Raw genomic sequence first — 135,333 nt, 5'->3', positions numbered from 1 at the left:
CAACAAAATGGCTGCCATGAATCAGTTATAAAATGGCTGCCATGAGGAGAGGAGAAATACAAAATGTCTCCCAATAGAAAGGGACAAGTCACCTACAAAATGTCTGCCAATAGAAGGGGAGGAGTCAGCTATAATATTGCCTAGAGAAGGGGAGGAGTCAGCTACAAAATGGCTCCCTAGGGAAGGGGAGGAGTCAGCTCCAAACAGGCTGCCTAGGGAAGGGGAGGAGTCAGCTACAGAATGGCTGCCTAGAGAAGGGGAGGGGTCAGCTACAAAATGGCTACCATGATTAAGTCATAAAATGGCTGCCATGAAGAATGGAGTCATCTATAACATGTCTGCTAATAGAGGAGTCAGCTGCCTAGGGAAGTGGAGAAGTCAGCTACAATATGGCTCCCTAGGAAACGGGCGGAGTCAGCTACAAAATGGCTGCCTAGGTGGACGAGTCAGCTTCAAATGGCTCCCTAGGGAAGGGGTGGAATCAGCTACAAAACGGCTGCCTAGGGGACGAGTCAGCTACAAAATGGCTGCCCAGGGAAGGGGAGAAGTCAGCTACAAAATGGCTGCCCAAAGGACGAATCAGCTACAGAATGGCTGCCTAGGGAAGGGGAAGAGTCACCTCCAAAATGGCTGCCTAGGGAAGAGTAGGACTCACATACAAAATGGCTGCCATGAGTAAGTTATAAAATGGCTTCCATGAGAAGGGGAGGAGTGACCTCCAAAATGTCAGCTACAAAATGGCTGCACAGGGAAGGTGAGGATTCAGCTACATTATGGTTGCATAGGGAAGGGGAGGAGTCAGCTACAAAAAGGCTACATAGGGAAGGGGACGAATCAACTGCAAAATGGCTGACATGGCTGTCAGCTACAGAATGGCTGCCGAGGGAACGGGAGGGGTCAGCTACAAAATGGGTACCATGAAATGTCTGCCATGAGGAAAGGCTGTCTAGGGAAGTGGAGAAGTCAGCTATAACATGTAACATAACAAAATGCCTACCTAGGAGAGGAGTCAGCTACAAAATGGCTGCCATGAGTATGTTATAACATGGCTTCCCTGAGAAGGGGAGGAGTGACCTCCAAAATGTCTGCCTAGGGGAGGAGTCAGCTACAAAGCGGCTGCACAAGGAAGGTGAGGAGCCAGCTACAAAATGGCTGCCCAGGGAAGAGTCAGTGACAATATGGCTGCCATGCGAAGGGGAGGAGTCAAATACAAAATGGCTGCCTAGGGAAACAGAAGAGTCAGCTAAATAATGGCTGCCTAGGGAAGGGCAGGAGCCAACTACAAAATGTCTGCCAATATAAGGGGAGGAGTCAGCTACAAAATGGCTGCCTAGGGAAGGGGAGGCGTCAGCTACAAAATGGCTGCCCTGATTACGTTATAAAATGGCTACCATTAGGAAAGGAGTCAGCTACAAAATGTCTGCCAATATAAGGGGAGGAGTCAGCTACAAAATGGCTGCCTAGGGAAGGGGAGGCGTCAGCTACAAAATGGCTGCCCTGATTACGTTATAAAATGGCTACCATTAGGAAAGGAGTCAGCTACAAAATGTCTGCCAATATAAGGGGAGGGGTCAGCTACAAAATGGCTGCCTAGGGGAGTGGAAGAGTCAGCCACAAAATGGCTACCTAGGTAAGGGGAGGAGTCAGCTACAAAATGGCTGCCCAGAGAAGGAGTGGAGTCAACTACAAAGTGGTTGGCAATAGAAGGGAAGGAGGCAGCTACAAAATGTCTACACAGGGGAGGTGTCAGCTCCTAAACTAGGGAAGGTGTGGAGTCAGCTACAAAATGCCTGCTGCGATTCAGGTATATAATGGCTGCCATAAGGAGAGTAGTCACCTACAAAATGTCTGGCAATAGAAGGGGATGAGTCAGCTACAAAATGACTGCCTAGGGAAGGGGAGGGGTCAGCTACAAGATGGCTACCATGATTAAGTCATAAAATGGCTGCCATGAGGAAAAAAGTCAGCTACAAAATGTCTGCTAATAGAAGGGGTCAGCTACAAAATGGCTACCTAGGGAATGGGCGGAGTCAGCTACAATATGGCTGCCTAGGGGATGAGTCAGCTACAAAATGGCTCCCTAGGCAAGGGGAGGAGTCAGCTACAAAATGGCTACCATTGCAAGGGGAGCAGTCAGCTACAAAATGGTTACCATTGCAAGGGGAGGAGTCAGCCTCAAAATGTCTGCCTAGGGGAGGAGTCAGCTACAAAATTGATGCCTAGGGAAGTGGAGGAGTCAGCTACAAAATGGCTGCCAATATATGGAGTTTGTGGCTGGATCGCCCTCCCACATCCACAGCCTAAAAAAGGTTGCGGACCACTGCTTTAAAATAAAGCATTTTTTATTACTTACACACAACTCACCTTAAGTCCTGCAGTGCTGTGGTGGCAGCTGTTATCAAAGCAATGTGGTTTTTATTATCAGCAGGGCCTGCAAAAGGAAACCCTTCCAACCAGGCTTTGGTTGAGGTCGATCTGAATTTAATCACTTCCCATTGCCCCCTTAGTCCCGCCCTCTCCCATGGAAACCACCACTGACATGTCCATCCTGCGGCTCCATCAGTACGTTTCCATTAAATGGATGTTTTCTCCTGTGTGCCTACACATTCAACATTCCAGGAATGTGAATAGCCTGGATGAAAGCGCAAAAATTCAATACAACTTACAGAAGCTTTTGCAAGTTGTTTGGACCCTGAGCCTCCCTATTTGTTGATATGAAACACAGTCACTGTATTCTCTGCCTTCAGCAGGATGGACAGCTAAGGACATTACACACTGTTTACAATTCCAGCAAATTAATGCCTTACAGCAGGGCATGGTGGGAAAGCAGGCTGCACTTCTCTATGATTGTCCTGTGCAGGCATGCAACGGACTACATGTGTGCAGCACAATGCAATAGAGGTATTGAGTTGAAAAGGAGACGAGGCAGGCATGGGCAAAGAATAAGCCAATGTGTATTGTGATCAGGCTGAGAAGCTGGGTTTGGATGCAAGTGCAAATCCCAGCTCCTGAAAGAGGTGCAGCCCATGACCTTTGGGAATAAGAGTGCAGACACACACACAGCGTAAAAACCCTCCAGTGTTTTATTCAGTGTCCGCGTAGCCAAAAATATAGAAGACGGCTCTGAGAACTGAGACATTACTTTCCCTTGGCAACTTTTTCACAAGAAGCCTATGTGCTGTTCTATCCTCCATGTTGCAGAGCATGCTCACCACCAAACATGCCATGCACTGATATATCAGCAGTGTACCAGTGGAACTGACACGCACTTAGATATCAATGCGAGAGGAGGGAAAAGAAAAAATGGGCTTTTCATGTAAGAGGCCCCCCAGGTGGACATATCCTCATGCAGGTAGACTTTCAGATTTCTGCACTAAACTCAGAATGCATGACTAGCCAGGTTCTTTTTAATTATATTGTTGATATGGCCAAGCCAATTTAAACACCATTTTCACTACTCTAAGCAACACGCACAGCATTGCCTTTCTAACAAGTTTCTTCAGGACGGCTTGCCGTACCTAAACTATTACAAAAACTATAAACTGAAACAAACTCATGTTTTTAAAACAGGTGTCAAGGCATCAGAACAAAATTCTAAACATTGCAGTTTTCATATGTTTCAAGCAGGAAAATAATAATAAAGAACTCACCCCAATAAAGTCTTTTAAAAGCCCACTATTAAAAAATGGAAGTGACTGCCAATATCCCCTCCTACTCTCCATTGGTATTCTCAGTCCAAAATAAAACTAAAAGGGTTTTTTTTAAAAAAACATTCTGCCATAAAAACAAATGGAAGAACAGTTACAGTTTTGCTAAGGGAAGGGAGAGCTGTAGAAAGGGCAAACTTTCTCCCCGACACACTCAAGTGCACATCACGAGTGGTTTCTCAGTGGAACAGGCTTCCACGGGAGGGGGTGGCTCCTCCGTCTTTGGACATTTTTAAGCAGAGGCTGGATAGCCATCTGATGGAGAAGCTGATTCTGTGAACGTTCAAAGGGCTGGCAGGTGACAGTGGATGCAAGAGTACCCTGCACAGTGCAGGGGGCTGGACTAGATGACCCTGGCGGTCCCTTCCAACTCTATGATTCTGAGAGTCTATGCAATCAGCACAGGTTCGTCCTAAGATAACTGCAACACCATGTCTCCTATGTCTCGAGAGCCAGTTTGGTGTAGAGGTAAGAGTGCAGACTTCTAATCTGGCATGGCAGGTTCGATTCTGCGCCCCCACATATGGAACCAGCTGGGTGACCTTGGGCTCGCCACGGCACTGATAGAGCTGTTCTGACCGAGCAGTAATATCAGAGCTCTCTCAGCCTCACCCACCCCACAGGGTGTCTGTTGTGGGGAGAGGAAAGGGAAGGCGACTGTAAGCCGCTTTGAGCCTCCTTCGGGTAGGGAAAAGAGGCATATAAGAACCAACTCTTCCTCTTCTTCTTCTTCTATGAGTAGGAAAGTCAGTTACAAAATGGCAGCCACAAGAAAGGAAGGAGTCAGATACAAACTGGCTGCCATGAGAAGGGGAAGAGTCAGCTACAAAATAGTTGCTATGCTATGGGGAGGATTGAACTACAAAATGGATGTCATGGGAAGGGGAGGAGTCATCTACAAAATGGCTGCCAGTCATCTACAAAATGGCAGACATGGTTAGGGGAGGAGTGAGCTACATAACAGCTGCCATGGGAAGGGGAGGAGTCAGCTACAGAATGGCTGCCATGAGAAGGGGAGGGGTCAGCTACATAATCGCTGCCATGGGAAGGGAGGAGTCACTTACAAAATGGCTACCATAGGTAGGAGAGTCAGCTACATAATGGCTGCAATGGGAAGGGAAGGAGTCAGCTACAAAATGGCTGCCACAAGAAGAGGAGCCAGCTACAAAATAGATGTCATAGGAAGGTGAGGAGTCAGCTATAAAATGTATGCCATGAGTAGTTGAGGAGCCAAGTACAAAATGGCTGCCATACGAATCATAGAATAATAGAGTTGGAAGAGACCTCATGGGTCATCTAGTCCAACGCCCTGCACTATGCAGGACACTCACATCCCAATCACTCATCTACTGTAACCTGCCACCCCTTTCATCTTACAGCTTTTTCAAGCTGTATTTGTATTTTCCAAGAACCGTCTCTTGAAAAAGCTGTAAGGCGAAACGGGACTTGTGTGAAAAAAGAAAAAAAGAATTACTGAATTGAGATGAAGTCCAATTTGGATATTTTATTGCCATATTGGTTTCCCAGTGTGTCTGTATTTTTCTACATTCACAGACCAAGGCAACTATTCCAATCACCTGATGTGACCCAGCCCCCAATAAAAACTTTGGAATTAAATATCTCAAGAAAGATGGCCATGTTTGTCTGTTGAAATCAAAAGGTGTAAGAGTCCAGCAGTACTTTAAAGACTAAAAACATTTATGGCAAGGTAGGAGTGTTTGTGAGTCACTGCAAAGATCCCTCCTTTGCTCTCTCATAAATCCTACCAACACCGTCACTGGATCAAGCAACATCAGCCATACCTTCTCAGGTTCGTACTCTTATCGTCTGTGATTCAGCCCTTCGTGTCAGCAATGCGCTTCAATCCTCCAAACTGGACAAACAGGACGGACCTTATGACAAAAAATAAATGGACATTCTGACATTAGAAACCACAGCCTTCAAAAACAAGAGGGGAGACAGTTTGACCATTTCCGCGTGGAGGGGTAAATTGCGAGTGATTTCCTGGTTGCAAATGTGGGATGGTAAATCTTGCCTGTGCAGCCCTCCTAACCGGGAGGTTCCCCCACACAAACATTCTCCCTCTTGCAGCTTTTTGCCTCCTGATGAGACTGCAAGGGAAAGCAAAATGAACTTCTTCCTCCGCTACTTGGTGTGTCAATCATAGCAGACCACCAGTCACAGCACAGCAGTTCTTTCCCACCTTATCTTGCACTCTGATTAACAGAGGAAGGTGGGGGGATGTGTTAAACAGACCTCTTCCCAATTAATCTGGAAAGCATCCTTTAGAAAGCCTCTGTTTCTCCCTGCCTGGCAACAAAACCTTGGAGGCTTTGTACTACTGTGTGTGACAAAAAGGGTTATCTCAGCGTGTGCAACTCCATCTCAGATAAACTTCACGGAACACTCATGAGATGGAGTCCCTATACTGATCAACCTGTCTGCCTCGACAGCCACGAATGTGAGTGGCCTGGCTGTAAGCGCTGAACTTCAAGACAGCTAGACAAGTTGCAGTGGCCTCTTGGCAATTGTTTGGACCCTGTGCCTCCCTGTTTGTTGGTATGAAATATAGTCACAGTATTCCTTGCCTGCAGCAGGATGGACACCTTCAAAACATTACTGAAAAACAGCTAAGGACATCACACACTATATGCAATTCCAGCAAATTAATGTGCCAAACCAATTTAAAGCAAGGCATGGTGGGAAAGCAGGCTGCACTTCTCTATGACTGTCCTGTGCAGGCATGCATGGGACTACGCGTATGCAGCTGCTTGCCACAGAGGTATTGAGTTGAAAAGGTGACAAGGCAGGCATGGGCAAAGAATCAGCAACTGGGTGCTGTGGACAGGCTGAGAAGCTGGGTTTGGATACAAGTGCATGTCCCAGCTCATGAAAGAGATGCATCCCATGACCTTTGGCACAACTCGAGAATGGGAACAAGAGTGAAGACACACACACAGCCTAAGAACACTCCAGTGTTATATTCAGTGTCCTCGTTAGGCAAAAATATGGAATTTGGCTCTGCCAAGTGAGACATTCCTAACCCCTGGGCAACCTTCTCATGCAAGTAGACTTTCAGATGTCTGCACTAAACTCAGAATGCATGACTAGCCAGGTTCTTTTTTAAGAGATTGTTGATATGGCCAAGCCAATTGAAACACCCTTTTCACTAAGCAACACACACAGCATTGCCTTTGTATCAAAAGTTTGTGTGGGGTGGCTTGCCATAGCCAAGCTAATACTAAAACTATAAACTGAAACAAACTCATGTTTTTAAAAGAAATGTCAAGGCACCAGAACAAAATTCTAAACATTGCAGTTTTCATATGTTTCAAGCAGCAAAATAATAATAAAGAACTCATCCCAATAAAGTATTTTAAAAGCCCACTATTAAAAAATGGAACTGACTGCCAATATCCCCTCCTACTCTCCATTGGTATTCCAAAAAACAACTAAAAGGGTTTTTTAAAAACATTCTGCCATAAAAACAAATGTAAGAACAGTTACAGTTTTGCTAAGGGAAGGGAGAGCTGTAGAAAGGGCAAACTTTCTCCCTGACACACTCAAGTGCACATCACGAGTGGTTTCTCAGTGGAACAGGCTTCCACGGGAGGGGGTGGCTTCTCCATCTTTGGACATTTTTAAGCAGAGGCTGGATAGCCATCTGATGGAGAAGCTGATTCTGTGAACGTTCAAAGGGCTGGCAGGTGACAGTGGATGCAAGAGAGAGTTGTGAGTACCCTGCACAGTGCAGGGGGCTGGACTAGATGACCCTTGAGGTTCCTTCCAACTCTATGATTCTGAGAGTCTATGCAATCAGCACAGGTTCATCCTAAGATAACTGCAACACCATGGCTCCTATGAGTAGGAAAGTCAGTTACAAAATGGCTGCCACGAGAAAGGAAGGCTGTAAGCGCTGCACTTCAAGACAGCTAGACAAGTTGCAGTGGCCTCTTGGCAATTGTTTGGACCCTGTGCCTCCCTGTTTGTTGGTATGAAATATAGTCACAGTATTCCTTGCCTGCAGCAGGATGGACACCTTCAAAACATTACTGAAAAACAGCTAAGGACATCACACACTATATGCAATTCCAGCAAATTAATGTGCCAAACCAATTTAAAGCAAGGCATGGTGGGAAAGCAGGCTGCACTTCTCTATGACTGTCCTGTGCAGGCATGCATGGGACTACGCGTATGCAGCTGCTTGCCACAGAGGTATTGAGTTGAAAAGGTGACAAGGCAGGCATGGGCAAAGAATCAGCAACTGGGTGCTGTGGACAGGCTGAGAAGCTGGGCTTGGATACAAGTGCATGTCCCAGCTCATGAAAGAGATGCATCCCATGACCTTTGGCACAACTCGAGAATGGGAACAAGAGTGAAGACACACACACAGCCTAAGAACACTCCAGTGTTATATTCAGTGTCCTCGTTAGGCAAAAATATGGAATTTGGCTCTGCCAAGTGAGACATTCCTAACCCCTGGGCAACCTTCTCATGCAAGTAGACTTTCAGATGTCTGCACTAAACTCAGAATGCATGACTAGCCAGGTTCTTTTTTAAGAGATTGTTGATATGGCCAAGCCAATTGAAACACCCTTTTCACTAAGCAACACACACAGCATTGCCTTTGTATCAAAAGTTTGTGTGGGGTGGCTTGCCATAGCCAAGCTAATACTAAAACTATAAACTGAAACAAACTCATGTTTTTAAAAGAAATGTCAAGGCACCAGAACAAAATTCTAAACATTGCAGTTTTCATATGTTTCAAGCAGCAAAATAATAATAAAGAACTCACCCCAATAAAGTATTTTAAAAGCCCACTATTAAAAAATGGAACTGACTGCCAATATCCCCTCCTACTCTCCATTGGTATTCCAAAAAACAACTAAAAGGGTTTTTTAAAAACATTCTGCCATAAAAACAAATGTAAGAACAGTTACAGTTTTGCTAAGGGAAGGGAGAGCTGTAGAAAGGGCAAACTTTCTCCCTGACACACTCAAGTGCACATCACGAGTGGTTTCTCAGTGGAACAGGCTTCCACGGGAGGGGGTGGCTTCTCCATCTTTGGACATTTTTAAGCAGAGGCTGGATAGCCATCTGATGGAGAAGCTGATTCTGTGAACGTTCAAAGGGCTGGCAGGTGACAGTGGATGCAAGAGAGAGTTGTGAGTACCCTGCACAGTGCAGGGGGCTGGACTAGATGACCCTTGAGGTTCCTTCCAACTCTATGATTCTGAGAGTCTATGCAATCAGCACAGGTTCATCCTAAGATAACTGCAACACCATGGCTCCTATGAGTAGGAAAGTCAGTTACAAAATGGCTGCCACGAGAAAGGAAGGCTGTAAGCGCTGCACTTCAAGACAGCGAGACAAGTCACAGTGGCCTCTTGGCAATTGTTTGGACCCTGTGTCTCCCTGTTTGTTGGTATGAAACATAGTCACAGTATTCCTTGCCTGCAGCAGGATTGACACCTTCAAAGGATTACGGAAAAACAGCTAAGGACATCACACACTATTTGCAATTCCAGCAAATTAATGTGCCAAACCAAATTAAAGCAAGGCATGGTGGGAAAGCAGGCTGCACTTCTCTATGACTGTCCTGTGCAAGCATGCATGGGACTACGCGTATGCAGCTGCTTGCCACAGAGGTATTGAGTTGAAAAGGTGACAAGGCAGGCATGGGCAAAGAATAAGCAACTGGGTGCTGTGGACAGGCTGAGAAGCTGGGCTTGGATACAAGTGCATGTCCCAGCTCATGAAAAAGATGCATCCCATGACCTTTGGCACAACTTGAGAATGGGAACAAGAGTGAAGACACACACACAGCCTAAGAACACTCCCGTGTTATATTCAGTGTCCTCGTTAGGCAAAAATATGGAATTTGGCTCTGCCAAGTGAGACATTCCTAACCCCTGGGCAACCTTCTCATGCAAGTAGACTTTCAGATGTCTGCACTAAACTCAGAATGCATGACTAGCCAGGTTCTTTTTTAAGAGATTGTTGATATGGCCAAGCCAATTGAAACACCCTTTTCACTAAGCAACACACACAGCATTGCCTTTGTATCAAAAGTTTGTGTGGGGTGGCTTGCCATAGCCAAGCTAATACTAAAACTATAAACTGAAACAAACTCATGTTTTTAAAAGAAATGTCAAGGCACCAGAACAAAATTCTAAACATTGCAGTTTTCATATGTTTCAAGCAGCAAAATAATAATAAAGAACTCACCCCAATAAAGTATTTTAAAAGCCCACTATTAAAAAATGGAACTGACTGCCAATATCCCCTCCTACTCTCCATTGGTATTCCAAAAACCAACTAAAAGGGTTTTTTAAAAACATTCTGCCATAAAAACAAATGTAAGAACAGTTACAGTTTTGCTAAGGGAAGGGAGAGCTGTAGAAAGGGCAAACTTTCTCCCTGACACACTCAAGTGCACATCACGAGTGGTTTCTCAGTGGAACAGGCTTCCACGGGAGGGGGTGGCTTCTCCATCTTTGGACATTTTTAAGCAGAGGCTGGATAGCCATCTGATGGAGAAGCTGATTCTGTGAACGTTCAAAGGGCTGGCAGGTGACAGTGGATGCAAGAGAGAGTTGTGAGTACCCTGCACAGTGCAGGGGGCTGGACTAGATGACCCTTGAGGTTCCTTCCAACTCTATGATTCTGAGAGTCTATGCAATCAGCACAGGTTCATCCTAAGATAACTGCAACACCATGGCTCCTATGAGTAGGAAAGTCAGTTACAAAATGGCTGCCACGAGAAAGGAAGGCTGTAAGCGCTGCACTTCAAGACAGCGAGACAAGTCACAGTGGCCTCTTGGCAATTGTTTGGACCCTGTGTCTCCCTGTTTGTTGGTATGAAACATAGTCACAGTATTCCTTGCCTGCAGCAGGATTGACACCTTCAAAGGATTACGGAAAAACAGCTAAGGACATCACACACTATTTGCAATTCCAGCAAATTAATGTGCCAAACCAAATTAAAGCAAGGCATGGTGGGAAAGCAGGCTGCACTTCTCTATGACTGTCCTGTGCAAGCATGCATGGGACTACGCGTATGCAGCTGCTTGCCACAGAGGTATTGAGTTGAAAAGGTGACAAGGCAGGCATGGGCAAAGAATCAGCAACTGGGTGCTGTGGACAGGCTGAGAAGCTGGGCTTGGATACAAGTGCATGTCCCAGCTCCTGAAAAAGATGCATCCCATGACCTTTGGCACAACTCGAGAATGGGAACAAGAGTGAAGACACACACACAGCGTAGGAACACTTCCGTGTAATATTCAGTGTCCTCGTTAGGCAAAAATATGGAATTTGGCTCTGCCAAGTGAGACATTCCTAACCCCTGGGCAACCTTCTCATGCAAGTAGACTTTCAGATGTCTGCACTAAACTCAGAATGCATGACTAGCCAGGTTCTTTTTTAAGAGATTGTTGATATGGCCAAGCCAATTGAAACACCCTTTTCACTAAGCAACACACACAGCATTGCCTTTGTATCAAAAGTTTGTGTGGGGTGGCTTGCCATAGCCAAGCTAATTCTAAAACTATAAACTGAAACAAACTCATGTTTTTAAAAGAAATGTCAAGGCACCAGAACAAAATTCTAAACATTGCAGTTTTCATATGTTTCAAGCAGCAAAATAATAATAAAGAACGCACCCCAATAAAGTCTTTTAAAAGCCCACTATTAAAAAATGGAAGTGACCGCTCACAAGTATCAAACACCAACATCCCCTCCTACTCTCCATTGGTATTCTCAGTCCAAAATAAAACAAAAAGGGTTTTTAAAAAACATTCTGCCATAAAAACAAATGTAAAAACAGTTACAGTTTTGCTAAGGAAAGGGAGAGCTGTAGAAAGGGCAAACTTTCTCTTGCCATGGGAAGGGGCGAAATCTACTTCAAAATGGCTGCCATGGGTAAGAAGAAGTCAGTATTTTAGGGATCTTATATACTTTTCTAGCATTCCCTAAAGCCTCACTTTCCTTTACTGGAATAAAGAGTAACATAGGAGAGCACTGCACACATCAATGGGAGTTCAGAGGCATCCAGGCCACAATAGCAACTCTTCAGGCAATCACACCCCACTTGCACATGAGCACTCCCTCCAAGCACCAACAGCATTTCCCCCGACCTGGCTGCCGTATGCCACCCAGACATACCACCGCCACCCCCGCACACACTCAAATAGAGCAAGCCCACTCCCACTCACCAAATTTTTCACTGCTACAAAGAGCAGAAAGCTGAGAATATTTTGCATTTGCAAAAGGCTGCCCTTCCATGGTCCTGGTGTTGGTCAGGAGAGCCCAGACACTCAGCCACGCCCTGGCCCCCCAGGCTCCTCTCCAAAGCCTGACTCATTAAGCAATTAAGAGGCCAGCAATCAGCTGCAACTCCCAGGCTGAGGCTTTGCAAAATGAGAAGCCGCCTGAAAAGAAGCTCCACCCAGGAAGGAAGAACAGTTGGCCTTGCAATCGCATAGGGCTAAAACTTTGCATAAGTGAGCACATGGAAAACCAGGGACAGACTCCCAACACCTAACACGGATTCCTGTGCTAGGACTAAGGATTTCCTAATTCTGACATGATTCAAGTGGGTAGCCCTGTTGGTCTGTCTGAAGCAGCACAACAAAATCGGAGTCCAGTGGTCTTAATGGTCTTACAGGTGCCACTGGACTCTGATTATGCTGTGCTAATTCTGACATGCTAGGCTTTCTGAACCAGGATTTCACACACACACATATATATATATTGGGTATGACCATACCCCCTCCCCCCTTCTAAAATGGCCACTGATGGGCCTGGAGAGGGTGGCAAAGGGAGTGGCCCCAGGGGGTGAGTATACAACTATGCTTCCCAAACATATTCCGCATGATTGCCCCAGTCCTGCGGTTTCTCAAAGCCTGAACAATGTTTCAGGGGTTTCCCAATGGTCAAGAAAGTTGAGAAAGCCTGTGCTGTTGGAATGGCATGCTGCAATGAGCAGGAGCACAATCCAAACGCCACAGAATATGTTAAGCCACCACTGCTGTACTCCACAGCTCCTTGCCCAGTTTTCCCTGCCACATCTGTACAGAGCAAGGAAAGATGGCATGGACACAGGGTCTGGGGCAGGGAAAGTGCCACAAGTGTTACTGAACGGTGCAGAGAGAGAGGCTGGTAGAAAGGCAGACAATGCATGGGGGGCATGAGGGATGCACAGACATAGGCAGGGAAGGGGAGAGGAGCAGCTGTGGGTAAGCAGTGCAACTGGACTTCAAGGTATCTGTGCCTAATAGCAGCATAAGAAACTGAAATTCTCCATCTCTGCATCTGTAAGATGTGAACAGCTGCTGCTTAGACACAGAAATAAAACAAGCTACAAGTGAGTTAATTTGTTTGCCTGTGGAGCATCTCTCAGTGTAAAGCCTTAGGAGGCTCCTTGAGCAGGTCTGCCCACTCTCAACCCTTCAAAGATGATAGAATGAGGGAAAGGGGCTAAAACCAGGGGACCATAGATTTCCTGAACCCCCTTTAGAATACTGATACAGAGTAGTGGGTGCAATCACAAAAGGGCTGGTGCATAAGGCAGAGCCAATCTCAAAATGTCAGGAAATGTGCATATCATTAAGAGTAATTCTTAATTGTATATCATTAACAGTAATTCTTAAATGCATGCAAAACCAGAGCTTGACAGGAATCCTTTAAAATAAAGCATATTTTCTTTCTTACACACAACTAACTTTAAGTCCTGCAGTGCTGTGGTGGCAGCTGTTGTCAAAGCAATGTGGTTTTTATTATCTGCAGGGCCTGCAAAAGGGAACTCTTCTGCCAGTTTTGGTTGCGGTCAATCTGAATTCAATCACTTCCCATTGGCCCCTGAGCCCCCCATCCCACGGAAACCACCACTGACATGTCCATCCTGCGGGGCCATCGGTATGTTTCCATTAAATGGATGTTTTCTCCTCTCTGCCTCCACATTCAACATTCCAGGAATGTAAATAGCCTGGATGAAAGCGCAAAAATTCAATACAACTGACGAGTCAGCTACAAAGTGGCTGCCATGAGAAGGGGAGGAGACAGCTACAAAATGGCTGCCATAAGAAGGGGAGGAGACAGCTACAAAATGGCTGCCTAGGAAAGGGGAGGAGTCAGCTACAAAATGTCTGCCAATAGAAGGGGAGGAGTCAGCTACAAAACCGCTGCCGTAGGAAGGGGAGCAGTCAGCTACAACATGGTTGATGTGGGAAGGGGAGCAGTCAGCTACAAAATGTCTGCCAATAGTAGGAGGAGAGTCATTTACAAAATCACCGCCATGAGAAGGGGAGGAGTCAGCTACAAAATGGCTGCCTAGGGAAGGAGAGGAGTCAGCTACAAAATATCTGCCATGAGAAGGGGAGCAGTCAGCTACAAAATGGCTGCCTAGGGAAGGGGAGCAGTCAGCTACAGAATGTCTGACAAGGAAAGGGGAGGAGTCAGCTACAAAATGTCTGATGTGAGGCAGCTAAAAGGAGGCAGCTACAAAATGTCTACCAATAGAAGGGGAGGAGTCACTTATAAAATGGCTGCCATGAGGAGGAGTCAGCTACAAAATGGCTGCCTAGGGAAGTGGAGGAGTCAGCTACAAAATGGCTGCTAATTGAAGTGGAGGAGACAGCTACAAAATGTCTGCCCAAGGAAGGGGTACAGAATGGTACAGAATGGCTGCTATGAGGATAGGATTGAGCTACAAAATGGCTGCCTAGGGAAGGGGCCTTGTCTGCTACAAAATGGCTACTATGAGTCAGTTACAAAATGGCTGCCACGAGGATAGTAGCCAGCTACAAAATGTATGCTATGACAAGGGGAGGAGTCAGCTACAAAATGGCTGCCTCGGGAAGAGGAGCAGTCAGCTACAAAATGTCTGCCTAGGGAAAGGGAGGAGTCGGCTACAAAATGGCTGCCTAGGGAAGGGGAGGAGTCAGCTATAAAATGTCTGCAATGAGGAGAGGACTCGGCTACAAAACGGCTGCCATGAGTTAGTTATCAATTGGCTGCCATGAGAAAAGGAGTCAGCTACAAAATGTCTGCCAATAGAAGTGGAGGAGTCAGCTACGAAATGACTGCCTAGGGGACGAGTCAGCTACAAATGGCTACATAGGGAAAGGGTGGAGTCAGCTACAAAATGTCTGCCAAAAGAAGGGGAACAGTCATGGCTGTAATGAGAAGGGGATGAGTAAGCTACAAAACAGCTGCTTAGGAAAGGGGAGGACTCTGCTACAAAATGGCTGCCATGAGTAAGTTATAAAATGGCCGCCATGAGGAGAGGAGTCAGGTACAAAATGGCTGCCATGAGAAGGGGAGGAGTGACCTCCGAAATGTCTGTCTAGGTGACGAGGCAGCTCCAAAATGGCTGCCTAGGGAAGGAGAGGAGTCAGCTACAGAATGGCTACCTAGGGAAGGGGAGGAGTCATTTCCAAAGTGGCTGACATGAGGAATCAATTACAAAATGGCTGCCACGAGAAGGGCAGGAATCAGGTACAAAATTGCTGCCTACGGAAGTGGAGGAATAAGCTTCAGAATGGCTACCATTGCAAGGGGAGGAGTCAGCTTCAAAAGGGCTGCCTAGGGGAGGATTCACCTCCGGAATGTCTGCCTAGGGGAGGAGTCAGCTACAAAATTGATGCCTAGAGAAGTGGAGGAGTCAGCTACATAATGGTTGCCAATATATGGGGTTTGCGGCCGGATCTCCCTCCCACATCCACAGCCTAAAAAAGATTGCGGACCACTGATTTAAAATAAAGCATTTTTTCTTTCTTACACACAACTCACCTTAAGTCCTGCAGTGCTGTGGTGGCAGCTGTTATCAAAGCAATGTGGTTTTTATTATCAGCTGGGCCTGCAAAAGGAAACTCTTCCAACCAGGCTTTGGTTGAGGTCGATCTGAATTTAATCACTTCCCATTGCCCCCTTAGTCAACCCCCCTCCCATGGAAACCACCACTGACATGTCCATCCTGCGGCTCCATCAGTATGTTTCCATTAAATGGATGTTTTCTCCTGTGTGCCTACACATTCAACATTCCAGGAATGTGAATAGCCTGGATGAAAGCGCAAAAATTCAATACAACTTACAGAAGCCTCTTGCAAGTTGTTTGGACCCTGAGCCTCCCTATTTGTTGATATGAAACACAGTCACAGTATTCTCTGCCTTCAGCAGGATGGACAGCTAAGGACATTACACACTGTTTACAATTCCAGCGAATTACTGCCTTACAGCAGGGCATGGTGGGAAAGCAGGCTGCACTTCTCTATGACTGTCCTGTGCAGGCATGCAAGGGACTACATGTGTGCAGGAGCCTGCCACAGAGGTATTGAGTTGAAAAGGTGACGAGGCAGGCATGGGCAAAGAATAAGCCAATGTGTTTTGTGATTAGGCTGAGAAGCTGGGTTTGGCTGCAAGTGCAAATCCCAACTCCTGAAAGAGGTGCAGCCCATGACCTTTGGGAATAAGAGTGAAGACATGCACAAAGCGTACAAAAACTCCAGTGTTATATTCAGTGTCTGCGTAGCCAAAAATATAGAAGACGGCTCTGCGAATTGAGACATTCCTTTCCCTGGGCAACTTTTTCACAAGAAGCCTATGTGCTGTTCTATCCTCCATGTTGCAGAGCACGCTTGCCACCAAACATGCCATGCACTGATATATCAGCAGTGTACCAGTGGAACTGGCACGCACTTAGATATCAATGCGAGAGGAGAAAAGTAAAAATGGGCTTTTCATCTAAGAGGCCCCTCTGGTGGACATATCCTCATGCAGGTAGACTTTCAGATTTCTGCACTAAACACAGAATTCATGACTAGCCAGGTTCTTTTTAAAGAGATTGTTGATATTGATATGGATTATAAAGATTTGTGGAACACAATTGAGTCACACACACACTAGCTATAGTCTGTCCATGGTTCATTCTTAGGTCACACAGAGTGCATTTTAAGTTCATTAATGGCTGCTGCTTTATCTCTGAAGGTAACCTTGAATTTGTCAAAAGTGGAATGTAGCAGCTATAATTGCTACAAAACAGGAGATTTATAGCACCTGAATGTAGTATATCTATAACAAAAGTATATGAAATAAGATATATTTGTTGGTGATAGGTTAGACTGGGAGCCCTCCGCGTAACCTGACTGGTTAGAGCAGGGGTAGTCAAACTGCGGCCCTCCAGATGTCTATGGACTACAATTCCCAGGAGCACCCCTGCCAGCATTCGCTGGCAGGGGGCTCCTGGGAATTGTAGTCCATGGACATCTGGAGGGCCGCAGTTTGACTACCCCTGGGTTAGAGGGACAGATAGGGAGTGAGCTTCAGGATACCTCATGATGACGTATCAAGGTCTTAGAAATGAGCTGCACTGATGCAGACGTCAGAGAATGCTCCAATTAGCTTTCTCTCCATGCTTGCAAACATGTATTCTAAATAAATCCTCTTGCTGCTTAGCTATCTTTGTTGTGGTGTTGAACATTTTACACTGCATGATCCATAACAATATGGCCAAGCCAATTGAAACATCTTTTTCACTACGCTAAGCAGCACGCACAGCAAAAGTACTGATAAAGGAGTGTGGATGAGACAAAAGGAAAGGTTTTTGGCTGGGAAAGCATGGGACAGTGTATGGGCTTGTCCCAGGCAAAGCAGGCTAAAAGAGAGAGTAAGCGAAAGAGGGGTGGTGGAATCAGAGAGACTGGTATGTTCTGTCGCTTTTATGGGGGTTTTTTGGTTCGGAGATATCTAGGCAGACTCAAAGGAATATATTCTGGACAGGATTTAAAATCCATAAATTGGTAAGTGTGAAAAAATATATATCTGTATTGAAATATGGAAAAGTGGATAGGTTTTCTTTCTGCGATCACATCACCCTTTTGATTCCTGTAGCATTATAAGAAACCAAATGAAATAAACCAAATGAAATAATGTTTGAGAAGAAGACAAGGAAGACCAGTGAGAGGAAAAGAAAATGGCTAGACTTGTATGTCATTGATGAGAGGATTGGGCTTCTTACCAGGTATATAGGAGCTTGGGCTCATAACATTTGGATAGGAAGAGCCTCGTAATTTTATTTTATAATGTTCCAATATTGATCATTGTATAAAGGAAATACAGGTAATGTATAGATTGGTGTAGAATCTCAGAGCTAAGGTAATATTATTTTGTCACATCCATATATTTTTCAAACCATCTGCCTGGAAACCAAAATCCCAGGAGAGCGTTTCTCTCTCTCTCTCTTCTACAATCTTGTTTCAAGAAACTGTTTGCTTTCAGATGGAAATACCTAGAAAACAGGTATCAAGATTTGCAACAGGTAGACTGTGTTGCCCCAAGGATTTGTTGATTTTCAATTTATTTTGGAACATATGTTTATAGAAACAGGACCCATGGAAAAAGATTTTGTCTACAAAATATGTGATTCCAGCATTCAAACAACTGTAAGTTTGTTAAAAATTTGTGAAACAAAAGAGACTTCGTGATTTTAAAGGAAAGGCCAGACTGCTTTATGTTAAGTGTGTTACAGAAACACAAGAGAACCTTGTGTGGAAACCAGAAGAAATCAAAACCTAAAACAAACTGAAACAAGAGATTTACAACAGACACCAACCTGCCAGACTTTTTGTTTGTCTATGAACACCAAAGCAATGCTGCAGGACTCTGGACTCAGCTATGGAAAGGTAAGGTGCAACCTACTGCTTGCATTTCCAAGCAGATGGATGCACTAGACCTGCTGTTCCTCCTAGTGCAAAAAGTCAGGCTGGTGTGATGGGATTGCCTGGACCTAGAAGAGCTGATGGCTTGCCTGGACCAGCTGGCAAACGTGGTGTTCCCAGAGGCTGTGGTTCCCAGAGGCCCTGGTTCAGATGTCATTGCTGACCCCAAGGATCTCCCTGGTGAACGTGGATCTCTTGGCCCTGCTGCATCCAAAGGATCTCCTGGTGAAGCTGGATGCCCAGGTGAACCTGGCTTCCCTGGAGCCAAGGATCTGACTGGTAATACTGGCAGCCCTGGTCCTGATGGTAAGACTAGACCTGCTAGTCAAGATAAACCCCATGGCTAGAGGATGGCCTCAAGATTTAAGGGCCATTGCAACAGCATTTACCTTGATGGAGGAGGCTCAGAAGTATCTTGGAACAGCCCCTCCATGTCTATTGTCCATATAGCAGTGATTAATCAATTCGAGACTGTTGGGAGTATAAAAATATCTTGCTGGAACAATTGGCTAAACCCAGCCACACTGTTTTCCTTAGAAACAGAACTGACCCCTGATTAAGACGGTATAAGATTGATATAAGCACCAAGGTCAGGCTGAATTTGAAGAAATTGAGAGTGGATCATAGACTCAATGACATTCTGGAAGTCAGCCCTCTCCCACCTGCATGATCAGCTCAGACTGCAGAGGTTTAGGCTTTCATATAAGCCTTATACCTGAGAAAACGTTAAGAAGAAAAATATTTTTATAGACTCAAAGTATGGACATGGATTAATAAATTTAAATGAAAACTTATAGCAAAAGGGATCCCCTCACACCAAATGAGGCTGAATTAATGTATCAAGAATTTGTTAAAAGTTATTCCAGGCTATGGAACACCTTGAAGAAGTGGCCGTGATCTGACTAAGGGCCAACACCAGGCACCAGACCAAAAAAACCCAGAATGCAAGGCAACAAAATGATTTTTAAGTGCCTTAAATTAAGCATAAAGTGTACCTCACTAAATATAAAGAAAGATTAATAAAACAGGAGGAGAAAGAAATTGGATGGTGTTTGGATCTAGACACTGGCTGGTAAAAATTATTCCTACAAGGTACGTGTTTGTTGTTTTATTCTGCTCTGAGTTCTTCTAGTCTATACATAAAAGGAAACAGTAATTTAGGATTAGTTAGATATATTATATTGAAAGAGAGGTGAGATAATGGATAGATAAGTAGTGTAAAATGTTTTAGGTGTTAATAAATCTGTTGAAAGACTATTAAAATGTAAACTTCAATAATTTCTTGACTTGTTTTCCAATAGCTTCATTTCCCAGAAAGCAGAGTGGGCCAAACTATTCTTCCTCAGTCATCTCTTATGAGGGGATGTTTGGATTGAAGCTAAATGTTTGGATTAAAGTTAAATGTGACAAAAACATCTTAACAAAGGAGTTGGAATGGATGACCTAGGAGGTCCCTTCCAATTATGTAATTTTATGATTCTATGTTAATAAATCAGAGGAAAAATGAGTAATATTTCCCTTAGAAAAACTGATAGCTTTCCATAGCTCTTGTTAGCTTTGGTGTGAGCGTAAAAAAAAAAAAATAGTAATTACTAAGGGACTTGTCAAAATTCTTTAAAGATCTAGGATACGGTCAATTATAAATTGGCTTTCGCCCTATGACTTTCCAGTTTATTTTTTTACCAGGTCACCAGGTATGGATGAAGTCCTGAGAAACCAAATTATTAAAACTGATGATGAAGTGGAAAAGTCCTTTCCAAATATTGTTGACTGGTGATAATAAGTGTCAAAGTAAATGGGTCCATTTTACCAGATGTGAGCTGCTGCAATATCTTTTGAGGCTGAAGAACAAGTTGCTGCCTAATAAAAACTTTAACACACGTGTTAGTTAAAACATGGCAGGAATTATAAACAACTGACACCCATCTCCAGAACTACCTTTCGGTTGAGTAACACAGAACTCATGAGGAGTCATCAAGGGGATGATCCTCTTTGGGACCCAGAGACTCATTATGTTATATTTGCAGGAGCTTTTGGAAACTGTTTATTTCTTTAATGGCTACAACTGATTTAGGAGGGTACCTTCTGTTCTTTCTATTTTGGGAAAATCTAGAAGGACTACAAGAGAGACTCAGCTATTTACACTTATTGGGGAAGGGTTGGTTTTTTTTTTATTTAAACACTAACCTTCACCAGAACTGGAAGGTCAGATTTTACTTTTGCAGGAATGTACACAATGAAAGCAAACAAATTAATTAGAAATTTGTTTTGCCCTGGGTGGTACCTTTTGGGATATCTGATATAACAAGCGAATCAACCCTTTTGTATAAAACACTATCAGTGCACCTCTCCCTTTAGTAAATAATAGAACACTATATTTTAGATACCAGGGAAATTTCCAGATTTTCTGTTACAACCCAACAGAACTGTAATTAAAGACCTGGATGCCCCTGTTTCTAACTTGAATGAAGGTGGATGGACATGCAGAGGATTAGCATGGGAATTGACATACACACGCAATGATAAATACATGGGAGATACAAAAGGTTGGGTAAAACATACAAAGAAATATGTATATAAAGACAATTATTTTGTACCCTCTGGTGGAACAATACTGCATTTAAAGGCCTAAAAAGAGTAATCCAAAGTCTAAGAAAGACAAAACCCAATTCATGGGCCACTTAAACTACAAAGGTTTTAAACCTAATAGCACAAAAGCAAACTAAGTTTAAAAAGTGTAATTTATCAAAATTGCTTAGCTTTGCTTGCTGCAAATAATGTGTGTGGTGGAATGTGTGGAATAATCTCCAGACAAACAGAGGCAAAATATTAGCTCTGTAGGAGTACAAACCACTCTCTAGCACAGATTCAACTGAAGGAGAAACCATGACAGAAGAAAAATGTTAATGTGTTCCACAAAGAAGAGTTAAAAAAATAAAAAGGGGGAATTGGTATGGATTATAAAGATTTGTGGAACACAACACACACTAGCTATAGTCTGTCCATGGTTCATTCTTAGGTCACACAGAGTGCATTTTAAGTTCATTAATGGCTGCTGCTTTATCTCTGAACCTTGAATTTGTCAAAAGTGGAATGTAGCAGCTATAATTGCTACAAAACAGGAGATTCATAGCACCTGAATGTAGTATTTCTCTCTCTATAAAAAAAGTATATGAAATAAGATATATTTGTTGGTGATAGGTTAGACTGGGAGCCCTCCGCGCAACCTGACTGGTTAGAGGGACAGATAGGGAGTGAGCTTCAGGATACCTCATGATGACGTATCAAGGTCTTAGAAATGAGCTGCACTGATGCAGACGTCAGAGAATGCTTCAATTAGCTTTCTCTCCATGCTTGCAAACATGTATTCTAAATAAATCCTCTTGCTGCTTAACTATCTTTGTTGTGGTGTTGTACATTTTGCACTGCATGATCCATAACAATATGGTCAAGCCAATTGAAACATCCTTTTCACTACGCTAAGCAGCAGGCACAGCAAAAGTTTGTGCAGGGCGGCTTGTCATAGCCATGCTAATACTAAAACTATAAACTGAAACAAACTCATGTTCTTAAAACAAATGTCAAGGCACCAGAACAAAATTCTAAACATAGCAGTTTTCATATGTTTCAAGCAGCAAAATAATAATAAAGAACTCACCCCAATAAAGTATTTTAAAAGCCCACTATTAAAAAATGGAATATCCCCTTCTACTCTCCATTGGTATTCCAAAAAACAACTAAAAGGGTTTTTAAAAAACATTCTGCCATAAAAACAAATGTAAGAACAGTTAGTTTTGCTAAGGGAAGGGAGAGCTGTAGAAAGGGCAGACTTTCTCCCTGACACACTCAAGTGCACATCACGAGTGGTTTCTCAGTGGAACAGGCTTCCACGGGAGGGGGTGGCTTCTCCGTCTTTGGACATTTTTAAGCAGAGGCTGGATAGCCATCTGATGAAGCTGATTTTGTGAACGTTCAAAGGGCTGGAAAGTGACAGTGGATGCAAGAGAGGGCTGTGAGTGCCCTGCACAGTGCAGGGGGTTGGACTAGATGACCCTGGAGGTGCCTTCCAACTCTATGATTGAGAGTCTATGCAATCAGCACAGGTTCGTCCTAAGATAACTGTAACACCATGGCTCCTATGGGTAGGAAAGTCAGTTACAAAATGGCTGCCACAGGAAAGGAAGGAGTCAGCTACAAAATGGCTGCCATGGGAAGGGGAGGAATCTACTTCAAAATGGCTGCCACGGGTAAGAAGAAGTCAGTATTTTAGGGATCTTATATACTTTTCTAGCATTCCCTAAAGCCTCACTTTCCTTTACTGGAAGAGTAACATTGGAGAGCACAGCACCCGTCAGTGGGAGTTCAGAGGCATCCAGGCCACAATAGCAAATCTTCAGGCAATCACACCCCACTTACACATGAGCACTCCCTCCAAGCACCAACAGCATTTCCTCCCTGAACTGGCTGCCGTGTGCCACCCACACATATGACCCCCCCTTGCACAAACTCACATACAGCAAGCCCTCCCCCTCCCCCACTCACCAAATTTATCACTGCTACAAAGAGCAGACAGCTGAGAATATTTTGCATTTGCAAAAGGCTGTCCTTCCATGGTCCTGGTGTTGTTCAGGAGAGCCCAGACACTCAGCCAAGCCCTGGCCCACAGGCTCCTCTCCAAAGCCTGACTCGTTGAGAGGGGAGCAAGTAATTAAGAGGCCAGCAATCAGCTACAACCCCCAGGGTGAGGCTCCACCCAGGAAGGAAGAACAGTTGGCCTTGCTATCTCATAGGGCTAATTACTTTGCATAAGTGAGCACATGGAAAACCAGGTACAGACTCCCAACACCTAACACGGATTCCTGTGCCACGGACTAATTCTGACATGATTCAAGTGGGTAGCCCTGTTGGTCTGTCTGAAGCAGCACAACAAAATTGGAGTCCAGTGGTCTTAAAAGTCTTACAGGTGCCTCTGGACTCTGATTATGTTGTGCTAATTCTGACATGCTAGGCTTTCTCAACCAGGATTTCACACACACACACAGGGTGATATGACCACTTCTAAAATGGCCACTGAAGGGCCTGGAGAGGGTGGGAAAGGGAGTGGCCCCAGGGGGTGAGTATACAACTTCCCAAACATATTCCGCATGATTGCCCCAGTCCTGCGGTTTCTTAAAGCCTGGACAATGTTTTTGCCTGTGGAGCATCTCTCAGTGTAAAGTCTTAGGAGGCTCCTTGAGCAGGTCCACCCACTCTCAACCCTTCAAAGATGATAGAATGAGGGAAAGGGGCTAAAGCAGGGGACCATAGATTTCCTGAACCCCCTTTAGAATACTGATGATACAGAGTGGTGGGTGCAATCACAAAATGCTTGGAGCATAAGGCAGAGCCAATCTCAAAATGTCAGGCAATGAGATTGTGCATATCATTAACATTAATTCTTAAATGCATGCAGAATCAGAGCTTGACAGGAATCCTTTAAAATAAAGCATATTTTTCTTTTTTACACACAACTCACCTTAAGTCCTGCAGTGCTGTGGTGGCAGCTGTTGTCAAAGCAAGGTGGTCTTTATTATCTGCAGGGCCTGCAAAAGGGAACTCTTCCGCCAGGCTTTGGTTGAGGTCGATCTGAATTCAATCACTTCCCATTGGCCCCTGAGCCCCCCCCCCCTTAGAAAGCACCACTGACATGTCCATCCTGCAAGGCCATCAGTACATTTCTGTTAAATGGATGTTCTCACCATGTTTGGTCCATGATTTTATTGTTGTTATGACTATATCCCTATTGTTCAGTTTACCATGTTATTTGTAGTTTTTTCCTCTAGTTCCATGTAATCCGCCCTTAGCCTCAGGGGAGGGCGGTATGTAAATATAAATAAATATTTATTTTAATACATTAAGTTGCTGCCTTTCTTCCTTACAGAGCTCAACAAAATGAGAACCTTACAGTGCGACAACAAATTGTGAGAACCCCAGTGCCGCCATGGCCGACACCATGTCCAAACCAAGTCCTGAGGACAGCAAATCTGTGTGGACATTGAAATCCCCCAGAATCTAGAGTCTTGGGGACTGCAATGCTCAGGCGGTTGCCGCCTCCAGCAGGTTCGACAGGGCAGCTAGCCATGCGGAAGGCAGATGGTATCGTTGACAGATGGCCACGTCCTTCACCGCATCCCAACTAAGACCAATACACTCAATCGTTGAAATGGACAGCGCTGGGGGAGCCCTGACCGTGTACCCCCCCCCCCAACTGACCAGGACTGATGAAGGACTGAAAACCTGGCTGGGGCAAGTTCTTTCAGGGTGATCATTTCACCTTCCCGGACCCAGGTTTTGGTTCAACCTTATGCTCTGCAAAATATATATATATATATTACTGGTCTACCTCAAAGGGATGTGATTTACTTGTTATTAGGTGCGAAGTCGTGTCCGACCCCATGGACAATGATCCTCCAGACCTTCCTGTCCTCTACCATTCCCCAGAGTCCATTTAAGTTTGCACCTACTGCTTCAGTGACTCCATCCAGCCACCACATTCTCTGTCGTCCCCTTCTTCTTTTGCCCTCGATCGCTCCCAGCATTACATCCTTCTCCAGGGAGTCCTTCCGTCTCATGAGGTGGCCAAAGTATTTGAGTTTGAAGTGATTTACTTACATCACCACATTACTGGAAGAGTGGCATCCAACATAAAAACACAAAAACCCCTAATAATTTAATTCTTACACTACGAAAGGCGGAAACTGTCTCACCTTACTGGGAAAATGCCTCCCATCAAGGGTGCCCTGGAAGGCTCCCTAGTGACCAGCCACCATCACTCAGTATCTGCTAAGAACATCTAGACTGACCCACTAAGAACATATTCTCCCAGAGCAACACTAAAGCAAAAACTAAGGAACATGGTAGTAACCTTAGCAAATACCTGAGATGCCACTCTGTAGCACCCCAAGAGTCTAGCAAATGGGAAAGAGATTAAGAAGGACACTAGAGAAGGGGCCACACTAACGGCACTTATCTGAGAGAACACTAGAGGGAGGCAATATCTCCCAAGCAGGAGACCAGAGACATGGCTTCACTCAGATTCCTAACCTGAGAGAAAATGGAGGACCTACCTACTACAACAAGGAGAAAATCAGGAAGAAGGCCTACATACCCACACAATCAGAGCTGAGATTCACTCAGAGACTTCATAAGCCAGAAAATGGAGTGGGGGGGTGGCGGCAGCTGGGGAACAGGATTGAGGGGGAATAGGTCTATGATCTCCTCACAGGAACCACAGGCTGCAACTCTCATTCTGTTACCAGTAAGAAACGGGGGCATTGTGAGAGCAAATGGGCAGAGAGAAAGAACTCAATGGTCTCAGAGGAAGCAGACATGAAAATGACTCCCACTGAGATTTTCTTGCTAAGCCTTGCCCTGGAATGCCATCTCCCGTGTTGATTACCTAGCCCCTATTAATTCCCTTGACATGCCAGACCAGAACAGTTGTCTTTACTCTGGCATTTAACCAAGGGCTTGCAATTTTATGCCTTGGTTTATCTGTTCAGGCTGCTCAGTACCCCCTTTCTGTTTTTATAAGAGGCTGGACCTTGTGTTTAATGGCCTGTTTTAGTTCCAGGACTCCTGAACCCCACCCTATTGCAAGCAGGTCCACGGAGAGGGACTTCCTAAATAACCCTGACATCAAGGTGATTTTTAAACGTTTGTCAGAGGGGGAAATTGGATGGTGGACAGTGACATAAACATATCAACCTGATCTCCAGAGAGGAACTAAAGGATACAAACCTTATATAATACGACTGACTTACCTCAAACAGATCTGGTGTACTTACATCACCGGAACAGTGGAATACAAATGTTTAACATAAAAACACAGAAAGCCTTAAACAATCCTTTGCTAGTAAATAGAATTATGACACTAGGGAGGGGGAAAGGTGTCTTTCCTTTCTGGGAAACTCCCTCAAACCAAGGATTCCCTGGAAAGGCCCCTAGTAACCAGCCACCATAACTTGGGATTTGGTTAGAACATCTAGACTGACCCACTGAGAACGTATTCTGCAAGAGCAAAAACTAAGGAACACTGTGGAAACCTTAGAAAATACGTGACACGCCACTCTGTGGCACACCAGGAGTCTAGCAATCTAATCCCCAATATGGATAGAAAGGGGGGGGGCTTCTCTCAGAGATTAATTCTAAGAGGAAATGGGGGCCCAGATACCCCCAAATAAGCAGCAATCTAATCCCCAATATGGATAGAAACGGGGGGAGTCTTCTCTCAGAGATTAATTCTAAGAGGAAATGGGGCCCAGAAACCCCAAATAAGCAGCAATCTAATCCCCAATATGGATAGAAGGGGAGGGGGCTTCTCTCAGAGATTAATTCTAAGAGGAAATGGGGGCCCATATACTCTAAATGAGCAGCAATGTATTCCCCAATATGGATAGAAGAGTAATTCCGAGAGGAAATTGGGGCCCAGATACCCCAATGTGGATAGAAGAGGGGGGGGGGCTTCTTTCAGAGATTAATTCTGAGAGGAAATGGGGATCTATATATCCCAAATGAGCAGCAATGTATTCCCCAATATGGATAGGAGAGGGGGGGCTTCACTCAGAGATTAATTCTGAGAGGAAATGGGGGCCCAGATACCCCAAAGGAGCAGCCATCTATTCCCCCATATGGATAGTAAAGGGGGGGGGGGCTTCACTCAGAGATTAATTCTGAGAGGAAATGGGGGAGGCCTATATACCCCAGCAGGCCACCTAGAAGCAAAGCTTCCCTCATAGGTTAATTCTGAGAGGAAATGGGGCCTCAGATACCCTAAATGAGCAGCAATGTATTCCCCAATGTGGATAGAAGAGGGGGGGGCTTCTTTCAGAGATTAATTCTGAGAGGAAATGGGGACCTATATATCCCAAATGAGCAGCAATGTATTCCCCAATATGGATAGGAGAGGGGGGGCTTCTCTCAGAGATTAATTCTGAGAGGAAATGGGGGCCCAGATACCCCAAAGGTGCAGCCATCTATTCCCCCATATGGATAGTAAAGGGGGGGGGGGCTTCACTCAGAGATTAATTCTGAGAGGAAATGGGGGAGGCCTATATACCCCAACAGGCCACCTAGAAGCAAAGCTTCCCTCATAGGTTAATTCTGAGAGGAAATGGGGATCTATATATCCCAAATGAGCAGCAATGTATTCCCCAATATGGATAGGAGAGGGGGGGCTTCACTCATAGATTAATTCTGAGAGGAAATGGGGGCCCAGATACCCCAAAGGAGCAGCCATCTATTCCCCCATATGGATAGTAAAGGGGGGGGGGCTTCACTCAGAGATTAATTCTGAGAGGAAATGGGGGAGGCCTATATACCCCAGCAGGCCACCTAGAAGCAAAGCTTCCCTCATAGGTTAATTCTGAGAGGAAATGGGGCCTCAGATACCCTAAATGAGCAGCAATGTATTCCCCAATGTGGATAGAAGAGGGGGGGGCTTCTTTCAGAGATTAATTCTGAGAGGAAATGGGGACCTATATATCCCAAATGAGCAGCAATGTATTCCCCAATATGGATAGGAGAGGGGGGGCTTCTCTCAGAGATTAATTCTGAGAGGAAATGGGGGCCCAGATACCCCAAAGGTGCAGCCATCTATTCCCCCATATGGATAGTAAAGGGGGGGGGGGCTTCACTCAGAGATTAATTCTGAGAGGAAATGGGGGAGGCCTATATACCCCAACAGGCCACCTAGAAGCAAAGCTTCCCTCATAGGTTAATTCTGAGAGGAAATGGGGATCTATATATCCCAAATGAGCAGCAATGTATTCCCCAATATGGATAGGAGAGGGGGGGCTTCACTCATAGATTAATTCTGAGAGGAAATGGGGGCCCAGATACCCCAAAGGAGCAGCCATCTATTCCCCCATATGGATAGTAAAGGGGGGGGGGCTTCACTCAGAGATTAATTCTGAGAGGAAATGGGGGAGGCCTATATACCCCAGCAGGCCACCTAGAAGCAAAGCTTCCCTCATAGGTTAATTCTGAGAGGAAATGGGGCCCCAGATACCCTAAATGAGAAGCAATGTATTCCCCAATGTGGATAGAAGAGGGGGGGGCTTCTTTCAGAGATTAATTCTGAGAGGAAATGGGGACCTATATATCCCAAATGAGCAGCAATGTATTCCCCAATATGGATAGGAGAGGGGGGGCTTCTCTCAGAGATTAATTCTGAGAGGAAATGGGGGCCCAGATACCCCAGAGGTGCAGCCATCTATTCCCCCATATGGATAGTAAAGGGGGGGGGCTTCACTCAGAGATTAATTCTGAGAGGAAATGGGGGAGGCCTATATATCCCAACAGCCCACCTAGAAACAAAGCTTCCCTCATAGGTTAATTCAGAGAGAATACAGACCCCCCCTCCCTCCCCAATAGGGGTCATGCATTCCCTAATGGAGAGACTGGAAAGCAGGTTTCACTCAGAGGCGCAACCTGAGAGGAAATGGTGGTGGGGGTTCCTGTCTATCAGGCTCCCCTCAGAGGCTTCTCCTGAGGTAAAATTGGCGGGAAGAGGGAGGGAGGGGGCCCTGCCTCCCTTTGGCCCCTCCCCTTTCCCACCTGTCTCCTGCTCTCGGCCAATGAGGAGTCTCCTGCTCTCGGCCAATGAAGAGTCTCTGCCTGGGGCCGGCAGGCATTTGCCATGAACCCCAAGGAGTCTCCCCCCCCCCCCCCCCCGCAATTCCAGAAGGCCAGGCCTGGCAGGGACACTTGCATGGCCCAGGAGGGAGGAATGTGCTGGCTTCTGTGGGTCACAGAGAGTTCCCAGCATCAGCAGCTCCCTTTTGCTAGCCCAGGCAGAGAGCTGCCTCCCCTTCCCCGTGGGGGCAAGCAAAGTCACAGCTTTTCCTTATTGTCTGAGAGGAGGATTCTGGGAGCTTTGCACTGCAGCCCATCCTGCTTGCAAAGAGGCCAGTGAGAAATGGAGGCATTGTAAGGGCAAATGGGCAGAGAGAAAGAACTCAATGGTCTCAGAGGAAGCAGATACATGAAAATGACTCCTGCTGAGACCTTCTTGCTAAGCCTGACCCACTGAGAACGTACTCTCCAAGAGCAGGAATAGAGCAAAACCTAAGGAACACAGTAGAAACCTTATATAATACCTGCCATGCCACTCTGTAGCACCCCAGGAGTCCAGCAAGTGAGGAAGAGATTAAGAAGGAAACCAACAGGGCAACAAGAAACAAATATGGGGGCGGGGGGAATAAACCCCAACAAAAGGTTAGAGTGCAGGGTTCACTCAGAGATACACTCAGACGCTAAATGTGAGAACCCCCTATATCCCAAACTGTGGTAATAAATTCCCAAACAGGAATTCCCAAATATCCCCGTAAAACAGACCTTGTGTTTAAGGGCCTGTTTTAGTTCCAAGACTCCTGAACCCCAACCCATTGCAAACAGGTCCATAGAGACGGAACATGTGTACTTCCTAAATAACTCTGACCTCAAGGTGATTTTTAAAAGTTGATCAGAGGGGGAAATTGGATGGTGGACCGTGACATCTACATTTCAACCTGATCTCCACAGAGGAACTAAAGGATACAAACCTTATATAATGCTACTGATCTACCGCAAACAGATGTGGTAACTTTATGTAGCTACATTTCAGGAACAGTGGAATACAAATGTTTAATGTAAAATTTTTTTTGTATTATTATGTTTTAAGATGTTCTAATTCCTGGTTTTAATGGATGTTTTGCATAATCTTGTGCTGGTCTGTGACCCTAATAAAACTAAGGCACTAGGGGCAGCCCTAACTGCTGGCAGGGGAGGGTCCTCCTCACACATGTAACCTAACCCGCGTAGCCTGCTCACCTTGCTAGAGACTCATGAGGTTCAACCTTTCCCAGTTGGGAATATCGACCCTTTCACTGCCTTGGCCACCAGAGCTGTGCCTGTGGAGTGCCTCCCAGCTGAGTATGTTCAGAATGCCCTGCATCCCTCCGGTGGGCTGCATCTGCTTGCTGGTACTGCCCGGGTAAGGCAGGAGCTTTGAACCAAAGGTGGACTGCCGCCACAGCTGGAGGCTCCATTTCTCAACCGCAGCCCTTGAACCAATGTCCTTGCTGCCCCCTTGCCCCTTTCTGTCAGCAGAACTCCTGTACTTGGACAGAGTGTGGTCCCCATGCCATCCAATGTTGAGAAGGCTATACCTTGTCAGCATTACCTCGTCAGCAGCCCACGTGGACCAAAGCTATGGACTGTCCTTTGAAAAGGATCCCCCCCCCCACTTCAGAGGGTCAAGGTATGGGTGGGCAGAGGGAGACGGGCCCTTGTGGCCTTGGCTGCCCCTTGGCCACTCTGTGTGGGGCAACCCTTGAGCCTGCGAGGTGGGGTTGGATTCTGCAGCCCCTTGGGGGAGAGGGCAGCTTGGCATGGTTCTGGAGTGGGGATCTGGTACCAAGGAAGGCCAAGAGGGTTGGGAAGGGCACCAGGGAGTTCTGAAGAGTACTCTCCTGTGAGAAAAGGGGGGAGGGTCAGAATCCAGGTTAGAACTTCATATATACAATGTTCAGCAAAAATGTTTGGCTCATTCTTTTATCACACAACATTTGAAAGTTAAGACCTAACATTGCCATAATTATTTTCAGCAGAATGCTCTGTGGGACAGCCAATTTTACTGGTTTCCCCAAAACACAAAACAACAATCTGATCAACAGATTCTAAAAACTTTTTCTGTAACGGGTATGTTCTAGAACATATGGCACAAATGGCTCACTGAGAACAATAGAAGATGCTTGAAAGCCCAAAGGATATAGTAGCGACCAGGAGTGCCCATTGCCTTTCATGGGCTCCACTGAAACACATTAGAGAAAAGTTGCAATGAAAATATGGTAGGGACTAAGAGAAGCCTGTTTGTGTCCTGTAATAAGGACACCTCAGTCTACAAGCATAATAACTGTTCTGCCACTATAAGGACCGTCCCCAGAGCAACACGACAGACCCTGGGAATGCCTCAGGACGGGAATGACAGCCTCTAGGAGCAGCATATGTCACAATTCTACTTATATATACTCAACTACTGAAGTGGGGTTTACGTCTTTTGAAACTCATTGTATGTCTTTTATAAATTCTTTCTCCTCACTCTGCATCGGTCTGCTAAAGATACAGCAAACTCTGATGTTTCATAGAACCAACCATGCTTGTGGAATCCAGCAACAGCAACATCTCAGGCCTCTAAGAAGGCAATAGTCAAAAAGTAATAAGACTCTCTCACCCAAAGCAAGACATTGTCTAGAGATCCATCTGATAGCAACAAATTCCTGCAAAGACACATGCCCAGGTCAGTCATGGGCGGACATAACTCCCCCCAAAATGATCCACTTATTAATTGCCTTCTTTATTAAAAATACTGCAGACACATGTGGTGTCCCATTTAGAATGGACTTCCTTGCAGAATCAGTATCTTCCTAGGCAGCAATCTTCAAAGTATTTTTACTTCATCCCCGTAAGATTTGAAAATCGCTGCATGTTCTGGTGCAAAAGGCAGGTGAGATCATAAGGGCTATTGCATCACAACTAGGGGTCCTACTGGAGGAGAAGTGAGGCCAGAAGGCAGCTTGTTAAGACAAACCATAATTTTGCAGTTTCCCCTTTTGCCCAGACACTGCATCAGCCTGTTCTCTTGCAGAGCTGTTTGTTACACAACATGCATCCACAGCAATCCACCATTCTCCAGGCAGAAATTTGGGGGGTGGGAGGGGGGGTGGAGGCCTGCCCACCTTCACACCAGAGGACCACATCAAATGCAGGCCTACTAGGAATATAGGCTCAGACAAGGTCTAGAGCAGCCTTTCTCAACTTCTTTACCCTTGAGAAACCCCTGAAACATTCTTCAGGTTTTGAGAAACCCTGGAAGTAGCATCAGCAGCAGGCCTCTGCACCCTGCCACACCAATGGAAGTCACATGTCTCCAAAAGTAACACTCCTATAGGGTGTGATATCACCTCCTCCCTCAAAGCCAGAAAAAGCCCAATGGCCTACTCCACTGGGCAGGCATCCTCTGCTCCATCACCTCCTGCTGCTGCAGTTAAAATGAGAGTACTTACCCCTCTGGACTCCAGTCGCTACCTCATGTGACAAGCCTCAGCCAGCAACGATTTTTATGACTGGGACCCCACCCCTTTCCACCCCTTCCAGACCTATCATTGGCCGTTTTGGGAGGAGGAGATCAGGTCAGCATAACCATATATGGTCATATTATTCAACAATTTTTTAAAATAAATAAATAAAAAACATTTACTCCCACTCAGTTGGTGAAAGCCTGTTGAGATAGCCTGGTCTACAGGTTCAGACAAGATGAACTTAGTTGTCATGAAAGATCCATTGCTGAGTAGATCAGCCAGGTTAATTCCTTCAGGGGGAGTCATTCCAGAGCCCTGTATCTCTGTGTTTCTCCATCTCAGTCTTGGGTACAGTTGTAAGAGCTGGCATTTCGGTTGCCCTTTTTGGAATGGCACGTATACGATCACTGTCTCCAACTGAAAAATCGAGAGTGGTTAACTGTAGTTGCACATGGAATTCACACACTACGTTTTGCATGGATCTACACATTCAGTGAGGCCTGTGAAAACTTCAAAGATGAGCACCACAGTATTTAATGAGGGAAAAGCTGTGTTAAATGCAGAGCAATTTCATGAAGGCAATACCTCAGCCTTAAAAAAGCAAGAAGATTCACAAGCCAATATGTCAGGAAGGGCGGGGTATAAATCCAGTAATAAATTTTAAAAAATCAATACGTTAATTCTCTCTGCCCCAGTTGCTGGAGCCCCTGAAAGACAGTCTTGTCTCCTATGGGGAGAAAGCCTGAGAAGTCTTGTTGCAGCCTAAAAGCGGCAGCTTTTATCCTCACGCTGCTCCCACGCAAAGAAATAACGAGCCTGACATGACTGCAGTAAGTTCCAGGCAATTCCTCCCCCCCCCAGCCCCCAAGGGAGCACCAGTTCTTGACTGCCAAGGATAGACCCAGATCTTCTGATCAAAGACAAAACAAAAAGCCCTGCTATTTGCTTTTAAGTCCGACTGAATTCTGTGACAGCAACTCCTAATTCACCATCTCTGAGCTGTCAGCAAGTGGGAAAGAACTTTGTGACACTTACTCAGGACTGCTTCATACGCAACTCCATGCTGAGTTAATAGGTCTTTCAATTTCTGTGCATCTTTGGAAAGTTGCCTATATTCCTAGAAGGAAGGGAAATACAAAGGTTCAGTAGGTACCAAGCACTCAAGAGGAGTAGCAAGAGGTTGCTTTTCCTTAGAAAGTCATTTCTGAGATCTGCTCTAATTACTTGGCAGTTCTCAGGATCTTTGCAATAATCACACAGTGAATTTCACAGTGCTCTCAACAGATGGCATTCATAGGCAGCTCTTAATACATTTCCCACCTCTGCCTGGTTGTTATTTAAATAAATGATTATTTGTCCTGCTTATCCCACTCACTGGGGCCCAATGCAGCTCGTATGCCCATTCCGTCCTCCTCCTCCATCTTATGCTCACAATAACCTTGGGAAGTACACTGGCTTAAAGAATAAGCAACAGTCTACAGTCAGCCAGTGGGATTCCATGGTAAAGGAGAGATCTGAACCTCGAATCATGGTTCCTAATCCAATTCCCTAACTGCTGCTTCGCACATGTACTCAGTAAAGGACTCCACTTAGACAGATAATGAGTCACTGGCAAAACAACTCTTTCCATTTTCTGTACCTTATTGCAGTTTTCCAGAGATTCAAATTCCTGTGGCTGAAGTTTATTTTTTTTCTCACTCTGTGCCTCTTTTGTTGATTTAAAAAATGTGGCTTCTTCAAATATTTCTCTCAACTTTTTCTCGTATCCCTGGAACAGTAAAAACACCAAATCACACTCTATTTCCTCTCAAGGCCACCCATTTGTTTTTCACATAACACTTCAGTTAAAATAAATTATATGGAGACCTTTTAGATGTTCAGAGGTGGTTTGCCATTGCCGGCCCCCATGTCACGGCCCTGGTATTCCCTGGAAGTTTTCTATCCCAATACTAGCCAGGATCACCCCTGTTTTACTTCTGAGATCTTATGAGAGTTAGCTAGCCAGGTCAGGAATCCATTAATCAGTCAGTAGGAGGGTTTACATCACGTTTCCCATTATAAAATGGATGCAATTCCAGGGAAAACTTAGATGAAAGCTGGCTGCTCTATGTCAGTGAGCAGGCAACCACAGCTTGTATAGCTCTGAGGTCAAAGGAGAGTCACCTCAGACCTTTGACCAGGTAGCCTAGAAAGACAAGAGACTCCTCTGCCTCAATTTCTCAGAATCTGTGCAAAGGTCCTACGGCCAGATCCTCTCCTTCAAAGGCTGAAACTAAATGTGTGCTTATTAGGAAGTAAGCCCCTTTGACTTCATTGGGACTTTCTGCCAAGAAAGGATTCATGGGATTAGGCCAGAATAAGTTGCAAGGTTTCCACAGAAACAGACAAATGCAAAAAAGTGACCAAGACTAACTTTGGCATTACTAAAACAGTTTGGGCTGAGATCTACTGGAATACTTTGGAACTGACTAGATCCAACTTTGGGCAAAATTGAGAGTCTAAGCCTGAAGTAGAAACTGGAATAGATCAGCCCACCACTTAGGCTCACAGGAATGATGAGAAACTCCTCTTGCCCAGGGATTTCTGAATGCAAGGAAACATTCTGGGGAACAAGGGACACTTTCAGTACGGTGAACCATAAAGAAGTGAAAGAAGAAACCAATAAGGCAGAGGTGGCTTCTGTGGCCGATGGCAGAGCTGCCAGGTGTCTGGTGCCTGTAATGATGCGTAATGATGTCCCTGAGCCTCCAGAATAAGTCCATGATAATGAATTAAACAGAGGATTTTCCCCTCAATTCATGCCCCTTTTATACAGATGTCAGCTGTAACTCTGACTGACAGCCACTACTTCCCTGATTGCTGGATGTAACATGTGAACTCAATCCGATTTTCATTTCCATCAGGTTATTTTGCTTAATACTTGATACAAATTGAATTTTTTAATAAACAAACTCCATCGTACAGGAATTCCACATATTTAACTAAGAAACCCTCATTGGCTTGAATCTACACAGCGGAATACTCAAGTTGAATGATCAGTTCATAAGGATATTATAACCCAGACTAGGACTTCCAGGTCTGTACACACCAAACGTGTTAAACAGGGAACTGCAAACCTGTTTTGTGACCATCTCTTCATAAAGTGACTGCTCTACATCATCCCACTTTCTTCGGAGGGCTTCAGGCAAGGCTGGGTACACTGGAAAAAGAAAAGAAACGATCCTGAGGGCTGCAGCTGCCTTTCTGCCTACCCCCCCACACACACACATGTTTTATCTTCACAGTTCATAGGACTTCCCCACTCCTGACCAGTAGCAAACGCAGGGCCCTGATGAATGAACACCACTGGCATGAGGGATGTGTGCTCTTCTCCTGGAAGATGGCTCCACCATAGGAAGCTTCCTCAGTCCTTGCTGCATATTTGTCACATTGTATGTTGTGGGAGGGAAGATTATAATGGTGAACGCCTGTGGAGCCAGGGCGTCTGTTCCTGATCCTTTACTCTGGCCATTGGTCATCATTGTTGTTGGCAGAGTATTCCTCAAAGGTAAACTTTACCTTCCAGGGCCCTCCCCCATGCCTCTCTGTGAGGCAATTGAAAACAAAGCTCCTTTTCCCACAGGCAGGGCTGTAATTGACCCCTTTCCCCGGGGGCTTTCTGGCCACAGTTACTACACATGGTGCCATGGAGCTAGCCTGCTGATCTACCTTGGCTAACTTGCAATATTTCCTCGAGGCTACTACTGGGTACTTCAAGCTTCTGTCTGGAGGCAGGCCCAAAGCTTTGGGCTACAGGTGTCTGCTGCTGCCTTCTTCTCTGCTGTGGCTATGGCCATGTTTGCACACTGCAGGGTAACTGGGCCAGCACTGTATGTATGACAAGTATTGCAAGGGCACAGTGCGGTGACTGGTGGGGACAAGATATGTGGACTTGGATTCTGGGACTGCTTCCCCTCCCTTGCTTTGACGCATCTTGCTAACCTTGCTATGTAAAGTAGACGAGACTATGTATAACTGCAGTTATGCTACACTTGCATGCTGTTGGCTGTGGAAGGCATTCCCGCAGCAGGACACTGTAGTCAGCCAAATGCTCTTTCCTGTACCTGTTTGATTGGATCGCAGCCCTAATGGTGAAACTGCAAGGTCAGACAAGCACAGCCCTTGGTGTCATAGAACCCTGCAAGATTCCCAGACTTCACCAATGTCCAGGGCTAAAATAACAGCACAAGCTATAGACAGCAACTTTTCTGGCTCCCCCTCCCACCACCCCAAACCGCAGGTCAGATGGCCCTACCTAAGAGAGAATGCGGGTGGCAAACGAGTGGCGTTTCAAACATCAGAGAATAAACGCAAGTGCTTGGTTCAGACACGTGAGCTAGTTTGTTGCTCTTTCCACAGACAAGGAGAACCTGGAAGCAAACAGCCATTGCCAGTTTTGTATTGAAGTCACCTTTCACCCAGAATCACACGCTCAAGCACTGCACGAGAAAAACAGCTAAATCTTGTGTCCCTTCAGGACAAAGAATAGCTCCTGTGTCTTCTTGCCCCAAATATAGCACTACAAACAGGCAGTCTCAACAACCCCCCATTTTGCCTACAACCCATTTTAGGGAAGTGCCACTACCACCACTTTAGACACTGCAGTACAGGATAAGAAACTATTAGTACTTCCATAAAGGGTCTGATTGCTGTACCTTGGTCTGTCTGTTCCTGGTTTCACAGGCATCTCCATCTCTCATCCACATGCCAACAAATGTATTGTTTTCAATTTCCCATTCATGCCAGATACTGAAAGATCGGGGGGGGGGGGGGGAGAATTGTGTTCTCACTTCCTGTTTTTAGCATTGTGTGCAGCATAAGCACAGATTAAAACAAGGGAGGCTTTAACACTCAAAAATAACATTAAGTATGCACATTTTAAGCTCACAATGTGGGACAGAGCCACTTCTATGCACTTGTCACTTTGTCTCTTGGATTGCAGAAAGGAAGCTCAAGTAAGGCTGGAAAAGGGCAACCGGTCCTTACCCAAGAATCCCACTGTAAGCATTCCATCGGAAAGTTTGCTCGTGCTGGGTAACATTCTGGAAGGGGCAGAATTCATATTTGTACCTAAAGAGAGCCCAAAGACGGTCACAGCAGTCTCCGGCGCAGTCCTTCTTTTTCACCCATCCCCATCCCGGCTACTTACGTGGACTCCATGTAGCTGAAGCACTTGCCCACCAGCCGGAGAAGATGGGCAGGACCTACAAACCAGACAGACAAAACAGCTTAAGCCCTTCCTGATGCAGAAGGCTAGCTTCCCAGGGATGCTGTGGCAGTCAGCCGGAGGCAGTCAAGGTGGAAGATCTGTGACCGAATGGGAGATGGAGTGTGCCTGGAAGCCACAAGATGCAGCTCCGCCTTTCCCTGCCACCCCCCGTGGGCCTTACCTGAAGCTGGTGCAGGGCTGGTTTTGGGCTGCAGGCGCTGCGCAGGAGGCAGGAAAGGGTTGTGCAGCCTGGGGAGGGAGGGAGGGAAGGAAGGCCATGGGTAGGGTCGCCAACTCTGGGTTGGGAAAGGACGCTTCTCCAGGCCGGGCACACGGCTGGCTGCGGGGTCCAAAGCCACGGCCCTGTTCTCCGGGGGATCTCCTGCCGCAGCCCCCTGAGACCCGCCTCTCGCCCTCCCTGCTCACCCGAAGCTGTTGGGCTCCTCCACCACCTTCATCTTCCCGGCGACGGCAGAGCCTGCAGGAGACACCAAAAGGCCGGTCAGGCAGGCGGCCGGTCAGGCGGGCGGGCGGAGCAGCGGCGGCCCTCCCCTCGACCCCCTCCCCTCGACCCCCTCCTCACCTGCGCCGAGGAGCAGCAGCAGCAGCAGCACAAGCGACGCCATCCGCGCCCGGAAGTTGCGCGCGCCGCCCTTCTTCCTTTCCTCCCGGCCACCGTCCTCGCCCCCGCGCACCCCGGAAGCGGAAGCCAGGGCGCCTCCGGCCTGCCGCGATGGGTCGGAGCCGCTGGCGGCGGGGGGCGGCGGGCAAGGCCCCGGCGGGGGGCCGGCGCTGGCGGGAGGCGGCGGCGGCGGCGGCGGTGGCGGAGGAGGAGGAGGCGGCGGAGGGCCCTCCTCCTCCTCCTCCCGCCGCCTCCGCCCGGGGGTCCCTCCCGTGCCCGGTGGCGCTGTGGGACTTGGCGCAGTGCGACCGGCGGCGCTGCACGGGGCGGCGGCTGGCGCGCAAGGGGCTGGTGCAGATGCTGCGGCTCGGGCAGCGCTTCGGGGGCCTGGTCCTCAGCCCCGTCGCCGCCCGCTGCGTCTCGCCCGCCGACAGGTCAGTCTTGCCCGCCCGGCGTGGAGGGGAGGGCGGCCCGGCTCCGGAAGCGCGGAGCAGGCCCAGGCCGAGTGCAAGGAGAATTAGCTCTACCCCCTCCCTGTCGGGGGACCCTAAACTCGACAGAGACCGGCTTCCCGGTGCATGTTGCGCGTGTGCGGAAGGGAAGCCACTTGAGCAGCCGCTCATTAACACCGGAAGTCCCGCTCTGTGGAGCTTTAACTCAATCTTTTCTCCCTACTTTTTCATTACTTTCCCAAAGCCGATCTCTGTGGAATGTCATTATTCACTTTGTTCCAAGACTTATGGGACAGACATGCCAGGTTTTCCTGATGCAGAATGCCTTGTTAGATTGCACCATCAGCCATTATTTACATACAGCCCCCAGTATATGCTGTCCTGTGCCCTTGAATCTGGAGGTACCACCATGTATCTGTCATGTTAACTGGTTACTACAAGTACAGAAACCTTCCTTTTTATAAAGTGTGCCTGGATGTTCTATACTTCTGTATAAAGCTCTCTACCTGCGCTAGTGTAGCTTGCCCCTTGACCCCCACCTACCCATAATGCTCCTGGAGATCCACTCAGGGAAGCACAATTGAGGCAGGCAGAGTAGGGAACGGGAGTAGGAAAGTTGGCATTTTTGGAGTGCAGTTCGAGTAACACTGCCTAGAGATGAATGAGTGTTCATCTCTAGCACTGGATTTCAGAATGAGGTTTTTAAAGGCTGCTTGATTCTCCTCCTGCATTTTTAGACAAGTTGTGGCTCAGAATGGAGTTGCTGCAATCGACTGTTCTTGGGCAAAGCTGGATGAGACACCATTTAACAAGATGAGAGGAAGCCACCTCCGACAGTTGCCATACTTGGTGGCTGCAAATCCCGTGAACTATGGCCGGCCATACAAGCTGTCCTGTGTGGAAGCTTTTGCTGCTGCTTTCTGTATTGCAGGTGAGGTAGATGCACAGGAATGTTGTTGCCTGTCTAACACATTTTTCCAGTCTTTCTCCAAAGGATGCGACCCTTGTACAAACTTTTCACTGGCAACAAGCCTTGGAGAAAAGGATTGGACTATGGCAGAATGCTTGGCCTACAGGCAGCCAATGTATATTTTAAATCATCACCACCCCCACTTCCTCAGTCCAAGCCTTCTTGAAAGCATCATCAAAAATGGGGGTGGGGGGGAGGACAGGAAGGCTCATAAGAGTATTTTAAATGGGTAGCTGTGTTGGTCTGAAGTAGCACAATAAAATCAGAGTCCAGTAGCAGCTTTAAGACCAACAAAGATTTATTCAGGGCGTGGGCTTTCGTCAGTTAGTCTAACGAAGAGTACTTGCACTCGAAAGCTCATGCCCTGAGTAAATCTTTGTTGGTCTTAAAGATACTACCGGACTCTAAGAGTATTTCAGATAATAGACTGTGACCTTCTCTTGCCATGGCAGATGTTGATTTTGTCACAAATATTCACTTTGCTTGTCACCATTCAGTGGTCTGGTCCCCTGTCAGGTGCACATGTAAGAAGAACATTCACCTGGACAGCAAATTCTTCTTTGTTGCCAACTGCTTGTTTGGAGTAACCTCTCTCTGCCTCAGCTGGTGATAGAAGCCCTATTTACTGGCCCTATTCACAACCATGCTTCAGGAGAGGCCAAAGGGGAGGGCGCTATATATATTTATAATAATAAAACGATTAATAGTCAATACAAGCATCAACAGTATCTCCATAATTTAAAAACAGTGTTTACTTACCAGCCTTTCCTTTTTTAGGGTTCTCGGATATTGCCACAACCCTCCTGAAAAAATTTAAGTGGGGAATGGTGTTCCTTGATCTCAACAGAGACCTCTTAGAGAAATATGCAGCCTGTAGCTGTGAAGAAGAAGTGGTGAGAATTGAGAGAGAATTTCTGGCCACCACCCCAGAAGAAGAAGAAGTAGGTAAGAATGCTCCTTCTTTCTCTGTATAACAAACAGAAAAGGGCTGCACTGCTATGCAAACTCTGGGGAGTGTTTTCTAATAGTCTTAGTTCAGTCTTTTCCAAAACTCATTTTGCGATCCCTTCTTTCCTCTGTAGGCCCCATGGGTCACTATTCATCTGCTGAGTTACCTTCTTTTACTTTCTGTCTCAGGACCACACGTTTCAGCTGTGGTACCTTTCCTATCTGTAGCTCCCAGTGTCTCCAGGGAAGACTTTCTGCAGAGGCAGGAGAAATAACTGTGTCTGCCAAGCAAGATCTTTCTTGCATTTACCAGAGAGGACAGAAGCATTTTTTCCTTCCAGAAGCCTAACGCCCCTATGAAACCTGGTCTGGGAACATCCCTAAAAAAGGAAGGAGACGCCTGTGGGAAAAATCCTTACAGCCAACCTTCTGAGGCTTCTATTGCAGCCTTAGGGGGGAAAACTAACCATTTTGAATTTTGGCTTTTCAGACCCTTTTGATGTTGATTCTGGAAAAGAGTTCTGCAATCTCAACCGGCCTGCCAGAGGGTAAGGAACTGCAGTTGTTTATTTCTCTTTCAGGGGGGTTTCTTGGCTTGTTTAATGCCGGTCTCATGTTTGTTTGTAGAGTGATTCCAACTGGTGAAAATACAGCTGAGTCATCGAGCAGCAGCTCAGAAGAACAGGATTGAAACATCGTGAAGGGTTCAAAAAGGGGAAGACTACAAGTCATTGAGCCTTCCCCACAGCCAGCTGGGCTCAGGTGGGACTGGCAAACTACTTTCCCCACCCAGGTGTGGGCCAGCTAGTTCAAGGCAAGAAGCATGATGTGCTGAATTATCTTTTTCACCACTCCTCCCCTTTCCCACTAGACATTGTTGGTTCTGCCTGGTTACGATGACTGAATTTATGTTCCCATTTCAGTTATTTGTATGATTGCTAACAAACTTTTAAAAATTAGTAGTGTATGGGAATCTTCAGTTTTTTATTAGAATTAGTTCATTTTACATCTCATCTCTGGAACAGAAACAGCAGAGGGGGAAGATTGAGCATCAAGAACAGAATTTATTGGCTCAGAAGTTGGAATACGGGGGTGAGTCAGTTGCTGACAGAAATGTAAACAGTAGCTCAAGGGCTATAAATATGCTACATGGCCCAGTAACAGCAGCAAAGAATCCCAATTTGTTGTTTGTAGGTCTATTTGGAAACTGACTTGGGACCCACTAGCCAACAAGCCTATAGGTCTGCCAGGGACTACTGTCGGCTGTTTGAATGGATAATAAAAGTTTATTTCATCCAACAGTACAAACTGATAAATTATAAACATATAGCCATCATTTTTAAGTGAAGAGGAAAGTTCAATGCTCCTCTGTTTAAGTTACAGTATAAGGTGGTGGTGGGGGGACCCAAGGGTAGAAGGGTCATATTCCTCTACATTTATTTGCCAAGCCATAGCACATGCCAGTTTTCCCCGGGGCAACTGAAAGCATTTGGCATCTCTAATGTACTTCTGCTTAAGAGATGCCAAATTAAGACTACAATTTTTGGGGGGCAAGTAAAACTACTCTTTCCCATCCAGCAAAGTGCTGTCCAGCCAGCAAGTTCTCAAGACAGGAATTTTCCCTCTCATTTTCATGGCAGCTACCAAGGACTGTTCCCCTAAGCTGTGGCCATCACCTGATTTAACAGAGAACCAGTGAAAGGAAGACCAGAAAGCTTTATAGAAACAGTTTATTTACTCTAAACAGCAACACAGACAGAACGCCAAAACACAACGGAAGTGACGCAGAATCACTGGCTGACTTTGGATCTGAGGCTTTTAAGCAACAACCACCTAAATCTTTACCAGTAGAAAACAAATCAAGGGAAGGAACAGGGTGGAGAGCTTTTTTCATACAGCCAGGCAGAGGCAAAATATACTTCTAGACAGTTTAAAGCATGCCTGCATCAGAGAGCAAAGAAACTAGGAGATACTAGTGAATTTATAGAAGTATAAAAGTTTATAGTTTTACAGCAGTTGAAATACTGACATCAATATTAAAATAAAAGCAAGTTTTACATAACAATCAAAAATACAAAAGACTGAAGGAAGAGACCCTGTATGAAAAAACTGGGGGCAATTCAGCAAATTTAGAACTGTATACAAGTGGCGAATATGGAAAAATGGCACACATACAACCCCCTCCCCTAAGTGACTATTAATTGTACATAGCGACATTAGATTTGCAAAAGTTTTGTAAACAAGTTCTTGCCAAATTAATCCCTTCCTTTAAGATGCTGCATGACAGGAGCTTATGATGGTGCAAATTTCTTGGCTTGTGCTCGAACCCTCTTTTCATATTCCACTCTGTTTTGGCTGGATAAAGAGAATAAGATTACTAAGCTTCCAGAAAAATGTGAGAAAGCAGAGCTGCTAACTAGCATTGTGTTCCAGAAGCTGGGGGGGGGGGGGCAGCATCATGTTGCCTTTGAAGCAGTTGAGCAGGGACCACTCTAGGCTGGAAGGGGAAAGCAACCATGCCCAGGCAGCACAACCTGCAAGTGCCACAACACTTACCCACAGCCAATACTTTACATCACAGCAGACCCTTCCAGGCACAGCTCTGAAATACCTTTGCAGGTCATGGGCCCCTCACAAAGAGCCTGTTACAAACGAGGGGGCCTGTACTTGGAAACTAGGTGGGAGAAGACAAGGAACTGGAGACTAGTGGTGGTCCAAGAGGAGAGTGGAAGTATCATTTTTGGCCACAGGACCCATAAACTTTCCTGTGTCTCTCCTGCTCCCTAGCAGCTATGCCTCTCCCTTCTGCTAGGAAGCCCACAAAGTTGTTTTAAATGAGATTTGGGGGTGCAGCATCAACTTTATCTTAGTGTTTACAAGCAAACTTGAAGACTGTTTACTTTAAAGATATTTGTTAGTTTAGGCACTCCAAGACACTTCAATGATTTCAGACAGAAACAAGAAGCATCCACATAGCTATTTTTGGCACAGTCGCCAAATGAAACCTTGAGTTAAAATTTTATACCAGTCATTAATTCAGACACCCCTGCAGGGCCCATTTTGCAGAATTATTGATGGAAGGTTTTTTTTGGAAGAGATGGAAGAGACTCACTAGGCCATACATTTAGTGAACTTGCTACATGCACAAGGAAACCACAACACAAAAGACACACAGATGGGTTTCTTGGGAAACAAGGCAGACCTTGTAGTATTCAGGGCTCTCCCAGGCCAAGTTCTAGGACAGCTACATGAATAAGCCCCTCTGGTGCAGAGGTCTACCAAGATACTCTGCTGCAAACCTCCATGCTGCTTCTGCCAACCACTAAGGAAGTGCATTTGGAAGAGGAGACAACTCCAAGCCAAATCAACACACTGTGCTCTAATTTACATCACCACAAAATTGCTGCCTTGGAGGGGAGGCTTGGATTCCATTTTTATGGACATGCAGCAACTCCTGGCTGCTGATGAGCAACCTGTCAGGCTGCCTTTGCTCAGCACAATACTGCTAGCCAGGGCAAGGGGAAGACTGGCACCCATGCCCCCTTTCCTCATTAGGACCGTTTATGCACTGGGAATGTCACCGCCCCAGCTCTTGCGCAGGAGCACAAATCGGGGGCAGATGAGGTGCAGCAGGCCAAATGCTCTCCCATGTGGGTGCAGGAAGAGGTGGGGCAACCTGCCATGACTAAAACTCCAGCCTGCAGCACAGCATGAAACCTCCAGTGCATAAATGGTCTAGGTGATAAGGCAACATCTGCCTCAATGTCCTAGAAATTTCAGCACAAACAGCAAATGAGAAAAGAGAGTCATAGAAGATGGTTCAGAGATTCCTCTGTGCTTTGCCTTTCATTTAGAAATGTCCATTTCCAGAATCAAAGCTCAGCTGAAAGGAAAATGCTTGGGGCAAGGGCTTAGCTCCTTTATTCCATTTCTGTGTCTCAAGACACATAAACACCCTTCCATTCTGATCCCCCAAAACTGATTTGTGCCCGATGTCATTTCCTTCCTGGGCTTCTGAAGCCCCTTGCCTTTGTCCACAGTGCAAGCTTTCACCACCTACCAAACAAGGACTTTTTCTGCTCTCTGAAATTGGGCAGAGACAATCCTTGAAGGGAGGCTACACTAACTGGGTCGAAAGCAAGACAGTTTCACCCAGATGTGTATTTCCTATTGTAAGCAGTAGAGTGAAATACATGATATAAAGGGAAAAAAAGTCTAGAAGTGAAAAATACATCCAAAAGAAACTGTCACCAAGCTTGGCCAGGTTTAATGGGCTACTCACCAATAAATTGTGTAGGCCTCTGCTTGAGCTGGGTCTTGAATATTTGGTTCATTTAGAAGTTCTTGGATTCCTAACAAGATCTACAAGATTCCAGAGACAAACCAGATCTCTTTGCACAAACATGTTACTACAAAATGCAGCAGCATGCTGGATATTAACAAGTACATTCCTTAAAAGTGAATTTAAACTTTTTAAAGTGGATTATGTTTCTGGGTTTAATTATAATTGCTACAGATCAGTACATATGTGGATTCCAGAAATATAACCCAAAATGCTGCACATATGATCCAAGTCAGATTTAAATGGTAGCGGAACTGAATTATTAAAAATGCGTTTCCTCCAGCCTAACTTTGCCTAAGAGAGATCAGACATGGAGAGCATTATGTCGGAAAAATGTCCTACCTGTTTAATTGTGATGGCAGGCCTCCAATCCTTATCCTCTTCTAAGATGGACAGACACACCGTACCTGAAGGGTACACATTCGGGTGGAATAACGGTGGTTCGAACTTGCCTGCATAAAAAAGAACAAATTAATTGTTACAAAAAAATGCATTAACTGGTATTCAAACAAAGCATTTGGTTGGTATTTCCTTTGAAAAAGAAAGGTGAAATAATTGTAAGGAATTTAAAATGCAGTCCTGTACGCATTCCAACTCGGATACATTATTTTTACTCCAGAGGTTTGTGACTAAGAGGCTGATTTTGGTTCAGTGCAGCATTAAGTTTGTTCAGTGCAGCTTCCACATTTGAATAGAAGCTTATTTACAAGCAAAAGCAGCAATTTAGCAATCAAATTATGCCCAGAGATATTTACTGCAGAATTCCCATCCAAAAAATCGAATCAACCCCTTGGAAGTCCAAGCAGCACACAGCTGATCCCAAAGCACATTTCACAAATAACATGCTTGAATGTTGTGGGCGGTTCACTGACATGTCAGGGCAGCAAATTCAACATGGCAAATTCAACAAGGAAGTTAAAAATACAAGAGCTACAAAAATCAGCAGTACAACATGAAGAAAGCAATCATGAAGACAACACTCAACTGATTGAACAATATGCTGTCAGGGAACAAAGAGGGGTGCAAAGGAATGACTGCACGTGAACTGTACAATTTATGCATTTTCACACAGCATGGTCAGTGTGAGAAGACAAAATAAAGTTGTTTCAGCCCATAAAAGCAATCCCTTTGTAATGCACATGAGAAAGAGCTGAGTTGCTACAGAAACTGCCTTACAACTCACATTTTGGGGGTGAAGAGGGATAATCATCCTTGAACAGCATCCGTAATTTAAATAAACCTCCTTCCCATGGTGTCTGTCAGAAAAGAATAGAGCAGTTAGTAGTGGTTGAATGGCATTTTATTAGCCAGGAATGATTAAAGATAGGTCCCAACTAGAGAGAAGCCTCATACATTGAAACACAAAAAGCTGTGGACATATTACCAAAGTTAACTATAGGCAAATGTTAGATCAGTGAAAACTGGCTAACGTGATTCACTGGTATGCCAAGGTAGCAACTGAAAATGGAAGCCTATCATGGTATGCCGACATACTCATATCCTTTAAAAGCAGCAGCACCTTTAAATTAAAAAAAAATGCTGAAAGACCTCTTCAGACAAGCTGGGATCCCCATCTAATTTGGCCCTACAGCCTCAGCTGATCCTCGGAGGGAAGCCAGTCTCATTCAAAACCGATAATGTTTCCAGAATCTGGGGACCTATTTTCTCAAAATAAAGGCAATAGGCGGTCTGGGCCCAGTAAACCTGAGGGACCGCCTATCCGCCTACACCCCTCAAAGAGCATTCTGCTCTACCTCCTCCAACCTCTTGGTGGCCCCTGGCCCCAAGGAAGCCCGCTTGATGTCAACCAGGGCCAGAGCCTTTTTCATTCCCACCCCCACCTGGTGGAACGAGCTCCCAGAGGAGATCAGGGCCCTGACAGAACTAAAGCAATTCCACAGGGCCTGCAAAAGGGAGCTCCTCCACCAGGTATTTGGTTGAGGTCGACCTATCCATCACTTCCAAATGGCCCCCCAAGCCCTCCCCTCTTACCATGACTGTTAACAAATCCACCCAACCCCTAGGTCTCAGTACGAGTTGAGCTAAAGCTCTTTGCAGTTCCACCACCCTTTAACTGTTATTGTTGTTATTGTTATCATGTTATGTTATTGTTTTTACCACCTTACTGTTACCAGAATTATGTTACCTGTACCATTTTGTTGTTTCGTGTAAATCGCCCTGAGCCTTCGGAGAGGGTGGTATATAAATAAAAAATTCAATAAATAAATAAATAAGATAGTGAGAAACCAGGAGTACTGCACAAAGAAGAAAAACAGGTCACAGTGAGGCTGTGTCAGTCAAATAAATGAATATGCGTGGTGCCATTATGACAAGCAAAACGCTATACCTGTGGAGCCAAGTTCTGGCCAAATGCGCATGTTGCACTTACCCCTTTCTTCCCTGGAATAGCACATTCCCAATTCATGAGATTCATTGTGCCATCTGGATTTTTTGTTGGTACAGCTACAAATCCCTGAAACAACAAGGACATTAGCGGCATAAGAGACCACATGAGATGGTGACAATAGCACTATGCTTAAAAGGTGCTTTCGTGCCCTAATATAAAACATGCTGAAGCTCTACACTCTTTAACTTCATTCAGCGACATACTTGGGACTTACCAGAATTAAATTTTCGGGTCATGAAAGCGAGCTTTAGCTGGATGCCTTCTTAATGCAATGTTTCCCCTGGACACCAGCCTAATACTTGTGCCCGGCAATAACCACCTTGCATTGTTTGCAGGCGAACCGCTGAGCGGGAGCCAGCGGCCAGTCTCTGGGAGTGGGTGCTACAGGGCTTGCCAGTGAGGCTAGACTTGGGGGTGGTTGGTCTGAGCCAGCCGGGCATTGCAGCTGGTGAGCGGCAACACAGACCGGCAGCAGAGGATTAGGCCCCGGGCGCCAAAGGGGCCACCACACTGCTGCTGCTGCTGCCGCCGCCCCGCAAAGCCCCCCCCCCCGAGGCCCCTCCGCCCCGACTTACGAACGGGTGGTCCTTCCTCCAGGCCTTCCTCTCCTGGGCGAGCCGGCTGAGGGCGATGCCAGACATGCTTTCGGTCCTTCTGCAACGACACGAGCCCGCGCCCGTCAGGTCAGGCCAGGCCCCTCCTCCTCCCCGGTCCCGCTCCGCCCGGAGGGGCCGGCCTGACCTTGACGGAGCGGCGGCGGCGGCGGCGGCGGCGGCCTCCCCTCCCCCCCCCCCGCGGCCTAGTCCCACCACGCACCCCCCCCTGCCCGCCCGCCCGCCCGCCCGCCCGCGGGCGCCCCCGTCCCGTCCCGGCCCTCCCCGTCCCGTCCCGCGGGGCCTCACCGATGGGGGCGGCAGAAGCGCGCCTCGCTCTGGCTCTCGGCCGGCCGGTCTGTCCGTCTGTCTCCCTCCCGGATCGAGGCGGCAGCGGCGGGTGACCCGGATGTTCCCGACGCGCTTCCCCCTCCCTTTTGTCTCCCAGGCCGGACTTTCCCTCGCAGGAAGCAGAGCGCGCCGACGCAACTTGGCCCTCCGAGCCACCCGTCCGCCTACCGGCGCCTGCGCACTCCGAACCCCGCCGTCGCCGCTGCCCCCAGAGAGCCTGCGCGGCGCGGGAACCCCTGACGTCGCCGCCCTCCCGCGACGGGTACGGCCGGGGGCGGGGCCAAATCACCGCCTATCAGCGGCGCCCTTGCAGGGCCGGTTGCCGAGGAGACCGGGGCTCGAGCCGGCGAGGGATGCGCGCGCATCCCTCCCCCCACAGAAAGCTGGCCGGGCTGCCCCGGGGCCCCCTCCCGTCCGAAGGGGGGAATCCGCCGCACGGCCCGGCCCCAGTTGGCTGGCGGAGGGTCGCGAGAGGCCTCCGTCCGCGCTCCAAGCCCCGCCTGTCTGAGCCCGGGCCGGACCCCCCCCCCCTTCCCGCCCGCTGCATGCGGAAGCGCACGCTCTGCATAAAGCTTTGCTGGTCTTGAAAGGTGCCTGACCGAACTCGCACTTCGTTCGTTCTTCCACGAGGCCGCCCCTGGCAGGGAATGCACACCCCGTGCACAGAGCGCTCGGAAAGAGCGTGTCTGATATTTGGGTATGGATCCTTTTCCAGCCAAGATCCAGTTTCCTTTGGAGAGTGCTGGCAGGTACCAAATGCTATTCCCTAGGGCAAGAGATGGCTTTCACACTAAGGTGATCGAACGTGGACACCTAAAACCGTCTAACTCCCTCCAGGAAAGGCACAGTAGAAAATTCAAGTACCATTTTAAATTCTATCCCCAAAACTTAAGTGCCTCTTATGTGCTGGGGAGGACCAGGGCCCCATAGGCGCAACCCACTCCAGGTGGCCAAGTGGACAAGCAGCAACAGAAGAGGCGGGGCTGGGACACAATTCTGATTAAGACAGATAGGACAGGGACAGATAGGACTCCACAACACTTCTGGAAGTTATTTAATGAAACGGTTTGAAGTACGTTCAGAGTGCGAGAGGGCCTCAGAGAAACAAGAGGGCCTTCTATTGCTCCATGAAGCAGCAAGAAATTTGAAGTCTATACTTCTGGAAACCTGTATCAAAGACATGCTAATGGTTTCATCTGAACACAGCACACACAAAAAACTCCAGTTGTTTCTCTTCACATTTACCACAAGTCTCTCTCAATGAAACCACAAGAAGTGCTTTGGATAATCTCTGCCAAAACATCAGATAGTACTGCATAGATATTATAGAAATGACTGTAAACATCAGTTGTAAAGACGCACGAGGATGCATTCCTTTTTTTGTCCTTTTGTGGCGGCCTCCGCTATGGTGCTTCAGGGCACTGTGGGGCGCAGTCACAAACAATAGGATGGAGCGCCTGTGAGAGTCCAAACGCAGGTCTACCTCCACCTCTGTCACAGTCTGTGAGGGCACGGACACTTGCAACCGTTTTGGAACACAATGTGGGTGGAAGCATACATGTGAGGCACGGAGGGGAAAGTTGGAGCATTCTCCTTAAAATAGACTTTCAGTCTAGAGATGAAGCTACAAAGTGGAGCTTAACACCTGGAATACAGAAAGAGGAAAGCCAGTTCTAGAGAATCAGGCAAAAAGGTTTCTTCCCAAGCCGACTCTTCCCTTTGTGCAAGGAATGTGCAGGGGCAAGAGATGCTTTGCTGTTGGCAGCCCTTCCTTGCCCTCAGGCTAGCGCCACTGACTACCAGCAGCATGCCCCAAGGACTGCCCAAGAACAGTCATCTGGGGTGACCCAAGAGCTTGTCTGGATAGGCTGTAAGAGACACATAGCACCAAGTATGTTGCCCTTTCATCACAGCCCCTGCAAGGAGGACAACCCATGTGGCTTCCAAGCACTCCACAAAGCTTTCTCCAGGTACAGCGCTGGACAGAGAGCTCCTTACTCTCTTTCTGCCGAAAAGTGTGTATGTGGGGGGCATACTTTAGCATGGGTTTAGGGTGGCTCAGACCATGAGAGGCACCCTACACAGTGGCCTGAGAGCCACCAGCGCCTTTTGTGCAGCAAGGCAGGGATCCCCCCCACTTGCTTTGTTTGCACCAATGGGTCAAAATCCAGATCAACAAAAAATGTCTGAAGAAAGGGCTCTCCCCCCACTACCAACATCCCGGCCACAGCTCTTCATGGGGTCATTCTTCAGCATCCAGTACTGGGATGTTACATCCTCGAGCCGCGTTCCTGCAAGATCTGGAGGGGTGGGAGAGGAGGCAGGAAAAGACACAATTGAGACAGGCAATATTCACCAACCAGGTCCTACAAAAAGATTCCTTCTCCAGGAAGCCACAGTCATTTCTAGGAATTCAAGAGCCAGTCCCTGATCTCTTAACACCCAGGAGTCTCTTGGCCGTCCAGTGAAGAGACGAGGTTTGCCAGCAAGCTAGGCAGGTTCAGCTCCAGCTAAGCACAAGGCAGTTCTAAGACTGCAGAGGAGGACAGGATGTTGAGATTACGCCTGAACCATTCTCGAAGGAGTGCTGAGTTGGCAAGCATTAGTCTGAAGGTTCAAACCCCAGCTGAAGAGAACAGATGTGCAGCTTAGCTACTCTTGACACAGAACATGCTGCCCTATGCCATGAAGCTTGCATTCCCACAAGCACAGATGCACCACAACACCCTGTTCGCCTCCAACCCAGTTCACTCCAGCACATGAAGGAGCCACTCCCATAGGGTACTCCACAGTACTGCCAAAGGGTTGGGGGCTGAATGATTCCATCAGAATGTCATGGGATGTAAAAACACCAGAGCCCCGCCTCTCCTGTTGCTGCCCATGTCCCTCCAATTCAAAGAGGGAGTGTCCCATTTTCTAAACCTGTTTTGTGAGTGAAGGCTGCGTCTGCTAACCGCTGCAGAAGTAGCTTCTCCATCTGGGCACCGCGCACCTGCCTCTTTTGAGGGGGCCAGCCCTTGGCAGTTAGCAAGGAACATTCAATGCGAGGGTGCTAATTCCCAGCTTCACACATTTGGCATGCTGCATCCTCCTCGCCCACGTTTTGGGAGCTAGTAGAGTGGTCAGACAAGCCTCTCATGAATGCAGGTTCCAATCCCCATTTGGGCCATGGGCCTGACCTATCTCACCGAGTGGTTGCTGTGCAGACAGAATGCAGTAGGGGAGAGCAATGAAAACCGCCGTGAGATCTTGGCAAGAAGGAGGGGTAATCCTGGCCTCAACAATGACAGAAGATTGACCAGAATGCCCTGAAGTCCCTCCTCTGAACCAAAGGGGAGCAATCGAGCTGCCACGTCTCCATTTACAGCCACAGAGTCACAGTCTCCTTCGATTTCTCTGGCAATTGTCTGTCTTGGTTTGTAACTCACAAGAACTAACCCAGCAGCTTCAGTCTCAGCTACCTTGGTAGACAGACGTTTCCTCCCAAAGGAGACAGCCTGACCCCCCTCCTTCCTTGTGCATGCTGAACCATCTCAGACCACACTTTACATACGCACAATTCACTCACATGTGAACACGCCTCATGTTGGCTTTCAGCCACACCTTTGGTGGCCACATTCTTGGCCCACCACGGTTTTCTGGACCATGGGGATTAAGGGATCCCTCAGTGATTCTTCCCTCTCCACCCCCCCCCCCCCCAAAAATAGCACTGTTCTCAGGGAAGCATCCAAATGGACAAATTGTGATGACAGCCAAGACCGACATCAGTGGGGGTGTGGTGGAGGATGGCTTTCCAACCACATCAAAATGGTGTTCTCGGTTGGAAAGCCAGTGGCCTCCGGGGGCCGTGGGTCAGTGACAGAGCACCAGCTTGGCATGCAGAAGGCCCCAAGTTCAGTCCTTGGCAGCATCCTCACTTAAAACAGACCATGCAGTTGGTGATGAGATACTGTGGCTGGAGACCCTGGAGGGCAGCCACTGGTCTAGAGAGACTCCACTGACCTCGATGGTTTAGGGTCAGGCAGTTTTACATGTGCTCAGGCCAATGGCAAATTGGTCTCCCCACAGGCCCACCCTCCCTTCCTCCTTCCACACACAGGCCTTCTCCCCAGAGATCAGCATCTGAACGGTACAGAATCCCTCCTCTGCCCAAGGCACAGAAAACCTGGAACTAGGCCAGGGGAGAGTCACCGCCGAGCAGAGAGAACTGAGCAGGCAGCAGGCACCCCTCCCTCCCTGAACTCCTTGGGTTGGAGACAGGCTGTGACAGATACCACCTCCTGGCCCCATCACACCCAAGGACCCTTCCTGGCCCTCCCAGCCTGGCCAGTTAGAAATGAGTCTGCCCAAGGAGTCACTGCAGGGCATCAGTCTGAACACGGCGCTCAACCCTTTTCGCCCCACTGTAGGCAAGGTTTCCTTTGATGTGGGAGAAAATGTTTCAGAGCCCAAAAGAGGCACAGGACCTAAAGGCTGACAAGAAAGACTGCCGAGGGCAGGGCTAACTTACCTGAGATCACCATGTGGGCTGCTGTGGGTCTGATTCAGGACCCAGGCCTTCCTTGCCCCACACACCACTGCTGCCCTGTTTCTTGGCAGCCCCCCAACCCCCTCCCCCCGTGCATGAAAAGGAAAAGCACAACCCACATCCCACCGGGAGCTGACTGACACACTAGTGAACTATGTGGCCATCTGGTGCTGGCCAGAGGGAGTGGAGCAGCTACAACCACGAGACACCACCAAAGGGAAGCGGGGAGGGGCGAGACCTAGTGCTCACCATCGCCATCCACCCTTAATCTGAGTCATGCATCTCCCAATCCGTCTCTTCGTCTTCGCTCTGAGTAGCATGCAGCCAGGGTAAAGAAAGGGGAAGCAAAAGAAAAGAGGGCAAGTTGAGTTGTGCCACAGCAAGGCTGGAGCACCTCCCCCTGGGGCCAGAGAGACAGACAGAGAGAGAGACAGACGAGAGAGAGAGAGAGAGAAAGGGGGCAGGCAGACAGCTGCAAGAGCCCACCAGGTTTGGACCACTTGTGCAGAAAGCACCACACCAACCCCTCTGCCCAGCAAAAGCTGGCAGGAACACCTCCATCTCAGATGGAGAACACCAGCAGCTCAGCCAGCCAACCCCCAGGCAAGGAGAGCGCAGCCGCAGAAAGAGTTACGAGGGTGAATGGCCAGCTAAAGCAACCTGCAGAACCCACTGAATAGTCCCAAATCTGTTTCCACTGGAAAGTACATGAAGACACTAACCCATGGCAGCAGCCCTCGGGTTGGTAATGATTCTTTCTGCTCCCCCGCCCCATAGTTATGCAGTCTGTGTGTGTCTGTGTGTGTGTGTGTGGATCACCAGCAAGAAGATGCTCCTGTTTCCCCATCAGGCTTGCCTACAGGCTAAGATCTTGACGAACCCATGCTTAAAATACTGACCTCAAAATCTAATGCCCGAAAAACCTGAATGCCCAACGTGGGAGAATGGGCAGACATGGCTAATAGCTATTCTTTTGGCCTTCATCTCCCTTGGAGGCTTCATAGAGGCTGGGGGGTAGAGCTGAGGCTACACGTGCAAAAGTCTAGCATCTTAAAAGCGCCGACCTTTTCATTACCAGCACAGCCTCCCCTTCCCTCCTGCTCTACCCACATTCTTAGCACGAACCACAGTGCTCACCCTCCCACAAACACAGCAGGGAGGGAGACGTGGAAGCAGACTCCTGCTGCCCTGCCCGACAATTCTGCTAGCCCTTAGCAGTCTTCTGGTCAGCAGCTGGGGCCATTCTCCTGCACCCTGTTACAAAGGCTTGAACCTCAGACTGAATTTTCACCCAGTCTGAAAAGCCAGACCCCCACCCCACCCCAGAGCAAAGGAGCACTGATCCCCCCCCACACACACACACCACACAACTTTTGCTACCAGCTATTCCTTCTCCAAGGAGAACGGAGTCCCTGGAATGCAAGGGCACAGAGTTCATAGTCAGGCATACTTCTATTCCTGCTGCAGGTCCAGCGCAGACCTAGGCCTAAGTTCTGGCATTCTCCCCAATGAGCTGGAGGCTGGAGCAACATGGCCGTCACTCGCACACAGTCCTCTGGCCAAGCCAGACCTCTGACTGCTTGCTGACACTGTCCATTTCTGGGGAACAGTGTCAGAATTCCACACAGGCAGATACAGAAACCCCACTCTCCTTCAGACCCAGCTGCGAGAAGGTATCAGTGGAGGAGACAAGTGTCCCCATGCCAGTGAATAAGGCAGCAGGCCCAACAGCATCCCAGACAGGAGCTGTAAATCCAGCCATCCACAGCAGCCCTGCCCACCCCTCACTCACTGGCATTCTCCTCTGCCTGCTGGGAGAGCCAGCGGCTCTGTGCTACCCGCATCCCCCCCTCTCCCAATGGCCAGCTGGTGCCTCACCTTGGCCTTCTCGCTGGGCTCACTGGCAGTCCCGGATGGGGCATTGTGCAACTCCTTGGAGACGACGCAAAGAAATTCAGCCTGGTCCTCGTTCCCGTAGTTGTAGGAAGAGCCGATGCTGACGAGCTGGAAGGTGGAAAGGGGGGGGGGGGGCAGCTCAGGGTATCTGCACTCCACGAGAGCTGAAGAACCCATCTCAAAGCCAGTCCCTGGGGAAGCTGAAGCTCCCTGTCACTTCCAACCCCTGCTGCCTGGGGCTCAAACCCCTGCTTGCCGTGAAACAAACCAGGTGACCTGGGGCTATTCAAAGGGTTGTAAGGAGGATAAAACACAAGAGGGGAGGACCCTCTTGTGTTGACGCTCAAGCTCCTTGGGAAAAGGGGCGTCAACTATTAACAAGCATACACACTCTGACAACAAGTAGTAGCCAGTAGGATTCACAATGGATTCTGGAGAACAGGATTATCAAAAGTTCAACTGCACGTAAAGCGAGTCCTATATTTGCCCCAGTATTCTCAGATGTCTCTCCTGCTTTTTGTTCCCAGACTCTAGACTTCAAAGAAAGGGTTCTCAGAATGTGGAGAAGCCACAGCTCAGTGGCAGAGTAACAGTTCAATTCCTGGTATTTCCAGTTAAAGAACCTGGTAGCAGGTGATGATAAAGACCCCTGCATCAGTCCCTGGAGAGCCGCTGCTGGTCTGAGTAGGAAACACTGACTACGAGGGACCAGGAGTCCAATTCAGCATAGGGAGGCAACACAGATTCATAAATGAAGGAATTAACTTGGCTGATCCCCCCAACAGGGCAAAGCCACCCCACGAGGCCAGAGGGAGTCGCCAGGAGCTTCTCGCCAGAGCCTACTTGGCACAGAGGTGTCTGGGGTTAACCATACAAGTGCTAATGCCTAGAGAGCCCGTGGGGGTGTCAAATGCCATCCAAAGTATTATCTCAGCCAATCTGAAAGGGACTGCGGCTGAGTGGCCAAGCTTTGCAGGCAAACCCCAGGTTCAACTCCTGGCCTCGCTCTCAAGCAGCAGGAGCTGAGACTCAGAAAAGGCAGCTCCATTTGTTCATCAGTGCCCTTCACCCAACAGGGTTGCCGTCAGGAATGTGAAACACACGGCTTGACAGTCGCTGCCTATTCTGATAGCTGCCTGGAGAGGGCCTGGCCTTGGCCCCACAGAGCCACTCAAGTCATATCTGCTACTTCTGTCAGAGCAGGTCGGCAGTGGTTCTGGGGCAGAATTCTTACCTGCTCAAATTTCCAGCCATCAGACATAGTGGAGACCATCTGGGTCAGTTCCTCTTCCTGGCACTGCAGGACCCTGTAAACATGCTTGGCCGGCAACTGCAATGAGGGACAGAGAGAGGTTGAGTGCTTGGCAAGGGAGCCCTTCAGCTTCCCCCCAGCCCCCTTGCTGGACCTTCAAAGCATGCATCTTCCCCCCACCATGGGCTTCAGAATCACTGCAAGCCCTATTTTTCTTCTCCTTCCACGTGAGGCACCCCTACAACTAGCACTCCAACAAAACCCGCCTTGGAGAATGCCAGGAGCTGCTGTTACTGTGCTGTAACCAAGATTCTCAAGGCCACAAATACTTCTTTGGGGAAGAACAAATGTTCCCGTGGGGGGGGGGGGTACAGCGCCTTCCACTGACAGCAACCTCGTCAGAGATATGCTTCCCAATCCTCCACCTCCTAACACAGCCACTTGCACCCAAATGAAGCCAAGCCCACTTTGAGTGAAAAAAAGAGAAGCTCCCACCTGTGAGACTTTGCTGTCCCTCTCCCTGATTTTGTCCTTCACAAGTTTTATTAAGGATGTGATGTTGTAGAATTCAGCTTCTTCAAGCACACCTGGGAGGAAGGGAAAGCACAGGCCAGCTGAATGACTCCTGTCATCGCTAGTGAGCCCCTCCGCTCCCTCAATTCTGCCCTTTGTCCTCAAGTCTAGGGTCAGGCCAGCTGGCAAAGTGTGTGCCAGGGTTGACCTGAAGACCCTCTTCATATGTTGCAGAGAAATCCTGGCACAAGTGGCCATGGGGTTCTGGTTCAGCGGATGGGGGAAATACGCAACCTCCTCAATATCAAGAGTTGGCTGACAGTGACACAAAACTGTAGACCAATTGCTCTGTACAGCAACAGACAGCAAAACATACCTTCTTCAGCGAGGTCTTTGTTGATTACGAGCTTCCCATGTCGGAGATAGTTCAACACTGGTCCAAAGTAGGTTGGATCCCGGTCTATCAAATAGGCACCTGTTTCATCCTATGAACAAGATATGGTATCAGACTGAGTGAGTCTTTACCCCTCCCTCTTTTTACAGCAGCATCCCAGGGCCAAATGGACAATAAGGGCTACCAGCTGTAGGTGCACTTCCTCCACCCCAAGGCATTCTGACAGAACAGCAGCTGCCATGAGTCACACAGCAAGCATGAGGAAGCGTAACTTTGTTTTAGGTATCTAATCAAGGTACTGAAGAGCCCCATGGCCACAGTCCTTTTTCTAGCTGAGATCCTCATGTGGTTGAACAGACCACAGCCCAAACAAAAGCCAAGGTGAGGTAAGAAGATTACGACAGTCATTGGCCTTCTGTGATGGATTACCCTGTGAGGTTCATCCCTGGCTGACCAGGACAACTTAATCCAATCAAGAAGGAATCCTGCATTGCACCCAAGTAAAATAAAATAAAATAAATTACCCTGACAGCAAAAGAGGCAAGCAACAGAGACAGTGCCTATCCCCACTGCTGAGAGAGAGTGCTCCTATCCCCACTACTAAGAGTCAGACTTTATAGACCGTACACAGGGCCTCTAGTACTGGTGCCCACTCCACTCAAAAACACATACTGAAATCTACAGACCACACTGGAGTGCTCTGCTGCACAACAGTGTACAACTAACAACTCACAAAACAGATAAGGAAAGGTTTTCTCTTTTACCTCATTATTGCCAACACTACCCAGCATCCAATAAATAATAGATCCAAGGCTAATAAATTGTTCTGAATGTTGAAAACCTTTCTGGGGGTCCACTGATGATATGTTAGTGTCATTATTAATGTGTGAATTGTATGAATATCAACTGAATTTCAAGGGGATTGATTGGCTGCTTTGGCAAAGAATTATCATTGGCTGTATTTGGATGTGTGACAAAGTTTACTAATGTAACAGAATTAATTTTTGCTATATATTCCCACGGTCATGTAAGGAGTTCTTAGTCTGATGAGGAGTGCTTGCACTCGAAAGCTCACACCTTGAATAAATCTTTGTTGGTCTTAAAGGTGCTACTTCAGACCAACACGGCTACCCATTTGAATCTATTATTAATGCAATAATTCACAAATGGTGGAAGAATTCTTCCACTAAAGGAGATGTTAACTTCTTCAGTGTGGGGGTTGTTGCCAATTCAGTAGCTCTAAGTAAGCTCAGAAAGTGTTCTAAACCTGCCAGCTCAACTGTTTGACAACAAACTGAATTATCAGTTAGTTGTCCACTAACTGTTAGTATGTCCACTAAATATGAAACAAATCCACCCTGGGGAAGCCACATTACAACAATGGTCCCCCGCAAAAGCAAATCTATCTGCTGTACTTTGATGGCATTTTAGGGTCTTGCCGTTTAAAAATTCACAAAACAATGTTGTGTGAATTTTTTATTACAAGCCAGCCACAGTAAAAAACAATGGGTCTGAATTTGGAAAGTCCAGTCTGTCCCCACAATGCACCAACCAAAAAGCAGGTGACCCCAGACCGCACCGCAGGCTCCGTAGCTCAATTCTTCAGTGCAAAACCAGATGCAAGGAGCGCCCTGAAGCACCACTGTGCTTTGCAACAACAGGCTGGGCAGGCCAAGACTCGCCCTCCCGGGCAGCTGTACACACCCACCTGCCCCTTTGGGGAAGACAAGCCACTTGGCTCCTGCAGAAAGATACAAGCCAAGAGGAATCCGGGAAGCCTTGCCTGTTGTTGCATCTTTCTTGGGCATAAAATGTGACCAGATTGTCCCACTTTTGGAGGGACATCTGGGGGCACCTGGCAATCTGTACTTATGTTGAAATTCAAAAAGATATATTACAATACTATTTTTGCGTTCTGCGAAAATTTTTGTTGCTCCATATAGACCAATTTGTAAATCAAGAACCCCTCCCGGTCACTGGTGTTTCACTTTACCAGTGTTAAAATCCGGCCACCTTAGTATAAAACCCCAGGACTGAGGGCCGCGCAACGGGGGCTGCAGATCGCCACGCCGGGGCTGCTCAGGAGAAAACGCCCGCCGAGCTTCCCTGGAGAGCGGAGACGCCCTCGAGCCCCCGGTCCGGATGGCTTGCAGGCCCTTCACGGGGCTGGGCGCGATTCCCCTCGGCCTCCCCCCCGTCCCGGCCTGACCTTGTCGGAGTCGAGGTCCGGGTCGGCCTGGCAGAGGCGGAAGAGGAAGCTCTTGGGGTCCCTGCAGAGGGTCTGCCGGGTGGTCAGGAAGCACGTGCCGCCCACGTTCAGCCGCACCCACTTGCCGCCCGCCGCCGCCGCCCCGCAGCGCCGGCACGACGGGCCCCCCATCACCGCCGCCCCCGGCCCCTCGCAGGAGCCCTCCGCCGCCATCCTGGCCGCCCGACGCCTCACTTCCGGCGGACCCGCCAGCGGTGCACCACGAAAAGGGCGCCGGACCGGAGAGACGGAGGAAAAGGCTCCGCGCCCCGCAGGAGAAAGCTGCCTGCCGCGAAGAGAGGCGCGGGAGGAGGAGGAGGAGGGTGGGGGGAGTCGCCTCCGCAGAGCTTCCTATCGGGCAGGAAGCGGAAGGCCTTCGCCCTGCACGGATGGGGCCTTGACGGGCGCCCCGCTCAAAGCGGCAGGAGCTGCCCCGCACGGTCGCTAGGGAACCGGAAGTGCCAGGCTGCCGTCAGCGGCGGTCTCCCCCTGTCATTTGCCGGAAGCGTCTAGACTGTTACAGTGAATAAGGTCCCGCGTGCTCCATTGACCGGAAGCGTCCTATGTACTGGGTGGTCCCATCGATAGTCTTCCCCTCCGCCCCGTAGGCGGAAGTGTGACAGTCAATGAGTTCCCCATCCTTCATAAACCGCAAGCGTTACGCGGAATCGTTGCCCCCGTTCGGTAGTTTTGCGTCCATTCCCTGACTGGAAATGACATTTATTGGCCGGAAGCGTATCTCGGGACCATTACCCCTGTTCGGTAGTCTTCCCTTCGCCCCGTAACCGGAAAATTTACAGCTAATAACTAGCATTTACCGGAGGCGTTGCACAGAAGCATTGCCCTTGATAGGTAGTTTTTCCCTTCCGTCCCGTAATCAAAAGAGTAACAATGAGTTTCCCCAGTTTAATTCACCGGAAATGTCTCGCATGTTACTGTCAATAATGTCCCCCACGCTCCAGTGACCGGAATTGCGTCACGTAATGCTTGGGCCTGTCGATAGTCTTCCCCTCCGACCCGTAACCTGAAGTGTTACAGCCAATGAGTTCCGCCGTTTTTCTTTGGCCGGAAGTTTCGTAGCGAATCCTTGTTCTCTTTAGATAGTCTTCCCCGCAACATTATAAGCGGAAGTCCAATGACTTCGCGGGCTTCGTTGACCGGAAGAGTCTCGCGGAATCGTAGCCCCAGTTCGGTAGCCTTCCCCTGCGCCCCGTAATTGGGAATGTCACAGTGAGGCCTCATTCAAAGGAGGTGCGTCCCGCAACAGTTGCCCCCGTTCCTTCTTCCGTTCCCCCCACACACACACACTTCTGTCATCTTTGTTGGTCCGAAAACATCCATTGGCCTCTATGTTTTGGATGCTCAGCTACCAGCAGGGCCTTCCGGCTTCATACTAGTGAGCTACACTTCCAGGGGTGTTCTAAACCCCCCCCCCTCCGACCATCACATACTTTTGCAGGAAATGTTTGGAATTTGAATGGCTGTGAAATGAGACAGTGAAACAGCCCTCTCACACCTAGGATACGGGAGTTCCCATCTTGATCTGTAGGTGAAGGATGCTTACACTTTCTCTGCAACGTTGTACAGCATCTTTTTCTCAGTGCAGCTGGGAACTGATGAGAACAGTTTCCTAGTACTGGAATAGAGGACTTGTTCACGACAACTCTGCAGTTTAGAACGGTGTGCTTCCCATCTTGTAATGGAGGAGCTATTATTTGTGGCAGCTCTGCTTTGCAAGTTTAATGGATTCAGACACTAACTGCTCATTTCTCATTCCTCTCTGTCCAATTGCCTCTCTGCCCAACAACAGCACCTGCAAGCTAGCCCCCTGGCCAAGACAGCCCCTGTGTCCTCACTGGGTGCATTCTCCTACTTCCATTGGATTTTAAGCACTATGATCAAACAGCCCAGTCAGCTCTGAATTCAACCTCTTGCCAGTCTTCCAACTGATTTCTTATGATTGTGGTCCACTGCTTCAGTGTTCGTGTGCTGTTGTAAGAAATACAGGTTGATGCCCAAAAAAGTATGTGTACACATACTGGCATCAGAGGCTTCATTCAGTTGTCGCTGAAAGCCAGCATACACCTAGGCTTGCTTCAACTGGCATCAATGTGACATTGCCAAGACAATCAGCAAAGCAAGGCCCCACAGCTCAGCAGAAAAGGAAAATGGTTGGAAAAAGAGGCAAGGTCAGGGGTCCAAACAGACTCCTCTTCTAGGAAAACAAACCTGGGTTGTACACAAAACACGAAGTAGAATATGAGAGGAATAAAAAACACTTCCACCTCTCCAGAAGCTCCAGAGATTGTTTCCATCTGCCTACACAAGCATTTCTTAAGAGCTTACTTTTTATACCCTACTTTTCACTACGCAAAGGAGCCCCACAGCAGTTTACAAACACCTTTCCCTTCCTCTTCCCACAACAGATACCCTGTGAGGTAGGTGAGGCTGAGAGCTCTGAGAGAACTGACTGGTCCAAGGTCACCCAGCTAGCTGGAGGAAGAGTGGAGTATCAAATCTTGTTCTCCAGAGTAGAGTCCAGCACTCTTAACCACTACCATCACACTGGCTCTGATCTCTATCCCATGAACTTCCAGAGAAAACAGGATGCAACAAGCTCACCAACTTGGAGGGATGCTTGTATACACAGCCACCCCCCCCCCAAAAAAAATGTCAAACTGACCAAGGAGGTGTGGTCAGTTTCATGACTGGGGACCCCCAGCCTCTGGCCTGGCCATCCATCGCTTCCAAATGGCCTCCAAGCTCCTCCTACGACTGCTACCAATCTACCTAACCTACTGGGTCCCAGTAAGAGTTGAGCTGAGACTCTTTTCCATCATTCTATAATGTTATTGTTGTTATCATGTTATGGCTGTTATCACCACCATATGTTATCTGTATCTTTTTCTTGTTTCCTGTAAACCGTCCTGAGCCTCCGGAGAGGGCGGTATATAAATATAAATAAATAAATAAATCCCAGCTCACAGACATAGCTGGGCACCAGAATTGATCATTACACAGAAAGAAGCAAAACAAGCATCCACAACAGGTATCTCCAATCAGGGTTGGAGGGATGTCTATTACAAGGCATGGGCCTGCAGGGAGAGAGCACCCCTGCCCAGTCTCGGGTGGGATATGCCCTGCCGAACAACCCAAACAGCCAGTTTGAGCACAGGCCAGGTTGTGTGGAGGATGCGAGAGGGCATCTGGACAGATTTACAAGTATGACCAGAAGAAATGTGGCAGCAAACATAGCCTGGCCAGAGGGGCCAGAGTCTTTCTCCATCTTCCTTAAGATTGCTAGAAATCCCCACTCCCCAGACAAGGAGACAATGTTGGTGCAAGCCAGGAGCCAATCAGTAGCACTTGATCATAGTCAGCCTCTCTCTCTCTCTCACACACACACACACAGGAAGAGATGCCTGAACTGAGAAAATGAGATCTTTGCTCTTCCAAGAAACGTTTGACCATGACAGTTTAATTGGAAAAGGACGAAAGAACGATATGAAACATTTGATAGATATGACTCAAGTACCATAAGTTTGTCCCTCCTTGTATCAACATTTTTACAGGAACACAACAATTAGTCCGATTAGTGGAGGGGCTTAAATATATTTAAATCATGTAAAATATTTTCAAAGTCGCTAAAAGATCAGATGCTTGGCCAATGAACCAGACAGGAATATTTGTACACCTCATTATACAAAGAGACACCCAGTCAAGTCATCAGTTGTACAAGAGCCATTCAGTTGCTCGGTCGTCACTCCCCCCACCCAACCCCACACACGCACACTTCACAGCCCCCTCCCTGCCACGCTATGTCCATGCCGCACCCTGCAAAGAAATGGGCTCGCTCTCCTCTTCCAAAAAGGCGAAGAGTATATTTACTACATCAAGAAAGTCTTGTACGAACTAGTTAACCTCGTAGTTAGTATGAGTTAAAAGCATGCTGGTAACTTTAGCGCTCCTTAGTTAAACATGTAAATGCATCAAATTAAAATTCCATATCAAACTTTTATGAGATCAGAGTGCCGAGACTGCGAGCATCTTAAGTGCTGTGTTCCACAATTCCCTCTCCTCCTTCCACCTGTGCCGGAGTGTGCCTGCAAAACGTGCAATGACGCACAAGGGAGTACCATCCGTGGAGAATCCCGGAATCCGAACGCGGCCAGAGAGTCCCACGAGGGCAAGCCCATTGCCCTTGCAAGTGCTGGAGAACAAGAAGCCAACAAAAGGAGCACAGGGGGTGGGGGGGAGCGGCAGCGGCAGCAGCAGCATCGGGGGGCCCTCTCCCACAGAAAGGCCCCTCCAAGCTCCCTGATGAAAAACGGTCGCACAGGCCTCCTCCAGTCCCAAGGGGACCTGGGCTGTGCCCGCAGATTGGGTGAGACGTGCTTCGCTTAACTGACCGACAGCGCAGCCAGCTATGCCAAGACCCCTCCTTTGCAGCAGAAACGGAGCTGAAGGGTAAGGGGGGGAAAGCTGGTCACTCACTGCAGCGGAGTACGTGGAAGCCTCCGAAGATGCAGAAAAGCAAGCAAAGCCACCCTGAATCCCATGGGCTGGTGTCTCCTTAGGGAGGAAATGAGTCTGGGCAGCTGGCTTCCCCTGGAGACGGGTCGGCTGGCCGTGGCACATGGTGCTCTAGCAGCAAGGAGGGAGATGGGGTGCCGGAGAGCAGCTTATTTTGCAGCATTCTGGTGGTATCTGTGTCGCCAGACCTCGTGGATCTTTTTACACCACTTATGTGCATTCCCACTGGGGTCCATCAGGTAATACGTCCGGTTAGGCTAGAAGGAAACAACAGTTCAGCACTTGTTCGTTCCAGAGGACAACGCAGCAGACAAACTCAGGATGCAAACCGGGATGCTCCTCCCCACCTCCACCCCCACGGATGAATGCGGGTCAGGATCTTGCATGACAAAACTGTGGTAAGTTACTCTGTGCTGTAGCAGCAGAAACCCCCTCTGAAGGCCCAAGCAGGGCAGCCTCTGGATAGCCATACCAAGAAAGAGGCTCTCCCACAACTCTCCGATGTCTCCCTAGGGCTCTGATTCTCAGAGAGAAGACCAAAATGGGAAGAGCCTCCTCTCCTGCTGCAGTCCCTGCTAACTATTTCCAGGTGAAAAAGGAATCACAAGGCAAGATAATGTAATAGTCCTCTCTGTATTATTAGTAAAAGTCCATAATAATATGTATCACATTGGCACATGCTCATCACAGTCTGGGGACATATTACTATAACATAACTAGATTGGAAGAGCAACCACTGATGAAGATACACAGAAAGTGGGTTATTTACCTCGGATCCCATTTTGGTTGACTCTTTATCATTATTTGGACTTTTACTAATAATACAGAGAGGACTATTACATTATCTTGCCTTGTGATTCCTTTTTTTTCTTCTGAGTTCATATTGAGCAATCTACGGTTCTATATTTGATTAACTATTTCCAGGTAGCAACAGAACCCGCCTTTGCCTATGACCGTTAGCTAGCGGGCCGCCTAACTTACTGTGTGAACAAAAAAGGTTTTAAAGTTCTTGGCTTCTGGCCGCAGCTCAAGTGACCACGGAATCTCCCCTTTCAGAACTTTGTTGACAGGGTCTACGTAGTACAAGTGGGGCCCTTCGGTCAAGAGCAGCTGTCGCCGGCGAGCAAACAGACCCTGAGAGAGAGACCAAGAGAAACAGAATCAGGCACTTCCAAGCTCCACACTGCAACTTCTGAGCAAAGATGTTTTACATGTTGTATCATTGCCAAAACAGTTCACAGCGCCTCTCTCCACCCTATCCAGTCTCCAACCACAGGGTAAAGGGATGTACCTTCCTCTTGTCCACTGGCCCCATCTTCAAGATTAAATTGTTCTCTACAAACTGATGCCTGGGGAGACAAAACAGGGTCACGTTGCATTTCCCAGCCTGCAAAGGGTAACAACTCCTGGGGAGGGCAGAGAAGCAGCTGACCCAGCTCTGTCAAAGCCTTGCCCCTGCTGCTGAAGAGCCTTTCCTTGGATTATGGAGTCTAAAAGCCCCTGGATACCACAAGGAGAGCTGCACTCCCCTCTCCCACCGGTCTGGCCTCCAACAGCCGCTCTTGCAGCCAGGCCCCAGGCCCCAGGCCCCAGGCCCAGCCCAGCCATCACTGCAAACAGCAAGGCCAGCAGTCTCATTCCCAAGAGGACCTACTTTCTGTTCTTCCTAGGCCAGGCCCCCGTTCAGCTGCCTAAGCCAGCCCCCACCCAACGTCCTGCATGAGGAACCACGGCTTGAACCGCATCTCAGCAGGCCCCCCAACCCCACCCCACCCCATCGCTCCTCTCAAAGCAGCCCAAGGCTCACCAGGGGTTTCCACCGGCCTGTTTTGCCAGCAGCAACCTTTTTTCTTCTTCGGAGAACTGGAGGTCCAACTCAAAGGAGTTGTAGTCGAGGTCATGAATGTATTGCTCTATGTTGTTGCCAGAGGCGGGTGGGGGGCACAGCTCTGGAGCAGACAGCGACTGGGAGGAGGTGGAGCCAGAGACTTGCAGGCAGCCAAACTGGCTCAGGAGATTGTCATACTGCAAAACATGCCAAAGGTGACCCTCCTTCCATCCGTGCTCAAAGTCTTCTGACCCTCTTTGTCTTCTGCCAGTGGGCTCTGCAAAATGCAGAGAACGCTCCACTTCCCTCTGGCACCCCTGGGGCCTGCTGGAGAGAGGTTCTCTACTCCCACCCAAGGGCACCACTGAGGAGTCAGCAACCATAGAGACTGCAGCTATCCTTCCAAAGGGAGGAACCCAGAGAAGCACCCGCTGGGGGCACAAGCAGCAGATCACAGAGAAATACCCAGTGGCCAATGCCGCTCACCACCACTCAACTGCTTCTGCAATAGAGGATTAACTTACATTTCCATAGCAGTCTTCGTCATCCTCGGACATAGCAGGCAAGTATGCCGTGAGTTTGGGGGGCGTTTGGTGATGCAGATTTTCCCAGGTAATGGAATCGAAGAATGGATGGGCCTTCAGGGGCTCAAATCCGCCAATTTCTTCACAGCCGAGCCTCTTGGTTGCATCCAGAACCTAATGAGGAAAGGATCCACACCAAAAGGTAACAAGGCAGGAGCTCCAAGCTGAAGTCAAATTTCCAGGTGCCAACACCTAGACAATCAAATCAGGAGTGTGTCAATCTATGACAAGATTTTCAACTAAGAAATGACAGACTTGGTTTTTAACCATTTCATCTGCTCCTTGTCTAATGCTTCCTGCAAACAGTTCAGGGCAATGTCCAGAGCTCTCTTTTCCTCCAGTGTATCCTCTGTGTGGCGGGTTAGGCTGACAGCATCACCCAACAGAACAGGGAGGCAAATCTGAGTGTCCCAGATATTCACCCAACACAACCATGACTATATCACAATGGCTCTTGGTTCAGGTCTGGAAGGGCTCCTGCTGGGGTGAGGGGGAGGTACTGGAAAGCAGCAACCCGAGGGAGCAAAGGCTGAGAAAAGCCAGGATGACTTCAGAGAGACCCTAGGGAAGGGGGGGGGGTCCCCAGAAGCCCAGGGGATGTGCATCTGGATGGCAACCTGGCTAACTGGGCTCTTCCTTTGGTCTTTTCTGAATGATGCCCAAGCACAGTGGCTGGAAACCAGGTACTTCTACTAATCATGAAACATCCATTATAATGGCGGAGAAAAAACATTTACCAAAAGCTTTTCTACAAGATCTTTTGCCTTGGGAAAGAACTTCTCCGGGAATTCATACTCCAATTTGATTATCTTTTGAAATATAAGATATTCATTTCTGCAAAAAGTAGAAAAAAAATACTGTGACATTTGCACAAACATCTCTCTTCATAAGTCAGCCTGAATGGGGGCTGGGGGGTGTGTGTGGCATGCACGTGTGTGTCTAGAACAGAAATGATTGAGCCAACATCAGTAAAGGAATTTAATATGAAACCAGAGAAGCTGAAGATGGAGAGAAGCCAAAGGGAAGATACAGCAGGCAAATGGTTCTTATTTAAGTACGCTCACTCACAACCTGATTTCCTTTTATGCAAACACAGAAAGAAAATCAGAGTCTGTCTAAAGGAGAGACAGTCTTGCAAATGGCCTTAACTGCCTGGTGGAATGGGACCACAAGCTGCCAGAGACAGGCCTGGATTGTGGAGATCAGACCTACTCCAATGCCCTACTCAGGGGAGGGGAAAGTCCCACGGATGTCCAGATCTTATTAACAGCCTTGAGAGTCAGGGGCAAACAGAGAGGCAGCATGTTCCCACACAACCCCCCAATAACTTCAGGGCAGCATCTTCTGATGGCAGAAGGGGGGCTATAATTTGCAGTCAGACTGAAAGCAAGCTGTTACATCTGACTGGATGCCACTGCAATGTTCTATCAGTAAAAGTGAACTTTCCTTCCCTGTCCCCTTCTGTCCTCGGGGAATGGAGACATCAGGAACAGCACTAGAGAAGTGAATTGGGGCATCCACAGGCTGTGTCTTGGGGGAGGAGCACAAGCTAACAACCCTGCCAGAGTCGACACAACAACCGGCAAAACCCACAGGGGATGTGCACACACACATGTTAGGGGGGGACACACTGCCTTCCGACCTGACCACACTGGGAAGCAAGACAGGTGTGAAAAGAGTGCCTGCTGCCAGCCAGCCCAGCCCAGCCCTGGCACACACTGACACTGTGGAGGCTGCGTGCTGACCGAGGGGAAGTGGCGGCAGGATGGTGAGCCTTCCAGGCATGCTTTGCCGAGAGTGGGAGGCCGGCCTTATTCCCACAGCAACCCCATGGTTAGTGAGGAGGGGATCGTAGGGGGTGAAGGTTTTAAGCTGGGTGACTCTCTCCCCTTGGGGGACCTTTGGAATGCAGGAAGGCTAGGCCTTTACATCACGCTGCCTTTGGAATGCCTTTTCCATGCCTTTCAGAGCGACACAAAATGGCTCAGGAGGACTTGTCCTAAGCCCTGCATCACTTTCTCTTCACGCTTGACGCCAGATGAGAATCGCTCCTTGGCTAGCCTTGGGGGCTGCACAGAGTCAGTCCGAACTTACTTATAGCTTGGACATTATCTAAACAGTGGAACAAACCAAAACAAAGAGACTAGAAAACAAGCAACATGTTGTGCAGTCTCTTACCCAGCTCGGAACGGTGGCAGTCCGGCTACCAGCTGATATATGATGCAGCCAAGAGCCCACAAGTCCGAGCTTCACCATGTCATGGAGGAGAAGGAAATGAGAGAGAGACAAAGGAAGACAGCATGACCCAACGGGCCCCAGCAGTTGGTGACCAGGGGAAACAGGCTCCTCCTCCTCCTCCCCTCAGGCGTGTTGTGGCCACCCTTGTGGTTCCAGCCATGGGAAGCTTGGGCCAGATCTCCCTCGCCTTCACTGTGCCATGTTTCCAGCCAGAGGAGGCAGCACCAGAGGATTTCAGCCATCAAGACAGGAGAGCATTTTTGAGGCTATTTCAGTGAAGGAGCCGCTGTGCAGGTGAGCGTAAGGCTACTGCTCTGGTGCCAGGGAGATATCCAAGCCTTAATGGGAAGACCTGGCCTTCATTAGTGCTGTGATTTCGCTCTACAAACCCAATGAGAAAGTCTTCCACGCAAACCACAGTTTCCACCTGAGGGTCAAATGCTGGCAAAACCATCTCAGGGGAGATCCCAAAAAGAGCCTCAGAGGATGAGGTGCTCCATCATGGCAACAGCCGGCAAAAGCCAGCCAGAGGACCCCCTCCCAGATTGGACCAGTCGCTCACCTTTTGCAGGCAGCCTTCTCTGTGAGCAGCTCCGGAGACACATACTGCGCGGTCCCCACAAAGGAGTTTGCCCGTGCTGGAAGAAGGAGGAGTTGAGAGCTGAGCCTCTGAGCTTTCAGACACTTTTAAGTCCCCAGAGGAGACTTCCCTGGCAGCTTGTGCTTAAGTCAGGCAGTTCAAAGCTGTTTCTGCAGTTAATGCCCTGAGAATATTGTACCAGCAAGCACTCACGCACATCCCTAGACAAGCCTTCCGGCCCAGATCCACCGGCTGAGAAGGAAGCCCCAAAGATACCTACAGGGCAACACCCAAGAGGGTCTGGATGTACCTTGCTTACTGTCTGCAGACAACACCTTTGCTGTCCCAAAATCCGTGATCTGAATGTGCATCTCCCCATTGAGCAAGATGTTCTCCGGCTTCAGGTCCCTGCGAAAGGCAAAGTATAAGCCAGGTCTGCACTACATAAAAGTGGCTGAAGCTCCTCCCCCATCTGCACCCCACCCCCCATTTCACATCTCTGTGAGAGGAACTCGGGTCTCTTCCTGAGCCAATCGAGCAGGAGGAGGGGCGGCCATGCAGCACAGCTCCTCCACACATCCATTGGCTCATGCATGAAGCTCAGGCATGCGGGAGGAGCCCACACTCCAGCCTTGCCTCACATGAGAACAGCCCTATTAACAGACTGGATGGGTCTAGGGTGTCTCACACGACCCTTGTAACAGTATGGGAGTGGCCTCTCTCACAGCCCAACATGCTGCAACAGCCATAGCAACACACCAGAAGTGACAGGAGTTCGAACTCATAACCTTACCTGTGAATAATTCCCTTCCCATGCAAATACTCCAGTGCAGACACAATTTCAGCAGTATAAAACCTGGTACAGGTCTCATCAAAGGAGCCAATCTTGCGGATATATTTTAAGAGCTCTCCATTTTTGGCATAGCTAAGGCCAAAGTCTGAAGCCAGCGTTAAGGATTCCTAACAAACCGGCAGGTTCCCAGTCAGTGGAAATGGACAGGCCTTCAGACTGGAGAGCAGCACGGCAGACAGGACCTGCTCCAAGAGCTCTCGATCCTTTGCCCCAGGCTGGGCCTATAACATCCAGCACTGGGAGCCAGTTTGCACCCCACCCCGAAACCCAGAAGGCTAGAGTGGTTAGAAAAACAGGCATACTGGAGCACATTGACAAATATGCTGCTCTGTTCCTGCCCTGTTTTCTTATTCCAGAAGAAGATATTACAAATGTCAAACTGTATTTCCCGCAAGTGGAATGATTCCAAGGATACAGAGTTTCTCATCATCCTGAAAGGTGAAGTAGAGCTTGACAAAGAAAGGGTGATCCAGGCGTGACATCACATCCCTCTCTCGGGTTACGTAGGGCACCTTGTTCTCTTTTATGATATGACGCTTCTCCAGAATTTTGACTTGTAAAAAGACAAAGAAGTTACAGCTAACGACAGAGAAAACTCGGGAGACGATCTGCAGGTCACAGGCACGCAGCCCTTGAGGTCCAGATCCTCCCACAACCTTTCCCCACAAGAGGGCCAGCCCCAGAGGAAAAAAGGGATACTCACTGGCGTATTCCCTGGAGGTGGCCAATTCTCTGGCCAAAACGACCTGTTGAAGGGCGGAAAGAACTCTCTTGGTGTGGGGCACAAGAAGAAAGAGGCACGCAAACAACACGCAAACACCTTCGGGAGCTTGAGTCCCCAAGACAAGCACATGCTTGGCTCACAGGGCAGCCCGGGAGAAGGACGCAACCCAGGACTGACCTTCAGAATACTCAGGGGAGAAGGGGGAATTGGGGAGATGGGGCAAGAAAACTAAACCCTTCCTGCTGGCACAGAGTCAGGCGCTAACAGTGTTGCAGCATCAGCCTTGGGAAGAAAGAGACTGGAAACACACCAGCTCCATCAGCAGTGGAGGAGGGAAGGGTCGGGCTATCCCTTGGGTATTATGAACATTGGCCATGTGGCTGGTATGCCACGTCTTCAGCATCTGCTGCTGTCACTCACCGTTGAGAAAGATCCTTCACCCAAAATTTTCCCAAACTTGAAGTCCTCGGGGCGTTTCTTTCGTGGTTGTGAAGGCTGCTGTAGAGACACTGGAGTGGCCCGTGGCTCTGCTGCGGTGCTTTCCATGTTCAGCCCCTGGCCTCGGCCCCGGCCACACGTGGCAGCAGCAACTGGTGGAGAGCTGGAATCCACCTGGCTCCTCACCATCGATGGGGACGGGCAGGAACAAAGAACCACACTGGACTGGAGGGGAACAGCATCGTACTAGAGAGAGAAAGAAGAGAGAGCAAACCAGTCAGTCACTCAAGGGGACAAATCTCAAAACATTGACCTCCCCCCCACAACAGCCAACTAAGCCCCCCAACATCCATCTTCACCTGTACTAAACAGCCAGCTCTGTTACAGTCCATGTGGACCGGCTGGAGTGTTCACTGTCAAGAAGAAGAGTTGGTTTTATACCCCACTTTGAGAATGGAGTCTCAAAGCAACTTCCCTCCCCCTCCTTCCCCCCCCCCCCCACAAACTGACACAGAGGGGGGGGGGAAACCAGCAGAGTCAAGGGGCGATGAAATAAAAGATCTGTTTCTATACACTGCTCAACTCAGATGTATAATGAATATTCAAAACAACGAGTGAAGGCATTTTCATCCGATATTCACTGAGTTAACTGAACACCACTAATGCAATGGTTATATATCACATCCTCGCACGCTACAATGCACTAATTGACTAAGCACTAACTGAGCACTTTCACGATGTAGCCTCCGTTTGAAGTTCTTTGGCTTAAGAATGACCCCTGCCAGGACAGAGCATCCTGGCCAATCAAGATTTCTAGACAAGGTGGACTTTTAATACACCTCTCTCTCCCCTTCAGTCCAGAGACTGCCATGCTTGCTCTAAGTAAGAGTAAAAGGACAGGACATCAAACAGCAGTATATGGCCCCATCTCACTGCAGGACACCCAGGCGAAGAAGGCCCTGATGCATGCTAGGTCCCATTGGCCTCTGGGCAATATTCCTGCAAGGTAGTCCAGCAACAAGGATTTGTGTCGAAACAGTGTCCACCCCTCGTCATGAAAGAAATATCAATGTCCAGCTGAATAGATTTAGCATTCTATGGGCAAGAGGGAGTCTTTGACTATTTTCTTTGGAGAGAGTCTACTCTTGACAACCAGCCTAATAGGAGTAATCTATTTTGTAACGTAATTGGATGAGAATGAAAACTGAGACATTTCAGGAGGGAAATGTTTTTTTCCTGAGGCCTTTCTTCCAGTTTTTATGATGGAAAACTTTGAAGCTTTGGGTAGTATTTAAATAAACGTTCATGAAAGGTTATGTCTTTTACAATGAGTTAAATACATTCCAAGACAAGGTGGGCATGTGGTAGATATGTACGTCTCTTAAATTCAAGGTTTATTTCTGCATTTTAGATACATCTTCTTCAGGAGGGGATCTTTGTTTTTAACTGTTGCATGCCTCTGGTTGTCCTTTTGACCTGACTCATGGCCCCCAGAGATCAGGGTCCTAATGGAACTAAAACAGTTCTGCAGCCTGCAAAAGGGAGCTCCTCCACCAGGCATTTGGTTACGGTCAACCAAAACTAAACAACACCTACTGGGCCCCAACCCATGCAACAGATTTGACCAGCCATGGGCCTGTTAGATTGTTCACTGTTAGAATGTCATCCTGTCTAGAGTTATTACTGTTGTTACCTTGATTTATTCTATTCATTCAGCTCAATATATTGTTCTGTTACATTCTATTTGAACCACCTTACATATAAAAGCTTCCCAAATATATTCAGGATTTCTTGGACAAACTGAAAAAACATCCCAGGTATATTTGGGAATTACTGGTCAAACCGGGCTGCCTAGCAGAGCATGTGGGGAGAGTTGTCCCTGCAGGACCAGCTCCTTGGCCAGCTCTTTGGGGAAGTCTGGTTTACCCAGCCTCCAAAAAGAGCCCCACCTAAACTGCCTCTTAAGCAGATTTAGCAACTTTGCCACTGTTTTTTCTTTCTTCATATTTTTTGAGTTTGTTCTATTGGAGCAAAAAATTCCAGACCTGAATACTTTATCAGTTTTGGACTCCAGGCTTTTTTGGGAATCCCAATACCCACCCCTGCCTTGGGTTTAACAGACCAAGACAGCAGCTGATGGGAGAAACTGAGAAGAGCAGCCCTACTTTCTTCTCTGTGGGGATGGCTTCTCATCCGCATGGGTCCAGCCAAGGGATGAGGTGATGCATATCTGGGCACAGAGGTGGCTGCCAGGGAAACAGTGGGGTGGGGGAAAGTCTATCCCTCCCCCCCCAGTGGTGTTGCACATCATCCAGGCCCAAGTAACCCCGGATCCAGGATTCCCCTGTGCCATAAAGCAGCCTGCCTCACAGGACGGAAGGAGCACCCAGCGGTGGCTGTGAGATGATGTCGCCCTAGCTAGCCCCTCTGCCTCTGGTGCCTCCCTGGCAGACAACCCGAACTCCCAAGTCAGGCTTATGCCCGAGCCGAAAGGAAGCCCCCGGAAGAGGCTCAGCCGGACCACCGGTGACCTTCGGGGCGCGCAGAGGCCCAATGCCGGGCTCGGGAGGGTCTGTCTGGGACCCCGGCAGAGCCTTCCGCAGAGGAAATGCACGAGGGGCTCGCGGGACTCCCCCGCAGGCCCAGGGCGCGAAGCCTCCCCCTCGCGCCAAGCACGGGTGGGGTTGGGTGGGGGGGGGGGGAGAAGGAGGCCCGGCAGGCCCAGGCGCCGGCTCCCGGCCCCGCCCGCCGCCCTCCTGACCCCGGGCCGCCGTACCAGAGGGCTGCCGGTGCTGGCCATGGGCTCCGCTGCCTCCGGCCGGGCCCGACTCCGCCGGCGCCGCCGCCCCAGAGCCGACCCGATGGGACGCCCGCGTCCTCCGCGAGTGACGTCAGCCACAACAAAGCTTGCTTCCGCCCGCGTGGGCGGGACGTCCGCCAGCGCCGCTTCGCCACTGGCCCAGCCGCGGGCCACTCAACCCACACGGCCGTGGCGGACGCTCTCGCGAGAGTGGGCTGCGCGTGCGACTATGGGGGCGGGGAGGCACGCAGCACCGCGCCTGCGCCACAGGTCGAGCGGCCGCGCCCACTCTCCTTCCCGGAATGCCCCTCCTTTCCCAGAGTGTGGAACCATAGACACTGGAAACCAGAGCGGCCGTTTCCTGGCCCGAAGGCAGCACTTCCGGATGGATGCTCCTCGGAGTCACGGTCGGAGCTGTGGCCGACACTGCAAGGCTGTCTCTTCTTCCTCGGGTGGGAGAGCCTGACTTGCAGGGCTGTTGCTGGGGCCTGCCCCCCCGCCCAGGTGGCCGCAAGCAGCGGGCGTTCCCGTTTGGGGACACGAATCGCGGGAGGCTCCCCGGCCATGGCTAGCGGGATGTGTGTGCCGTGGGGGGTTGCTGCTCCCCTGTCACGGAGACGGCCTCTGCGCCCACCCGGTGGCTTCTGGGCTGTGCTTGCCATAGAGGCACTCGGTTTAGATCGGCCTTGCGATCTGGGGGCCTATCTGCTGGAAACACGGGAGGGGACAGATCAGGGCTGCAGATCATCAGCAGAGAACGCTGGAAATGATTCATCCCTGTGGCCTCTTAGGGGCAGATGTGGCAGGCCCGGAAACGCGGCTGGTACAGAGGTGGCCAAGGCAACGAAGGGAGGTCGGAGGAATGAAAAGCACTTTCCGTTCAGATGCCGATCTACACTTTGCTCTGCACTCACAGTGACTTTGCAGATTCTGCAAAGATGCAGCAGCAGCAACAACATCCTGACAGAGCAGATAAGGCAGCTGTGCTGGAGATACAAACAGCCCCAACCAGCACCCTTATCGATATAGAAGTGGAAGGTGATCCTGGGGGGAGGGGAGCCAAGCTTTCACCCTGGTTTGTTCATTGTTCTGCTTTCCAGAAGGATGACAAAACAGCTGAAGCAGAAAGACTAAATCCACTGCCAGGGCTGGCCACTTTTGGTTTTTTGGGGGGGCTACTCCCCTTTCAGCAGTCAGCTTGCTCTCAGCCAGGGACCAGAAGCATCTTACCTCAGCTACTGAGCTTCCTGCTAGAAAGGCTGAGGAGCCCTCCTTCCCCTCACTCTGGCTATACACAGGGAGCCTAAGGTATATGCTCAGAAGTGGTGTAATAATGAGAAAGCTTATTGCTCTGTATTTCGTAGTAGTAGTTCTATTTCCTATTCTTGTAGGTGTGGTTGGTGGGGTGATGCACAAGGTGTGCAGCATTTGTGTGGCTCTTTGGGATGGTGGTAAATGCAGACGGGACTTCCTGAAGCGAGTGTGGCTCCAAGCAACCCCTGCAGAACGGGGAGGGGGGAGAGGTAGAACCCAGCATCCAAGGCAGGCTTACGGCTGTGTCTGTGTGGGCAAGCGTACAGCAAGTGCTGCCTGCTCCCCAGAAACCCAGGGACAATCACTCTCTGCCCTGTTTGACGCTCTCCAAATTCAAACTGCAGCACCTCTGGAGGTTCTGCCCTGCCTCCCAGCACAAGAATCTCCCCTTCCAAATTTGGGAAGGAGTTGTCCATCCATAAAATAAATATTTGTGTTTCACACAATAGTGGGCCAACCTGATTGTGGTGGGTAGGGGTGGAGGTGAGGAGGGAGCTGCTGCAGCAGCTTCCTGTTCTGTGCTTGGAAAGCAGAGCAGGTGAGCAAGAGCAGGCGGCTGTGTAACTTTTACACAGCCAGTGTGTAACCTCACAATCTGGCTCTCAACTGTCATGACTGCAGAGTGTGAGACTTACCTGCAAACTCTTCCCAGGCTCCAGGATTCCTCCCATGCCCCCGTGGTGGAGACCCTGCAGTTGTGCCCCCAGGAGTGATTCAGGGTTGGCTGAAGACTGTGGCCGTGGGAGATGAAAAGCAGCTGCTTTCCAAGGCTGACACACTTTTAAACAGGTTGATGCATAAGAGTCCTGACCCCGTTTAGTGCAGCAGCCAGTTTCTCTCCACTGCTTTAGTATCAGTAGTCAGTTTTCTTTTCAGAAAAGCAGCAAGCACGGGTTTATGGCATGGCCCAGCTCCTTGCCTTGGCATGTGGAGCAGAGGGAACTGCCAGCGCTGCAAGTGTCCCAGAGCAACTTGGAAAGCAACCGGCTGCTGCAGGCCAAGTGTCTTGAGTCTGGTTCTCACCAGGATGGGAGCGCTCCGAGGGATGCGCGCACACCATGCGGTGCTTAGAGTTCCACTACAAAAGATGGCTGGGATGTTGGCGCCGTTAATAGCCTCCTCCAGGGTGGGGGTGAGTGTTGCCCTCAAGTTTGTACCAAGGCTCAAAACATCATTCAACCGACCACGAGACTGTTCACCTAGGTTTACATCACACCCATGGGAGGGAGAGGTGGTGGTTTTGAGATGATTTTAAGCAGGCAGGTACACTAATTTATGATTTTAATGTTTATGATTATTGATGAAGGGCAGGTAATAATTATCATCTACCAGCAGTCGCTGAGGCTAGGGGCAGCCTCCATGCCGGGGTGGATGGAGCCAAGGCACAAGCACAGTGTCAAGATGAGGGAGGAGTTTGCTCTCCGCCATTGATCCCCTGGAAGCAGGCCCTAGGATAACAGTGTTGCCCCTCAGCTCTGCTAGCCTTCCTCCCTGGAAGGGTGTCCCTTGTGAGGCAGTAAGCAAGAGCAGTACAATTGACCACCGTTTCCCAAGCCGTGAGGAGTCTGAGGGCAATGCTTTGGCTGAGAGAGCACTAGAGACTGGGTCATGCCTGCTTTATTGTGACTAATATATGCACATAGCTTATCCAGGAAGCAAGCAGCTATCTCTAGGAAAGCAGCACAACCACAGTCCCTGCACGTGACTCGAGGCCCCCAGAGATGCTCCAACAGTCAACTCACAGCTGTCCGATTTCTCAAAGTGCCACTGGGCTCTGCCCCCTCACCTCCCTGCATAAGCGGTAAGGATTCTACAGCCACCCCGGGGATTGCTGGTATATTTCAGCCCTTCTGCTTTGAGGACTGGCATCCCTAGGCAGTGCTTTCCCCACCGACTGGTCTCAAGGCACAATGATTCTGAGGAGTCAGCCTCAATGGACAGAAAGGGTGCAGGGCTTGCCTGGTAGGGAAGAAAGCCGGAATTTGCTTGCCGATAGCTGTGCCTCTCTCTGCCTTCTAGGATTTGTTGCACGGCTGCCGCAAGGCAGCTGCTGGAGCCCTGAAAGCCAGAGGCTTTGCCACGGGAGGAGAGGGTCTTATCTCGTGGGGCTCCTATGCCACAAACAGGGAATTCTTGTATGGCAAATAAGGGAAGCCCTCGCTGAAATCATTCAGGCCTTCGAAGAGGAGAGGAGCTCTCCCAGGCAGGACCGGGACCTGTGTGGCCCCTTGGATGACAACATAGTTGCTGGCTTTGTCCTGCTGGTTCGGAGCCCCAAGCAAGTGGTGAACTCTTGCCTCAGTGGGCAGCTCTGCTTCTGAGAGGCGCCTGAACAAGGAGAGCTGAGAAACGGCCTCCTCCAGGGGCCGATGGGTCGCCAAGCCAGGCCCAGTGCTGCTGCCGCTGCCTCTCAGCCACGCATCCGGCTTCCTGATGCCAATCCAAGCCTGCAATGGATCAGAAAACTGCTGGGCTCAAGACAGCACACCCCCTGCCCCACACACCTGCTTGGAGGGGGGCTACCCAGGAGCACAGCTAAACAGACAGATTCTCCCCTGCTGACACCCATGAGGCGGCGGGAAGAGCAGGCTACACTCTGGGCAGAGGCCACTGGGCTCTGTGAATGAGAGGGGTCGTTCTCCTCCATCTCCAAACCGGTACCCTCAGAGGCATCCTCTGCCCAGCCCACATTGAAGCCCAGCTCCCTGCTTGGCCTCTCAGGGCTAGAAGTCTCTGGGGAGGGGGAGGACAGATTCCCTGGTCTGGCTTTCTTTCCCCATGACATGAAAAAAAAAGGTTTTTTTTTTGTTTTTTTTTGGGGGGGGGAGAATCCAGAATGATTTTCCCAGGAAGAGGGAAGAAAAATCATGTGGAGAATGAAAGGTCTTGAGGCGAGGGGAGCTAGCTGTGGCCCTGGGGAGAACAGGAGCACCCTTGGTGGTGGTGGTGGTGGGGGCAGCAGGACTGCCTACCAGGGAGATTTTGCAGACTCTTGCCTCATTGCCACCTGCTGGCATGCCCTGGGGGAGGAGGGGTGGGGGTCCTCCAGCACAGTTGCTGGTGCTCCTTGCTCCCCCCCTTACCTGGAAGTCCCCGCGGTGAGAGGCATAGAGGGGCAGGAAGAAGGCAGCGGGGTTGGGGGTGCTTGGCCAGCAGCAGCTCTTGATCCTGGAGGCAGACAGAACAGGAAGCACTTCCTTCCCAGAGCCAGCAGCAGCACGTGCCACCTGGACCATCCTCTCCTCTACATGCCCAGGCCGTCTGCACTGTGGGGGGATGCCCGCTGCTCAGGCGGCACAAAAGCACAGGGGCCTTCCCTCTCCACCCACCCAGCTCCTTCCATTGTCATAAAGTGGGCCACCAACTGTTAGAGCTCCTCAGGTGCTCTGGGCCAACTGCCCCCTTGTGGTCGGAGATGTGTTGCTAGGGGGAGAGCCCAGCATGGGCTGGCCTGGCAGTGGGCTATCTACCCTACCCCACAGTAGCTGCATGGGCCAGGACAAGCACTGACTGGCGGCACCATACCTTGAGTGGCAGCCGGCGAGCAGGAGTAGACACAGCAGGGCACCGAGGCAGAGGGGGAGCCAGACGAAGACCGGCAGCAGCACCTGAGGCAGAGGTCCTGGAAGCAGGCAGAAGGGAAGCATCCATTCAAGGGCTCAGGGTGCCCCCAGTTGCTGCTCCAAGAAGGGCCTTTGATGCCAGGGCAGCAGAGGGAAGCCTTGAGCCAGAATTAGAACTGGAGCTCCAGGCAGCCCCAGCTATAGGGTACAGCCTCCAGCCAACCCCTCCAGCCTCAGATACAACCCTTAGGGCTACACCAACCAATGTGGCCCAAGCAGCTACGACCCTCGGGGAGACTCAGCAGGGGAGCCTGGCCCTGCCTCCCAGCAAGCAGGATCCAAATTCACCTTTGCCAGTGGATGCACATGTGCTCCCGTGCCACTTTCTGCCTGCCTTGAGAACCAGCTTGGTGCAGTGGTTAGGAGTGCGGACTTCTAATCTGGCATGCTGGGTTCGATTTTGCACTCCTCCACATGCAGCCAGCTGGGTGACCTTGGGCTCGCCACAGCCCTGATACAACTGTTCTGACCGGGCAATGATATCAGGTCTCTCTCTGCCTCACCCACCTCACTGTTGGGTGGGAGAGGAAAGGGAAGGCGACTGTAAGCTGCTTTGAGACTCCTTCAGGTAGAGAATAGTAGCGTATAAGAACCAACTCCTTCTTCTTGGCCAGCAGGGGTGGCATAGTAAATACCAGCCTCTGGCACAGCCTACAGGAATGAGCATGGTGATGGGTGGGGGGGGGCAAGGGGGGAGTTGTATTCAGCCTCAGTGCTGAGAATGGATTACAAGGGTGAGACTGGTATTTACATTCAGGGGTTGCATAGCATAACAGGCCTGGGCTCCAGGAAACATGATAAATACCAAAAGTAGGACACCAGCACAAGGGAAGTGTACTTGAGTGTGCACATACACAAAAGGTAGGGGGTGTTTTGCAGCAGCAGAACAGCCCGCTCCCGGGGCCATTTGGCCCTTTGTGATCAGACCTGGAGGGACGCTCCACTCAGTGGCACCGCTCCACTCGCTCCAGTGGCTGACATAAGCAGCATTCTTGTCGGGGGTCTTGCAGCGCAGTCTGGCAACATAGCTGGTGCCCGGCGTGAATTCAGCAGCATCTATTTCCATCCACGTTTCTTCACTGACTCCAGCCTTCGTTTCCGCTTGCTGCCCATAAGTGGAGGATAAGGAAGGTGGAGTGAGGCCTGCTGGATATGGCCTGTGCTTCCCCTCCCCTCCCCTCCGCGTTTTTTCCTCTTTCAGCATGGCGGTCAAGGTGCTGGGCAGAGCCTTCCTCGGAGTACACCTGGGCAGACACGGACGAGGCATTGGGCCAGTGGCCACATCTAGTGCCTTCCAGCCATGCCTGCAGTGACCTCCCTCCTCTCCTTACCTCCCAGGGGACGTGGGTGGCCCTGAGTTGCAGCTGCCACTGCATGTCCTTCCAGATGAGCACATAAGCCTTTGGCATCTCCCACGTGATCAAGCACCTGCCGCCACTCATGTTGCTCCTGAAGTCGTATGGCGGATCACATTTAACTGGAAAAAGGGCTGGTTGAGAAGAGGGTCCCACATAGGCCCTGAGAAGCCCAGGGGTATCCCACAGCACCAGCAAAGGAGCAGCTGTCCCTTTCTCCCCAAACTCCACGGAGGAGCCACGGAGGGCCTGATCACACCTTCAGGGGACCCACATTTCCTTTCCACAAGGAGCCTGCCAGGCTACAGAGGAGCTGTTGAAATCACACTTGGTTTGTCTGTCTTGTGCCTGTATTGGGCTGTCTGGCAACACATGAACAAAGGTGGCTTCTGCCATTTTGACACCCAGAGCTGCATTTTGGGGGGTGGGCAGCTCGATAACTCCCCCTGCTTTGCCCCTCCTCCCTGGCCATGGCTGCAGAGGACTTACTGTTCCTCATGGGCTTGTAAATGTCCTCCCACACTGCATAGCTGGCCTTCTCCCCCAAGGAGGTGTCATGCAGGGAGACCTTGTACAAGTCGTTCTCCTGAAACTCTCCGCTTCCCTCAGCAGAGCAACGGAACTCATCCCGCGTCTTGTTCGAGGGTAACAGCCAGCAGACCAGGTCCTTGAGGCCCTGCTCGAAGGTGCTGCAAGCAAGGCAAGAAATGGGTTCCTTCTGAACCTGCTGACTCTGTGACTCCTCCAGGGACACAGACAAGAGAGTGCCTCTGAACATATGCAGAATGATCACCAGCAGCTTGCCCTAGTGAAAGAAGGGTTGCCAGCTCCAGGTTGGGAAAGACCTAGAGGTTTGGGGCGTGGATCCGGAGGGTAAAGTTTGGGGAGGGGCTTTGCTGGGTGGGGAATAATGCCACAGACTCCCCCTTCCAAAGCAACCATTTTCCCCAGATGAACCAATCTTTGCTGCCTGGACAACAGTGTCAATCCTGGGAGATCTCCAGCCACCACCTGGAGGCTGGCAACCCTCCGTGAAAGGTGTGAACATAGCAACACTGACCTCTTGGCAGCCTTTGGTGCAGGGGCAACACCCGCAGATCACGCTAACACTCTCAGATAAGCATGGCATTTCTGCCACAGGCAGACTGTTGCTTTGGTGAGCTGGCTATTGGCAAAGACCCCAAAAGGAGGACAGGATGCGTAATCAACAGGAACGGAATGTCAGGAGGTGGGGAGATCTGAGCACTGTGCCCAGCAGAGTATAAAGCAGTATAAAGCAGTACAGAAAGCACATCTGGGGAAAGCAAACAAGGAGCTGCCCCTCAGCACATCACACACCCAACCAACGTGGGATGGTGGAGGCACTGCCTCTCGGCACACCTGGGTAAGTAAAACAAAGTTTCCCCTCCATCCCTGGTTCCTCCTCCTCCAGGAAAGTCAACCTCTCTGCATGGCCCCCTGGGACCCCACCTCTCCACAGCTAGTATTCTCTGCAATCCACAAGATTGTACCCGCTGGCCTTACTCAGAGAAGTTGAGGTAGAATGGCCCCTCCCCCTTGGTCTGATTCCGGAGCCATGTGCAGTCCACTCTACGGTCCTGGAAGCCGTAACTGTTCAGGCAGCGCACGCCGCTGGAGATGCCTGCCAGGAGGAGAGCATGCAAAGGAGCTCAGGCCGGAGCAGCCTGCTCATCCAAGGGCCAGCTGTCCTGCACTGACCTCACACCCACCAGCCAGCTAGGAGCAGACGACTCCGTCAAAGGCTGGGGGACTCCAGAGACAAGGACTGAGGGCCAGGGGTTGCTTTGGGCTGTCTTAAAAGGCTCCACACTCTGCCCTCTCTGCACATTTGGAAATAGACAGTACAGAATAGTGTCTAGGAGAGATGGGCATTTATTGCAGACAGTGACTAGACACCACTTGCATTAAATACCTTGATGTTAGTTTCCGAGAGTTAATCCAAGCTGGAGGACTAATGAAAAGTATTTCGCCTCCCAAGGCAAACAAGTTTCTGCAGCCTGAGTGGGAGGTTTTCAAGCTGCCAACCTCCAGATAGGGCCTAGAGTTCTCCTGGAATTACCACTGAGATGGTAGTTACAAAGGATGGACTCAACATCCCTGCTGAGCTCCCTTCCCTGCCCTCCCTGGGAACCCCCCCCCCCCCACATCTCCTGGGAGTTCCAAGCCAGCGTCCATGGCCTCTCTCCGCCAGGCCGGCCTGGATGTTCCTATTGGTGTTTGGTGGGGGCAGTTCTTTTGCTCCCCCCCCTGCATACCTGTTTTCTGTCCTTCTGCGGCTAGGAAGAGGGGTGAGATGAGCACCTGCAGCAGACCGGCTGTCCGAAGGTTCTCCCACACCATTATGCAGCAGTCTGGAATTCAAAGGCATTTCCAGAGCTGCTGACTTCAGCCCCAGCCTCTCCCTGCATTGCTGGCCTGCATGTTTTGCACACCTGCTGCCCGCTTGGCATAACTCAGTTTCCAACAGGGAATTCAGCACCCTGGCAATTTCACAATTTACTTACGTTTTATTTAAAGAAGCACATCACCTTAGACCAGCTAAAAGTGCATTTGTGCCCACTACAAGCTTGGAAAGCAGAGGGCAGCAAAGGGAGACCAAGTCTTTAGCTGGGAGCATCTGACCTTCCTGCCCGCTTCCCCCATCAGTTGCTGGAAACAGAAATGGGCAAGAAAACCATAAAAAGGTACATACAATGCATGTCATTTTACAAGCCCCGGGGCCAGGCCATGTGGGGCCTTGGCGGTCTACCACAAAGGGCAGAATTCTTCAGCCCGTTCTCCCAGAGGGCAGGGGATGCTTCCCACAGCATGCCTACCTCAAAGGAAGGCGCCTGTGCCCACCAACACCGGACAGGCTCCAGAGCCACCACAAGGCAGTTGTGAGAGTGCCAGGCCAACATCCAGGACTGCCAGGTCTGCCTCTGCCCCACTTTGCAGGGTGACCTGGGGCTCCCGCAGCCTAGCCTACCTCACAGGGGTGTGGTGAGGATAAAACGGGACTCACTCTCCACCTCTGCATCTGTGGCCAGGCACAAAGCTGGCACCACATGTGGCCCACACTCACCAGGCTACCAATAGCCAGCCTGACCAGGGTGCCATCGGCCCAATCCCCCCCCCAGTACAGCAGTGTCCAGCTTCGACTGGCTCCCCTCCTCTGTCCCCAATGACAATGGGGGGGGGGGAGGGAGCCTGCTTTGCAAGGAACCAGAGGCAAAGTTGGCTCTATGGCCCAGGTTCCTTAGAAGCCCAGCTGCTCAACCCAGTGTGCCAGCCACTGAGTATCCAAGCCCTCCCCTGCCTTGATGGCCAGTCAAGCGTCCTTACCGTGCACACGGCGACCCCTCTGGGGCCGCTCCAGGAGCGTTGTCTTGGCTTGCTGTCCGTCTGCTGCTCAGAAACCGAGTGCCGTGGATGGCTCCCTGGCACTGTGGAGTGTGCGTGTGTGGCTACAGAGGCGAGGTGGGGGGGGGGGAGCATGTGGGAAGTGCCTGCGAGATGGGCCAGGTTGATCGGGAGGCAGGCCCTCCCCTGCAGATCAGAGAAGGAGTTAACCGGCTGTGCAGATAACCAAGGAGCAGCAAATCGCTGACCTACAAACACTTCCTCTCCGGTCCCCCCCCCCCTCGCTGTGCTCCATCTTCAGGCATGGGGGGCCTCAGGGGCTGACCAACAACCAAGGCTGCAAAATGGGGCCCTGCCCCCCTCCCATACCTGTTCAGGGAGAATTCTCTGCAGGAGACCAGGGACATTTCCCAGCTGGGGGAAAGGATCTCTTCTGGAGCCAGACATTTGGGGGGGAGGGGCTGCAGCTGATCAGAGGGTGTCAATCCAAGGTGGGGGATGAGGAAGGGGATCTTCTGCCCCTAGAAGTTTTTCTTTGCTGTCCTCTCAAGAGCCACAGGGTGCATGAACTCCCCCCCCCCACAATCCAGGCCGTTTGCCCAACCCTGCACCCTGCAGCCTTGGAGGGGAGAGCCGTGGGGGTCCCTCATTGTGTGGGCCACAAGTCCTGTCCCCCACCCCAGCCGGGGCATGGCTGTCAGTACCACACCAAGGAATCCCCATGGAGCTCCTCTCTTCCACCCAGCCGCCACTGCAAGGAGCACTACCTGGCTGCTCCACCCGTGCCATCAAAGCTCTGCTGCTGCTGCTGCTGCTGCTGCCACCTATCAGCCAAAGAGGGGAACACGGGATCTATGCACTTAGTGCCCCCCCCCCCGCCCCCGGAAAGGTGCCTGGCCAGCCCAGGCTCCCTGGGCTGGCACGGGGCAACACCCTTAGCTCCACCCCGCAGGAGCGCACATGGTCACCTGGATTCAGTCAGAAGGACGGGTGCCAACACTCCTGACAGCCCCTGGGGGGGGGGCAGGTTGAGGCATCCTGCCTGCAGAGACCCACTTCTCCAAGAAGAAAGGGCGGCTGCGGCTCTAGGACTTTGTCCCCTTCCACCAACCCCACCGTCTCCAAATCTCCATGGCTAGTCCCAATCCTGCCGACACAGCTTCACCCTGACAGACAGACAGAAAGAATGTTTTATTCTTCCTTCAGGAACATACAAGCCCAGGGTGGGGGGAGGGGGGACCCCTGAGATCCCCCCTTGGAGGAAGAGTCAAGGGGGCAATGGAGACTCCCTTGCAGGCCTGAGAGAGTCTTTTGCTGGCCTGCTACGGGGTTGGCTCCTGCCTCTAGCGGTGTTCGGTGAGAGGGAGGTGGCCGGCCACCCACTGCTTGACATAGCTGGGCAGGGAGGCGGGCCCATCCTCCTTCCCGGGGGCAGTGTGGCTGGTGCACCTCCCCTGGAACTTGCAGTCCTCGGGGCTGCTGCAGTCTGAATCCACAAAGCCGCTGTCCATGGTGTCCAGGTCAAGACCTTCGCCCAGGTCCACCTCAGCCAACCAGAAGGAAGAAAGTGGCTTTCTGCAGAGAGGCTCGGTGGAGGGTGGAGAGGAGGTGCTCACGGGGCCCCCATGCTCCAGCGAGGCTGTGGCCTGCAGCCAGGCCAGGCAGGTGTCTGGATGCCAGGGCCCAGAGGAGCCAGAATCCTTTGAAGGAGAAGGTGGCGTCTCCCTGAACAGCGCTATGTGGCTCTCCATGTGGTCGCTGTGCAAGGGCAGGCAGCGATAGTCCTCTGTCTCCAAGCCACAGGTGTCTGCCACAGTAACGGTGTCGATGGAGAGGTGGCCATAGGCATGCTCTAGTATGGAGCCAGGCTGCTCATTGGTGAAGGAAGGCAGAGCGGCAGTGCAGAGGGCTGCAGAAGTCTCCCCTGGGGCAGTTGTGGCGAGCGGGCGCTTACGGCTGATCCTGCACACTTCCGGCAAGGCTGTGGCACACTCATGGACAGCCAGGGTGGCTCCAGAGCAGGAGGTGCCCACCCACTTCTGTACAGACATGGGGGGGGATGGGATCAGGGAGGCGATTGCTGAGGGACCTGCTGCAGACCACCTTCATGTGTGTTGGGGGGGGAGGGAATACAAGGCAGGATCCTGCATCAATACCCGAACCGGGCTCCTCTAGAGCAAAAGAGGAAGCCAGCTGGCCTGCAGTCCTCCCTGCTGTGGTCTCATGGCCATGCACAGGGGGCCTTTTATTTTAAAGGCTGATTTCCCTTTTCGGAATGGACACGATTGCCAAATAGCCAGCTGATGGCAGCAGCAGGGAGCGGCCTTCTTGCCTCCCACACAAAAGGGTCCACAAAGTGCTCTGCAAAATGCAGCTCCTATGGTGCTGGACTGGCATGGCCAAAGTTAAGGGAAAGAGAAACATTCTGTCAGTTGTCTCTCTTGGGGAGGCTTTTGAGCTGCCTCTAATGGCAGGCTTCCTCCACAGACACCACCCCTCTCCACAGCATCTGACCAATCCATAAAATTAGCTTTGGTGCTGCTGGAAATAGATTTTTTTGTGGGGTAGGCTGTTGTCAGAGGTTTCCCCCCTCCCCACCTCCATCTCTGCCCCATCATCTTGCCTTTGAATGTCTCTCTTTCTCTTTCTCTCTCTCTCTCTGCCTGGCTTCTCTGCAGATCCAGTCTGCACTGTGTGCCCTTCGCTGGTTTTCCCCAGGCACCTCCAAGGGCTGCCCCCTCCCTGTATCCCCCCCACACAGCTGGTACCTTGAAGTCTCCATTGTGGGCCAGGTAGAGGCTCTGGAAGAAAGGGGCAGGGCTGGGGATGAAGGGATCCAGCTTCTTCCACCGTCTGAAAGGGGGGAGGAGTCCAGTCAAGAAGGGCCTGGCCACCAGCCCCGTCCCCACCCCTTGCTAGCCTCACACGCCCCCTGGGAAAGACTTGAGGGCTCCTTCAGCCTCACAGCTTTCCCTTCTGGAGCCAGCGTGGTGTAGTGGTTGAGGGCAGCGGCTTCTAAACTGGAGAGCTGGGTTTGATTCTCTGCCCCTCCTCCACATGCAGCCCACTGGTGACCTCAGGCCAGTCACAGCCCTGATAGGACTGTTCCAGCCAAGCAGTCCTGTCAGAGGTCTCTTAGCCTCACTTACCTCAAAGTGTGTCTGTTGTGGAGAGAGGAGTTATGTGGAGTTATGAGCCACTTTGAGACTCATTCAGGCAGTGAATAACCAACTCTTTTTCTTTGTGGTGGGGTAGTTGGGGGGGGTCCTTTATCTAGGCCAGTGGTTCTCAACCTTCCTAATGCCGCGGACCTTTAATACAGTTCCTATGGTGACCTCCAACCATAAAATTATGCAAGGGTTCTTTCACAGAAATTAAACTGAAACTGACCAATGGCGTGAAGATCCATAGTTCATGATTGTATTTAAATTGTATATAAATTGGCAGGCGCCTTCAGGCGTGGAAACGTTGGCTGCGGCCCCGGCCAAGCTGCTCACCCTGCCACAGCCCCTGTGAAAGGATCGTTCAACCCCCAAAAGGCTCCCGACCCTCAGGTTGAGAACCACTGATCTAGGCCAACACAGGTGTGTGGGTGGGGTGGGTGGCCGCTGAGGCTGGGGGTGGGTGGGTGTGCAGCTCCCCTTCTTTCATGCAGGGACAGGTCATATGATGCCACCACACACTCACCTGTGATGCTTGCAGAGGAAGGTCACCAGGGTGACCATGAGGCTGAAGGCCAGCAGAGGTGTCACCACCCATGCAGCTCCAGCAGTGCCTGGTGGAGGAAAGGGAGTGTGTGAGAGAAAGAGGGAGTATGGAGCAGGGATGCAGCTTGGCTGCTGCAGGATGTCTTCTTTTGGGCAGCCCCAGGAAGCAGAGCAGCCAGCCCTGGCATCCGGTACTTACCCCTAGGGGAAGTCCGAAGGCTGCTGGTGGGGCTCCAATCACTCCAAGTACCCTGGTAAGCAGAGTGGTCCCTTGGCCTGGCTCGCACCTGCAACTCGTACTCCACATTCCCCTCCAGCTCCTGGGCCAGCAGCCACAAAGTCGGAGTGTCCTGCAAAACGGGCTTCAGGACCTGGCCAAGCAAGGAGGGAGAGCAGGAGGGTTCAGCTGGGCAGTGTCCCTTGGCAGACCACAGCTGGGTTTGGTTTGTAAGGGCAGAGGACCCTTGGAAAAGGGGGCTTCTGATGGCCAGGGGGGCAGCTTGCCAGGATTTTACAGGTCTGATCTGGACCACTGAAAAGAGACCTTTCTTGGGACTGGGAATGCCAATACAGCTCAGGGCTTCAAGGCAGCCATAGGTGGATTGAGGCCTCTTTTCACCCAGCAGTTGGGATGTTGTGCAGACTGGCTTGACTTGTGGTGTTTGAGTCTTCCCAGGGTCAAGGGCCAACTGGGTAGTGGAGTCCCTCATAAGATGAGACTTGCTGTTTTGCCCCCCACTATGTATCAGTTTAAGGTAATGGTATCCCCTGTGCAAGCACCGAGTCATGTCTGACCCTTGGGGTGACGCCCTCTAGCGTATTCTTGGCAGACCCAATACAGGGTGGTTTGCCATTCCCTTCCCCAGTCATTACCGTTTTACTGTACCATTACAGTATCAGTTTAAAGAGCCTCTTGTGTCGCAGGGTGGTGAGGCAGCCGACATGCTGTCTGAAGCTCTGCCCATGAGGCTGGGAGTTTGATCCAGCAGCCGGCTCAAGGTTGACTCATCCTTCCATCCTTCCGAAGTCAGTAAAATGAGTACCCAGCTTGCTGGGGGGTAAAACGGTAATGACTGGGGAAGGGAATGGCAAACCACCCCGTATTGAGTCTGCCAAGAAAACACTAGAGGGCGTCACCCCAAGGGTTAGATATGACTCGGTGCTTCCACAGGGGATACCTTTACCTTATGTATCAGTTTAGCTTCTTGCTAGAGGCTGCAGTGGGGCACAGCTGGACTAGAGAGGCACCTCTGCAATGCCTGCCAGACTCCCCCTTCCCCTGTTGGAACCCCTGTGGGAGAAGAGGACCAGGACAATATTCCAGGAGGCCAGAGTATAGGTGCGACATGGGGGGGCTGTGGTCCTGTCGCATCTCACCTTTCCCCCCAGCCCAGAGCTCAAACTCACCCCTGCCATGCCTCCCTCTGTGGGGCTCCAGGTGTGGACCTTCTGTCTGTAGCGCAGCTGGTATTGGAGCTCCCCATGCAGGTAATCGTTAGCCACGTAACCGCTCTCCCAGGAGATGTTGTAGCCACCTGGGCAGGCTGCAGCTGTCACGTTGAACGGGGCCCGGAGCTTAACTGGGGAGGAAGGGAGCACAACAAAAAATCAAGGCTGAGTCTCTGAGCCCCCCCCCCCCTGCACAGAACAGGCAGAACCTCCTTCCCTCCCTCCGGGAGCTGGCTTGCCAGGGTTGCATCAGCTGCAGAGAAGACTACAGGAGAGGAGGGAAAGGGGAGACACAAGGATGGCATCTTTGCCAGCAAAATGGGGGCAGAGTCCCATAGCAGCAAGACTGTGGGATCCCAACAGAGGTCTCCCCCTGAACAGTGGGCTGACAGAGGAGCTTGGGGGTGCCCTGCTGTGAACAGAGGCTTCTGGGTGTTCCTCTCTCAGGGTACGCTTAACTGCCCTGGCCCTCCCATGCATACTTACTGTTCTCATGGCACTGGAAGGGCTGGCATTCCTGGTGAACGGCACGGCCTCCATTCACAAGTACCATGATCGTCACAACAAAGGTTTGCCCAAAGATGCATGGCTTCTGCTCTGAGGAGCACATGTATCGCATGTGGCTGGTGTTTCTGAAGGTGGGGTGGAAGGTACAGGTGCCCCCATGGCCACCACCCCTGGGAAAAGGCAAGATGCATCTGAGTGTGGCAGCCATTGGTATGCAAGGGCCCCACTGCAGCAGGCGGACCTCCCTGAAGCAGGTCCCGCTGTGGATTTCCACTGTATGGGTGCCTGGAGCCAATGGCAGAGTGTCAAGGGCTGCATCACGGTGCTGCTTGGTCACGCAGATCAGAAGCCTGGACTGCAAAGTTCTAACTCCCCCCTCCCCCACACCCCTAGCAGAGCAGGTCAGCTCCTGAGCAGAAGAAAACTGCTGTTGCCTGAGATTGGCTGCTCAGTGGGGCTCCCAGTTTTCATGAGTAGCTACTGGGGGGGGGTGCACACAGCTTGAAGGGAACACTGGCTGGCTGAACTCAGTTGTTTGGGGGGGGGGAGATGGGGGTGACATGCAGGACAGAGCAGACTGCCTCTTGGGGAAAGAGACCTGGATTCAGGAAGAAGGACTCCAGACCTTGCCCCCCTCCCCACTGGGAACATGAAGGGCATCTGAAAAACCAGATATGGGGCCCAAAGTCTCTCTCTCTCTCTTTGCTGGCACATACCACGTAGCAGTGATATTGGGCAGATTCCCTCTGAGGGCATCAGGGCCTATCTCCCACAGGCAGGTCAGCGTTCGGACGTAGTCTGCAAAACATCTCAGATTCTTACAAGCTGTGTGTGGATCTGGAGAGAAAAAGCACAGTCCTGTCAGAAGCTAGGATTTGCTATGGTGTCTGTCTGGATTAACAATGGGGCTTGAGAACAGGGTTGCCCGAAGAAGACCGAATTGGGCAGAGAACGCAGCCCCAGGAAGAAATGGTGGGGGAAAGTAAGTTTGGCAGAACTTCCCAAGAGTTTGTTTTTCTTTTTAAGAGCTCCCTGGTGAACAAGTAATATGTCACCATAGAGGACCTGAAACAGATTTTTTTTTGAGAAAACCTATTTGCTACAATATTCCACTCCTCTCCTCCCTCTCAAGATACTTCCACCCTCCATCAGCATGAGTCTCAGAATGTGTGTATATGTATGTGTGTGGGGAGTGTGTATGTGTCACAGCCTTACAACTAGGCAGTCCCAGGACTGAAATGGCCTGGTCTCCAACTGTACACAAAAAGAGGATCTTGTAAATTAATTGAAAGGAAAAGGATACAAACCCACAAATACAGCCAAATCAGCTTGCTGAATTTGGTGTGTGTGTACTGCAGCTTTGAATAAAGAGAGGTGACTGGGGGTGGGTTTCCAAATCCTCCTTCCCATGAGATTCCTGATGGGTCCCTAGTTCCATCCTATCCTATTAATAAAAAGATGGCTGCCCCCTCACCTTCCAGTGACAACACCAGAGGCCTGCTGCCCAGGGAGGATGGCTCAGCGTACCCAGGGGAACTCCCAGACATGCAGAACAAAAAGCACCTGGGAAAGTCCACTCTCTCCTGCCTGGGTAGAAACTCCACAGCCCTCCCCCTTGAAGCGTGGTTGGGATTGGAATATCGGTGGCCAGTGTGTGTGCACAGCAATAGGATTCCTTAATCCTTGAAATTACGAAATTAATCCCCATTACAAAACTATTGTGTGGAACTGAGCTTAGGAGGGAAGCCCCTTTGGGCCTGAATTTCACATCTTTGAGCTCAGGGGCAGGGGGTGAGAGCTCTGCAGATGGAGGCTAATGCCAAGTGGCTACGCAGCCAGCAGAGTTAGGGTCTCTCTAGCCTCTGGACTGTGCAGGTGCCTGAGAGCTGGGGAGGGGGGAGGGGTTTGGGAAGCAGTCAAGAGCTCTGGCCAAAAGCACAGGGAGAACATGGTTAGAACAGGTATCTGGAAAGCCCACCAGGTGAGTCTTCTAAGAAGTAGAGTCACTCAATGGGCACTTCCAATTAGAGACAACCTGTCTGGGAGTCATGGCTTGCAACACAGGACACCACCCCCACCCACCCTGCAGTGTGTGGGGAGTTGGGGTGTACCCCACAGCAGGCTGCTCTGCAAGCCCCCAAAGCAAGGAGACAGACCCAGAGACATACCAGATTTGCTGTGCTGAAGAAAGAGCAGGAGCAGGATCGCCTGGCCCCGCATTCTCCTCCCTTGGACCCTGGCTCTCTTGCTGCCTGCAAGACAAGGTCCGGGTTCAGTCGGGTGCCCTGCCCATGAGTGCTAGAGGCCAGCGGGGCAGTGCTGTGGCCTCGGCCCTCCTTCAGGAGCTGTGGGAGAGATCTGGGACCCGCATCAGGCAGGGCTGTTGCTCTGGGCTCCCCACGGGTGTGGGAGGGGGATTTTGGCAATGAATGTGTGGGAGCACTTTCAGAAGAACATGCCAGAGCTCAGCCAGCAGCAACAAACCTGCTCTTATGCAGTGTCCTTCTCAACATGTTTGGTAGCAGGAAGCACACCAGTGGGCATCACCCGTGTGGCCAAATCACAGGAGGGAAACCACACTCTTCCAAGAGAGCGCTGCATACAGACACAATGTCCCCCCTTTGCAGCAGGAGGCTGGTGGCGTACGGGGCTGAATGGCTGGTGACTGATACTTCACTGCCCCCTGCTTTAGCCCCTGCAGGCAGCACTCTTAAAGATCTTTTCTGGGGGATTTGTCTCCCCGGCAAGTTCCGACACGAACATCAATCTTGCCTTTCAGTTTTTAAAAAAGTAGGATATTCCGCTGAACATGGGGGAGAACAGCGGGTCAAGTCCTGCTCGTCCTGCCCCAACCTGGGCCTGCCCTTGAGGGGCGACGTTGCCAGAGCAGCCCTGAGGGGCAGGAGGGCCAGCAGGGAAGAGGCTGCCCCGCCCCAGACAAGCCCCTCCGCCCCTCCGCCTGTGGGGGTCCAGGAGGAAGAGGCCCGCCCCGCCCCAGACAAGCCCCTCCGCCCCTCAGCCTGTGGGGAGCCAGGAGGAAGAGGCCCGCCCCGCCCCAGACAAGCCCCTCCGCCCCTCCGTCTGTGGGGGTCCAGGAGGAAGAGGCCCGCCCCGCCCCAGACAAGCCCCTCAGCCCCTCAGCCTGTGGGGAGCCAGGAGGAAGAGGCCCGCCCCGCCCCAGACAAGCCCCTCCGCCCCTCCGTCTGTGGGGGTCCAGGAGGAAGAGGCCCGCCCCGCCCCAGACAAGCCCCTCAGCCCCTCAGCCTGTGGGGAGCCAGGAGGAAGAGGCCCGCCCCGCCCCAGACAAGCCCCTCCGCCCCTCCGTCTGTGGGGAGCCAACAGGGAAGAGGCCTGGCCTGGCCTGGCCTGCTTCCCCCGGGCCCTCCTACTGAGCGGCCTCCGCCGAGTGGGGGGCGCTGAGGGGACCCCCCCGGGCGGCGCGCCCCTAATGGGCCCTGAGGGGGGAGATAGAGCGCGCGCGCCCCTCCCCCACAGGCCTTTGGGCGGGAAAAGCCGGGCACGCCGCGCGCGCACGGCGGGTGGGAGGGACGGCGCCTCCCGGTGGTGGACCGAGGGAAGTGCAGTTCCCTTGTGGGCATGCGCAGAAGCCGCGCCCTGCGTCGCCCTCATAGAGTTCTTCCCCGTCCCCGCGCACACGCCCGCCCCAGACCCCCCCCCTTGGCCAGGCAGGCGCTCTTTTAACTTCAGGGACCTCTGGCGCCCCCCCTCCATTAAAAACAACAAAACACCTCCCGTCCCTCATGTAAAATGCACCATTGTAGGTGTGAATTTGTTGCATTGTGCAGGGGTGGACTAGATGACCCTGGAGGTCCCCTCCAACTCCATGATTGCAGGATTTTACCACGTGATTTTGCTGCACAGTTGAGCTGGAACCCATTTGCAGGGGCCTCTGACTGCCTTCACGTTCCACTGCTTCATAGGGCACATTAACCCAACGGCCTTGGCTCACGCTGAGACTGGTTTCCCCAAACCAACAAGGAAGTCAATCATGCCCCATGACGCTCCTTCCTGTGAAACCCCCCCCCCATGCCACCCCAGGACAGCTTGGCTCTTCCAGGCAAAACCTTCTGAAGGTGCCACCCTGCAACCGGGGGCTCCTACCGGGTGCAACAGCCTGCCCAGGGTGTATCAGAAGACTATATTTATTGCCTTGTCCATTCTTCTCTAATTTTGCAGTATCGTTTTGTTGTACTTGTCCTTACTGCATTGTTGGGAAGTGTGAATCCCATCAGGAGTCTCAAAGATAACACTTGGCTTTAAATAAAGTCCCTCCCTGAAACTTGAGTCATTGTTTTTCCCAGTGAGCACGAACTAGATGCAGGTTATTCCCCCTTTGAATCTTAAAAGAACCATAAAACGCTTTGATAGCTTGTTAAGACCATCGTGCCTTCCAGGAAAGGAAGCCGTTTGCGCAGAACCCTAATCGAGGGTATAAAATGCCTCAGGAAACACGGCCCACAAAAAGCCCTGCGTCCACTTGCGTTAGAGTAAAAGAGAGTTTGGCACGGGAAGATGGGAATGGTGCCTGAGCCATATCTGGTGGCCGATGGCCCGAGGGGCACCTTCTCCCCATCCACAGCCTTGGAAAGACGGGGAGGTTTCAGGAGGCAGCAGCAGCAGCAGCAGCAGCAGCAGCAGGAGGGAACCTGGGATCTGGCTTGCGGTTCTGCCCTCAGCTGCCAGCAGGGAAGGACTGCTGTCCCCTGGACATGAGGCGGTAGGTCCCTGGGACCCTCGCCCACCCCCTCAGCCAGGCTCTGTGTCTCTCCCACGCGGTGCCATTCTGCCACTCCAGCACAGAAGCCAAGTCTGCTGCTGTAGGAGGGGAGCTCCCCCTCGTAACCCAGGTGGGGGTCTGGTGGGGGCATTCAGCCACACACTTGGTGGCCTGGTCCGGCGATCCACTGGCCCAGCCACCCAAGGCACAGTAGCCCCAGGATCAGGCAAGCCCCGGGGCTGCCACCCCCCCCCCAGCCCCAGCCCCAGCCCCAGAGAGCCACTTTGTCTGCAGGGCCCACCAAAGACTTACAGCAACTGCCCCTCCCGAAGGCCAGGAGCTCCGTCGGTAAGACGGCGATCTCACCTCCCTGCTCCGGAGCCAGCAACTGTGCGGGTGACGTCAGCCCTCCAGTTATTACTGTACAAGCAAAGGATGTGGTGAGGCCAGGAGGCTCAAGGCCCCCGCAGCTCACGACTCCCCACTCCTCGCCAGAAGAGCGGCTGACAAAGTGAGCCTGGCTCCTAGCCACGGAGGTGAGCGTGTTCGGCACTCGCATCCTGAGGCTAGCAGGGACGGACGGGACACATCCCAGCCCCTCTCTGGCCCCGAACTGCCTGGGGGCCCAAAGAAACTGAAGCCTCCAGCTGACCAAACCACTCGAGGCAACTGGCCATGGATCCCCCTGGTGCCTGATGCTGGCACAGATTGGGAGAGGAAGGCCAGGTGAAAAGACGCTCAAGGATACCTCTCTCTCCGTTACTCCCTCCCAAGACTGGACAAGGGGGCAGCCTTCAGCCCCAGAAGGCCTCTGACTGTCTGATCAGCAAGGAGACCCCCCTCCCCTCCCCTCCAAGTCCAGCCCACCCTTTAACCGAAGAGGCCTCCCCCCACCCTTCCAGTCTGGCTCAAGCACAATAAGGGCACAGCAGCCAGAAGATACCAATACCTTTAATGCTTCAAAGAAAGGGTGCTACCTTGAACCCAAAGCCTGCCATGCAGAAGGGGGCACGCTGGGTCCACTCCTCCTCGCTCTCCCGGGAGGCCTGGCGGAGCGCCTGTCTTCCGACCAGGGGGCAGAAAGAACAGCTTTGCCCGGGTTCTGCTCTTGTCCAGCTCACAGCAGGCATGCTGCTAGAACGCCCCCCCCCCCCCCCCGGCTGGTCTGCATCAACACTTGCCCATGAAGGAGGCAGAAAGGAAGAGGCAGCCCCAGAGGAACAGGCTGCGATTCAGGCCCACTGCCGGACCCCCAAGTAGCTGGCAGAGGGGAAACCCAGGGGCCGGCTGAGCCGCAACAGGACAGCGAGTTGCCTCCACGCCCCAGTCAAAAACTGGCAATGGGCAGGGAGCCCTCTGTCCCCGGCCTGATGCCCGCTTGGCTAGAACCTTCCTCCTCCTCCTCCTCCTCTTCCTCTTCCTCCATGCAGCGGCTAAAGGCCAAGGCCAGGGGCTCTGGCCAAGGGGCTCCCGTCCAGACTTCCCGTGGGCCTTCTTTGGCGGTGCTGCTGAAGACCTCGAGGAGGGGCTTGTAAGGGGACCCCAAGCCAAGGCTGTGGGGCTCCTGGGAGGCGAGTTTCAAGGGCCGGTAGCCGGGCAAGCAAGAGTCAGGGGGGCAAGGGGAGAGCGACAGTTTGTCCTCCCGGCCGGGGGGCAGGCTGTCGGGCACCGGAGCTTGGTCAACACGAGGGCCGCTGGGCGGACCCATGAGGCCGCTCAAGCTCCTGTAACAGGAAGGCTGGGGGGTGGCTGTGGCCACGCTGCCCCCTGGGCCACTGGCTTTGGAGCCCCCCATGCTCTCTGTGACAACCACCTGGCCTGGGGAGCCTGGCTGAGGGAACAGCAGCAATTTGTACTGCGAAGAGGAACAGGGCTGGTCATCCCCTTGGTGCTGCTCAGGCGTTGGGCTGGCTGCCCGGGAAGAGGGGGCGACGTTGCCGTTCCCAGAGTCAGACGACTCCCCTGGACTCCCTCTGGGTGTCCCGCCAAGTGCTGGCTCTGGGGCCCTGGCTGGAGGGGACTCGGGGGGGGCAGCGTCTTCCGTGCCGTCCCCACCCCCCAGGATATCCAGAAAGAGGTCTACGAGGGCGTTGTTGTGAGGGGCCTGGCCCTCCTCTTCCTCCACCGGGGTTTCAGCATCCGGATCCGCCACGGGTTTGTCGACTCTAAGGAAAGGCTCGACAGGGGGGTCTTCAGGTGTCAGATGCTGCGATGGGGCACAGACAGGCGCCTTCCCTTTGCCCCCTGGGGGCACCTGCCACCAGAGGGGAGCCTGAGGGAGGCAGAAAGGAGAGTCAGGCCCAGTGGGCAGCCCCAGCAGCAGCGGCCACCGCAACCAACCCCAAGGGCAACCTCCCTACCGGTTTCTTCCCCAGGTCGTCGTTGATCTTGGGGCTCGGAATCTGGTCCCACCACCGCCGCTTCAGCCTGCAAGGAGAGCACAGTCCACTCTCCACCCGCTCCTTTGCCTGGCCTCCGAGGCTCATGGACAGAGGCAGGGAAAACAGCTCCCCACCCCCACCCCCACCCAGAGGGGCCGTTGGTGCATGGGGAACGGGGGCGTCATGGCAGCGGTGAGGCAAGTCCTAAAGGCCACCAGGTTTGCAACGGACACAAGAGAACAGCCAGAGGGCAGGGGTGGGTGGCCTACCCTGCAAGGAGCTGCAGAGGCACGTGCACAGGGAGTGACCGGGCGAAATCAGAAGCAGCACCCAGGCCAGGGGACAGTGTACAAGGAGGCAGGCATGGCATCCCGCCAAAGGGCACTTCCTCACATGGAGTCATGGCCGCTTCTCACACACAGCCAGCCAGCCAGCCAGGCGGGGGAGAGAGGTTCCGTCGCCTTCAGCTTGAGCTGCTTCCGGCACCGGCCAAGGGCAGGAGCAGGAGTGACCCAGCCCGTGCTGCAGGGGCCAGGGAGGCTTAGTGCTGGGGAGGCTGTCGTTCCTACCCCCCCCCCCCCCATTTAGGGCAAACGCCTGCCCTGCAGCGTCTCGAGAGGCACGACAGTCCCTACCTGACCAAGCAGCAGTAGCAGGTGAGAACCAGCACGGCCACCAGGCAGCAGATCACAGGAATGGGCCACCAGGACTGCTCTCCAGGATCCTGCTGGAAATCTGGAAAAGAACCACTTTTGTGTTGACAGAGGCCGCCACACACACACACTTTTTCCTGACGCACATGAGGTTACGCTCTGAGTACAGAACTTAATGGCAGCGAAGAGTGGTGACTTTAGGGACATAACAAAGGAATTGGTCTCAAAAAAGGATAACATTTACACATTACAGATCCCACTCAACCATTCAGCTACACATTATAGAGAGTTCTATATAGGTATATTTATAGAGAGAGTGTATTATCATAATCTTGACCACTGAGGAAGACCCGGAAGGGTCGAAACGCGTTTGGTCCTTGGTTCTATGTGCTGTTAGTTCGGTATAGTTTTTAAGAAGTTTTTATTCTGTTTTTAATTGTGCACTATAATAAATAATTAACAAGTTTTACATTATTTTTATTGTTCAGCTCAACTTTTGAGTTCCTACCTGTAAAGGTTGGGTTTTGTTCCTTTTTAGGTTTAGCACCACACACCGACACCCGGGACTGTGGGATCCTCCCCACAGGCTGGGGGTGGGGAGGAGGGGCAGAGGCCCCGCCTGAATGGAGCCCCCGATGAGGAGCCGCCTGGGCCTGCCTCCCGTCCCACACAAAGGCCCGGCAGATGTGGCAAAGAGGCCAAGGCCTTCCCCTGGTGCTGGGCTGCGGAGGCTCCCTACAGTCCCTGTGGCCACGGAGGGGCCTCTCGTCCACGTGAGGCCAGCCCTCATTCCAAGCCACCTATGGAAGGGAACCCCACTAAGAAAGCTCTTACAGAACTGCTGTGAGAACAGCCCTAAGAGAACTGAGACTGGCCCAAGGTTGCCCAGCCAGTGGCACGTGGAGGAGGAGTGGGGAATCAAACCGGGTGCTCCAGATTAGAAGTCCCCGCTCTTACCCACGACATCCAGCTGGCACAGAAACCCAGAAACGCCTCCCTGCCCTCCCACAGGGGAGTTATGGCCAGCCCTCCCTCCCTCAATGAGAAATTGTTTTGTAAAGTGCAGACAAAGCAGCCCTTGCAGGTGTAAGGCCGGGGGGCCCTGTCAGCTGGGGAGCAAATGTGAACTCACCGTTGAGCCAGCGACTCGGGCTGCTCCACTCACTCCAGCAGGTGTCCATCATTGGCATTCTGTACCGTACCCTTGCGGTGTGTTTCTTGCCTGGCGAGAGCGTTGCCGGGAAGACCTTGTGATGGCTTGTCTTCTCCGTGACATTGATCAGGGCCTCGGAAGAAGGAAACATGACAGGACCCTTTTCAGCCTGCCCCGAGTTGCACTCCTGGCCTTAAGAAAAGCAGGACTTCCCCGGCAACCCATGTGAACCTTTCCCCCAATCTTCTACGTTTCTTCTAAGGGGGGGGGGGGCTTTTGCCTAGCTAGATTTCTGATTGGCTGTGCAGATCGTTAGAAACGCTGCTTTGGCAGCAGCTGCCACCTCAGCACCAAGATGGGGACGTGGTGGGTAGAGCATCAGACCGGGATCGGGGAGACCCAACACTGCTCTGGAAAGCCACCTTGGGCTGGTCACACCTTCTCAGCCCCCCCCCCCAATCTGGGCGCACGCACTAGTGGGGAGCACTTTGGAGGGAGGGAGGGATAACGACATACACAGAATAAGCTGGTGGAAAGGTGAGCTGGCGAGTGGAAGACAGAGGAGGCACAGAGAAGAGCGGGAGGCCTGGCCTGAGGGGCCCTTCGCAGAGCAGCTCAAGTGGAGCAAGAAAGAAGCACCTGCAGGCCTAGCGGAGGAATCCGGCGGGGGGGAGGGGGGACGACGATGACGACGCTGGGTTGGTGGCTCCTGAAGCACTCCGGTAGGGAATTCGGAAATCTCTCCCAGCTCGGCAGTCCGCACAGTCTGCCTCCTTCCCTGAAGGCTGGAAGGGTGCCAAAGAAGTGCCACAACTCAGAGGGGGGTGGAGAGGGGCTGTCAGCCTCACTCTCGTCCCAGGCAAGTCACTGCAAAGCAATGGCCTCCGGCCCAAGGGGGACCAAACAGCTCTTGCTGGGGAAGAACCAGCCAGGCTTCAGCCAAGGGGAGTGGGCCGAATTCTCCTCAGCAGCCCAGAGAGAAGGCTCCTCGACAGGGTGCCAAGAGAAGGACGAGGACCAGGCCTTCCTTTAGGACCAGGACCTGGGCAACCCACAGGCTGGTCTGGGGAGGAAGGTGCTCTCACAGCGGGGCCCCTAAGAACAGCAGGGTCCCCTAAGAATCTACACCGGAATCTCAGGGCCCGAGATTCAGGCCTACTCAGAAGGCCACTTCTCGAGTGTATGCGGGGAGGGGGGGGGGGGAGGCCATGTTCTTAGGATTGTATTGGCAGATGGGTAAGATTGGGAGTCGACCCGCCTGGGGCCCTTCCAGGCCTCCCCTGACCAGGTGCTTCTCTCAAGGCGGCAGGAAACAGGAAGGAGGCTCCTGTGGCAGACAGAAGCAGCCACCCCCCAGCCCCCACTGGCTCTGTTGGCGTGGCCTCGGAATTCAGGACATCTTGTTGAATTGAGGCACGCTGCTTGTGGACCTCTGAGTCAGAGAAGCAAAAGCTTTAGGCAAAGGGCAGCAGAGAGCTCAGGTGGGAACCCCAATTCCCAGGGCTACTGCAGAGGAAAGGAGAGAACCAGAACGGGACAAGCAGGCGACCTACCGGTTGCTTTGACCCGTCAGCTAAAATCTCGATTTGATGGACTATCTCATACAAGCTAAAGACTGGGTGGTTGATCTCGTTCCAGGCCAGGGTAAACGACCGCTTGCCCTTGGTGACGGTGAGGTTTCTGGGAGCACGGGGTGTCACTGTTTTCAGGGGGGGGGGGAGAAAAAACAGCAGAGTGCTGAGGAAAAGAGTAATCCCGCCCCGAGGGAGGGATAAGCCCCTCAGGGAGGTTTAAGGAGGAAGTTGCTTCTCCCAAGATCAGAGGCCAGGAAGGAGGGAAAAGCCTCCCGGTTGGCCTGATGCCAGCCACGACCATTCAGGCAGGGCGCTAGGGGATATCTTACTGGTCCTCCCCCTCCCCAGAGACCCCTCCCCGACCACAGCCTGGTCCTTTGTGCCTGAAACCAGCACTGTGAAGACTGCAAAGGACTGGGCATAAAGCCCAAACTGGGCCTTACCAATATCATTAAGGTAAACTGAACAATTCTCGGCTACGTTTGTCTGGGTGGCCAGCAAGAAACTGTACTGTGTCCCAGAAAACGTCATCTCAGTCATGCTGCAGACACAGCTGGGGGAAGCAGACTGGGGGATTCTTCTGTTCTCAAGAGAGCACTTTGGCTGGCTGGGAAGACAGAAAAGGCAGTTTGCACCCAGCCTCTCAACCGCATGCTGCCCCTGTAGGAGAGGACCCCACCCCCAGTCCTGGCCACGGCCGTATGTGCCCCACGGTAAGCCTCCTTTCCAAATGCAGGCGAGGGAAGCAGAGGCCACCACCCTTTTTCATGGTGATGGGCATGGGGGGTTGCACAGGAGTCCTGGTTGAGGCCACGTACTGGGACAGATCTGAACTCATGGCTCCTTTCATGGGATCTGCGCTGGCCCCTTCCATGCGCCCTGCATCCCTGTGGCCAATTCACCCACACGTCACAGACCTTCACGTGGACCCCTGGGCAGAGCCCCTAGGACAGGGGGACTCACCACTTTCCATGGGTTGACAACCTCCCTGCCCCAACACAAAGCCCTGCAACTGATGTACTTACTGTCCAATGTTATTCTTGACAAGCAACTTGAACTCCTCCGCACAGTTGGTCGTGTCTATCACGTCCCAATGGCAGACCACCTTCGTCTCATAGTCGGTGTAGCAGTGCAGGTCAGGAAACCTTTGAGCCCCAAGTCGGAAAGAACAGGGGAGCTTCCCGTGGGATCTAGCATGCTGACATAGTTGGTCCACCTTGAAGTTTCCCTGGTTGAGGGCTGCCACTCCTTGGTCACCAGTGGAATGTCCTAAAAAAACAAAGAGGGTTTGAGTTTTTTGGAGAGCATCATGATTGTTGATGTCAGGAAGGGGTTTTCTGAAGGGATGATGCGGGGAAACCCAGCGAGAGCGGAGGAGGCCTACAGGCTCTCTCTGGAATCCCCGCCGAGGCCCCACCAGAGCAGCCCCTGATTTTCTGCCGTCACAAAGTTCAGGGGATGCCGGACCACTGAGGAGTCCCTGGAGGAGACGGGAACCTCATGAGTTCCTTTGAGCTTCTAGATATCCCACCTGTCCCATGGTCAGCAATACTCAATCTGGGTAGCCGACTGATCAGGCGTTTGGGGTTTTTTAAAGAAAAAAGGAAGGAGAGAGGGGGGAGAGGAGGAGAGGGAGGGAGGAGAGGGAGGGAGCATTCGAATGATGGGCCACCTAAAAGGCATTGAGATCAGGAAGTGATGGGGAACGAGTCGAATGGCTCCATAGCAGGGACAGATAGGGGCACAGCTGGACTTTCTAACCTCCGTGGAATCTCAGTGAGAAAGGCAGGCTGCAAAGGAAGTCCTAATCTGCCACTTTCTGATTTAGAGATCTGGTCTGCCAGGAAAGTTGGTCCCTGGAGCTTTACTGGAGCTTCTTGCAGCTTTCACGTTTTTATGTGAAAATGACGATTGATCATTTTTGTAATAGATATTTATACCCTCCTTCCTTTCTCCCCAGAGCAACTTTAAATATTTAGATATTTCTTCCCATAAAGGATGCAAAGCAGCTTAAATGGTCTCCCTTTTTCCAATCTCTCCTCACAACAACTGTGCAGAGTAGGCCAGAGCTGAGAGTAGGGGACTGGTGCACTGTCACCCAGCGAGTTTCTACAGCACAGCAAGGATTCGAATCCAAATCTCCCGGATCCTAGCCCAAAACCCTCACCATTGCATTTCTCATGGGTGCAATTGTTAACAACAGAATTACGATAAGAAGAAGGCAAGCCAGAACAAGAGCCGCTCCCCCCGCCCCACTTGCCCCTTCCTTGGAATCCATGCCGCACTTGTCTACGAAGGCCACCGTGGGGTTCCGGTGAATACAAAACAGCTGTTTGGGGGAGCAATTCTGCCCCCCCTGTTAACAGCTGGCACTGGCACTGCTTTTTAAATGGCGAAAATACAGCCAGAAGAACTGATGTGGGGAACTGAGAAGCCACCCCACAGAAAGCACTGGCAGGGTGCCTGGGTTCCCTGGTAAGAAGTGAGTAAGCAGGCCACGGCACAAGTCCTTCCTCCCCAGGCCACGCACTTCCCTTTCCACCTTCCAGGGAAAAGCGCCACTGCCTTGAATGCGCAACCCCTGACTGCTGTGAAGCAACCTCCTGGAGAAGGGAGAAGAGAGACACCACCGCCCAGCCAAAGACCTTCAACTGGCTCCAGCTATCCCTCCCAGGCCCCCTCCCCAAACGCCCCCGGCTGCTCTCAGAGCCCAGCCCACATCCCCAAGCCTGCTCTCCATGCCCAGTGGCTTGGCTGGACGTTGGGTTCAGCTCTGTTTTGGAAGATGCTAATTCGAGGAACACCTCCTCATTGCATGGCTTTCTCATGGAGCCTCTGGCATGCTGCCCACCCCGCTCCACCCCCTGCCCCGAATGCCAACTGGGTCAATGGCCCCAGAGCCACGGCCCGTTCCTCTCCCCAGATGATTTCCCGGTTTTGGGTAAAACGGGGAGATGGCACTGCCGGGCGTTCTGCGTGAGGCTGCCCTAGAAGCGGAGCCGTCCTGGTGCAGCCGCAGGCCTCAATCCCTTCTCGGGGGCGGACGTTGGTCAGGGGACCCTGGCACAGGCGCCCGTCCCCTCGCCCAGCACACTGGGGAGGGGCAGAGGCCAGCGAGGCCAGCCGCGGGAGGGAAGAGCTGCTCTGCTCTGGGATGCGCCAACAGCCCCCCTCTGGCTCCCAATGCAAGGAGGCCGGGCCCAGCCCAAAGAGACATGGGGCTCCCATCCCTCACCTGCCCCGCCTCCTGGCCCTGGCCTTCCCCGGAGCCCCCTCCCTCGACCGGCCCGAGGGCCTCGGAGGAGGAGCAGGGGGGTCTGGGGGGGGGGGGTCCTGAGCCGCCCTCGGAGTCCTCCCGACGCCTCTTGAGGACGGGATCATCGTTTGGCACGCGCAGCGCGCTGGGGCTCGAGCACCCCCAAAGTGCCGGCCAGGCGAGGGAGGGAGGGAGGGAGGGACGGCCCGGGGGGGGCTCAGCCAAGAGGGGCTTCCCTTCCCCCTTCCCCCCCCCCGCACTCACCTGGGCGCAGGAGGGCGCAGGCCACGCAGAGGGCGAGGGCGCCGCCGGGCCAGGCCATCGGGAGGCGACCGCGGGGCCACCAGAGCCCCCAGCCTGGGACGGGGCGCCCTCCGCCTCCGCCGCGCAAGCCCCGCCCCGCGGGGTCCCAGAAATGACGTCGCCCGAGGGGGCGGGCCGGGGGCGGTTGCGGCGGGGGCGGGGCCTGCCTGGCTGCCCTTCCGCGGGCGCTCTGCCCATGCCCAGAGAAGACGACGACGCCGCCGCCGCCGCTCCGATGGCGGCCGGGATGAGCGACGCCCACCGCCACTTCCTGCAGGCCCTGATGGCGCTGGGCGCGGTGGGGGGCCCCGAGGCCGTCGCGCTGCACCGCCAGTGCTGCGAGCGCCATCGAGGTAGGCAGCCAGGGAGGGACCAGGGGGGGGGGGGCGGGCCTCGGGAGGAAGACCCGGCGGGTTCCCTGGGGAAGGCAGCCCCCCCCCCGCCGCCGCCCGAGCGCTGTCCGCATGGCCCCGGCCTGTCTCTGCCGCCCGCAGCCCCCTACGCCGCGGAGCAGCTGGACGACTTCATCGCCGAGGCCAACGTGCCGCTGCAGCCGCTCTTCCTGGAGATCCGCAAGGGCCTGGCCGAGGACACGGGCACGACGTGGTACGCCCTGGTAAGAGCCCCGGGACCCCCCGCGCAGGCAGGCCCAGCCCCAGCCCCCCCCCCCCACGCACACGCTGGGCATAGGGGGCAGGGCGGAGCAGCTTCCCTGCCAGCACCCTTCTGGTTTTGCGCAGGTGAATCTGGCGGAGTCGGAAGTCACCCACATGGCGAGCAACTACTCCGAGGCCGAGCTGGAGCTCTTCAAGAAGACCGTGAGTGCGGGTGCGCTTCCGCGCGTGGGCACAGCCTCGCCCGGCTTCCTCTGGGGCACCCGTGGCCACCTGCAAGCATTCGCGTGGCAGTGAGAAGGGGTCACGGGCACTTTCCTCACACGCTGGTCATCCCAGCTTCCCCTTAACAGAGCAACCCCCCCCCCCACCCCCGGCTGTGCCTTTCCTACCAGCCACCAGGCCAGGAGTGAAGGTGGCACACGGGCGGTTCTCTTTCACAGCGAAGGGAAGGCGGCCGGTGCCTGCCCTGGCCATGTTGTCGCCTTAGGAGAGCTGTATGGGGCCGAAGCATCACCGGGTGGGAGTGTGGAGAACGGGGCCAGTTTGGAGGCCCCGCAGGTAGTCGAACCTCCTGTGAAATAAAACCTCCTGCCACAGATGGATCGGATCATCCTGTCCGAAAACGGCTTTGTGTCTTCCACGGAGATTTTGAACCTGGCTGACCAGCTAAAGCCCAAGAAGATGAGGAAGAGAGAGGCGGAGCAGGTGCTGCAACGCTTGGGCCAGGACAAGTGGCTGTCTGAGGTAGCGGCCCTTGTGCCCTCCCCCCTCCCTGACCACTGATGCCTTGGCCGGAGGGGCTCTGTCCCCCTGGAAGGAGCAACGCAGAGGTGGCCTCGCTGGGCCGGCCTCAGTCATGCCTGGTGGCTGGTGCTGATCCAATCAGCAGCAGACACACAGAGTGGGGGGAGAGGAGAGGAGGCGGCCAGGGTACACAGCGCCTGCTTCCCCCCCCCCCCCCCGCAGAAAGAGGGCGAATTCACGCTGCACCCACGCTGCATCCTGGAGCTGGAGCAGTACATCCTCAGCCACTACCCGGAATCGTCCTGCAAGTGCCACATCTGCCATGCTCTGGTGGTTCAGGTAAGAGGGGAGCAGGTACTGAGCTCTTTCCTTTGGGGGCGGAGGGGTGCCCAACTCATGCCTCGCCCAGAGGAGAAGGTAAGCCTGGAGGGCCACCTTCCGCTGCAGTGCCCGAGAGCAGCCTCGGCTGTCCTGCCCACGTTTCCGGCCCCCGCACGGCTTGTGCTACCCACAAGGAGCCCCACCTGCTGCTTGCCATGGCCCTCCTCTCTTTCAGAGCCAAGTGTGCACAGAGTGTGGGATCACCATGCACATGCCATGCCTGGCCAGATATTGCCAAGGACAAGCCGAGCCCCGTTGTCCTCGATGCAAACAGTTCTGGCCTCACAGGATTCCAGGTAGGGCCACCCCCCTCCCCCCCCCCACCCCATAGGGAGAAAGGACTTCTCCTCTGTTGCAATCACACCGGGAGGGCAAGGAAACCCCAAAACCAAATGGCTTTTATTAGGGCAACACCTGAGAGCAAGCATGGCAGGGAAGACCTGCATGCCCCACAAAGCACAGTTTCTGGGCCTGACACAGTCTTGGGCAGGCCCAATAATCCAGCGAAACGGCTGGGTTCAGGATGCACAGGCTCCAAGCAGGCCCTTGCCTGGCTCCTAAGCCCTCCTTGTTGAAGTCTCCTGAACTGTGGGGCTGCTTCCCGCTGCAGTTGCCTCTTTCTCACCCAGCAGTGAGCCAGCCAGCTGCTCCGTTGTCTTCCAGCACCCCAAAAGAGAGCAGAAGAACCTCTTTGGCAGGAACCAGGCGGCGGTGAACATGCTGAGGGGCCAGGGAACAGAGGTCCTTCCAGCCTGCAAAGCCGAGAGAGGCAGGTGGGCCTACGGACTCATGCTTGGAGGTGTTTCTGAAATTAAAATTCTTGCTGTATTTTGTTCAAGGATCCTGTCGTCCTTTGCTGGAGCCTGCCTGAGGGTCTCTGTGTCACCAGCTGCCCCCCCCCCCATCCCAGACAGCCTTGGTCCTGGCCTTACTGTGCTTATGCTACTGGGCTGGGAATGGTGAAACCACCCCTCCCTCCCTCAGCGGCCGCAGAAAGGGGGTCTTACTGTTGCTTTTAGGGCTAGCTTTCAAAAGGGACATCCCTCAGGCCAAGGGGACAGACCGCCTACCTCACTGGTCGCTTCGCAGAAGGCGTCTTTACTCCAAAGAAGGACAAGGCCTGGACAGCAGCCAGAGCTAGGAACTTCAGCACCGAAGTGACACGGATCCGAACTCCCACAGTGTGCTTCCGGAAGACTGGCACCGTCCTGAGGGGGAGAGCCCACCCCTCTCTTCTAAGTAGAGAAGTTCTGGCTGCTGAGGCCTGCCCTCAGAATTGGAGCTACGACCACCAGAAGCTGACGGAGAAACTGGTGTCCAGGGCTCGCACGTAGTGCCAGTGCTGGACCGGGATGAAGAGCACCTGGCCCGGCTTCAGGACGCAGGCCTGGGACGCAGCTGTCTCAAACCGGGGGAACCTCACCAGGTCAGGCTCTTCCACATCCACCTGGAAAGGACAGACCAGCCTTGCTGCCGTGTCCACACCCACAAAGGGAGGACCTCTAGGCCACAGGGAGGAGGGTCTCTCACCTGGCTCGTGTTGTGGAGCAGGTGGCTCGTGTGAGGGTACAGCTTTTCTGACTGGGCAGGAGAATAGAGGCGCAGGTACTTCCGGCCCATGACCTGCCAGTGGGAAACGGGGGGTGGCTCAGCCAAGAAGAGATGGATTCTGGCTCCCCCCCCCCCCGGGGCCGACTGTCCTTCTTGGGCCCTCAGCAGATGGGTCGATCAGAAAGGGATGGGGTATGTCCTCTGCCCTCATTGCTACCCAAGGGGGGGGGGTAATGACCCAGGTGGGGAGGGTCCCATGAGGGCTGCAACACCCAGAGATGGAGCCCCCTGCCCACCCCCGCATGACAGGAGGTCTCTGCCTGCTCCACTCCTGCTGCCCTCTGAAGACCCACCATGGGGGCTAGCTGCCTTTGTGGCCACCTTGTAAAGAGAGGGCTGTACCTGGACCAAGAAATTGTGTTGTGGGTCCTGATGGAGGGGGGAGACGGTCCCTGCTGGCCCAAACCAGGCATTGACAGTAATCTTGTCCTCCTCTCCTTGGCCCAAGCAGCAGTAGTCAGGGATGCCGATATCCTGCCTCAGCTCCGGGATCTGGCAGAGAATGTGCAAATCAGCGGAGCAGAGAAGCCAGCTTGGAAGGTGGAGCTGCCTGCCTTCGGGCCCAGCTGATTTCACAGCCCCTCCCAACACAGACTGCTCCTTGCTCAGGAGAAGTCAGCTTGAGCCGGACCCTCCTTTACCTGGTCAAAGAGCTGGTGCTGGGCCAGGTATCCAGTGTGGTTCTGGAGGCAAAGAAGAGGAGGGGGAAAATGAAACGCTGTCTTCACATCTAAGAGGACAGCAGAGCCACAATGAAGACTCTAGCAGACAGTCCACAGTTACTTGATTTGAACTCCCCCCCCCCCAAGCATCCTCCTCCCAGCCACTCCCCCTGCCCAAGCATCGAGGGGGGCCCTTCCCATTCTGTGGGGCAGGATGGCACCGGCTACCCATGGATCAGGGTCCTCTGGCCATCCCCCGCCACATAGCTTTTTTTGCTGCTCCAACCTCATTCTCAATGTATCGGCTGATAAAGTCATCGACAGACATGAGCGTCTGGGACCACTCCTCATCTGTGTAGCGGGAGCCCACTTCGACGGGGACCGTGCGGCCGCCGGCCACACGGCGGATGTATTCCACACTGCAGCAAAAAGCACAAGGCCTTACCCTCTGTTCCAAAGTGGCTTCTCAAAGGGCCTGAGCCACAGAATCCATTGCAAATGTCTTTCTGCTCCCCCCCCACCCCAGTCTATTCCCATTCCAAAAGGAGGCAACTGCTCTGCCAGGGCCAATTGCCACGCTCCCACAGCTGACAAAAACTCTGCAGAGTTTGGGCAGTATGGAGGCATTTTCTGAGAAACAGGAAGCTTCACAGCAACCCTGCAATGTGGTCTTGATTTTCTCCCTTTGATCTTGACCAAAAGGTTCCCTACAGCAACCCGGAAATGTAAGGCAATTGTTCCTATGGACGGTAAATTATTTAACTCCTTTCCCCAAGGTGATGGACAGAGGGTTGCAGTAGGGGATGAGCAATCATGCCACTGTCAACTCCCTTGTGGCGTTCCCCAGGGTGTGGTTCTGCCCCCTCCCGCCCCCCCAGCATCCACAGGCCTCCTTGTCGCCAGTGGCATCTTCATTGCTTGAGAAAAGCAAGACAAGAGAATAATCTCCTTGTGCCTCAAAGTTCCTACCAGAGAGACCAGCAACAGAAGTGGGGTTTCCCTTACTTCCACTTCTTCAGGCAGGGCCAGTGGTCCACAATCCCTTCCAAGATCACAGGCTTTTGAGGGAGCAGGAAATGATCTCGGAAATGTTCCAGTGATGGGCAGCAAAGTTCCAAAATCCTCTCTTCTGCTTTTATACCTGGGATCCCTGGGGCCTTGGAGCTCAGGCGGGTTTTCTGCAATGAGAAGCCAGTCTCAGCACCATCAACTCAAACCTTCCTTACCATGCACACACAGTGGAGCTGTGGGCACCCTGGGACTGCCTACCACCCATGGGTCAATAAGGGCAAAAGGGGTGGCGTTTCAGGCCCGATTTGACAGGATTTCAGTCCAGGCTTATGGTGTTGAGCCTGGGACCCATTGATTGGATCCCTTTCCAAGTCAAAGGAAAAGCAGACCAGGTTGCCGTTCAGAGTCCTGCAGCTCAAGGACACCCAATACCTTTTGAAGGGGCTCCTCTTTGTCTCCGGCGATGGGTCCTTTGGGACGTGGAAGATGCTGCTGAAGGACACTGATCATTCTGGCCAGGATGTTGTCCAAGATAGAGGCGCCCAGAAGCAGCCCCAGGTCACAGGTGCGCATGGCCTCGGGCACAGTTCCTTCGACACGGCACAAGCAGAGCGCTTTGAAGAGGCAGCCGTAAGCGTAGACGCGGCGCCACTCCTTGTCCACTTCTCTCCATGTCCCAATGTTCAGCTTTTCCCAAGCGTAGTCCAGGATTATCTCACTCAAGCGCAGGCAGGCACTGCTGCCACGGCTGGAAGTGGGGCCCTGACCATAGACCAGAGTTGCTGCCTGCTGGAGCAGGAGGAGGACACTCTTGTCCACGTTCTCCTTGAAGTCCAGCTGCAAGCCCTCCTTGGTGCTGGGAAGCAGCGCCTCAAGGTCAGCCCACAAGGTACTGGCAGACGGGGCTGGGCCCAGAAGGGCAGTCACCTGCTCCCTGCTCTCCTGGTTGGGACTGCTCGGCTGCCCGCTCCTCTGCATCACGGTCGATCCTCCCTCTGTAGGGGAGGAACAGAAGAGGACCCCAAGTTCAATGGGCTTGGAGCCCAGGGGACACGGCTGCTGGGGGGAGGGAACCAGGCCCAAAAGGTTTCCCGTGCGGGAGACTGTGGGAGCAGGACACAGGGCCTCTGTCCCTCCGTAGCCAGCAGTTAAGTGAGGCCTACAAAGCCCCCTATTTATTTATTTATCTATCATACTTATACAGCGCCCTCCCTGGAGGCTCAGGGCGGTTAACATCATAACGAGGAACAATACATAAAACAGTCTATCCCCAAGTCTAGCTCTGCACCTGCACAAGGAGGCTCCTCCTGGGGGGCAGGATGAGCAGAGGGCCTCTTCGGGGAGCGCATGCCCTCCCGGGGCTCCTTTGGAAGAAGGGGAGAAAGGGTCCTCTCTTTTTTTGGGAGGGGGGGGCGGTGGAAGCTCAGGGCCATTCCCGCTTCAGGAGCGTCTCCCGCCGCCTGAGCAGTCGTGTGTGTGTTTGTGGGGGGGGGGGGGGGCGGCAGCCCTTGTGCGGCGTCGAGGGAGCGGCCTGCAAGGAAGCCCCCCCCCCCCCCGCCCCGCACTCACCGCCCAGCCGGGAAGCAGCCGCCGCCGCCGCGATCCCCAACACGAGAGACGCCTGCGCAGAGCAACGTCAACCGCTCGCGGCGCGCCGGGACCATAGACACGAGCGGACCACCGAGGTGATCCCTGCCGGGAGACCTAGAGCGCCCCAACGCGTCATAGAGGGACGGCGGTAGGAAGGGCCCGCGTCGAAAGACGCCTGCGCAGAACAATGGCCGTCGCTCGTGGCGCGCCGAGACCATAGACACGAGCCGACGACCGAGATGAGCGCGGCCGGGAGTCCTAGAGTGCCCGCGCGTACCATAGAGGGCCGACGGAAGGATGGGCCTGCGTCGAGAGACGCCTGCGCAGAACAATGGCGGTCGCTCGTGGCGCGCCGGGACCATAGACACGAGCCGACCGTAGAGTTGAGCTTTTCCGGGAGTCCTAGAGTGCCCCCGCGCACCATAGAGGGACAGCGGAAAAAAGGGCCCGCGGCGAGAGACGCCTGCGCAGAGCAATAGTGACCGCTCGCGGCGCGCCGGGACCATAGAGAGGAGCCGACCACAGAGATAGGTCCTTCTGCGAGGCCTAGAGCGTCTCCCTTGCACCATAGAGAGACGGCGGAAAGGGATGTTCGCCCGGCTGAACCGTCCCAGCGCGCCCTCTCTCCGGGACTTGGGTTGCCACCTTCGGGTGGGAGAACAGCTGGAGTCCTTGGGGGCGGAGCCGGGGGTGGGCGGGATTTGGGGCGGAGTCTGATGTTCGGGGGGTTCCCCACCTCCCAAGCAGCCCTTTACTCCAGGGGAACTGGAGAGCAGCTGTAATTCCGGGGGGTCCCGAGGAACCGCCACGAGGGAGACACAGCATCTGGGTGCCCTGCATCCATTCCGGGGTCAGGCCCCTCCTTGCAAGGGCGCCAAAGGGACCCCGCAGCGTTTCCCTTCTCCAGGTCACCCTCCCAGCAGCCCTGCGAGGTAGGCTGGTGGAGAGAGAGTGGCTGGCCCAAGCCCCCCCCCCCTACACACACCTCTGCCATGCCTCCCCATAGGCGTCTTCCCTCCCCAGACTGGAAAGCCTCTGAACTGCCTGCCTTTCTCCACCGGGAAGGTGCTCCAACCCCTGCAGCATCATTCCGGACTGCCGCCTTCTGCACATCTTCCAGCTTGAACCCTGGATCCTTCCCGTAAAACCACGTGATCACATCAACCGGGGTTGGCAGGGGCTGTCCAGGCACAGCTGTCTTAGGGCCACCTCTCCAGGGATCTCAAGGCAACAGTCTAGCGGAGGTGGTTTGCCATGGCCCGCCAACCCTGGGATTTCTTGGTGATCTCCCATCTAAGTACTAATCACGGTTGACCCTATTCAGCTTCACAGACTGGTCAAGACTGGGCTAGCCTGAACTATCCAGGTCAAGGCAACCGCCCAGAGCTGCAAAGAAATAGGCAGTATAGAAATCTAAATAAATAAATAAACAAACAAATAAATAAATATTATAAATCAGTCACTCACCCTGCCCACTTTCCCTTGGCCACTCAAAGAGGTGGTTACTTGTCCACTACCTTTAAAAGTTTCCTGTGGAAAAACAAAGTGTCCAATTATCAGCTGGTTTGTTAAGGTTTACCTTAGAGCTGCCGGAAAAGCCCAGTGCTTGGACCTGAAATTCAATGATTAGCTGGGGGTGGTGGTGGTCACCTTGGTGGCTTTGGGGTGAGCAGTGGGTCCTAGTGGACTTTGCTCGTGTTTCCAGAAGAAGAGAGAACAGAGGTTGGGGGCAGACTCTGCAGAGGGAGGCAGCTGTCTGGTGTGCCCTGGTTCTGGGAAGCCCCTGACGGTGGTGCCTGGGAGCCCTGGCTCGCCATGGGCCCAGCGTGGGGAGTATGGCTTTCCTTCTCGAGTGGGTTTGCCCTCATCCTCGCCCGAGAGCCACAGGCAGGGGCCTGGCTTTCCCAGGCTGGCTGCTGTTTCCCTCGGCCGACCTTCCTTTCCCTGGCTGGCTAATCTGAATGAGTTGTCCGGACTCGGTCACCGTCTTTGGGCTTGGTGAACAGACACCTGCTCAGTTGTTCCGCGCTGGAGCCCCCAGCGGAGCATTTTTACTAGACGGATCGATTTTCAAAATGACAGCATCTGTTTCCTTGTACACATTTATTTATAATTCTTCCCCTGGCGATTATCATGGGAGCTCCGTGAGTAATAACCAGCTGTGTGAATTAGCAAGGAGAGGAAGCGGTTATTTGATCTGTGAAGGTAGATGGCAGGCAAGGCCAGAGGTAATCAGCACTCAACAGATGCCGGGAATACGAAGTCTCGGGAAGCACATTGGTGGAGCCAAAGAGTGGCCACAAGAGCCAAACAGAGCCAGTCTTCGATCCCAAGGGGTCTCCTTTCCCTTCTTTGCTCTTGGCCAGGGCTGCAGGCCTCCCAACCCCAGTTACCCTCTTCCGCAGCCATGAGACTGGGCATGCAGAGCCCCAGAACCATGTGAGAGCCCCACTCTCAGAGGTTGCTGGGTGTTCCGGGCCGGTCACACTACATCAAATCTCAGCCTCGCAGGGTGATCCTTCCCCTGCAGCTCCCTGTGGAGACCATGATCAGGCTGCTGTGGCCAGCTCTCTCTGTCCTGGGCCCTGTTAGTGCACCAGCCTGGTCTCCGTTGCCCACTGAGAGGGCAAATGGGACAAGGAGGTGGCAGTGCCCAGGAGCGAGAGGAAGGGCATGGGTTACTCATCGGGGCAGACGAGGAGTTCCGCTCGAGCGGTTCTCCCCGGCTCCCGCTGACAGCGCCAGCCCTGCCAAGGGTGCTGTGATGGAGTGCGAAATGACCGCGATGTCTTTATCAACCCGCTCTCCGCATTGTGTTTGTATCGGGGCCATCTGCTCTGTGGAGAGCGGCAGCTGCCAGGCCCACAAATCGCTCGGCTGTGTACTTGCCTGCAGAACAACATATTGTCGTAATTTCCCTGATATGCCGAGATGAAATAACATTAACTAAGATAAGGAAGAGGACAAGATGGCTGCCACTGCACTGGCGCGGGGCGCTTCTGCCCCTTCCCTCAAAGTCACGGAAGGCTCAGTGGGGCTTTGCAGTCAGGCTGCTAGGCCCTGTGAGACCGGATCAGGCCTCCCTGCCTGCTGAATCCCTGCCTTCTCCCTGGCCGGAGAAATGGCCACTCTGGAGTCCTTCTCCCCCTCCTCCCCAGTTGCTCCCTGTCCTTCACACTGTTTCCTTGTGCCGGATCATGTCCGGCCCTTCTGTGCAGAGCTTCCATCCAAGGCAAGCGAGCCGGCCCCGGGGTCTTCCTGTGGGCCTCCCTTTGGCACAGGATCCGTTCTTCCGTTTGACGGGACTGGCCCCTGGAGTTGGACAGACGCTGGACTCCCAAGTCAAAAGAAAGGTCCGTCTTGAAAGCAGGGGCTTGTCCCCAGCTCCAGCTCCAGCACCTGCTGATCTTGAGATACTTCCCTAGGTACCACCCACAGACAAAGCCACAAAGGGCACCAATTACGCCACTCAGAGCCAGGCTGGATATCCAGGGCAGTTTTTCAAGCTTCCTTTTTGTGAGCAAATCGCATTTGCCTGGCTGAAAGGAACACGCAAGCCTGCCCAGGATTGCTCTCTGCAGCAGCCTAATTGGTTGTCACAAAGCAGAGCTGTGGCACGCACGGGAGCGTTTCCAAGTGGCCAGGCAGCAATTTGGAAAAAGTTGAGAGTTTGCTCCTTCACGTGTTTCCCTTCCTACTTAAAAACAATGGAGGTGTTTTGCAGAATTTGGGGCTGGAGCTAAGCGAGTCTGAAAGGGAGCAGAAATCATACAGGAGAGGTACAGAACAAATAAAAAAGGAAATAATTGTAATGGGTTTAATTTAACATGTAGGCAGGATTCTAATTCTTTTGATCTTCATGTGGAGAAGATTGTGGGTGACAGCAGGTGGAAGGAGGTGGGGGCAGGGGGAACTGCACGCCTTTAACAGCCCTGCCGCTAAACAGAGGGGACGTTGGGCCAGGCGCATGCACACAGACACACACAGACACACACACCAGAGGGAAATTATCTTTATTTAACTGCTCCCGTTTCTCCCACCAGCCGGGGGGGGGGGGGGAGGGAACCAGCAATGCTCCAGAACAATTTGTCCCAGGAAGTGAGGAATTAATTGCAGGACACGCCCTGCAGGGGAGTTTTTGATAAAGCAAAAGGCAATTATCCAAGCTGGAATTTAGGCTCTTAGCTAATAGCCCTAAAGTGCCATGGGTTTTTAATATCCCTGTAAAAATACTCACCTGTTCTTGCAACCACAACTTCCAGCACTAGGTATTTATCTCCACTTGCAGATGCATCTGCACCAGGGTTCACTGGTTCTTTCACTTCACTGGCCTGGCTGCTGAACTTAACAGGGTGGCTAGGAGGACTGAGACTCCTGTGCCCTCCTCTCTCAGAACGCAGCTTCCTGTGGGCATATTCTGGCGTGCGGGTTCCTGGCAGTGTGTTCTGGTGTCCGGGACCCCTGGGAAGGGTCGGACAAGGGTGCCTGCTCCATTCTGCTCTCCCACTCATGTGTTTTTTATTATTAAATTACACCCTGCTTGTCTCTTGCCACGCAGGACTCAGAAGTGGGTAACAAGAACCCAAAGTACCCTTGAAAGAGCCAAGCTTCCCCCATCCCTGTCAGCCTTTTGTTGCTCTTTCCTCAGGGAGAAAACCCAGGGGGCAGTTGCCCTCCAGCCACTGAGCTCTGTAGGTAGGAAACACCTGGCCTTGTGCAGCCCTTGTCCTGCCCATCCTACGCATCATCCAGGACCTCTTCCACATGATCCTGTGCCAACACCTAAACGCTTGGGAGCGGAGGGGAAGGGCTGGCTGGGTCCTCTCTCTGCCGGCACCTCCAAGGCATTGATTTGTTTTCCATTTGTAACCCAAGAGCTCACCTGAGTCCATGCGTGACATACAGCAATGGGGGGGCAAGGATTGCACACGTGTGCACTGGCATCCTTGGCTGTGTTTTATATGCATTGCCAGAGCCTGCATGCAGCAGACAAATTAAGTTAAGCTTGGATTTTATTACCCCCTTTATTTAATTCATCCTAACTGTTGCTTTCAAGCTGTGAACCAGCTGTTGACTGTGAAAAGGGAATTTTAATTTGAAAGGAGCATCTTCAAGCCCCCTGGAAGAGGTGCCAGCCAGCCCGTCATCTCTCTGGATCATGCTAGTCTCTTGGGCTGGGGGGGGGGGGTCGGTTGTCTGCCACAAAGATCCCCAAAGTCTGGCCCAAGGACGAGGCATCCTGGAAAAGGACCAAACCTGCCCCCCCCCAATTTAATAGGCATTTGTCGCCCAAAAGGAAACACAGGAAGGAGTTGGTGGGGGCAGTACCCATATCCACTGAGCACCCCTCAGTCCATCCTGGCTTGGCCCCATAATCCCGCCCTCCTGGTGAGTGCCCCAGAAAGCAAAGCCACCTTCCTGAAGGCTGAGCCCTGGCTCTGTCCACAGTGGCCGCTGTGACAAATGACCACTCACTTCCTCTGCCTGGAGGGACCCGCCCGCCCGCCTCTGTGCAAATCGTCCCTATGTTTCTCCCCAGCCCCAGGAGCTCAGCTGGAGAGGCGAGGGGGATCCTCTGACGGGTCACGTGCTTTGTTCTCACCCGCTAAGCTAAGCACTGCCTGCTGACAGCTGTGTGCAAACTTGTCAAGGATGTCAGCCGGGGCTTCCCATCTTCAAAGTCCCGACACTGAACACAACTTTAAAACAGCCGCTCCTCATCAGACAGATCACGTCCTCCTCTCCTCACTGGAAGCGCAGAGGCCCCAGGTCTTGAGCAGAATCTCAGCTGCCAGTTTCCGGGGAGGGGGCTGCTCTGTGCACTCCTGTCCCCAGGACGGACCTCGGTGGGAACCTGCTTCTCCAGTGGCAACAGAGGCCTGGCCTGCCCTCAAACCTGCTCAGTGGTCTCTAATAATGCCCGTGCTGCCATGGTCCAGCTCGGGGCCTACCAGGGAGCCATACTGGACAGCTCAGCCCATGTGGTGTAGTGGTGAGAATGCCAGGCTATGATTTGGGGGGTCCAGGTTCTGTTCCCCGCTTGTGCTGTGGAAGTTCAGGGGGTGACCCTAGGCAAGACAGATGCTCTCTCCACCTCACCGAACTTACAGGAGGGTTGTGGTGGGGAGAAAACAGCAGAGAGGAGAATGCTGGAAGGTGCTCGGGAGTCCCCTTGGGAAGAAAAGGTGCGGGGAGAAAAATGAAGCAAGGAAATAAATAAAAAGAAAACACAGTAAAATATTGCACAGTCATAAAGCCAGCATGGGCTAGGCAGAGAAATAGTGGCTGGTCCCAGGTCACTCGGTAAGTTTATGGCAGAGTGGAGACTTGAAGCCTGGTGCAAATGTCCCAGTTCTGGACTTCTAGGACAGCTCTGTCAGAGAGAGAATGGAGAGACCTTTCGTCTGATCAGAGACACCTGTCTGATCCAGCAGGGCTCTCTGGACATTCTTGAGAAGATGCTTGGAGGCCTCCCCCCCACACACACACACACATACACCCCTCTGCCCCTCTGCTCTTGGCCCCCCTCACTGCAGGTGACCCCCACCCAAGCCCTGATCTCCCTGTAAGGGGGAGTCCTTCCTTCCGTGAGCTCCAGGGCTATTTCCCGGGCAGCCTCATGTGCCGGGAGGGAAGCTGCAGCGCCTTCCCCCTCTGCTCCCTAGCCCCAGGCTGACCAAGAGCACCCCTGCCTTCTGTGGGACGCGGGGATATCTATCGGTGGTGGCTCTAACGCGAGTACTTCTGGCCTGCACGGAGGCCTTGGGGAGAGAGGAGCAGCAGCAGCCCTGGAATCTCAATGCCTGGCCCTTTCCCCGGCTGCTGCTGCTCTGAGTGCGAAGCATCAAAGTCTGAGGAAACCCAGCTCTCTCATGAAAAATAGATCAGACCGACTGACACCGCGCTCCGAGCACAGCACTGGCGCTTCCACAGGCGCTGAGCACATGTCAGGCGCTCCCGGGAGGGAGGCGGGAGGTGAATAAGCAGGCTAGGCAGCCCTCCATTCCCGACTGAAGCACAGGCTGCGGCGAGGGGAGAGGAGAGGAGAGGAGGGGGGAACTCCTGGACACCCTCAGGCTGGGCGGGCCACGGAGCTGGCCACAGCGCACGGGGAGGGGAGGGGGGGAGGGAGTCAGGGGTCTCATTGAAGGGGAAGCTAGCGCCCCCTCCCAGGACCTTCTGTGAGCCAAGAAGCCAGAGGGTGCAGGAGGGCCCAAGAGCAGCCAGAGCAGCAGGCCTGGCGGCCCATCTCACAGTGCCACCCGTGGGTCTTGTGGCATGGGCCCCCGCTCCTCCTGGCCCACTCTTCTCCGTGGAGGAAGCCTTTGGGGACCAGCCTCCCGGGGAGCGAGAAGAGGGCCTGGCGTGTGTTCGGCAGCTGGCTGGGGCTGCCTGGGCCGCTTCGTCATCCAATGAGTCTTTCCCCGTTTTGGATGAGAGAGAATTATTCAGGCTGACAAGGCGAGAGCCCTCCACGGGATCCAAGCCCTGGCAGGCAGGCAGGCAGGCAGGCAGGCACTCGGCACACGTCCAGGAGAGCGGCTGCTCTTAAGTCACAGAGGACTCTAGTTCTACCCTCCAGGCCAGGCCAGGCCGGGACGTCACATCTCTCATTTGGACTCAGTACAAGCAGAGCCTGTTTCAGCAGAGAGCAGGGTGCAGGGGCAGGGTAGGGGGGTTTTTCCTCGCTTGGTAGCATTTGAGCCGTAAAAGGAGCTCTCCGGGCACCCCCAATGGGTCCCCCCCCGCTGGCTGGCAGAGCAGAGCGGAGGGGCTCTAATGACATCCAGTGGTCCTTCTGTCCCTGCAGAAACAACCAGTCTCCAGAGGGGTTGGGGAGGGGGTTAGGCCAGCCCCCTTCATCCTGTCCCTGCCAGAAGGCATGGCTTCCTGCCCCTACGAGATCATGCCACCCCCAGGGTCCGCTGCCAGCTCCTGACTAGGGAATTCCTGGAGGTTGGGGACTGGAGCCTAGGGAGTGTGGGGCCAAGTGGGGGGCAATGCCACAGAGCTCCCCCTCTGCTACCTGGAGGCCAGTGGGAAGGCCAGCAGATCTCCAGGCCCCAGCTGGAGAAATGGTCACCAGCTCTGGGCTGAGAGACACCTGCTTATTTGGGGACGGAGGGTTTGGGAAGGAGAGGGACTCCGTGAGGCAGAGTCCACCTTCCAAACGGGCCGTTTTCTGAAGGGGATCTCCTGCGGCCACTCCTCACCCTGCCTCCTCCTCCTCCTCCTGGGAAGGATTTATCTCCAGTATGTACTGGGAAAGGGTTCTTCAGCCTCCCCTGTTGGAATTCAAGGCGTTAAACTGAACCTTTGACGCTAATAATTGTTTCCTGCTTGCTCATATATCTTCAGTAATTGCCGGTACATAAAGACCGTGGATATTAAACATCTCATCTGGCCTGCATGTCTGAGAAGACCTTGCATTTTCTAATTAATAGTTGCTTAACCATCTGCCTACTTAATCAACGGGCACAGAAAGACCAAGCCAAGCCCAGCTTGGTCTGCTCTCCAGCCGCTAACCTCTGGATGCTCCCAGGGAGATTTCCAGGAATGAAAACTGATCTCCAGACTCCAGGGATCACTTCCCCTCGAGAAGATGGACTACTGGATCCCAGCATGATCCCTCCCTTCCCCACAGCCTGCCTTGCCCAAGTTCACCCCCCCCATTATTATACAGGAATTTCCCCCCCACCCCCCCATTAATTTAATATTTGCCGTGCTGGGGGAAAGAGGCGAGAATCTCCCCGAGTGTCCAACCCAGCAGGGCATAGTGTAGCTTGGAGGGGGACTTGGATCAGGACCCCCATGCTGGGGCCATGGCTGGCCAGCCCCTGCCCTGTCCCTTGGCCCCACTCAATTTGTGGGCCTCTGCAACTGCTGAGAAATCCCCTTCAAAAAGCGGAGCTGCCCAGTCCCACCTCTCCAGCGTCTCCCCCCATCAGGGCCTTGCAGAAGTCTCCGAGGCCAGTCCGTCCTTTCCCATCTAGGACATAATCCTCCCCGTGTTGCATCTCACTTTCCACCTCTATGGGGGATTTTTCGAACGGCTTCTTGTGTCTCGTGATCTGCTCCTCACAGGTGCGTGAGGCAAGGGAGAGAAGCTGGGTAGTCAGCAAGGGGAGAGTGTGACTCTGCAGAGAGTCCCACTGGACATTGATGTCCTCCAGCCCCCAGTGGTTAGCACATGTTCCTGCCAAAGGGCATCACCCACAGAGAGAGAGCGAGAGAGAGAGAGATAGAATATTTCTGCTCTTCAGCGTTTGCACTTTCTTCTAGTCGTGGGACTTTGGGTCCTGGAAATGCAGCCCAGCCGTGGGTTCTTGTTCTTCTGCTCTCTGCATGACTGGAGGCAGGCCCTTTGATTGCGTCCCTGGAAGGGGGGAGCAGTAGACCACATCTCTCCCCCCTCCACCATGAGAGGAAGCATCCCTGCGAGGGACGGAGGGAGAGAAGTCAATGTTCTCGACTGTACAAGTCGATGAAGCCCAGAAAGGACTGGGTTTCACCCAAGAAGGCACAGGAGCCATAAAAGGCACGCTCTCTCGCAGGTCCTTGTGGTTAATCCGAGCTCAAGGAGTGGCCAGGCAGGCCCGGTCTTTGCAGGGATAGGGCACTGAGCTCCCTTGGACTTTGATGCCGCCGGGAAGCTCTCGTCCTCACATCAGGAAAAAAGGCTGCATTTGAAGAACCCCTCTCGAAATGATTAAAAAAGGAAACTTGATTTCTGCCCAAAGGATTGTCTTGGCAAAACCAGCTATTGCTCGTCAGTTATCAGGAAGCTTAAAATATTGCCAGGGCATGAATGCGTTTCATTGAGTTTTTAAAAAGCCCCCCATTTGAGGTTTAGATAAAAGACACATTTTGTCTCCGGAGTGGAAGCGCCAGATTGACAGGCGCCTTTGTCCGTCGGAGTTGTTGTCTTCAGCCGTCAGCCGGTTCCTCCCTCTTTAGGCTGGCCAGCGATAGGCCTTCCTATCTGAAAGAGCCGCCGTGAAAAGATAGTGGGAAGCTCTGAAGGACAAAATAATTAAACTTTGATTTGCAGCTTTCAAATGGGAAACAGCTTTGTTACTTTGAAAACAATGATTGCTTGCCTGCAAAGTGGAAACAGGTGGCTAAGCGGTTTGATTCCGGTTTGACACGCTTTGTAGCGCTGAGAGGGCGAATTCTTGCAGAGGCTTCCTTGGCACAGCTGCCTGTTTGAAAACTTGCTGATAAAATGTTTGAAAACGGGGCAGGCTTCAAACGCCACTTTCCTGCCAGCCAGGAAACTTCCTGGGACTTTCTTCCTCGGCGTGCGTTTGGGGAAGGGGACTTGTCAGCGGCCTGCCAGAGAGTTCCTCCCACCTCCAACAGGCTGCGGGCAGGAGCCGCGGAAGCAGAAGGCTCCATCCCCAAGAGGGACGCCTCAGCGGCCAGAGCCTGGACCGATGGCCCCTTCTCCCCTGAGAGCGGCAGAGCCTTGTGGCCAAGCCCTGTCCCAGGGAGTGGAAAGTTTCCGGCTGGGCCAGAAGAGCAAAGAAAGGAAAACAGCTGCCGCACCAACATTTCTGCCTCAAGCGACTCAAGTCTGGCAACTCTTCTGAACGGAACTTCCAGAATTTTGCTTTTGAAGCGAGGCTTTGAGGGTCTGTTTCAAGAGGCACGTCTCTGCTCTCATCTAACTGTAACGTTAAACATCAAGGTGCTGCACTGAAATTAAATGTTCTCGACTCAAAAGTGGGGAAAACAAAATGGAAACTTCTGCAAACTGCTTTCCTGCCCCGCCACGCCCCGCCTCGCCCTGCCCACGGCACACTCTTGAGAAGGTTTCGCTCTGCTGCAGAGTGTGGAAGTGTGGGAGCGAATGAGGTTGGCCGGGGGGGGGGGGAACGGGCCCAGAGCCAGCACCCTCCCCCTTGCTGGCCATGTCGAGTGACCAATGGCCTTGTCAGAGCACCTTCTCCCTGCCCAGCAAGTGCCCAGAAACAGGGGCAGTCAACCTGTGGTCCTCCAGCGTTTGCTGGCAGGGGCTCATGGGAGTTGTATTCCAAGAACACCTGGAGGACCACAGGTTGACTACCCCTGCCCGGAAAGAGCCCTCAGTGCCATCTGCAGAACATCTGCCCAGGCCCTGGGGGGGGGCAGGACACAGGGGGGCGAGGGGTGACCTGCAGGAGCCCCTTAGCCTTCCCTCCAGGCACACCTGCAGCTCGGCTCCCACGCTCCCGGGCACGCTCCCCCCTTCAGAGGAGCCCCACAGGAGAGCTGCTCAACCCACAGGAGGGTAACCCACCCGCAGGAACGGCATGGGTGTGGCAGGAGGAGGGAGCACCTGCTTGCTTTCTGCCTCTCCACTGACTTCACACCGTGAACACCATGGCTGTAGGTTTCCCCTGCTGGGGGTGGCTGGATTGTGCCCAGGGGGAGCATCCAATCAGGATTAAGCAGGCTGTGCCCTGAGCTCTTCCCTCCCACTCCTGGACTGCAGCTCACTTATCCATGATTTACAACCTCAGGGTCTCAAGCGGGTCATAATTATATGACCCTGTAAGAGCCCGTGAGGCCTTCCCTCGGCTTGGCACGACTGGTTTAATTGGCAGGAACTGGAGTTCAGCTGTTCTGCTCCAGGAGGAGGCTCCGGGGCCCACCCAGCCCGACTTCCACAGCACCAGGCAGGAAGAACCAGGGCTGGCCGTGGCTGCCAATGGGCCAGGGGGACAGGAGGGGCCCTTGGACTGGGCGATTGTGCTTCACCAGAAGGATCCCACCTCCTCAGGACTCCCCGGAGACTGGGGGGGGCAGGGGCGGGAGGAGAAGCCCTTTCTTGCAGGTTGGTGGCCGGAGGGCTCTGCTGGACATGATGGTTGGTTCAAAGGTGTGCACGCAAGTTCCTCCTGCCCCGAGGGGGGCTGCATGAGCCCCACCCCCATGCTTTGGCTTAGCTGCCCCTGCTGGAACACGTCTTGTTGCCACTTGACAGAGATGTGGGAGCGTCTCTCATATGTGCTTTTAAGATAATGAAGCTGAGACCATTTAATACTACGGGGAGAAATCCCTGAGGGAGCCTGGAAGCAGCTAATGGGCAGGAGGAATTGCCTCCCCAAGTGCTCAGAAGGGTTCCACACGCAGCTCTGGCACAGCTTCCCTCCCCCTCTCTACCTGCATGGTGTCCCCGCCTGAATCGGGGCCTTGCAGGGACGCTCTTTCCTCTCAGAGACTCTGCCTGAGAGGGGTGGAGGGAGCCCCTGTCCGTGGTCCTGAGCAAACCTCGTGCTGAGCTGCTGCTCAAGGGGCGGCCCTGTCCTCTCTGCCCTCCCGCCACAAGGCCTTCCTCGGCCCCAGAGGAGCAGCCACCCTCTGTCCTGGCAGCGCCACAGCCGGGAGAACCCCTTGGAGCAACAAGGGGGCACTTAGGCCTCCCTCCAGCCAGGTGCCAAGGAGGTCCCTGCCTTGTGTGCTGAGTGCCTGGGAAGGGCTGTGCCCATGGCCTCCTGCAGCGGTCCTTCCTGCAGACGTGGCTGGTCCCTCTTAGCAACCTGTGCCAAAGAGAGAGCATGAAGTCGCCTGCCCAGAGGAGCGGTCCCGGTGTCCGTGCAATGATCAAGTGTGTTTTATTGCGTATCGACAGCTTAACCTGGCTGACGTCTTCCCCTCAGGGCAAGTGAGCAGCATTAATAACAGGGCTGGTAATAACCCCCCTCCCAGCAGGAATGTGCCAGGTGGGGGCAGGCGGAGGGCTGCGTACATCATCCGGCCAGCCGGCCACTGTGGAGGCCCCACACGGAGGCTGCGTTGTGACAGCTCTCGTAGGGAAAGTAATAAAAGCTACAAAGGAGCCATTTAGAACATGGAGGCTGATGATCTGGGCACCCGGCTAAACAGGAGATAAATGCAAGGGGAGGAGCAAGATCTCCTGAGCTGCAGCAGCAGGGTGCTTGGCCAGCCCCTTGTTCCTGGTTCCTCATGGCCCAAGCCTCAGGAACATCTCTGCTGGCCCCGGGGAAAGGAGGCGTCTCTGGGCATGCCTGGCCTTCCTGGTTGAGGCCTTGCAGCCTGTCACCCAGCCCATGAAGAGGCCCATCAGCATCCGTGGCTGTAGAGAGCCTGGAGCCACCCCTGCCTGGGACTTGTGGGGCCTGTCCAGCTCCAGAGCCTCCGGTCAGCCCGCCACTGGCTGCCCCCCACAGGCCCGGGATGTGCAGAAGCCGGCTGGCAGGCAGTGGCCGAGAGGCAGCCCTGGCGGAGCAGAGCAGGTTCTCAGCGGCAGGCAGGCAGGCAGGCAGGCAAGCAGGCAGGCTCTCCCTCCCTCCGCAGGAGGCGTCTATTAATCAGGCCTCCTTGGAAGGGCATCGATCAAGGGGGACCCAGGCAGGCGTTAAATCATGGCTGGAAGGCTGCCTTTGTCTGAGGGCTGGAAACATGGACTCCAATTACCTCCTTAATTAAATGGGCCAGCCTTAAGTAGGTGGGAGGTGAGCTGCCGGTGGGTGGGGCGCTCCCTCGCAGCAGCCGGCTCCTTCCTCTCTGCGCCCTGGCAGCCGCTTCTGCCCCGCAAGGGCTCCCCTGGAAGGCCGGCTCCTGCCTCAGCCCAGGGAACTGCCTGCCCCTTGGCCAGAGCAGCCCACAGTGGGGAAGCTACTCCCGTGTGCCTCACCGTACAGCAATGTTGTACTTGTCAGGGGGCGCTTTTGATTTCCAGGTGGCAGGAGGCCTCCCAGGGCCACAGAGCTGCCTCCTTGGGGGGTGAGGCTCCTCCTGGGCCATGTCCCCTTGGCTGCCGCCTGGGGAGCCAGCTTTGGGTCAGGAGGGGCTGCCTGCCAAGGCCTCGGAGAGAGCTGCCGTGCTCCGCTGGCCCGGAGATCTTTATTGCCTGTCCCCACAGGGAGGGGGGCCTGCAGGGCCCCGAGGCTCACAGCAGCGTCACGGCTGGGCTGGTACTTACAGGATTTGTGGCTGTAGAGCTGACATGTCAGGCAAGATTACAAGAGTTTTGTGCTGCCACTCCTGGATTTGCCGCTCTCCCGCTGCCCTCTCCGGCGGCATGATTGCCTGTCACTTGTAGGCTGCCTGCCCACAGCCGGGAGGAGGGGGCGCCTCTTTCCCGAGAGGAAGGCCAGGAGAACTGGGGGTGCCACAGACTGCAGACAGGCTGGGGGGGGGGGAGGGAAGGAGGGATGGCCTCTCTCTGTCTACGGTAGGCTGCCTACGCCACATGGAAGGATGTAGCAAGTGGGTGAGGAAGGGCAGAGGCCTTGGATCAGAGCCCTGGCAAAGGAGCCACAAAACAAATCAGCGGCTTCTTCTCGGGGGGGGGGGGGGAGGTCCTTACATTTCCCCGCTGGAGAACTTGGCCTTGGGCAGGAGGCCTTACTTGCCATGGGATGTCTGTGAGCTTTGCTGTGCAGCTGGATCCCCCCAGACCTGTGGGGGTGGGGGGCTGTTTGTCTGCTGGGCGCATGGAGGCCTCAGCACCCAGGCTGGGCTACAGTGGACGTGTGGGAGAGTGTGTGCACGTTGGGGGCATGTCATGTGTTGCTCCCTTCCCCCGGCTGCATTATTTCCTGTTGCCATCCCCCTCCTCGCTCGCGCCCCCCCCCCATGTTCTCCAGGGAAGCCATAAATAAAGGCCCTGTCAGGACAGTTACTCAGCTGAGCCCTAATAGGTTACTCTTGACCATTAAATTATCCTTTGCTGAAAACTTATTTAGCGCGAGGGATGAGCTAGGAACGGTTTGCTGAATGGTCCATTAATCTCCCCATATACCTCTTGTCATAATGCAGACTGCCTTTCCCCTGGCGGGCCAAAGGGCCTTCCTCGGCCCGGCTTCCTGTGCAGACGTGGGCGTGTGTTGCTCTTGCACGGGTTTTCCTCCAGAGAAGGAAGCGGTCCTTCCAGCTGCACAAAGCAGGCCCGGCCTCAGGTGTCTGCAGGCGAGAACACCCCCCCCCCCCCGCGCTGCCTTGGATGTGGGGCACCTCTGGGGAGCTGGCAGACTTCTTCCTGCCGCACCCAGGGAGTAGCCCCAACCGACCCCCCCCCCCCGTGCTGGATCCTTCCCAGGATGGCTCTGAAAATCAGCCCCCTGCCACCCCTAGCCCAGAGCAGACAAGCACCAGACTCAAGGCCCTGAGCCCAGCAGGGAGTGGGATAGGGGCTTGGCCAACAAAGAGAGGGAGAGAGGGAGGGGCCACTGTGCCAAGGGGCTGGCCGGCCAGGAGCAGAGCCAGGCGGAGAATGCAGCCTTGATCCCCGCCAGGCGGGCTGTGCCCACTCTTTGCCAAGCAGCCTGCAACAGCAGCCATCACCCTCATGCTGCGAATCGAATCCCTGACCTTTGCTGCAGATGCACCATTGATTGCATCCTCCCGCCCACCACCAAGTGCCCACCCCCCATCGGCCTCTGCTGGCCCCTCTGGCCAGGCTTCAACCAGGGGGTCACAGCTGCTCCTCCCCTAAGGAAGTCTGGGGGGGAGGGAGGGAGGGAGGGAGGGGACTGCCCCACCCAGGGAGGCCCAGGGTCCCACGGCAGCACTGGGCCCTTCAGGAAGCATCAAAGTGGATTTCACAGGAGGGGTTTTCTTAAAGATGAGAAATTGGTTGCTTTTCAGGGAAGTAGATGAGCTGCTGAGAAGAGCGTGGAGGGCTGAGGGGGGGCTGGATTAGGCTGGTCTAGTGTCAGGGGGCTCCTCTGATTGGCTCCCTGCATGGGGGGACCTTTGGCCACTATGTCCCCTCCCCTCCCCTTACCCAACCCTCCCGAGACTCAGCCCACCAGCAGCCAGGAAAAACGTCTCAAGAGCTATTCGTTGCGGGGGGGGGGGGGGGTTAGGCTTAGGGTTAGGCCACCTGCTGAGGCTGCAGGGGGGATCAGGGCCTTCCAGGAGGAGGAGGAGGCGGCGACCCCCACCCCCCACATGGGTTCCTCCCATGGCTTAGGCAGCTTAGGCTGGGAGCCCCTGCTGGGCGGTCTGGAGGCCCTCCGGGAAGCAGGGTGGAGTGGAGGGGGGGGTGGAGAAGGGCAGTCGGAGCCCGTCAGGCTTCACCCGGGCGATTAATCAAACTAACTGCTGCAAGTTAATTTGTTTCCCTGTAAAGTACATTCAATAAGTGTAAAACAAAAGTAATTGGTTCTGTTCCATACAAATTTAATCATACCATAAAGTGTGATCAATGCAAATAAAAAGCCTCGACTAGGTTAAGCATCAAGAATCCATAAAGGCAAAATGGGCCATGCAGATTCTATCTGCCAGGATCGAAATCCCGGCCAGGCAGGCCTCCCCCCCTCCCGCCCCCCTCCCCGGCAGCATGAATCAGCCACAATCGCCGGCTGGATTGGCGGGGCTGTGATTTCCGCCTTTCATGCTGCGTACCTGAAATAATTTCCCATTGACTCTTGGCAGGCCTTGTTATCTTTTAATAACTTGGGGATGATATCAGGGAGACGGGAGTTGCATTTTGCATTCTGCGGCGGAAAGGCCTGCCTGGATCCCCCCCCCCATTAGAAGAGAAATTCCACTTCAAGACCTCCTTCCCCAAACATGACCAGATACCATCAACCCCTTTGTGAGGCAACACAACGCGGCCCCCAGGAGCACTGCTGCAACTCCCTGGGCCAGGCTGCTGGCACGCAGAGAGCCCCCCATCACTGGCTGTGCCGAGGACCCCCTTCTTCTTCGTGGCCTGATGGCTGCCTCTTCCCCAAGGGGGCTCTTCCTATCACTGGGCTCTGCCGGAAATGGCTGCTTTAGGCGAGTCCTGCTCTGAGCAGGGGGCTGGACTAGATGACCTGTCTGACCCCTTCCAACTCTATGATTCCATGGCCCAGCCCACAAGGGGTGGGGCATGTGCCTGAAAGGGGCCTGGGGCTGACATGCCTCCTGAAAGCCAAACTCACAGCAAGTCCAGGAACTCCAGGAACTAGCCAGGGTCACTCCTGCCCCATTTCAGCCATTCAGAGAGGCCCTTGGAAGGAGGCCAGTGGGGCCAGAGTTGGGGGCGGGCGGGCTGGGACCCTTCACAGGGCTTGCTGTGCAGAATGCAAAGTGGGGGGAGAGAAAGGTCTGGCCTGAAAGCAGGCAGGGGGCCAGCTTGGCAGGCCCAGAGGGAGCTGTCCAAGGTCATGGAGAGAAGGGACAGAGCCTCCATTGGATGCCTCCTCCTTTGCCGAGAGAGGGGGGCGCCCGCTCCTCCAGGAGTGTCCTGACCAAATCCCCGGCCCTCAAATGCTCACTGGGATCAGCGGCCCCCTCTCCCCGCGGCCTGCCTGCCAGCCTGCCTCCCAGGCACTCCACGGCGGCAGTGCAGGCACCTTTGTGCAGACAATGGCAGGGATTGAGATAAGTGGCAACAGAGCCGAAACACAAAGCCGCTGGCCTCGGCAAGGTGTTCTGCTGCCGGAAGAAAGCGCTGTATTTTTAGAACACATGTAAAACGGTTCCTCTTTGACCTTGGAGAGAAGAAAGAGGACCGAGAGCCAGGCAGGGGAGCCGGGAGGGACGGTGAAGCCGCAGACTCTGCCTGGGACTGAATCAGGTGGGAAGAGACCCTCCCCAAAGGTGGCTGGTCAGAGGGGGGACACCCCAAAAGAGCACAGGCCAGGCTGCGGCCTTCCCGCAGGCAAGTGCTCCAGAGTGCAGGTGGAGTTGCGTCCTGTTCCCCCAGGTCCTTTGCCAAGGAAAGGACAGCGTGGAGACCCCGGCCCCACAAAGCCCCTCGTGCTTGGGCCCAGCCCCCTGCTCCTTCCCCAGGAAGGCCTGGCCGTGGCAGGACCTCGCTCCCACAGCGCCCCCACCAGGCACGCCCAGGCACAGCTGGATGGGCAAGGAGCAGGCACCCCTGCCCCGCGGAGATGCACCTCCCAGGCTCGTTCGGAATCATCCCCGGCCCTCCCTCCCTCTGCACGGGCCTCCCCCCCCATCTGTCAGGGCCTTTAATTGTATTTTGAGTGAGTTACTCTCAGTGTAAATACTAGCTGCTGCTGAAATTGTTTATAACCAAACTGTCTGTTTATGCAAATTGCCTTCTAGAACCACAGTGATCTTGTTGGAGAATAAAAATGTCTTTTTTCACCCTGACAGCAATGCCTCCGGGGGGGGGGGGGGGATGGCTGGGTGGCCAGGCAGGCAGAGCAGGTGGGCTGGGCTGCTTGGCCAGGTGGGAGTGACCCAGTCCAGATGCTGGATTCATCTCCTCGGTCAAAGAGTCAAAACAAGCCAGGTGTGTGTGTGTGTGTGTGTGTGTGTGAGTGAGAGAGAGAGAGAGAGAGAGAGGTGGTCTTCAGCCTTGGATTTCCAGGGCCCACTGAGGGGACGTGGCTCCCCTGGAGTTCTGCTGCTTGGAGAGAATGTCCAAAGTGCAGAAGAGACCATTACCGTGGCTGCAACTGCTAGGTAAGGGCCGTGGTCTCACAGGTCAAATTTGAGGGAAAGGAGCAGAGAAGAGGTAACCCTTCTGACTCCCAGCATGCAAGAAGCCGGGCCGTGACGGGGGCCAGCGGTGCTGCAAAGCAAAGGGGACTCATGGGTGGCAACCACAGGCCACGCTGCCCTGGTGAGGCCTCTGCCCATGGCTGCCCGCTGCAACAGGGGAGGCTCCCTTCTCTGAAGCCCCAGGGGTGGCCGACACCGCAGGGAGCCCAGCCTGGCTCCCTTTGCCTGCAGCAGAAGCCCTTTCTGCCTTCTCTCCCTGCAAGGGAGGGGCCAAGCCAGAGCCCCTCTGCCAGCCAACTCTCCTTGGATTCCTGGCCGCATCCCAGAGAGGAGGGGGACCACCAGCCGGCCCCGGCCCCTCCCAAGCAGCATGTCTCCTCTCCAGGAAGAGGGTTTCCTCTGCTGCCCCTCTAGGAATCTTCAGCTGGTGAGATTGTATCCAATTCTTTCTCCCCATTGATTTCAATTAAGTTTTCTCCCTGCAGCAAGGACTGGGGGGCCAGCAAGCTGCCCCAGAGCATTCTGACAGCTGCCCGCATCTGCTCGGCACGAAGCCATGGCACGGCCCATGCCGGGCCTCCCTTCGGCTGGTCTCCAAATAATCAACATAAAATTAAAACCCTGTCCAAGCAAACCGCACAGTCATTACCAAGCCTCGTACCAATCGCAGCTTTGATCCAATCTTTCATGCAATTTCACGGCATTCACAAAAAATTGGACACACACACACACACACACACACACACACACACACAGATCATGTTTGCTGAGATCTGGTTTTCTGACCTCAGAGAGACAAAGCAGGACTCTCCATTCGCTAGTGGAGCAGGAGGAAAGAGGTGGGTCAATTAGCCACAATTGGCTCTGACAGCCAGGGCGGAGGTCAGGGGCAGGGGTGGGCCGGCCGTGGTCCAGGGGCTTGCTAGGAGTCTCCCCGGCAGGGCCAGAGAGCCCCCTGGGCCCGGGTCCAGAGAACAGCTGTGGGGGTTGGGGCCCTATGGGGGTTGGGGCCCTGCCCTGCGGTGGCCGAAAACCCAAAGGGACCTCCTCCTCTGCGAGGCCGAGGTGGAGCCTGGGCCAGATGCTCAGCCAGGGGAGGTCCGACAGAGCTCCTCCCCCACCCCTTCCTCTCCTCCTCCGTGGCCCCAAAGGAGCAGAGGGGACCCACGCAGAGGGCAGGCCAGGGATGCCTGGGACACCCACACCACCCCCACGCACCCTCCCCTACACACACACACATTTATCCCACAGGACTCGGGGGGCGGCATGCCTGGGGAAGTCTTCTTCTCCCCTCCCGTTCCAGGCTTTACTATTCAGCCTCGTCAGCAGAGGAAGCGCAATATTTTATTCTGCAAATCACCCGTCATTAAGCACGCTCGCTCCCCCTCCCGCCTCTCTGTGTGATGCAGCGGTGACCCCCCCCAACCACCACCACAGAACTCCCCTCCCCCCGTTCTTCTTTTTAATCGCCCAAACTGAAGTTAGAGTAAGCGTCACAATTTATGGTGCGTACCTTTTCCTTAGCGGGGGAGAAAGCAGGCACCCAGGTGCAGGCGGCAACTGCTGTGCTCTCCAGCAAGGTGCTGGGCCTGGCTGCTACCTGTGGAGGAGGCCCCTTGGTCTGCCTCAGAGCTTGGGGGGGGGTGCTGGGGGCCCACCTCCTTGAGCCAGGGCTTCTTGGCATGTTTCAGAGGGAAAGTAGCTTTGCCCTCCCCACCCGGCCTGGCGCTACGTATTTTAAGAACAGCCACCCATCCATGAGCAAATCTTCTCGGAGACCAACAAACGTTCTGGAGCACACGCAGGCACCCGTCCAGGCTCCTTTCTTCAAACTTGACTTTGGACTTTTCAAGGCTGCTAGGCTGAAAACCCGGTTGGCCTCTCGAGGGCTCTTGGGCTCGAAACCAGCGCTTCTCCGGCCGGCCTCTGAAGCAGCCATTCCCTCGTGAAGAGGGGGCTGGACTAGATGGCGCACGGCCTCTGGCCTCTGGCCTCTGCTAGCATTTTCAGTTTGCTGCCAAACCTTGTCTGCTATGAGTGTCCCACAGTTTGCGTATCAAATGTGCTCTGCAGGAAAGGGAAATGTGGGATGGATAAGGAGATACACACACCAGTTCCTCCCTCACCCCCGGTGGCCAGAAATAATCCCAGATCTGGCAGTTAAAGAGGACAGAAACGTCAGGCCAAGCGACAGGCCAGGGGGAACCCGCCCCTCTTGCTCTGGGTGCCTCTTTTGACACAGCTCGCTCCGTCTGGGGGCTCTGAGCCCCTTTTCTTCTGTGAAGCTCCTTCCCACCCGTCTCTCTTGTTCAGGCTGGGGACATCTGTCCTGAGCAAGAGTTCTGGAGAGCCCACACCCTGTTTTGTGACGCTCGGGCAGAGCAGATTCTTGCTTTTGCAGCAGACGGACATTGGGAGTGCCTGTCCCTGCTGTGGAGAGCCTTCTGGGCCTCTGTGCCCAGAGCAATGCCCCGCAGGGAGCCAGAAGGAGAGCAGCCCTGGTGTTTCTACCACGCCTCACCCACCTTGGAGCCAGAGCAGCTTTCTCTACTCTTCTTGCCTGATGATTGTCTTAATGCTCCAGAGAGGACATGCTGTGCTTCGCAGTCAGGCAGTAAGTCGGAAGCAAGTACACTTGACCGGCAGAATGTCCAGCAGCTTCCCCCGAGGCCACCCCAGGGATTCCCAGGGATTCCCCAGGGCCCTTGGGTGGGCAAGCAGCAGCCCAATTGGGCCTGCCTCCTCCTGCCCTGTTGGCCTCTCCTGGTTCAGGAAGCAGCGGGGGGGGGGGGTCCCTCAGCCACGGGAGCGAGCGGCAGAAGGCCCCAGTTCCCCACAGTATGAGCTTCCCAGGCCTGCCAAGCGCTCGCAGCAGAGGCCGGCTTGGCAGGAAGAGAGGGGGAGCGGAAGGAAGTGGGCGAGGGGTGCAGTGCTGGTGAGCCTGGCATCAGGTGGTGGGCTGGGAGAAGACTCTCTCGCAAACAAGCCCAAAGGCAAGACCGCCTGAGGCAGCGGCCGCTCTCTGCCGCTCCCACTGCCTCTCACTGCGGCCTGGAGGTCACAGCGGGGCGGCTGGGCTGGCCGGAAGCGGGAAGAGCACTGCTGATGCTCCAGAGGGGCTGCTCTGTGCCCCTCAAGCCCAGGGACCACCGGGCCAAGGAAGTAAAGGCAGAGCATCCTGCCCCCCCCTGCCCCCCCGCTAGGCTCCAATGGTGCAGTTTGTGAGAGGGGAGGGGGGGGAGAAAGAGCTGACATAGAAAAACATCCTGACTTGAAAATAAGTGGCATGGTTAGCATAAAGGGAGTCCCTAATTAGGCAGCAATCATCCATTACCGTAGCTTTCAATTCATTAAATTGCATAATTACATAAAAACACAGTTGATGTGCTCTTCAGTGTATCTGCTATTGTCTTCTCAATAATTAGTTCCAGAATTGTCAGTTTGACAGGGCAATTAAAAATGTGTAAAGATGCCACCACTGCCGCCCGCCCGCCTTCCCGCAGCTCTGCAGGGCATTTCTGAGTGCCAGTCCGCCCGGCCCGGCCCCTCCAGGCGCTGCCTCGGCTTTTGTCTCCTAACGCTGCTGCTGCTGCTGCAGCCCTTTGCAGACTGCCTTTGTAGTCCATTTCAGTAACTGGTTGCTAATGGATTTTATCTGTCATTTCCGACAGGCTCCCTTTAGTAACTGGCTGCTGGCGGAATTTATTTACCTGTTCAGACAAACTGGGGCGGACGACGCATGAGTGAGCCGTGTTGGAAGGAAGGAACCAGCAGGAATCCTGCAGTTCTCTAGCCCTTCGCCGCCGTGTGCTTCTGAGAATGCCCAGAGGGCACCCCTTCCCTTTCCCGCCACACCACCTTCCGTGGACTCCTAAGAGGCGTGTTATAGGGCTAAGCCAACAGGGCTCCCCCAAAAGGACTCAGAGGAAGATGAGGGCAAGAGGGGGGGGGGATGTGACGCTGTTTGAAATCACCACAGTTCTTCGGACGGATCATCCGTGGAAGGGAATTCACTGTATGAAAAACCCGTCCCTGCGTGGCTAGACACGAAATCCGGTTTAGAGGGGTAATGTGGGAACCGTCAATAAAACACGAGACCAGCTGCGTGTGCTGATTCTGCGGGGGAGATTTCTGCACCAGGACCCCCTCTGGCCCACAAGCAGTTCTTGGCTGCAAAGGGATACCTGGCCGGGCAGAATCTGACAGAATCCCTAGTCAATATTGTGCCATCGGGATTGGCGACTGCCTTCCTAACGGAGCCAACGGACACTCTGTTGGGGGCCTGAGAGGCATTCTGGGCCCAGGATGAGTCCTGATCCCCACTCAACTCTCCAGAGTGGCCCGGTGTCCGTGTGGTTGTGACTCAAGGGTTGGCTGGCTGGCTGGCTGTGAGGGTGGGGCTGCTCCTGCCCCCTGGAAGGCACATGGCATGACCCTCAACCCCTGCCCCCCTCCAGGCTGAAGAGAGCATTCTCTTCTCTGCTCCTAATCATGAGATTTGGGCTCTGGCACTTCTGCAGGCTGGCAGGCAGGTCTTCTTAGAGGGGCTCCCCCACAAGCCCCTTTCTCTGTGAGGCCCTTCCTAGTCGCCCCACAAACCCACCCTCCCTGCATATTGGGAGGGGCAAGAAGACACTGCCTTCTGGGGGGCCTTGAACCAAGGGTCCCCTCCAGGGAGGCTGGGTGCCCCCCACAGCATCTGAGCTGCCCCCTTTGGAGGGAAGGGGCCTCCAGCAGAGGGGGTGGTGTTGCAGGGAGGCCAGCCATGCTGGGGCAGCTCGGTCTAGGGAAGCCAAAGGAGGGCTCCGCTGCTGCATGCTTCTGCCCCAGAGCCTGGTTTCCATAGTTACTGCCAGAGTACATGGATAACAATTGGGGGGGGGGGAGAGATGGATTTCCAAGTGGATTGTTGCTTTTGCAGCCCTCCTCCTCTCCTCGGCAGCCCTGGGAGGGATGTTCTCCCTCCAGCAGCCATGGGCCACCCTCCTCTGGCCGCAAAGGACTGCAACAGGGCAGGACCCACCCAGCACCCTTCCCTGGAGGTTGGTCCCACCTTCCTGCTTTGCGAGTGAGCCCGGATCTGTGGCCCGTCTGGTGTGCAGGATTTCCCAGAACCGTTTTGCTACTCCTGGGGTGTGCGGGAGCCAGCGCCACACAGCCTCTGCGGATCACTCAGCCGCCTTTGCCGGTCTTCTCCCCCACAGCTCCCCCAGAGCGAGATCGAGGAAGGCCACTCCTCCAGCGAGCCAGGAAACCTCCCTGGCAGAGGGGGTGCCTATTCAGAACTCCCTGCCTCATGACCGCTGTCCTCCCTGGCACCCAAGCTGGCTACGGCGGGCTGTGGAGCCGGGAGAGTCTCTGGCAGGGGCCCCACTCCGCTCGCTCTGTGTGGGTCGGACCGCCTCCTCCTCCTCCTCCTCCTCCTCCTCCTCCTCCAGATGCAGCCCCCACCCTCCCTCCGAAAAGGCTTCCCAATAGTTCAGTGGCTCCTCCTTTCCCGCCATTGGAGCGCCTCTTCCCTGAGCAGCGCCCAGTGGACTGAGAGAGCCCCCCGTCCCGTCCCCGTCCCCCCCCCCCGGCTGCCTTGTCTTGTCGTCCCAGGGAAGTTTCTACTTTCGGGTGACTTTAGAGCCGCTTGTGCAATGCCCTCATGTGCGTTTCAGGTATAGGTATAATTATTTCATTACGCTTTCCTGTGAAGTGTGAAAACTATCTTTACCAATCCCCCTAAATTAGTTAAATATAATATTCAGCGAGACAGGGGAGAGAGAAATGTTAATTGAAAGCAGAGAGGTGTTCATGGGGTGATCGGGGGTGTCTGGCTGTGCCTGAAATTAATGCTGGGAGTCACCTGGCAAGTGATTCATGGCCCAGAGCACAGCACACCCCCACCCCCACCCCCCCTGCAGGAAGAGGAGGGGGCACACTGCCCGCAGATGGCCTGCAGGGGCTGGGGGTCTCTGTGGTCGCTGACCAGGGCTGCAGGCCTACCCCTACCCCTCGCATGCTATGGCCAGCCACAGGGAGAAGCACGAGGCAAGGACCAGGGCTGCTGCTTCCCCTCCTGCTCACCAGCCCTGGGGGCTGGGCTGCCCCCTTGCATCCCCCGGGGGTGCCCCTCTCTTCCTCCTCCGGGGACCCTTGAGAGCCACCTCCCCCCTGCAGCCCCCTCCGCTGGGCCTGCCGCTGTCCAGCCCCCTCCGGCTGGGTGAGAGGCCCTTCCTTCCTTCCTTCCTTCCTTCCTTCCTTCCTTCCTTCCTTCCTTCCTTCCTTCCTTCCTTCCTTCCTTCCTTCCTTCCTTCCTTCCTTCCTTCCTTCCCTTGGTCCGGCTGAGTGTCTCCCTGGGGTGGGGGGTGGGGGGTGGAGGGCCTCCTCCCGGCCGCTTCGTTAGGAGCCTCTCCGGATTAGCCATTGCAGACACGCAGGCTCGGCTCCGAGATGGATGAGCTGCTCCTGGCCGGCTTGCTGAATTCAATCACTGCAGCGGCTCCGCAGTCCCGGTGGGGAGTCGCGAGGCTGGCTGGAAGCTGGGCCCTGTCACCCCTGATGGATCGTTGTCACCCATTGGCTGCAAAGGCACATTTCCTGTCCCTGGGTGTGGGGCCTGTCATTGGGAAGGGCTGCAGGCGGCACTCAGAGGACGACGCCAGCCAGCCAGCCAGCCAGGCAGCCAGCTGTGGGGAAGGGCTCCCTTGCACCTGCACAGAGTGGAGAAGGATCCTGTGCTGGCCAAAAGGATGTTGCTGCCCAGGCAGAGATTTCAGAAGCTCCTTGGAGGCCCCTCCTGTCACCCACGGGTTAAGTACACAGAGTGCAAAAGACACCCCCCCAAGCTTTTCTTCCTCTCCAGGAGCCCAGGGGCCCTGCGTGGCACCAGAAGGGGGATTTTAAGGCCAGTTTCTGAATACGAGAGAGGGAGAGTGGAGAGCACTGCCTGCTCCGGCTCAGGTCTGCGCAGTTCAGTGGAAGGTGGCTTCATGTGTCCAGGGAGCTCAGGTTGGCTACATCTTCTTCACCTGGGCCCCCGCTGTGTCTGGAGACCCCTGCTCCCACCGCCCCTGG

At 52.9% G+C, this 135,333-nt stretch overlaps 10 protein-coding genes across 16 annotated transcripts; 2 read left to right on the top strand and 8 right to left on the bottom strand.

Annotated features, from left to right (window-relative positions):
* Positions 1–30,978: 30,978 nt before the first annotated feature.
* On the bottom strand, positions 30,979–38,459 carry GNPTG (N-acetylglucosamine-1-phosphate transferase subunit gamma). The gene is made up of 11 exons (XM_077316915.1): positions 38,352–38,459; positions 38,195–38,246; positions 37,950–38,017; positions 37,709–37,763; positions 37,546–37,629; positions 37,215–37,308; positions 36,815–36,929; positions 35,637–35,719; positions 34,160–34,288; positions 33,556–33,637; positions 30,979–32,937 (listed from the first exon to the last, which is right to left on the bottom strand). The coding sequence occupies exons 1-11, from the start codon at positions 38,392–38,394 to the stop codon at positions 32,813–32,815; spliced, it is 930 nt and encodes a 309-aa protein (XP_077173030.1). The 5' UTR covers positions 38,395–38,459; the 3' UTR covers positions 30,979–32,812.
* Positions 38,460–38,479: 20 nt separating this feature from the next.
* TSR3 (TSR3 ribosome maturation factor) lies at positions 38,480–43,116 on the top strand. Its single transcript, XM_077316916.1, has 5 exons — positions 38,480–38,824; positions 39,580–39,773; positions 40,590–40,757; positions 41,251–41,308; positions 41,388–43,116. The coding sequence occupies exons 1-5, from the start codon at positions 38,502–38,504 to the stop codon at positions 41,449–41,451; spliced, it is 807 nt and encodes a 268-aa protein (XP_077173031.1). The 5' UTR covers positions 38,480–38,501; the 3' UTR covers positions 41,452–43,116.
* UBE2I (ubiquitin conjugating enzyme E2 I) lies at positions 42,477–48,665 on the bottom strand. The gene is made up of 7 exons (XM_077316917.1): positions 48,412–48,665; positions 48,085–48,163; positions 47,492–47,575; positions 46,286–46,358; positions 45,445–45,554; positions 45,043–45,122; positions 42,477–43,115 (listed from the first exon to the last, which is right to left on the bottom strand). Exons 2-7 carry the CDS (start codon positions 48,148–48,150, stop codon positions 43,052–43,054), a joined length of 477 nt encoding a protein of 158 aa, XP_077173032.1. The 5' UTR covers positions 48,151–48,163; positions 48,412–48,665; the 3' UTR covers positions 42,477–43,051.
* An 829-nt stretch (positions 48,666–49,494) lies between these two features.
* On the bottom strand, positions 49,495–59,741 carry KCTD5 (potassium channel tetramerization domain containing 5). Its single transcript, XM_077316232.1, has 6 exons — positions 59,246–59,741; positions 57,019–57,127; positions 56,625–56,716; positions 56,112–56,207; positions 54,860–54,985; positions 49,495–50,753 (listed from the first exon to the last, which is right to left on the bottom strand). The coding sequence occupies exons 1-6, from the start codon at positions 59,456–59,458 to the stop codon at positions 50,724–50,726; spliced, it is 666 nt and encodes a 221-aa protein (XP_077172347.1). The 5' UTR covers positions 59,459–59,741; the 3' UTR covers positions 49,495–50,723.
* Positions 59,742–62,742: 3,001 nt separating this feature from the next.
* PDPK1 (3-phosphoinositide dependent protein kinase 1) lies at positions 62,743–73,998 on the bottom strand. The gene is made up of 14 exons (XM_077316383.1): positions 73,839–73,998; positions 71,045–71,308; positions 70,604–70,646; positions 70,316–70,453; positions 69,841–69,985; positions 69,358–69,455; positions 69,030–69,105; positions 68,408–68,476; positions 66,967–67,063; positions 66,170–66,343; positions 65,625–65,842; positions 65,109–65,166; positions 64,799–64,951; positions 62,743–64,074 (listed from the first exon to the last, which is right to left on the bottom strand). Exons 1-14 carry the CDS (start codon positions 73,860–73,862, stop codon positions 63,967–63,969), a joined length of 1,665 nt encoding a protein of 554 aa, XP_077172498.1. The 5' UTR covers positions 73,863–73,998; the 3' UTR covers positions 62,743–63,966.
* Positions 73,999–76,775: 2,777 nt separating this feature from the next.
* Positions 76,776–82,815, bottom strand: LOC143827519 (interleukin-9 receptor-like). 2 transcript variants are annotated; one of them, XM_077317122.1, is made up of 9 exons: positions 82,680–82,815; positions 82,431–82,526; positions 81,679–81,796; positions 80,644–80,843; positions 80,131–80,276; positions 79,727–79,904; positions 78,702–78,798; positions 78,260–78,344; positions 76,776–77,623 (listed from the first exon to the last, which is right to left on the bottom strand). In XM_077317122.1, exons 2-9 carry the CDS (start codon positions 82,513–82,515, stop codon positions 77,288–77,290), a joined length of 1,245 nt encoding a protein of 414 aa, XP_077173237.1. In that variant the 5' UTR covers positions 82,516–82,526; positions 82,680–82,815; the 3' UTR covers positions 76,776–77,287. The 2 variants fall into 2 exon arrangements, with proteins under 2 accessions (XP_077173237.1, XP_077173236.1); XM_077317121.1 differs by lacking the exon at positions 82,680–82,815 and having other exon boundaries at positions 82,431–82,574.
* A 1,874-nt stretch (positions 82,816–84,689) lies between these two features.
* On the bottom strand, positions 84,690–94,732 carry IL21R (interleukin 21 receptor). Of its 3 annotated transcripts, none has more exons than XM_077317113.1 (9): positions 94,231–94,732; positions 91,349–91,432; positions 89,897–90,017; positions 89,160–89,350; positions 88,632–88,804; positions 87,424–87,595; positions 87,205–87,292; positions 86,286–86,370; positions 84,690–85,556 (listed from the first exon to the last, which is right to left on the bottom strand). In XM_077317113.1, exons 1-9 carry the CDS (start codon positions 94,475–94,477, stop codon positions 84,861–84,863), a joined length of 1,857 nt encoding a protein of 618 aa, XP_077173228.1. In that variant the 5' UTR covers positions 94,478–94,732; the 3' UTR covers positions 84,690–84,860. The 3 variants fall into 3 exon arrangements, with proteins under 3 accessions (XP_077173228.1, XP_077173229.1, XP_077173230.1); XM_077317114.1 differs by lacking the exon at positions 94,231–94,732 and adding an exon at positions 91,665–92,161; XM_077317115.1 differs by lacking the exon at positions 94,231–94,732 and having other exon boundaries at positions 89,160–89,270.
* Positions 94,733–94,851: 119 nt separating this feature from the next.
* Positions 94,852–101,957, bottom strand: IL4R (interleukin 4 receptor). Its single transcript, XM_077317112.1, has 8 exons — positions 101,936–101,957; positions 100,705–100,948; positions 99,659–99,672; positions 98,745–98,890; positions 98,085–98,238; positions 96,935–97,034; positions 96,279–96,345; positions 94,852–96,190 (listed from the first exon to the last, which is right to left on the bottom strand). The coding sequence occupies exons 1-8, from the start codon at positions 101,955–101,957 to the stop codon at positions 95,246–95,248; spliced, it is 1,692 nt and encodes a 563-aa protein (XP_077173227.1). The 3' UTR covers positions 94,852–95,245.
* A 661-nt stretch (positions 101,958–102,618) lies between these two features.
* NSMCE1 (NSE1 component of SMC5/6 complex) lies at positions 102,619–105,813 on the top strand. 2 transcript variants are annotated; one of them, XM_077317117.1, is made up of 7 exons: positions 102,619–103,591; positions 103,733–103,854; positions 103,979–104,056; positions 104,453–104,599; positions 104,822–104,938; positions 105,156–105,276; positions 105,613–105,813. In XM_077317117.1, the coding sequence occupies exons 1-7, from the start codon at positions 102,634–102,636 to the stop codon at positions 105,693–105,695; spliced, it is 1,626 nt and encodes a 541-aa protein (XP_077173232.1). In that variant the 5' UTR covers positions 102,619–102,633; the 3' UTR covers positions 105,696–105,813. The 2 variants fall into 2 exon arrangements, with proteins under 2 accessions (XP_077173232.1, XP_077173231.1); XM_077317116.1 differs by having other exon boundaries at positions 105,610–105,813.
* KDM8 (lysine demethylase 8) lies at positions 105,526–110,049 on the bottom strand. Of its 3 annotated transcripts, none has more exons than XM_077317119.1 (9): positions 109,553–109,777; positions 108,697–109,259; positions 108,259–108,431; positions 107,540–107,672; positions 107,233–107,274; positions 106,934–107,083; positions 106,511–106,603; positions 106,051–106,427; positions 105,526–105,732 (listed from the first exon to the last, which is right to left on the bottom strand). In XM_077317119.1, exons 1-8 carry the CDS (start codon positions 109,695–109,697, stop codon positions 106,263–106,265), a joined length of 1,464 nt encoding a protein of 487 aa, XP_077173234.1. In that variant the 5' UTR covers positions 109,698–109,777; the 3' UTR covers positions 105,526–105,732; positions 106,051–106,262. The 3 variants fall into 3 exon arrangements, with proteins under 3 accessions (XP_077173234.1, XP_077173235.1, XP_077173233.1); XM_077317120.1 differs by lacking the exon at positions 109,553–109,777 and adding an exon at positions 109,834–110,049 and having other exon boundaries at positions 105,632–105,785; XM_077317118.1 differs by having other exon boundaries at positions 105,632–105,785.
* Between the last annotated feature and the right edge of the window lie 25,284 nt (positions 110,050–135,333).

This window comes from Paroedura picta, chromosome 17, assembly GCF_049243985.1.
Source record: "Paroedura picta isolate Pp20150507F chromosome 17, Ppicta_v3.0, whole genome shotgun sequence".
Classification (NCBI taxonomy): Eukaryota; Metazoa; Chordata; class Lepidosauria; order Squamata; family Gekkonidae; genus Paroedura; species Paroedura picta.
Note: the sequence above shows the minus strand (reverse complement) of the source record. Positions and strands in the feature narration are given on the sequence as shown.

Excerpts from the sequence above, each read along its gene's own strand:
- KCTD5 (XM_077316232.1), bottom strand. The coding sequence starts at position 59,458 with ATGGCGGCGGAGGGCTCCTGCGAGGGGCCGGGGGCGGCGGTGATGGGG. Across the intron at positions 57,128-59,245 it reads CGGACCTCGACTCCGACAAG|GATGAAACAGGTGCCTATTT; the intron begins GTCAGGCCGGGA and ends TCTTGTTCATAG. Across the intron at positions 54,986-56,111 it reads ATGGCTGGAAATTTGAGCAG|CTCGTCAGCATCGGCTCTTC; the intron begins GTAAGAATTCTG and ends TCCACCTTCCAG.
- IL4R (XM_077317112.1), bottom strand. The coding sequence starts at position 101,957 with ATGGATTCCAAGGAAGGGGCAA. Across the intron at positions 100,949-101,935 it reads GGATTCCAAGGAAGGGGCAA|GACATTCCACTGGTGACCAA; the intron begins GTGGGGCGGGGG and ends TTGTTTTTTTAG. Across the intron at positions 98,239-98,744 it reads TTCCTCCGCTAGGCCTGCAG|GCCCTGATCAATGTCACGGA; the intron begins GTGCTTCTTTCT and ends CCTTCTTCCGAG.
- GNPTG (XM_077316915.1), bottom strand. The coding sequence starts at position 38,394 with ATGGCGTCGCTTGTGCTGCTGCTGCTGCTGCTCCTCGGCGCAG. Across the intron at positions 37,764-37,949 it reads CAGCCCTGCACCAGCTTCAG|GTCCTGCCCATCTTCTCCGG; the intron begins GTAAGGCCCACG and ends TCTGGTTTGTAG. Across the intron at positions 37,309-37,545 it reads GCTTACAGTGGGATTCTTGG|TATCTGGCATGAATGGGAAA; the intron begins GTAAGGACCGGT and ends CCGATCTTTCAG.
- LOC143827519 (XM_077317122.1), bottom strand. The coding sequence starts at position 82,515 with ATGGTGTGGGAGAACCTTCGGACAGCCGGTCTGCTGCAGGTGCTCATC. Across the intron at positions 80,277-80,643 it reads TTACAAGCCCATGAGGAACA|TTAAATGTGATCCGCCATAC; the intron begins GTAAGTCCTCTG and ends CCCTTTTTCCAG. Across the intron at positions 77,624-78,259 it reads CTCACCGCGGGGACTTCCAG|GCTTGGATTGGCATCAGGAA; the intron begins GTAAGGGGGGGA and ends GATCCATTGCAG.
- TSR3 (XM_077316916.1), top strand. The coding sequence starts at position 38,502 with ATGGGTCGGAGCCGCTGGCGGCGGGGGGCGGCGGGCAAGGCCCCGGCG. Across the intron at positions 38,825-39,579 it reads TGCGTCTCGCCCGCCGACAG|ACAAGTTGTGGCTCAGAATG; the intron begins GTCAGTCTTGCC and ends CTGCATTTTTAG. Across the intron at positions 41,309-41,387 it reads CTCAACCGGCCTGCCAGAGG|AGTGATTCCAACTGGTGAAA; the intron begins GTAAGGAACTGC and ends GTTTGTTTGTAG.
- KDM8 (XM_077317119.1), bottom strand. The coding sequence starts at position 109,697 with ATGGCCCTGAGCTTCCACCGCCCCCCCCTCCCAAAAAAAGAGAGGACC. Across the intron at positions 109,260-109,552 it reads GGAGGAGCCTCCTTGTGCAG|AGGGAGGATCGACCGTGATG; the intron begins GTGCAGAGCTAG and ends CCTCCCCTACAG. Across the intron at positions 106,604-106,933 it reads AACACAATTTCTTGGTCCAG|GTCATGGGCCGGAAGTACCT; the intron begins GTACAGCCCTCT and ends TCCCACTGGCAG.
- PDPK1 (XM_077316383.1), bottom strand. The coding sequence starts at position 73,862 with ATGGCCAGCACCGGCAGCCCTCTG. Across the intron at positions 69,986-70,315 it reads TCAGGATGATGAGAAACTCT|ACTTTGGCCTTAGCTATGCC; the intron begins GTATCCTTGGAA and ends CGCTGGCTTCAG. Across the intron at positions 65,843-66,169 it reads ACGAAGACTGCTATGGAAAT|TATGACAATCTCCTGAGCCA; the intron begins GTAAGTTAATCC and ends CATGTTTTGCAG.
- IL21R (XM_077317113.1), bottom strand. The coding sequence starts at position 94,477 with ATGCGAGTGCCGAACACGCTCACCTCCGTGGCTAGGAGCCAGGCTCAC. Across the intron at positions 91,433-94,230 it reads CTTCGGGAGGGGCAGTTGCT|GCAGCAAGAGAGCCAGGGTC; the intron begins GTAAGTCTTTGG and ends CTTGTCTTGCAG. Across the intron at positions 87,596-88,631 it reads CAGAGGGAGGCATGGCAGGG|GTCCTGAAGCCCGTTTTGCA; the intron begins GTGAGTTTGAGC and ends TTGCTTGGCCAG.
- NSMCE1 (XM_077317116.1), top strand. The coding sequence starts at position 102,634 with ATGGCACTGCCGGGCGTTCTGCGTGAGGCTGCCCTAGAAGCGGAGCCG. Across the intron at positions 103,855-103,978 it reads GCACGACGTGGTACGCCCTG|GTGAATCTGGCGGAGTCGGA; the intron begins GTAAGAGCCCCG and ends GGTTTTGCGCAG. Across the intron at positions 104,939-105,155 it reads GCCATGCTCTGGTGGTTCAG|AGCCAAGTGTGCACAGAGTG; the intron begins GTAAGAGGGGAG and ends CCTCTCTTTCAG.
- UBE2I (XM_077316917.1), bottom strand. The coding sequence starts at position 48,150 with ATGTCTGGCATCGCCCTCAGCCGGCTCGCCCAGGAGAGGAAGGCCTGG. Across the intron at positions 46,359-47,491 it reads CTATTCCAGGGAAGAAAGGG|ACACCATGGGAAGGAGGTTT; the intron begins GTAAGTGCAACA and ends CTTTTCTGACAG. Across the intron at positions 45,555-46,285 it reads TCCCTCTTCACCCCCAAAAT|GCAAGTTCGAACCACCGTTA; the intron begins GTGAGTTGTAAG and ends TTTTTTATGCAG.